This window comes from Sinohyriopsis cumingii, chromosome 12, assembly GCF_028554795.1.
Source record: "Sinohyriopsis cumingii isolate HCF-2022 chromosome 12, ASM2855479v2, whole genome shotgun sequence".
Classification (NCBI taxonomy): domain Eukaryota; kingdom Metazoa; phylum Mollusca; class Bivalvia; order Unionida; family Unionidae; genus Sinohyriopsis; species Sinohyriopsis cumingii.
Window position 1 is genome coordinate 109,579,657 of NC_142972.1, and position 144,179 is coordinate 109,723,835.

At 36.9% G+C, this 144,179-nt stretch overlaps 1 protein-coding gene, 3 long non-coding RNA genes and 1 pseudogene across 6 annotated transcripts; 2 read left to right on the forward strand and 3 right to left on the reverse strand.

Moving 5' to 3' along the window:
• The first annotated feature begins 58,673 nt into the window (after window positions 1–58,673).
• Window positions 58,674–68,879, forward strand: LOC149787238 (uncharacterized). The gene is made up of 2 exons (XR_016425134.1): window positions 58,674–58,977; window positions 68,673–68,879. It is a non-coding gene; the product is annotated as an uncharacterized LOC149787238 (long non-coding RNA).
• LOC149787239 (uncharacterized) lies at window positions 62,402–76,592 on the reverse strand. The gene is made up of 3 exons (XR_016425133.1): window positions 76,462–76,592; window positions 76,051–76,155; window positions 62,402–74,990 (listed from the first exon to the last, which is right to left on the reverse strand). It is a non-coding gene; the product is annotated as an uncharacterized LOC149787239 (long non-coding RNA).
• LOC149787240 (uncharacterized) lies at window positions 76,035–79,274 on the forward strand. 2 transcript variants are annotated; one of them, XM_089977743.1, is made up of 3 exons: window positions 76,035–76,168; window positions 77,367–77,595; window positions 77,857–79,274. In XM_089977743.1, the coding sequence occupies exons 2-3, from the start codon at window positions 77,387–77,389 to the stop codon at window positions 79,265–79,267; spliced, it is 1,620 nt and encodes a 539-aa protein (XP_089833869.1). In that variant the 5' UTR covers window positions 76,035–76,168; window positions 77,367–77,386; the 3' UTR covers window positions 79,268–79,274. The 2 variants fall into 2 exon arrangements, with proteins under 2 accessions (XP_089833869.1, XP_089833868.1); XM_089977742.1 differs by lacking the exon at window positions 76,035–76,168 and adding an exon at window positions 76,903–77,101.
• A 4-nt stretch (window positions 79,275–79,278) lies between these two features.
• LOC149787241 (uncharacterized) lies at window positions 79,279–101,320 on the reverse strand (annotated as a pseudogene). The gene is made up of 7 exons (XR_016425132.1): window positions 100,981–101,320; window positions 89,942–90,057; window positions 88,249–88,402; window positions 83,934–84,035; window positions 82,595–83,000; window positions 82,210–82,356; window positions 79,279–81,700 (listed from the first exon to the last, which is right to left on the reverse strand). The product of XR_016425132.1 is annotated as an uncharacterized LOC149787241 (transcript).
• A 2,837-nt stretch (window positions 101,321–104,157) lies between these two features.
• LOC149787242 (uncharacterized) lies at window positions 104,158–117,009 on the reverse strand. The gene is made up of 3 exons (XR_016425271.1): window positions 116,983–117,009; window positions 105,951–106,066; window positions 104,158–104,411 (listed from the first exon to the last, which is right to left on the reverse strand). It is a non-coding gene; the product is annotated as an uncharacterized LOC149787242 (long non-coding RNA).
• Between the last annotated feature and the right edge of the window lie 27,170 nt (window positions 117,010–144,179).

Sequence of the window (144,179 nt, forward strand, 5' to 3'; positions counted from 1 at the left end):
TAAATCTTGTAATTTTCTTCTTTATAAATTTCAATTATTCGTTTTTAAGCATAACTGTAGTGACCAAATTTTGCCAAAGTCTATTTCATCTTGAAGAATATTTTGATCCGTAATAGCTTATTGTGTCTAAAACATGCTCAGACATTCTCCAGCAACTACCACGAAGCCATGCTTACTTCTGTCAGCTCTTTAGTCCTACGCAATTACGATTAAGTTTTGTTTCTACCTCCTCAGTTGTATTTGGAAATGATGAATATTGCCACAGGTAGGGCTTTTGAAACAATTATCTAACAGCTTCTGAGAGATTCGTTTAACTTCAACTTGTCAATATTGTTCGTATTATAATTTCCACCCGTGGTTTAGACTTTAAAGTATATTCGATGAAAAGTAAGTAAAAATTTAGAATAAGACTATCGGTGTTTATTCTTTAATAGATGATGTTCCCCCTCACAATCCAGATTTGACCAACCAAAAATGCTAAATTAAAATGGATTAATGTTTCACGCTACGGATTCACAGAGACACATCGGCTGATTAAACATGCATAGGATCAGAGACACATAGATACCATTTATCATGCATAGGATCAGAGAGATACATTGGTGCCAAGTAAATAACATGATGATTATTCATATTGTGAATAATTCTAAAAGACTCGAGTATGATTATCAAGTTCACTAAGTAATATAACAGGATTAGTCTAGAGCTACCAATGTTAGAAATGTGGCATTTTACGAGATCATAATGTCCACCATAATGCCCCTCCCTAAAAGAATACAGACCACAATTCAACAGTCCTGGTAACCATTTCTAACATATATGTGCTATCATGAGTATTTTAGTTTTGATCCATCTAGCCGTCACTGACCTGGGATTACATGTTGGATAACAAATGATCCTTATCATCTATGTATTTTCATGAAAACTCAATAAAAATATGATCATCTCTCTCCACCCCCACATTGAAACGTTTGGCTATATATGGTTCATAGGTTTGTGTGAAGATTTTAATCGTTATTTTGTCAAGTGTGAGAATTGTTGGGAAGCAATTAAAAGCTGCTGTAAATATTAGTAACGGTACTATCGTGAGAATTTCATTTTTAATTCAACCCTCTGTCCCTGGCCTGGGATTACAAGCTGGATAAGAAATGTTCCTTTCCACCTGTGTATACTCGTGTAAAATCATATCTAATATGATTACTCCTCTACACCCCCACCACCATACAAGTGGAAGGAAATTTGATTTCAAGTAATTTTACTAATAAGAAACCCCCCATAACATATAGACTTTTGATAACCATTCTCTTTCTTCTATTCCCATTCTCAACCCTAGAAGACCTTTATCGCCATCATTGTCATGCGTCATCATACTGAATACGATCAATCGGTATTGATAAGGCATTTTAGGTTTCAATTAGACCTATCTAACATAGACATCGATTGAAACACGAACGGACTTGACGGATCAGAAAAATAACAACAACAAAAAACTGTGCAAAGTTTCCATTTTGTTTTCTATTGTATTGTTTCTATCGGACTCTTTCAAACTTTGATTATTGTAAAGCTATGGAGCCGAAGTAGCCATAACAAAATTTTCACGATGGCCAATGTAGCAACCATAGTGGAATGTAAGGTCGACACCATGATTATTCAGGGTTTAACGTTTAACTGCAAAACGTTCTTAACGAAAACGATTGTTCTTATGACCTCTGCACACGAGAGAGGTGTCAAACAGATTCTGAAGCTGAGAGTTGTGAAAGCCATAGTTTTAGGCCAGATCAACATAAATTTCATTGTTGACAAATTGCGTACGGAATGTTTCCTTGGAAATCCCATGACAATACATTCATTAATGAGAAGTAATATTGACCTTAATTTTAAAATAGCCATTTTCAGAAAACATAGCAAGAAGCTGTTAATGAAGCATCTACATCGACATGACAAGTTTCATTTAGGACCAAGCTGGTATAACAAGAAATCTTTTCCTAAAACCAAATTTCGACATCATCTGTTGTTTAGGGTAATTAGTGATAAGATCTTTAAGATAGCTACCAATGACGACCAGGTTCGGAGTCAGATTAGCATCAGCATTACTAGGACCATGCACAGAGCACATGAAGATAATTTTGTAAACACTACATGCTGACAAAGCAGGATGTGTAGTAAAATCAAGTTGTGATCAAGATGGCCTACATTGCAACCAGGATTGAGATCATATTTACGTTTATCTCGTCTAGAACCATTTGTTTTATCAAAAAAGAGTATTTATGATGATCGCAATAGCTCCTGGAGTCAAAATATACACCATTTTGTTTTAGGACCATGGGAAGTCTTTTATGATAAAACTGTAGCTGGATATGATAATATTTTCAGGAGAAGTAGCTAATAGAAGACATTCAAGATGGCCAAGTTTTGATCATATTTCAAGTCCTAGAATAACCATTTTCATTTGCAACCAATAAACCCCAGGATGAGGCTTTAACTACAATTCTCTTCCAGGAAATATTTTAGTAATAACACATATGTGCTTACGAATAGACGATGGACATGTTATCACATAAGTTGTTCTGGATCTAATCATTTTCGTCTTTGACCAGTTACTTATCAGAAGAAGTAAGTAGTGTATATATCGAACAGAACTTCTTTTAACAAGATACTGATACTGACGGCCATATCTGCCGTTTTGAAGTTGAAATAAACACCGTTTCCATTTAGGTTCATAAGGAGTAATTTAGCAAATACCGCATTTGGATACTGTAATATGTTCGGAAGAAATAGCGGTAAAATGATTTCCAAGATAGCAATGTGATGGTCATATTTGCAGTCCTAGGGAGACCTTTTAAAGAAGTGGTCAAGTAATAATAAATTGATGCTAAGGACTGGACGCGTTCTCTGAAAATAATAATAACCTTCCTGACAGACTGGCATGCCTCTCTCCGATCTCTGTCGGTCTTGGTCTGCCAAATAGTTATTAATAAAAGAAATGAGAGATAAAGTGAAAGCTGTTGTTTACCTAAAGGTAAGTATTATTTCCCTTATTTTTAATTTTAATTGTCACCCACAGACCCCATCTCCATCGTCACCTTTGACCACCAGCATTGCTTGTATCTGCTTTTCTTGTGACTGGAAGATATTCATTTCCCTACAACTATTGAAAAAGTAATATGAGAATTAACTATGTAGATGAATCAAACGTAAAATTTGCAGGTGACTTATCCATCAGACATAATTTTCATGCTTATTTTCACTGACATTCATAAAATGGAGATAGAATCCGTTCTGAATATCATCGCAATATTTACGTGTTCTTCAATATCTCAAGCTCAAATTTTTTACATAGACTGAAAAGTCACAGAATCATCCGGAACGATAAATACTTCATTGGTGGGCCATTGGCAATCGTCACGTTGATTTAATTCCACATCCAGTCATTCCCCGGGTCAAGTACAGTTATATCCAGACAGAAAAATGGCTTAAGGGTCGTAACACAAATCCGAAGCATATATAATGGGTTCTCTGGCTATGCCGCCTAGTCTACACCACAAAATGTATATTTGGTTGCAATTTATATATATCTTTGACCATTAAACCTCCATATAGGACTCAATGGTGTGTGACCCCAAAATAATATCACTTCCTGTGATAGATACCACTTAGACACCCTACCGGTTATGCTCCTTTTCCAGGTGGGCAATATATGTACCAAGTTTGATGATGCAGATGGCAAATTTAGGGACAATGTATGCACCAGCTTTGATTAACTCGTTATTGCAATCAGTTAGGCAATCCCACACTGACCGTTTAAGATTGTATCTAGGTAGAAGTTATTCAAGTCGCACTTAGCGTTTCTGTCGTATAACCTATGACAGCCGAAGAGACCAGGGGTAACCAAAACTAAATGAGGATTCTCTTCTGTTTTTAGTCAAGTTAACATAACCCTTCGCTTGAATTTCCTCTAATCTGGTGTAAATATTACATTATTAGGCTTTTATCTTTAAAATGTCGTTTTTTATATATAAAAAAAAACATTGAAGCTCCTGCTTATGTGATAGTTGTCAAACGCAGTCACAAAGTTAGAGAGATACCAAGAGATGAAACCTGACTGTTTGAGTTCACGCATTCAACTAACACTCCATCTTACAGATAGTCCATATATTCATATATGGTATTTATGTTCTGGCCTATGTTTGCATGCGTGCGTGTGTGTAACACATAGAAAACAATATGGGTCTATGTCAGCCTTATTGTCAATGATTGAAGAGTGCAAACGGGATACACAGAAAAAATATGAAAACACATACACACATGACCTGATTTTACAGTGGTACTTGAAAATATGTTTGCGTCATCTATGTGCGTACAACTAATTAGGAGAAAAAAAACCCATCCTGATGACATCAAACTTTATCAGAATATAAGTATCTCCTGAGTTAAATGTTTGCTTTATATAATCTCTAACATGACCTTAAAGTTTCAAAATGATTTAATCAAAACTTTGAAATCGAAGGAATCATTTTTCAAAATGTATTTTCCTAATAATCAACTTTATTATAGTCAATAACAAAGCACTTACAGAGGACTTTTGTTAGGCCATTGCAAAATCTTAATGTTGACTCGAACAAAAAAAATATTCTTCGGAAATGTTATACATATAATTCGTTTATTCTTTGCCGGCGTGACAAAATTAGTGTTAGCACAAAAACATAAATGACATAGAGAGCAACGACAACGAGGAAATGTAACGAAAGTCATTCTCATTAAGCTCATTTGAAAAACAACTCTCGTCTCGTCAATCACTTATTTTCTCATGCCACAATTATTATCAAATCTTTTTGATAATTTATTCTTAAGTGATGCCTTCTTTTAGATACTGTTTTATCATGAAAGTTTGAATGTGACCGATGAAGTCTAAAGATATTTGATATAGACGTTATAATACTTATTTCCTGAATCATCGCGTACATCGTGTATGATATTCATGTCAATAACTTACGATTTAATGACACGATCACGGTTGTTATGAGAGCCTGCTGGATTCCGTTCAATGTTCCAACTGGAAAAATTAGAATAAAACATAAAATGACCAACCAAAAATACTAAATGAAAATGGATAAATGTTTCACACAACGGATTCACAGAGACACATCGGCTGATTAAACATGCATAGGATCAGAGACACATAAGTACCATTTGCCATGCATCGTATCGGAGGCAAATTGGTACCAAGCAAACAATATGATGATAATTCACATTTTGAATAATTCTAAAAGACTCGAGCATGATTATCTAATTCATTAAGTAATATAACAGTGTTAGTATAGAGCTACCAATGTTAGAAATGTGGCATTTTACGAGATCATAATGTCCACCACAATACCCCTCCCTAACAGAATTCAGACCACAATTCAACAGTCCTGGTAACCATTTCTAACAGATATGTGCGATCATGAGTATTTTAGTTTTGATCCACCTAGCCGTCCCTGACCTGGGATTACAGTCTGGATAACAAATGTTCCTATCATCTATGTATCTTCATGAAAAATCATAATAAATATGATCATCCCTCTCCACCCACACATTGAAACGTTTGGTTATATATGTCTCATAGGTTTGTGTGAAGAGTTTAATCTTTATTCTGTCAAGTGAGGAAATTGCTGGGAAGCAATTAAAAGCTGCTGTAAATATTAATAACTGTACTATCGTGAGAATTTATGTGATCCATTCAGCCGTTCCTGGCCTGGGATTACATGCTGGATAAGAAATGTTCCTTCTTACCTGTGTATCCTCGTGTAAAGTCGTATCAAATATAATTACTTCTCTCCACCCCACCACCATACAAGTGGAAGGAGATCCGGTTTCAAGTAATTTTACTAATAAGAAAACCCCCATAACATATAGACTTTTGATAACCACTCTCTTTCTTCTATTCCCATTCTCAACCCTAGAAGACCTTTATCGCGGTCATTGTCATGCATCATCATAATGAATACGATCAATCGGTATTGATAATGGCATTTTAGGCTTCAATTAGACCCATCTAACATAGACAACCATTGAAACACGAACGGACTGGACGGATCCGAAACATAAGAAGAAAAGTGTGCAAAGTTTCCATTTTGTTTTCAATTGTATTGTTTCTATCGTACTCTTTCCAACTTTGTTTCTTGTAAAGCTATGGAGCCGAAGTAGCCATAACAAAATGTTCACCATGGCCAATGTAGCAACCATATTGGAATGTAAAGTCGACACCATGATTATTCAGGGTTCAACGTTTAACTGCAAAACGCTCTTAGTAAAAACGGATTGTTCTTACGACCTCTGCTCGTGAGGGAGACTTTCTAAAGAAGTGGTCTAGTAATAATAAATTGATGCTAAGGACAGGACGCGTTCTCTGAAAAGAATTGGGAGTTTATAATACCGCAATATATGTACCAAGTTCGATGACGCAGATGGCAATTTTAAGGACAATTTATGCACCATGTTTGATTAATTCGTTATTGCAATCAGTTAGGCAAGCCCACACTGACCTTTTAAAATTGTGTCTGGGTAGAAATTATTCGGATGTCAAGCCGCACTTAGCGTTTCTGTCGTCTAAACTATGAAAGCCGAAAAGAGCAAGGGTAACCAAAACTCGACGAGGATTCGTTTCTGTTTTTAGTCAAGTTAACATAACCCTTCCCTTGAATTCTCTCTAAACTGGTATAAATATTACATTATTAGGCTTTAAACTTTGAAATATATTTTAAAAAATAAAATAAAAATATTGAGGCTCCTGCTTATGTGACAGTTGTCAAACGCAGTCACAAAGTTAGAGGGATACCAAGAGAGGGAACCCGAGTGTTTGAGTTCACGCATTCAGCTAACTTTCCATCTTACAGCTAGTCCATACAAAGAGCTAAACCCAGGTTAGCCTCACAATTTAACCTTTATTTAGAAATAATAGTATAGAAAGCTGTAACTTATTCAGACTGATGCCATATGGAGGACACCAGGTTTATTAAGTTTACCGCATGGAGGATACTTCCACTTACTGATAGTCCATATGAAGAACCATATCATCAGACAGACCCCGTGACCTGCTGTACGAATTAAAAAATATAAAACAAATCCGGTCAATGATAAGAAAACGTTTGCTTTTATTATAAATCGTATGTGTAGCTCTTAATGTGTTTTCAGAATAGATAGGCAAAATAACTGAGTTGAAATATCTAGTATTTACGTACACACCCATTTATCTATCTCTCATCAGAGGACGCAGACTTTTTCTCGAAATGCCCCTGCCACCACATGTTGATTTATGCATAAATCTTGTAGAAATGAATGTTCTGTTTTTATACACATTACAAGGAATTCGTTAAATAAAATAAAGTATTGTTGATGTTAATATTTCAAGAACAGAACTTGCATGGTGGGTTTACTTGATTAGCATTTGACTGCGGTAAGAAGCCTAAAAAACTGACTTGGTATTTTAGAAATAGTCTGGCCTTGAGATGGATTAATCTATGTAAGGAGTATACTGCCACGTTTTTAAATTTGTCTTATCTTAGTAACACTTGAATTTTTAATTTAGCTAACTTTTCAATTGTTGCTTTAACGTAAATCTCATACGATTTTTGGTGTATTGAACGATTATTTGTTTTCTATGGATTTTCCTATGTTACATTTAAACTAGCAAAGAAAAGTAACAGTTTTAACGTACGAAAGTGTAAAGCAGATTGACCGAAAGGAAAACAAGTTGTTGATTCTTTACTAATTTCAACTATTTTCTCTCCATTTCTCCCGCTGAAGTTGTAATTAGTGTAATATAGTTAACTCCCTTTAAGTTCAAGATCTTAAATATTGTTTGGACTATCAACAATGTGTTATAACTGGGTTCACTATATAATGTTTGAGCATTATTTCCGCATGCAGAAGTTAGGTTTGTTGCTTAGTGAAAGTATTACAAGATATTAGAATGATGTGTATTCTCTACTTCTAAATTGACGTCCAATATTGATTATGAGACGCATTACACACCGCCTATGATACCTTCCGTATATTGCTTGGAAGATAGTGGTTGTTATTACGTATATAATATGATACAGTCAGATATAATTTTATTTATTACTCAGCGTCATTGTGAAATGGAAATGCCATTCTTTCTCCTGCAATAAATGTATTTTGTTTGAGACTGATAATTGAATAACTAATACAGGAACATAGAAGGTAAAAATGGAAGTATGAGCAGTATACATTTTGATGGTTCTGGACCAGTATCACATTCAATTCGATTAATTATTTTATATCATAAATAATTCATTAAACATGTCTCGTATTGAATTCAACAGTCTGTAAAGAGTGGTAAGTATATTTCATGAAATTATCATGAAAATAACAATACCAATATTGATACATCATGTATGTTTATTTACAAATCTTTATTAAAGGTGTGGCCATAGCTAGTTGTGTTGTGATTGTCAGAGTTAATTGTATTGAATAGGACATATCTAGTTGTGTTGAAGTGGTCGTCTATAGTTGTGTTGAAGTGGTCACAGCAAGTATTGTTGAGGTGACCATAGATAGCTGTGTTCAAGTGGACATAGCTAGTTGTTTTGAAATAGACATATCTAGTTGTGTTTCAGTGACCATAGATGTATTGAAGTGCTCGTAGCTAGTTGCGTTGCAATCACATAGCTAGTAGCGTTGAAGTGGTCATCATTGGTTGTGTTGTAGTGGCTTTAGCTAGTTGTGTTGAATTGGTGTTAAAGTAGTCACTGGAAGTTGTGTTGAAGTAGCCATATCAAGTTGTGTTGAAGTGGTCATAGCTAGCTATGTTGAAGTGATCATAACCAGTTGTGCTGAATAATAACTTTCACGGAAAAGAAAGTGATCAGTTTTTTATATCAAATAAAAGACATACTCCAATGTTTCAGAAGAGATACAAATGAACGGAGTGCTTTCAACGATGATAATACAGCTGTGCAGCAGCAAATTCAATTATATCAAACAGGGACGAAACTAATGCAAAGAACAGATAACTGACTGGTTTACCTACAAATTACGAAAGTACACGAGATACAATGTCCATGTTTATGGTAGAAAATCTGGATGGCAGTGTCAAACATACATGAGTGATATGCTAGGATATGAAAAAGACAAGAATGAATATCAATGCATTTTAGAGTGGCATGTTTTGTCATAAAAGAATCTTAGGTCTAGATGAAAATGAATATAAAGGAGATACCAAACCCGATGCTTTCAGGAAAGTCTTCAAAGAGAGAAAACTTGAAAGTGAATACATTTTGATGAGAGAAATAAGTATTACAGACTCAAAGTTAAGAATTATCTGAGAAATGAAATTATTGATGTCTTTGAATATAATCAAACGAAAAGGTGTCTGAAATGAAAACGATTAACGAAATTTTAAAAGTTATCGGGTGGAATCATTTCATGCACAATGCAACCTGGTTGACGTTAAGCCTAATTTTAATTGATGGTTCACATACACTTGTCATAGATCAATAAATATGTCTCTGGTAGAAGGAAGGAAAGACAACAACAAATCAAACGTTTGGATACGTATATCTGTCTACAGGTTGTTTGATAAAATTGGAGCTTTGGGCTGCATATCCAACATTTCAGAGGAAATATAATAAATACATCACGTGATGCACATTTCTGATGGACACAAAACCGGAGTAGGTTTATAAATGTCCACAGTAAATTAAAAATGGTACACCTGATTAAAGGAATAAAGCGACTGTAAGACAAAGCCGTAGCATTTAACTAATAATATCATAGAAATGAAAAGATATAATTAAAAAATAGTATACTGATCCCAACTACAGCTTAGCAAAACTGAATGAAAAACGCAACGTTCACCAATGCAAGAGAGCATATTAAGTATTAAAACAAATGAAGGGAATCGAAAATACATAAATCTTTATGTAATCATACAACAATTACGACTTGGCTCAAATTGCATTCAAGGAAGTTATTTAGATTACAATGTTAACTACGCAGTTGCCCGGGGGTAATAATAATAATAATAATAGTAGTAGTAGTAGTAGTAGTAATAATAATGAGGACTATGTATGGCGCCTAATCTTTAGAGGCGCTAAGAGATTTACAGCATTATACAACACCTGTGTAATGATATGATTACAAAAATCAAACACCATGAAATTAGAAAACAGAAAACATTGCCGAAAATATTTAAGGTAAGGAAACATTGTTAGGTTTTTAAGTCTGTTCTTGCAATCGAAATAGGTGAGTTTTAAAAGCGCATTTGAACGTGATCACTGTGTCTTTGTGTCTAAGTTCAGTGGGCAATTTGTTCCACGTTGCTGGGCCCTGGTATGCAAAAGAACGTTGTTCATAAGACTTCATTATCCTAGTGGGAATAATGAGAATGCAAGTGTCAGAAGAGGTGCATACGTATCTTGCTGGTGTGTACACATGGGTGAGATCGGATAGGTATGTTGGACTGGATCTCGTCAGTGTAACGTAGCACAAAGGGCAACTTTTGTGTTTGATTCAGGATCGAATTGATAGCCTGTGTAGGGTACAGAGCAGGGGAAGTGTGCTGTGATCCTGGTACTCTAAAGATGGTCCGAGCAGCTGTGTTTTGAACTTTTCAAGTTTCTGGAGTAGATAATGAGACGAACCAGACAGAATTGAGTTACAATAGTCTAGTCTTGAAGGTACTAAGGAAAACACAAGTATTTTTAGTAGCATCAGCTGAAAGATAATTGCGAATGGAGCTGATACGTCTCAGCTCAATATATGCAGCATTGCATACGTTCATGACATGTTGGTGCAATGAGAGAGTACTGTCCAGAGTAACACCTAGGTTTCGTCCTGACTGATTGAATTTAATGTTGGTGTTGCTCATATTTATTGCTTGAAGTAAAGGATGCGAATAAGAAAGTCTTTGTGTTGTAGTCAGAATGGCTTCAGTTTTATAATCATTCATCTGCAGCTTGTTACATGTCATCCACGATTTCACATAGGAAATGCACCTCTATACACCTTGGATGGTAGCATCAATTTCAGTTGGGCGGCTAGGTTTGTATATTTGGGTGTCATCACTGAGACACTAGATGATGATATATGACACCTGAGAACGGCTGAGTGTATAGAACGAAGAGAACAGGTCCAATAACAGACCCCTGTTGATCACCACAACATAAATCAACTGGGCTACGGTGCATTCCATTTACAGACACAATTTGTGTCCTATTGACCAAGTAGGACTTGAACCACAGTAAGGCTTTATCATGAATTGCCATGTATAATTTTAATGCATCTATAAATCCTTCTGTTAAAAAGACAAAATTTCACAAGCATCAGTTGATTTGCAAAGATTTACAATTGGAAGTGGATTAATTAAAATTTATTACTTATTTTATAATGTAGATATGCATATTTGGAAAATTCGTTTCTTCTTGTGAAACATGCTTTCTTCATAAATACTTTTTCTTGACTTTCATCGAAACTTATTACTGACTGAAATTAAAATACAAACATAGATTTTGTTGTGGATCAAGTCCATTCATGTGTTCGAATTAAGTGCACCCCTGAAGAATTATGTGTGTGGATAAAGTCTTCTCCTTAATAATTTATGTATGTGGATTAAGTCCACTCCTGAAGAATTATGTGTGTTGATTAATTCTACTCCTGAATAATTATGTGTTTGGATTAAGTGCACTCCTGAAGGGTTATGTGTGTGGATTACGTCCACTCATGCAGAATGTATGTGATTGGGTACAATGCCCTATTTGTTTTGAGTTGTATGGATACAACACAGAGAATTTATTGTAATGTCTGTTTGGACATTTTCAGACACTTTTTAAACTTAATGGCTCCATTAATATACAGAGATCAATGTTACAACTCAGTCGTTAAGACAACATTTAAGAACTAGATATCGACTAATATTCAGATAGCAAGATCCCAATGCAAAAGAAATCATTATGACAACATTTAAGGACAAGACATTGATATACAGAAAGTAAGGTTACAGCTCAGATGAAGCCCTGATGTCCTGAAGTTTGACTTAGATTATAAAATAATGTCAACACGACCAACAGAAACATTCTTTGACCACTTAAAAGTAATGAAATAAATTAAAGAGATAGGAATCCAAAATTGGTCTCTTTGTTTACTTATGTAATACAATTAATGGGATAAATACAATAATGATAATTTAAATGCCATCATACCATGATGTATGCAGAATTCGGACAAAATTTCTTTATTTCTAAAATTGATCTGTTGAATTCCTGTTCATATTGTACAATGTATCACAAGAACAGTCATTATGAATTTCATTCTCCTATCTTTCAGCATAGTATTGTCTGCTGTTATGAGTTCGATTTTTGTGAAAATGTGTATAATATTGATTTAATAAACACATAATTGATTTATGTTAAGTCAGTTTGAGCGAATACATTTTGCTCATAGTTTACAGTTGTGTTGTTAAAATCGGATATAATTCGTGATGAATTGTTTTTATAAAATATTTATTGGAATCAGTAAAGTGCTCGTTGACTTTGTATTAATTCATTGGTTTTGATTTTTGTTGACGAATTTAAAGACATTCTGAATTTCATCACTGGATTATTTCAGAACATTGAAGACGGTTGGAATTCATTCAGAACAATCTATAGTTTTGGACATGTGATAAGACATTTAGGATTTTCTAGAATGAAGCTGGCGATATTGCAAGTGTCTTTGAATTTTGACATTTCGCCATAGTGAAATACAGTGGTTTAAGAATTTACTTACATTTGGTGGTGACAAATGCAGGTGTGCAGAGAGGATATGGAAACCATGGTACATTTAAACAATTAGAAAATGCACTCGAGCACTACCCCTCGCCCTTTCCACACAAGTTCAGGCTTTGATGTTACAATAAATATTAGGTTAGCAAACCTTATCAGGAAAAAGAAGTCGATCAATACTTTCTTCACTTTTAGAAAATTGCTGAAATCTTTAAATGGTCATGAGAGTACTTGACTTCATCGTTGGAAAGTGAACTTATTAGCGAAGTTCGTGAAGTCTACACTTCACTGACGGTACAACATAGTGCTGATGACGAAGATATTAGGGAATATATCTTGAAAGGATATGAATGGTACCTAAGGCATATCGTCAACGATTTAGGAATAGCATAGAGGTAAATGTACAAACTCATGTCGAATTTGCAAGGAAAAAAGAAAAACTAGTTGATAGCTGCTGCTCAGCCAAGATGATTGATAAGGACTGTGATATCCTCAGCCAAGAAGATTGATAAGGACTGTGATATCCTCAGCCAAGAAGATTGATAAAGATTGTGATATCCTCAGCCAAGAAGATTGATAAGGACTGTGATATCCTCAGCCAAGAAGATTGATAAAGATTGTGATATCCTCAGCCAAGAAGATTTATAAGGACTGTGATATCCTCTGCCAAAAAGATTGATAAGGACTGTGATATCCTCAGCCAAGAAGATTGATAAGGATTGTGATATCCTCAGTCAAGAAAATTGATAAGGACTGTCATATTCTCTGCCAAGAAGATTGATAAGGACTGTGATATCCTCAGGCAGCTCATATTAATTAAAGAGTTCAATGGCACGAGTTATCTTGAAGTGAAAAATGTGAAAGTTGTGTAAGCTGCTGCTCGTATAGCTGATAATTATTCCTTGTCGCACTACATTTCTTTTGTCATTAAATCTTTCATGTTGCAGAATCAATTATTTTAGTTGTGTTCAATTTTCATTTTGCAAGATTATTTTAATTAATCATTGGTATTACAAGCTGCTCATAACCTTTGGATTAAAAAAATAACTATTTTGGAATTATCGTGATTTTAGTTCAATATATTTTGGTTTATATCATTCCGATAAATCAACATTATTGACACATCAACACAATATATTAAACGTCATTCGTAATAACACTGGAACTTACTTGAATACTCGGTATCTTAAGACTTGTGATAGGATTTGAAATGGACAATTTAGGATTTCATATAACTGTAAGTTATTTGTAACTTTTACTTTGTATTTTAGGGAGATCATTGATTAGTTGAATTTTACAAAACTTGCTGGTTTTCATATTTTTCCTTTACTTAGTTTAAGTGTTTCAGACCATAGAGTCGTACAACTATAAGTACTATAGGCCAAGGGAAGTAACTCTTCAAAGTATTATCAAGACAAGTAGAGATTTAGCTCGCTTTCTTGTTTACTTCTTATACTATGCCATTACTTCGACTCCATCGAAGTGTTTTACTCGGTGAAACAATAGACTCAAGTCTGTCTGTTCAGCATTTTCTAAAACAAAATCAATATACATACTATTATAACTATTAAAGAAAGAAATGATTTGTGTTGCTTGGGTTTTAATACAATTTTCAGCGCGCGATAGGCAATACATTGCGGCCAGAATATTTATCAAAACTAAAATATTGGACACTTCAATACTATGACAAAAATGAGAAGAAAAAAAACACACAAAAACATTAACAACCTTCTAGAATATAAAGAAAAAAACATTAGCTCGATATTTTTCAATTATTATTCACTGGTGACGCGTTTCACTGTGTCCTTATAACATAGCAAAGTAATTGCGACTATCACATTTGCAAATAGATAATTCTAAATTAAGACACTATTGTAAGCAGTGGCGATAACAAATAATCTCTCTTTCTCTCTCAATAATCACTCATTAAGTACAAATATCCCCCAAAAAGTTTTAAAACTGTAATAACACATATATAATGTTTATAAGGCATCTCAGCATGTAACTGTTGTTTTGTTTGTTTTATTAAAAAACTTCTAGGTCCATTTCAGCACAGAGGGTATGATTCCTGTGAGGTGATTTAAATGTGTACCAATTTTTCAGTTGAAACTATCTTCTTCAATTGTTCTTTGCTCTAAACAGAACAATTAAACAAACGTGCTGTGAAGAATATACAAATTTGAAACATGACCCCATCACAAAAACGTACACAAATAAGCATACAATTCCACCAGGCTATTATTTTAGTGGTCAACATTTGGTGGACACAGTTGCTGCCAGGTTCAATGCAGTGTTTCGTAAAGCCTTGGAGAAAAAACAAAGTGTTAAGATAGAATGCCATAAAGTGGCTCGTCGCCTGCTGATTAGATATACGAAAGAGAACGTGGTGTCCATTACATTTTGTCCTGAATTGTTTGATATGTTGGGTGGGGACGGTAAGTTGAGGATGAATATGATCAGGAAAAATGAATTACCGGTCATTTCTGACAACGATTGTTTTGCGTAGTTATTTCGTTACCCGGTAGAACTGAACCAAGGACTCAGTGTTTGTGTTTGTAAGCGTTAATGTACGTTTGTGTGGATAGTAGATTATTTGGGTTTGTAAGGGCTCGCGTACGTTTGTTTGGATAGTAGAGTGTGTGGTTTTTACTTTCCCTTCTGTGTGGATGGTATAATTGTGGTTAGGTTTTGCTTCTTCGCGTGTGGATAGCAAAGTTTATGTTATGTGATTTGCTTCTTCGCGTGTGTGAATAGTATATTATGGTTATGTTTTTTGCTTCTTCGCATGTGTGGATAGTATATTATAGTTATGTTGTTTTTTTGTTGCTTCTTCTCTTGTGTGGATAACATATTTGTGATTGTTTTTGCTTCTTCGCGTGTGTGGATAGTAGATTTGGTTATGTTTTTTGTCTCCTCACCTCTGTGTGAATAGTAGGTAATATGTGAAGAGAGAAGTAGGGGATGTTTTCCTTCACGTCCTTGCTTGACACATAAAATCTCAAAGTATCCGTCATTTGCATCATTCTATGGAATAACTAACAACGAAGAAGATGGTAGCATTCTCAGACTTGTTGAACAACTTGAAGTAGAGTTGGTATTGGATGATAGATAGGGAGTACGTAGTCGAAAGAGAATGGAAGTTCCCGTGCAGCCTGGACTTTGCTAACAACATGAAAGTAGCCAGGGAAGTAGTAAGGTGGGATACCTTAGCCTCAATAGGAATTAGCATTACAGGATCCCTTGGGATCGTTTAGCCTCAATGGAAATTTAACATGGAGAAAAATCGTGGGATCGTTTAGCCTCAAGGGAAATTTAACATGGGGAAAACTCATGGGACACTATAGCCTCAAGGGGAAATTAACATGGGTGGGACTGCATAGCCTCAAGGGGAAATTAACATGGGTGGGACTGTATAGCCTCAAGTGGAATTGAATATGGGAAATGGAATAGGGTCGGGACCCTATTTTATTATGGTCTTGACCTGATAGGTCTATGGAAAGGGAACAGGGGAGAGGGATATAAAACATACACACACACACACACACACACAAATTAAATTAAAAATGAAAAATGGGCTAGGCAATTGAAAGTCAATCTCTTTTCGAGAAATGGGAGTGGCCCTGAAAAGGGCCTTTGGTTTTCTTCTTCTTCTAATTTCTTCTATTTCTCCACCATCGTCTTATTTTCTCTCCTACACTTTTTCTCTTCTTTTCTTTCTTTTCTTCCTCCTTTTTCTTCTTTTTCTCTTCTTTCTGCTTCTCCTCCTCTTCTTTCTTCCTCTTCTCATTTTCTTCTTCTTTTTCATTTTTTTCGTTCCATTCTCTCATCCTTATCCTTTCCTCTTCATCCTCCTTCTCCTCCTTTATTTCTTTCATCAGAGCACTGATCATGTCCTTTACTTTTCTTAAATTGTTGATCTCCATCTTCACTCGATGGGGACTATAAGAATAGCGATCTTCGTTTAGCCTCACTAACATTTACTCCATCATACCCAAATTGTCCAGGACGTCTTGCAATGTTTTCATTTTATTAAGTTGGTTTGAAGCCATCTTCTTTTTTATTCTCTGTAGAATGGTTTGAACGACGAATACTGTGGGTTCTTATACGAAAAGCGCGGAAGTGATGGAAAACATCCCCCTAAAGCCCAAAAGTTATATTACCTAAAGTATCACTTAAAACGCGCGACGTGTATGAAAACATCCCCCTAAAGCCCAAAAGTTAGTTAGTTAGTTGGATTATAGTGGTTTTCGTTCTTTCGAACATGTACCACTTGTTTATTCACGCACTGCATGATTTTTAATTACTCCTGGGGGAAGGAAAAGGAGCCTCATCCCCCAGGCTTTTACGTACTCAAAGAGTACGTTTTAATTTAGCCACTCAGGTGTAGGACTAACTAGTCCTTAACAACCTGACTGAAAGGCTAATAAACATGAGTGTGTGGATAGTATATTATCACGCACACACACACACACATACACACACACACACACACACAAATAAAAAAGCCCAAAAGTTATATTACCTAGATTATCACTTAAAATGCGCGGACGTGAAGGAAAACATCCTCCTACTTTTCTCATTTCATATTATCTACTATCCACATACGTGAAGCAGCAATAAACAAACCCCAAATCTACTATCCACACACACACAAAGAATTATAATTAAACCCAATAATCTACTATCCAAACAAAACTACGTGATCGTTTACAAACAAACATACACACAACACACACACACACACACACACACAAATAAAAAAGAGTCAGTGTTTATATTCACACTACTCTACATACACACACAAACACACATTGGCAAATCGATTGTTATTTCTTTTCTAGAGATTGGGGTAGCCCTGAAAAGGGCTGGTTTTTTTTAACTCCATCACACGTGGTTAATGATGGCACCTTCCAGGCCTGGCACCACACGCACATCTTCTTCCCCAGTCTCTTTTCACTCTTTTTGGGGGGAGAGCGGAGGCGGGATAAGTGGCTTCAGAACCCCAGTCTTCTGTCTCTGGGATTCTGCAATTTCCTCTCTCTTTTTCCTCCTCTTCTTTGTTTCTTCTCTCCTCCTCTTTCATCCTTCCCTCTTCTACAATGGGTTCCGCAGCCAGTTCATTTAGTATGTGCCTGGCATATTCCACGTGCACATGAAGTTCCAACAGTTTTGCTAGCCTTCTGCTCATTCTCAAGTGTTGATCAATCAACAAGGATAGCTAGACTGCCGAACGATTTTTAATTTATACTAAAGCGCGGACGTGAAGGAAAACATCCCCAAAACAAAACTGATATTACCTAGATCGTGACCCAACAACACGCGGACTTAAAAGAAACACTCACTTTTTTATACTACACACCATTATTCTAAAAAACTTCATGAAACCAATAATATACTATCCACTAACGCGAAGCAGTCAAATCAAACCCCAAATTTATTATTTACGCACGTCAAACAGCAAAAAGAAAAACATCATCATAATCTACTATTCACACAAACATACTTGAGCCCTTACAATCACTCACACATATAAACCTATACAATCACACCAGAAATGAGTCAGTGTTTATATTCACACTACTCTACATACACACATTGGCAAATGGATTGTTATTTCTTTTCTAGAGATTCGGGTAGCCCTGAAAAGGGCTGGGTATTTTTGCTTGCGTGAAGTTGAAGCTAGGGCCATCTTTTAGTTTCTAAGAATGCGACGTCTTCTGAGGATAGACTTTCCGACGATAGGTCTGCTTCTTCGGAAAGAGAAGAAGAACTCTTTGGTGTCGATACGACAATCGACAAAACCTCTGTCAGGTTCAGGTTGCTGCTGCTGCTGCTGCTGTTGTTGTTGTTGTTGCTGTTGCCGCTGTCTCTGAAGTCTGTACTTCTCTGTCCATTCTTCTTTCTCCCTGTTCACTTCTTCTCTGAAGAGCTCTTCTATCAGGTCTTCAGTGACTTTTAACATTCTCACATTCTCTATCTGTTCAGGCTTCGGTATCAGACTGTGTCTGACCCTATGCAAATTCACGTAGGCTTCGTTTAGCTTAGCTAGTTTGGAGCACATCTTCGTAGGAGGATGAGTCGAGAATGAATGGTTTGACTGGAAACTACCCCGGTTCTTAAAGTCAAAGCGCGGACGTGAAGGAAAACATCCCTACACGGTTTTCGAGCCGGAACGTTTAATGAGTGTCATGAGATAGAAGTCAAAGCCGCATGAATCAAAATTCTTATAGCTAAACAAAAGACAAAGGCATTTTTTTTTAAAACACAACATTTTTTATTCAAAATCACTTAACACTAACTAACAACTCTAACATTTTTAACAATAAACCAACAATATAACATCAAACATTTCTTTCAAATACTAAACATTTTTTTCCAATTCACACATTATTTTGGACAGGGCTGACAACGTTGTGAATGAAATTGTGATTTCCACTGTTGGAAGTCATTTGGCCATTGATGGACACTACGTTTCCTAGCTTGAGACAAAAGATAAACATACTGGTCACAAAACCATCGATCTACTTTCACATCCTTTCTAGAAGAAGAACGAGGATCAAAATGAGTCACTAAATGTTCTAAGGAATAGCCCAGGCTGCGGTGATGCAGAAAATACACGCAATATTGTCCACACACCAAGGAATCTGTGCCTTGTAATTTCACATTATTGAATCGGGTAGTCTGAGCATTTCTTCTCATAAAGTCAATGATATCGTCTTCCAAAGAAGGCAATCCATAGGAATCGAAATATTCCACACATCCTTCTTGAGGAAAGTAGACGGCTACCCAGTGGGTTCCTGGGAGATGACTGTCGTCCGTGTTGATCACATTAGCTGGATGGTCTTGAGGTTTGCGATGAGGGAGTTCATCTTTACCACAGACGACAGGATTCCAAGAAGCAGTGTACGAACTGTGGTTCAAAAGGTAATAAAGTTCCCAGGTATCCATGTTTTGTGTGTTTTTTCTTCTTCTTCTTCACAGGTAATAATAAGTCATCAATTCGATCCTGACTTTTTGCTTGAAAATGTCTGACAAATAGCCGTTACTTCGCTTGGTCTCCCCACTCTGATTCAGAAGAGCTTCGATACGATGGATCTCTTGAGTGGTTAATGGTGGACAAGAATGTTCACGCAAGTCTTTATACCACTGGTGCAACACGACTTCGTCCGAGATGAGACTCCAAGCTTCGTCTAGGTACTCGTCCAATTTTTCTTCTTGACTCAGCATCAGGCATTTATCGTGTTGAATTTGACTGGGATGATCGTTTTGACATCCATAGCAATTTTTCTTGATCAATTCCGTAATTTTTTCGACCAAGTGTTTGGCAAAACAGGAGACTAAATGGGCTTCTTGTTCTGGCCATCTCGACTTCATCATGACAACTTCTTCGTCTTTGTCTTGGAATTCTTCTACGGTCTCCTCACATTTCATCTCCAAAGTTTCTTCACTAGGTAAAAAGGGATAACAGTCTTCCATAGCTTCTAATATCTAGAATGGCTTCTCTCAAACTGTTGATTTGTATCGTATTATCGAATTCTGCATACAGAATGACGTTCACTGTCTCTTTCAGTGGTTGTGCAAACTGAAGTTCCACACGAATTTGGCCAGATTTTATTGGGTGAAAATGTCCCTCGTCGCTGCCTTGGTCTGGAGTGAAATCAAACGCCCACAAAGCATAGCCTCCTGGGTAATCTTCGTACGTAATACCGTGACTGGTGTTGGTTCCTAACTGCCCGGTGGCTTCGTACAAGGACAAGTACGATCTCAAGTGATTGTTCTTGTCACTAAAGTCAGGTTCGAAAGGTCGGGTACACAAGGTCTTGCCGTCGCGACTGCCTTCGATTTTCTTCACCAAAAAGTGATCAAAGTTGAAAGGATTTTTAGTGAAGGCTCCGTTGAAGGCTGAATTCAGGACCATACAAAGGATTAAACGTTTGGGTAACTGTCCTTGAAACAGATGATCTTCGATCATAGATTGATGTCCACCAGGAATGGTGAACGTTTTCACTTCCACGAGTCGTATGGGATACTTGGCGGTCGTTCTGGTCAACGTTTGACTGATGTCATTTCCCACTTTAGGTAACACTTTCACACGTCGTACGTAGAGTTTGGCCTCCTCGATTTGGCTTTTGGGATTGCCATTAGTACTTTCAGCCAACAAATGGAAAGCGGCACTGCTGCGATTCTGTCTCAAGCGGACATTTACCCCGTTCAGCAAATATTTCTCTTGCAACCACATGTCAAAATGCAAACGATCCATCAGTTCTAAACTCTTCTTATTTAAGATTTTGGTTCGTCTTTCCACAAGATCGTCATTGTTTTTATCTATTTTGTCAAACTCCTTCGCTTCGTCAGGTTCCCAAACCACACAGACATTGAGATGAGTATTCTTGGCATCTATTCCGTACGTTAAGAGATTTTTCAGGTAGGCACGGTAAGGGTAAGTATCCATGCTGCTGCTGACCAGTTTGTTATTCAAGTACAAGGCCACTGAGCTGAACAAGGAATGCATGAAATTGTTGACGGGAGCTATATTCTCAGTGTCTTCTACTCCACCATTATCCTTATCTAGAACTTTGACTTTCAAGTACAAGTAACTGCTATTCAGATCGATGTAATCTTCGGGCTGTCCTTTGATTTCAAATTCGATGGGAGCGGAATCTGTCAATGAGAAGACGGGATGAAATTCCACCCATTGGGATTCTTGCATCGCCATCATGGTGGGTGGCATGGCAAACAGATCTAGTTCCGACTTGAAACAAGCGCAAGACTCTCGGTGCATCATTTTTTGTTCTTTCTAAATAATCGAAAACGTCTAAGTCTCGAACGGTTCTTCTTTTCTTTGCCTTTCTAGTTTTGGACGTGTGAAGTCTGGTGAAAGAGTGTTTTCTTCGTCGTCTCTTTCTGCCTTGTCCTTGCTGAATGCCTGACTCGGTATAGGTGTTTCTCGTCGGCCGAAAAGGTCTTTACCCTTTTGTAGCAAGATATTTTTGCCTGCCCTCAAGAAGGCTTCTTTAGGGTTTTGTTTGTCGATGAAGACATTTTGGAGAAATTCTTTACCGTGTGTCAGTGCCTCATCTTTCAAGGCGTGCAATCCGCGTGTCACCATCGATTTCAACACCGGAGCCACTGAACGAAAGGAACTTTTTTGGAATATCTCCTAAACCGTGTCCTCGCTGTCTAGCAACCCCTCGGTACACTGGATACATGACTTGCGAATCGTGAGAGAACCATTTTCGAAAATGGAGTTTCACCGTGACTTTTCCTTTGGTGAATGGAATATTTTGTCCCAGATCTCCTTTTATAGCAATGTTGACCGTGTCCAAATACGACTTGCTGACAGACAAATAGTGAGGATGTACAAATTCGCGGTGAACGTGATAAGTGTTTCCCCCTTCCTCGTCAGCGACCGTGGCAGAATCCACTTTGAAAGGAATGACACGCAGTAATGGTACAGAGGTGTGTCCCACCTCGTTATACTCCACCACATCGGAGTACACAAACATCAAATTCAGTCCTTGGTTCAGTTCTACTGGGAAACGAAATAACTTGCTAAAAGACTCGTTGTCGGAAATGACTGGTAATTCGTTTTTCTGGATCATGGTCATTCTCATGTTTATGTCCCCGCCCAACATGTCAAACAATTCAGGACAAAATGAAAAAGACACGATTTTACTGTCAGGAAATTTCACCAGGAAGCGACGAGCTGCTTTGTGGTACTCCAGGGTAACACTTTTTCTGGCACTCTCCAAAGCTTTCCCAAACACGGCATTGAACCTGGAGGCTATGGTGCTGACCAAATGTTGACCACTAAAATAATAACCAGGGGGAATCAACAAGTGGTAGGACCACTTTTGAGTTTGGTCATCAAAGGTTCTTTTTTCATATTTGACAGGGGTATTCAAATACTTTTGTATTGAGTCGTCATGAACTTCCACCGTGAAAAAAATTTTGATTGGGAAGGACATTGAGGACTTGGGTCGGGTGAATCATTTCTACCAAAGCCACTTCCCAATGGGCTTCGTGATCTAATTGGATGGCCTGAGGTAATTTGGACGTGTAACAGCACAACGTGTTGTTGGGAAACACCTCCATGGAACTGTCGCTAGGTAAGGTTAAGTAAAATTGGTTTTGGTGACTCATAATTCCAGAGTTCTGTGGCTGTCCGAGGGGTTACTGGACGTCAGAGGCGTGTCTCCGCCCAAAATAGGGTTGTTGTTGTTGGAGTGGTGACTGGCACTGGCACTGGACACAAGGTTCCCGTTGTTCCCGTTGGAAGAGAATTTCAGGGAGGGATTAGGAAGCAGGTAACCGATGCAACTGCTGAATAAAATGGTCCACAATTGTTTGCCTCCTTGTTACAAACTCAAATTGGCAATGGCTGCCCCGATGACACAATACACTACGAAGATTTGACAGAAAAAGACGATTTGCGTTTTAGGTACACGTTCTCCACACCACACCCACAAGGGTTGTTTCTGTAAATCTCGCAGAGAAGAACTGGGTGAAGGAGTGGTCGCCGTAGCTGCGTCTGTGTGAAAGGGCATGATGGTCACTTCTTTTTATAGTTGATGACTTGCGAAGCGTCGATCCAAGAATCAAAACTGGGTGGATATCCTTTCCAACGTACTTTGACTTCTTTGACATGTCGTTTGCCCACTTTACGGGTTCTGCGTTCGAGGATGCTTTCGATGTCGTACACGTCGTCTTCTTTTTTGGTGACACGTTGTAACTCGGGCAAATAAAACGTTCCTTTGAGTACTTCTCCGTTCATGTCTTCCAATTTATAGACGGCAGGATCACGGCCATGCACTTGTCCAGTGACACGAAACAATTCGGTAGTCCAGTTAGGTAAGTAACCTTTGTCAAAAGTGCGTTTGGTTTTGCCAATGCGCACCCAATCTCCTACGGTCAACACTGCACTTTTCTTGGGGACAGCCCTCATCGGGGACGTACCAAACAGGCGCTCAAACACCAGCACTTCGTTCTCGGGAGTCACCTCTTGCGGGCACGTCCGATGCTTCGATGGTAAGATTGGTTGTACGCTTGCACCAGGTGCGGTAAGATGTCGATGTACTTCAGAGTGTGGTGATGCGTAAAATATTTCCACATGCGTTCTTTCAAAGTGCGTTGAAAACGTTCCACGATGCTGGCTTTGGTTTCAGGATTCTCGGTGATAAAAAAATGAATGTCACGTATCTTTAATTCTTTTTGGAAAGCTTGGTTCAGAAATTCGGTGCCTTTGTCCGTTTGCCATCGAAGAGGGTGACGACCACTTTGTTTCAACACCCGTTGCAGGGCTCGCACTAACTCGCTGCTCGATTTGGAAGTCAAGGGCACGACCCAGGCAAATTTGGAAAAGACGTCGATGACACAAAACAAATATTTGTAGCCGCGATTGTAGCTGGCCAAATGAGAGACATCGGCTAAGTCGGCTTGCCGTTGATGATCGATGTCTTCCACTCGGGTGCGACTTCTGGAGAACTTGCGTCGAATGGGTTTGTGTAAAGTGTAAGTAGCTTGTTCTTGTAACCATCGTTGCACTTGAGGTAAACGGAGACTTTTCAGTCGAGTTTTGGCAGCACGATACAATTTTTGAACTGCTGCGTAACCTGCAGGATGGGAGGGATCGTAATAAATGCTGGCTAAGACTTTTTCCATTTTTTGTGTGTCAGTAAGGCACCCACTCTTGGACGATGCTACTCTTTTTCTCTTGGGGTATTTTCTAGGATTGTAATGCTTTGCGTGTGCGACCGGCAATAGGTGTCGAGGAGGAGGAGAATGTTTGAACAGGGGATATTTTTTCTTGTTTCACTTCTGTCTTCACCTTCTTTTTCTCTTCTGATGAAGAAGGCGTAGTCATCATCTTTTTAATCCATCCCATCCAATTCTGGAGGTAGGTGGTGTTGTTAACTTGCGTACTTTTTCTGGTGGAGTTTGAAACCCTTCCTCTTCTTCTTTTCTTTTTTCTGTCTTGGTCACTGGTAGTAGTAGTGGTGGTGGTGGCGGTGATAGTGCTGGACTTTTCATTAAGGTCTTAAAATTTTTCAGAGTGGGAAGAGCTGTTTCGTCTAAAGCCTTCTGGTGAAAGAGTTGCAGTCGTTGCAAGAGTTGACCGTACTTTTGCGAGTTTTCTGTTTCGGACAAATCTTGGCGATCGATCAAGGACTGCAATTCGTGTTGTAACTGGGACATCTCGCTCAAATTGGGATTGGGAGGTAAATGCGGGGTGCGTTGTTCTTTCCAACGATGGTATTCCATCGATCGTTTGTAAGGCACTAAAGCTAGTTTTCGTCCTTCCATGTGCTGTCAGGGGTCAATTCTGAGATCTTGGGACTCCAGAGGGCCTTTTTATCTTGCTCCCACCAGTCCTCCGAACATGGTTCCCAAGACTCCTTTCAGTAATGGGCCTAGCAAGAGGGGTAAAATTCCTCCACGTTGGACCAACATCTTCTTCTTTTGACGAAGGGGAATTTTCTTTTGAACCATTTGGCGCAGAATGTGACGATGTTTGCCTAAGCATTGTTTCTGGTGTTTGGACAAAGGGATCGTGCCTTTCAACACGTTCAAACAACATTCGCACACGGTATCGATGACCTCTTTGGAGGCCGTTTGAATGAGTTTTTTTCGTAGGGGTGAAGAAGCTTTGGACAGGACAGATAACATGTCCCCATGTTTGAATAAACGAGGAGGCAGTCCTTTCCTTTTCTTTCCTTGGGTTTTAGAAGAGGGATGTTTTCTGGAGGGTGACATCTTTGAGTCTTCAGCACCAAAAAGACTGATACCCCTACTTAGTCACAGACCTTTTTTATACTGGAACGCGTCGCCACTGATTGTCTTTACGGCGTATCAACTTGAGGACAGGCATGACACGTCGTGTAGGGGTACGCAACGGACTAAATCGAGCCAGTTCTTGCTTGGACAAATCCAGTAAACTTTGTAACATGTCCGATCTCTCTTGGACTTTGACTTTGGGAGCAAGTACTTTGTGAGCCGCGGCCACTGCCGCTAAATGGGAGGGCCCTGCCACTGGGGAAGTTCTTGGGGTCATCAGCGGAGAAGTTCTTGGTGTGATCAACGTCTCCAAGTACTGTTCGGTTCTTGGTGACATCAACGGAGTAGTGATTGAACCTGAGGCTACCGGAGGCGCGGTCACCGCCGTGGCAGTTCGTGGTTTGCAAGTGTAAGGTTGCGTCCTGGCCGAAGTGTCTCTCTTGTGACTAGTTTTCTTCTGTGGGTTTTTCTTTTTCAGGGGACTTTTTCTCTGTTTCTTTTTCTGGGGACTTTTCTTTTTCCGTGGTGTTGTCTGGTAAGAGGAGGGTCCCGCCACTGGATAAGTTCTTGCAGACACGGGTCTCTTTGGGGACCTGGTCTTTTTCTTTTTCTTGGAGCTTCGTTTGACTTCCTTTTTTGTCTTTGGGAGAACTTTGTGAGCATTAGGATCCCATCTTAAGAGAGAGCGAATGATGACCCCTCCTAGAGTACCGCTCCCTCCAGGTTTCAAAATGATTTGTTTTTTGGTTTGAGTGTCGATGCGGGGATCGGCCAGTTGGGTCAAAGCGACTTTGTTTCGATCGAAAAAGCGTTTGGTTTGATGAGGAATCTGAATGATCCCTTGGAGTAATTGACGTGCCGTCACCGTGAACCATCGTAAGACTTCTTGAGACTAGCTTCTATGACACGAGCTCGTATTTGTGGATTTTTTTCTCGACTGTTGCCATACAAGGCACGAATCAATTTGACGGAAAGATGGGATTGAAGGGACGTCATGTTCACACTGTGTGAGACCGACGAAAAGTGTCTGACGTTTTAATAGATTTTTTTTGGAGTGAAATTAAGTCGAGGACGGAGACGTGTACAGGACAGGCCCTCCGTCTTGGCACCAGTGGTGAAACAAGTGGGTACGAAATCGCAAATCCTCGGGGGTCGTAGGTTTCAAATCGACGAGTAAATAGGCGTGTGGAGTGTGAGTGGCATCGTCGTACGCCTGAGTCAGCTAAGGCGTTCCTAACTGTTTGGCTAAGACTTGCACTTGCGATTTATCTCGAGGCTTTTAAACAAGACCACGTAATGCGCATTGAGACTGATGGTGCAATGGGCTTTACTTTGTTGAAACAAATTTTGAGTGATGTAAACGACACTGGCATTACGATGATGCCCTTTGCGCGTGAACCAAAGTTTAATTTCTTCTTCGTCTTCTCCTAACATGTCGTCAAAAATGACTAAATGGGTTTGACAGGAGTCAGAGACGATGCCATCGTCATCTTTAGGAATGCCTTCCACAAACACGATGGAATCGCCTTGACTTTCTCGCAAGAGACTGTACGCCGATTGCCTCTCTTTGTAACACCACACGATGCGTTGAGGTGGACGATCGATCAAATGATGTTTATGTTCGATCAAACGTTTGACAAATTCGGTTTTGCCTGAACCGCTAGGTCCAGCAATGAGCATGTTAAAGGGATGGCGAAGATACAAAGCCTCCCAACTGGCACGATCTAAGTGTTCGTCGATGACTTTGACAGTAGGGGAAGAGGGAGCAGAAGTAGCCATAGTGTCAGGAATGTCACTTGTGACACGAAAACAAACAAGACAAGAGTTTATATACTTTTTTCAGGACACGTTTATTGAATGTTTTAAACATGAATACGAAAGACAAAAATGCACAAAAGCCAAAGACTTAAGTACAACGATAAAAGGCACATCGAAATGATCAACGTGGAATAGAAACAAGTGTCTGTACAACATGTTTTGGGTAAGGTTCTAACCAGTTCTATAGGAGGGGTAAGGTCACACAAGTGTCCTCCCGAAATTGTCTTTCAGGCATGTTCACGACAGTCCTGTCCTGGGTGACGGGTTCTTCTGGCACCGTCACTAACACAGGTTGAAAAGTGACCTTTTTCCTTGAACAACTCTCGTGCATATTGGGCCACTTCTTGGGTCCAAGCCTCAAAATCCTTCCTTCCAGGCACGGACATCTGTCCAATGTGGGTGTAAGTCACAAGCTACACACACATCGTCATACACGTCTTGGGTAGCTAAAAGTTGACGAATTTTTTTTTCCCGTAGAGGTCGAGAAGTATCCAGATGAAACCGCAAGGCTTTGAGCAAAAGGAGTCTTTCGTGACCATTTAAGGCCATTGGGGTGTGGTAAGTACTGATCGTAAAGAGTCCACAAGGAATCGGCTGGTAAACGAAATCCTAGAAAACAAGTCACTAAGACACACACCACTTGTCGCCCCAAATTGAATGGATACAGTTCTTGTAATAATCGATGGTAATGATCCACGGTTTGAATATGGTCATTGAGTTCCTTCCACGGAATCTGTTCAATCACATGTTACATAAGCCGTGGCATGGATTCCTGATTTTATAGTCACTTTATTTCGGAAGCAAAAAAGGTACTTTCTAACTAGACATCTTCGTTCTTCAAATCTTGCATACTGTAACCTAAACTTCAGAGTTTGTTTAGATGTTTCGTCTTCCGCTAAGCAGATTCCACGTAAAATATGTTGGTAACCCTTTAACTTGTCTTCCTCAATGCGTTGCTCTAGGTGAATCACGAAGTAACCAAAATAATGAACATTTCGTTCATTCACTAACTCAAAGTGTTGAACAAGGTCTGACCACTGAAACAATTTGTGACGAATCAGTTCTTTTATACCATTCAGGTACCAGTGGTTAAAGATCTGCTGACGTAACGGATGCAACTGTTCTTTACGTTTGACTTGTATTTTGACCAGCTCTCGGTAAATGCGTTCTCTCAACTCCACAGGCAAAGCACGAATGTTCTCTTGTAAAGTATCCATAAATAGGTTAGTCCGTACAATTCACAATCTTCTCCTAGAGCAAAAGTAATTCACATAGTGAGTAATTTCTGACCACTGCCATTCGGGGTAACGTCCAAGAATGTCACCGAACTCTTTTGATGTAAACGGTCTAGAGTGATATAATAGGACGAATGCACACTTGACTCAGAGAAATCTAACACTTTGATTAATTTTTTTCACTTTCCTCTTGTGAATTTCTCGGCACAAAAGTTCTACAGTTACCCATTGAGATTTCACTCTGGCAAGTCCCTGCCAAACTTCCTTGTAAATCTTCTCTTGCAGTTCTATAGGTAATGATTCAATATCGTTTTTGAAATGAAGTTTAAATACTGGTCTCGGTGATGTCCAACATTTGACTCCTAGCCAATCTGGTGTCTTCTTCAACGACATGGTAAGTTACTTCAATGTCTCGGTCCCACTAAGGGTAAGAAATGACAATTCGGTGACCATCGAGCACGTTCTACGTAGGCCGAATCTTGTGGTTCTCAGTGGTGAAGTGACACACCGCAACTGAAGCACTTGAATTTATCTCCTTCACCCAAGTAGAACAATCCGGCTCTGGCTAATTCTTCGGGGGTCGGTCCTCCCAGATACTTAGGCCATTTTCCTTTGAACGATTGAAGACGATTTTCAAAGTCGCAGTATTCCGACAAACGCACGGGAAACGAATATTCGTTTTTCACAGGTTCGTTTCGATGAGGGTTGGGTGCCATGGACAGGAGTTTGCTCAGGGCTGGATGACATCCGTAGGAGGGTAAACGTGAAGGTGAACATCCACCTTTAAAACGAAACCCAGTAAAGTGTCAAAGAGGACGAGTGGTATCGCTTTCGCATCCCTCAGGTTTGGCACGCACAGCATCACTTTCCATGATAGGGGTAGTGAAAACAAAGTTCCCATGATGCTTTACGGCGTCACTCAGGTCACAGCGTACAGCATCGTTCCCATGGCAAGGCTCACAATCGCATTCTACTTCCGAAGCCCCACACTTGAAGTGTGCTTGTCTGAACTTGTTTTGTGTTTCTCTGAAAGAATTCATCTTGTTCGATTGGTCTTGGTAGTCACAATGAACTATCAATCTTGACCATAGCCTCTTTTTATGCTAGTCGCAATGCAGTCTCAAGCTTGTACATCGTTCCTTTTTACGTCTTGTTTTGGAAGGTACCGTCTCTAAGGTGCCGTCATCATTGTGCCGTAGTGTCATGGGTGGAAAGGCCATAGAAAGGTAAGGGCAGTGCGGAGACCATCGAGTATGTTCCAGAATAGCCGAATCTTTATAGATGCACAGATCCTATCGTAACTTTAGTCCGCAAGCGAAACACTGTACTTCGTATCCCAATCCAGTGTCAGGTCCCAAGTAGACAAATCCTGTTCTATCTAAAACATTCGAAGTAGGTAATCCTTTCCTATCCGTAGGCCATTTTTGAAACGTTTTCAATCGATGGGCACAATCACAATAGTCAGGTTTGAAGACTGGAAAGTGATAGGGTTTGAAATTGGAGTTCTCATCGGGTTTCTCAATCGATTCTTGCTGTGGCGAAATCATTCTTCTGGCGAGTGGCTATCCTCTTACAACCAATGTTTTATACCAACGTGTCCATACGGCAAAGTAAAGTGGTTGGGAAGTCGCACTCGCTTCTGGTACACGATCTGATAGACTTTTTCCAAGGGTCGACTGACGATGTGGTGAGTGGGCAAACGTACAATTTTGTTGGGTTGGTAGGTGGTCACTTTAAAGTGTTCATCCTCTCTAGACTGCAAGGCTTCTTTCAATACCCCAAAGTTGACCACTCGACTGGTACGATAATTTAGAGTCAATCCTTTCACTTTACACGTCGTGTGCACTTCTCCTTGTGGATGCCGGTATTCGTAGCCGTAATTTTTAGGGCCACCACTGGCGAAACTTAGAATCTTGTCGTCGGGGTGCTCGTCTGTCCAGGCTCCTAAACGGTCTCCTTCGATGTCAGGGTGCTGTTAACTCGGCTGATGGATGTAAATGCAACTGTCCGTGTCAAAGTACAGGACACGTTCCCCTAACAGTTCTAAAACTTCGTACAATTTTAAGCGAGCATGAGCTGTCACGTAAGCCACAATGATAATATTTCCAAAGGGGTCGTCTTGTACAAAGTCCAGATCTTCTTCGTAATTCACTAAGATCAAATCCTCGCGAACGACGTCCACGTGTTTCATGTATTTGGTTTTGTCGTGAATCATCTGGAAGTAGCGAGAAGGTTCGGTCAAATATTCCGTCTTGGGTAAACACGGGCGTTGTGCCATTTTACCCCACAAGCAATTTAACATCACTTTGGCAAACGATCGCCTGCCTTCGTTTTTCTCGATGTGATCTAAAGTGATGCCTTCTTGTGCATAGTATTTCTCTTTGAATGTCTTTTGGTCTTCGGGAGTGTGACACCAGGACGGATAGCCACTGGCTTCTTGCTTTAGTTTCAAAAAGGCATCCACGTAGTCGGCGAAAATGCCTTTCTGAGTGGGGTCACCCTTGTGGTATTGTTGTGTCTTGGGAAAGTGACAAATTTCGTACACTTCTAACAGTTGGTATCCCATGTCCAGAGCTTTGAACAATTCTACGCTGACCCATGTCCCCGTCAAGGCGCGGTCTTCCTGGGTGTGCTGACAAGGTTGATCTTGGTTGCACGTTTCGGCACAAGTACGGCACAAAGGAAACATCAGTTTGCCTTGGCAATGGTGAGGTAAGACGGGATGGTACAAGTCCGTGGGAGGCAAAACTTTGCACTTTATCAGACCTTCGTATTGTCGAATGTTTTTCAGGTCGATGTGTTCCGTCAACAATTGTGGGTGCCCTGCAGGAAAGCGACAATATTTGCACACGTAGGGATACAGCGAACACACGTCCAAGTATTTGATTTCTTCTCCTTTCTCTTCGTCGGCTTGGTACAGCAAACAGGTGGCATTGGTTCTTCCTCCGTACAAACTATCCCTCGGGTTCAGCGGATCAATGAACTGGTAACTTTCCACGAGGCGTTTAAACTCGGGATCGGTTTTCAAACGGTGATCGTACTCGTGTTCTCACATTTCCGCCACTTGGTGTCCTTCCTGTTCTCACTTTAGACGTCCCTGACAAGTGGCCTGGTACAAGTCTTCCATGGTTCGTTGTAAAAACTGATTTATAGTGTCGCGGTCAGGGTAGCAGACGGGACATCCGTGAAATAAGCAACCGTTAAACTCGTACACGATCTTGGGGTTTTCTAAGTCCCAGCCATCGACCGAATGCGTTCCAATGGTCTTTTCGCCCCCTCCGTTGCGAGCATGCTGAATCCATTTATCTTCCTTGTCGCACAAGTAATGTAACCAGCGTAGGGCTTTGACCGAGTATTGACGTTTGACATAGTTGGTCGTTTGAGGACTGATGACAGCCACGGTGTTTTCAGGCATGAATTGTTGGCGGTACACTAAGGAACACGCTTTGGCAATGGTGCAAGCTTCTTTCAAAGGATCGACCCCTCCGTGTTCCATGAACAGTTCTCGAAATTTTCCACAGCAACGTCGTAAAATGTCCACGTCGGAACGACAATACTTTAACATTCTTCCTGAAAGTCGAAGGGGTCGGAGGCATGAGCTTGGTACCAAGCGTAGAAATCTTCTCGTTGTTCGGTACGCATGTTGTCGGGGTCGTAGTCTTTAGCCTAAGGCAAATGGGGTAGAACGGCGTGTTGATTGGCTTCCGTACTGAAAAAGTGTGGAAAGTACCCTTTAGCCATTTCTGTCATTCCAAACGTTTTAGGCATTCGACTCAAAGGCATGGCTAAGTAACTCATCGAATCTTTAAACTGTACTTGTCCCACTTGCATGAAAATGATTTTGGCTCTGTTCAAAGTGACTTTAGGACGCTCGGTGCCATGTTCTGTATAGTACCTCAAAAGAAACTGTCCATCGTATCCGGAGAAATTGTGAGCCATCACCGTGGCATGACGATGACAATCTTCGTAACGTTCGATGTCCTCTTGGCTCCACGTCTTGTCGATGGGGTCTAAGACCCATTGGGCAAAATCGGCTAGCGTGTTCGGTGACCGAAAGATTTATTCACACCCTCCAGGAAAGCAGCAGAGGGGGCGAACAGACCACTTAAGGGAACGGTCACCTTGTGTTTGGATCAAAAAAAAAAAAATAATGACCCTTCATAGAGGTCAAATACCACGTCTACGATTATTGTTTGTCCCCAAAATAATTGTAGACGAACCCCTTCTGCTGCTCAATAATCCTGGGAATCTTCATCTGAATCTTGTGAATCTTCATCTGAATCCTGGAAATTTGATCTATGTTTCAAGTAATATTCAAGTTCTGATGGTGGTTTTTCAATTTTTGGATTTATGTTTTTTCTTTTCCTGTAATATATCATTAAACTTCTGTATCGATCTCCACCGCAATTTTTGCAAATCTGATATAATCCTCTAACGCCGTTGTTACATCCGACACATCTTCGTGGACCAGCATGAGGGTTTTTCTTTATAAGATAATTATGTTTTTTGCAATATTCTCCACGACATTTTTTATCACATTTATTAGTGGTTCCTTGACGCAGCCACGCACAATTGTTCATTATATTAATGATATCTTTTTAATTCAGTTTAATTTTATCATCACCCCTGTTATCCAAATATTTTATCAAGTCCAATACGATATCTTGTTCTAGGATCGTGTAAATTTATTGTTATAAACCCATGCGGAGTAGCTTGCGCTCGTAAAAAGAAATTTCTGAATTTAATTATATCCATGTCACCGCTGCACAAGGTTTGATGAATATTTCGCAACGTATGTGTGTCTACGCCATTAAACACAACTAAAATATTACAATTATCTCTGATCACTTTTGGTATTTGTGTGTATCGTTGAGTAACATAAATAACATCGGTATTTTTATGTCTACCTCGAGAAAAAATCCTGGCTGGGTTTGATTGTTTGTCCAGCATCACATCGTCGTATACAACTAAATTATTAATAAGTCTGTCTATGGAATCAACTGATGGTGCTTCATCAATATCGGTTATAAACTCGATAACGTCGTTAGCGTTTTCATTAAAATCCTTAAGTACATTATAACATCGCTGATCATCAACTGACGGGGCTACCAAATGTAATTTATCTCATTTTAACCATCTCATTATAAGATTAAGTAACAACTGTGTCTTTCCACTTCCAGATGGTCCTATTATTATCATTCTGATGGAATTTGGTAACGCAGGATGGTGCTTGACAGGTTCTTGTTTTCTTGTCGCTGAGAAATCAATTATATCCATGTTGTATAAAATATCTATGGATTTATATTGCTTACGCTGTAAAGTTAAAACTCCAACTACTGATTTGGCTACGGTTATAACAAAAAATAAAAAAACAGCATATGGTGGAAAATGTTCTATATGCGGTAGAAAGAAATTTTCGTTTTTACCTAATAGGCGCGGTGGTGATATTGCAGATTTGATGTCAAAGTTTCCAGGTACTCCATGGGCTAAATACTCGGGAGAAAAACATCTACCAGGATATAATTATTGCGGCCCTGGTACTCGACTCGATATCAGGCTTGATAATCAGGATCAACCAAAACCAGGCGAAGAACCAGTAAACGCTATTGATCGAGCTTGTCATGTTCATGATGTAGCTTATAAGAGTAAAAATCTACAAAATAGGCATATTGCAGATGTGAAATTAATTCATGCGTTAAATGCTATAAAAAATAATAATATCAAAGAAAAATTAGCTAATTGGTCAGTAAAATCCGCGATGAAAGGTAAATTAGCGCTAGGGGCTGGTAATATATAAATGGAATCGATTTATTATTCACCAATTGGATACTGGAAGGGTAAAGCAGCAATTAGTAAACTCGCTGATGCAGCAGCGGTTAAACATTCTACTGCTAAAGCGTGGTTGTCCAGGCAAGCAATATGGCAAATTTATCTACCACGTCCTAAGCAAATTCGATTTGCTCATTTTAGTGTCAGTGTTCCTAATGAGGTTCATCAAGCTGATATTCTGTTTTTACCACATGATACTGTACGTGGAAAAACGTACAAATACGCACTAACTGTTGTTGATGTTGCAAGTAGATATAAAGATGCAGAACCGTTAACGACTAAAACAGCAACTGAGGTAGCCGACGCGTTTAAACGAATTTATCAACGAGGTGGTGGATCACAAAGTGGTCTACGATGGCCACAGCTGCTACAGGTTGATCCTGGCAAGGAATTTCTTGGTCCAGTATCATCGTTGATGAAACAACATAATACCAAAATACGACGAGGACATACTGCAATTCATCGTGATCAGGCAATTGTTGAGCGATTTAATCGAACACTTGCTGAGCGGTTATTTGGATATCAGTACGCGAAGGAATTTATTCAGGATACGAGATCTCGTGAATGGGTGGCAAGATTACCAAGTGTGATAGCTGCATTAAATAATGAGATTACTCGAACTACCAACATGAAACCTATTAATGCAATTACAAGCGCGCACATACCTACACAACAACGTGATTTTTCAGCACAACCATTATTAGGTAATATCACTGTTAGGTATTTATACGAGCCCGGTGAACTTGAAGGCGGTAAAAAAAGAGCAACTGATCCTATTTGGAGCGTTACCACACATAAGATATCCACCGTGACAAGATCCTCAGGTAGACCCGCAATCTACAGACTGGATTCGGCTGCTCCTCAACGTGGATTTGTGCGTGAACAATTACAGATAATTCCCGATAACACACAATTACCACCAAAATCACTTCGGTGATTTCGATCACTTAACTAGCACCCAAGGCGCTGGCGCCTCTACGTCGATTACATTCAAGACAGGTCAACATTATATTTTCTCGTGTATGACCAAGATTGTTATTTTTTCTATCTAAGGTAAATTGTCTTGGATCATTTTTCAGATACCGCCATAGCATTATACAATTACAACTTGCGCAATGATTATTCTGTTGTTGTTTCAGCGCATTAATAAAATCAACATCAAGATCAAAATTGCGTTTATTTTTTTTATCACACTGTTCATAACCAGATAATTTTTTTCTTATTATATCACCGTCAACATCATCATCACTAATCACTGACGAGTCCATGACGATTCGTCTCAATTGAGATATTTTTCTAACTCGAGACACTGCGAGATAAACCAAGTTCGACCATTCGATGTGATCATCAACGATCCAAACAACTGTATCAGTAATAGTTAATCCCTGAGATGAATGAATCGTCATCGCGTATCCAAGCGTCCACGGGGATTTATCAGCACGTAGAGCATCTTCAACAACATCAACATCAACTGCAACAATATCATTCAATACAAGATTCTGTTTCCTCTTTGACTCTCCTGGTATATCAACGTCGATATTTTGCCGTCGCGTATCTGCTGGTCGATAACATAACGGAACTGACAACGTTGGAAACTTTTCTCGTTGTAACTGAAACAATTCCCGTTGAAGTTTATCACGAACTATCTTTCTGCTTGCAACTATCAAATCGTTTGTCGCCACGTTTGCAGAAAGTCTTTCATGGGTGTTTCTGAAATTATTTCACGCATTATTTCACATTGAATTTTATTCGGTTGTAGTCTGATTAATTTTTTAAATTCCTTCAACGCTGCATCAAGTGCTCTATGATCATCAGATACTTCTTCAGCGTGGTCAACGAAATTTTTCAGCCAATCATGTGGAGATGGTCCAGCTACGGGTGGTGGTTGACCATGATCGCCGCACATTATCACGGCAGTATTTCTTGTTAACAACCAATCAAGAAATGTTTTTAATGTTTCTAGCGGTACAGTGCATATCTCATCCCATATTATAATCCTTGGAATGTATTTCTCTCCCATCCTTAAAGATGTCCATGCATCACCCTTCCATCGGAAAAAGCTGTGATAAGTACAGGAATTAACACCGCGTTGTTTCATCTCTCTCGCTAGTCTATGTGTAGGTGTTAGTACAATCATATCTGAATTCTGAAATAGTTCGATAGCTCGAGTGGTTTTACCAGAACCTTCAGGTCCATTTAGATAAACCGTTTTGTGTCTAGTTATTGGATCGTATACCGATGGTAACAACGAAGTTGTCAAAGTTTGATATTTTTTACAGTAAATATCTTTAACCGCAACATCAGCGGATTCGGAATAATCGAGCATATATTCATTTTTTATTCTCCACGAACCCCACGATGTATAAGTGCCTATGTTTAATCCTTCTAACAGTATTGAATGTTTTTTATTTATATAAAACGAATCAGTAGCAACTCTGACGGCATGCGCAGAAACCTTATTTATCATCGATAATAAATTTATTGAAACATACGCGAGCATCGATGATCTTAAATGAGTATATTGAGGTGACTCACCGTCCATGTAGCTCACAATTGTACCCAGTTTATTTCCATTTGACAAGAAAATTGTTTCTCGACTTATAAACGTGTTCTTGTTCGTTGTATCAACGATTATAAAATCTAACTCAGTATCGTCCATGATCAATCTTGCACAATGTCGTCTGTGATCATATGCTGCTCCTTGTGTAAACTTGCCAATTATTTTTCTACTAAGATCCTTCGAATCGGTTTCGTCCGAATGTGGTAACCAAACCTCGGTTTGTTTTCGATATGATATAATTGCTTCACTTACAATCAACCGTGTTAATATCGTATAATCAAGCATATACCGTAATAGTACTATTGGTGTCCACATTTTTTCTGAAAAATGTTTTCCAAACCAAACATAACAAATTGGATGAAGTCCTTTAGACATTTCGAATGACTCGATACGAGCAAATCCAGTTAGGTCAAAATCCGGTAATGGTCCATTTATCGATACTCTCGTCATTTCGTGTGTCGGATGACCGAATCGCTCAAAATACACAGAACAATCTCCGTATCCAAGAAAACTTCCGGGATAACACGCAACCATATCAACTGAAATAACATCTCTGTGATCGTATTTAGTATTCCACAATCCGCCGTGTCCATATTCGACGCAACTGGATACTATGTCATTGAGAAAATCAAACCGAGTTGGTTTCCACGAATTTTTCTTTCTGGCAAAATGAGCCGCAACTGACGGAACAGTAAAGCAGCTGCTCAATAATTCGTCAGCGTCATCAGTATATTGCAGTGCAAGATTTTTCATTTTTTCGTGAAGAGGATTTGTTCGATAAATAACGCCATTTGGTCTCACAAACTGATCAAATTTCATATCTGATTCGTCGTTAGAACTCTGAAATAACCATACTGACACAGGATCGTTTTTACTTATTTCGTTAATAAAATCAAACATACCTCCGGGATAACATTTAACAGTTCGATTTCGTGGAAACACTGTTACTGCGTTAGTCCACGCGTGTGCGTTATGATCAATAATTGTAATTGAGGCTCCTTTTGATTTATATTTTGATTCATACAAAATCTCCCCTGTTATCGTCGCTACGGTTATTGGAAATTTTAATATTTTTCCTAACCCAGCTACATCTTTGATAGACGCACCGGTATCTTTAACCATATCTCCCCACGTGTTTATTATTTTACGTCTTTTATCCGTTAGACCGTTTCCACGGGCCGCGTTTGTAAAATGTTCTGTTACTCGTTCAGCCACACAATTTATGTTTGAAAATTTCATCGGTGATAGTTTATCAACGCTGGGTTTTTCATTTATCACATAGATTCCATAAATAACCGCGGTCACAGGATATGCTCGTTCATAATACGGTTTGTCAATGCCAGTCAATAGACCTGGTTTGGAATTTCAACTTAGTACGACAGTTTTTTTATCACCGTGGACAGGATCATATTTGTCACGGATAATCCAATCATCTGTTTCTGTCAACACGACGAATTTTATTCTGAAAAGATACTTGCGATTATCAAGATAGTTAATGATAATTGCTGCTCGTTTGTCGTTCATCATAGCGTTAATGATATTTTTGTTGCGTATAATCTTGAACGTTGACCAGACATGAGATGCACCATCTGTGTGAAATTCTTTCTTGGCGTCGTGAATTTTATTAATCAAACCTCTGTTTTTCGGATCAACCAAATCTCGTATCGGTAGGCCAGGAGATATTCTGTCAAGATTAAATCTATTTCCACTTAAGGGTTTTATTCGGGATAATCTATCGAATTCGTTCATATTATATTTCAAACAAATATTTAAATAAAGAATATTATGTATACAATGTCTCAATGCCAATGGCTCATGGTGGGTTCATTGACTCGTTGTAATAAATCCTGCAAAAAGGAATTTTGCGGACAACACATGCAGTGCGTTAACCGTGGAAGCTTAGGACCAATACCATGTCTGCGATGTGGTGCTGGAGTGCGAGGAAAAACAGAATTATGTGGAAAGTGCGGTGGTAAACGATACAGAGAGCTTAAAAGATATTATGACAAAAAAAAAATAATAATAGTGAAAACGCCATAAAATCCGTGGAGGATTATCTAAGTTTTCAGACAAACAATGATTTAAACAAATAATATTATCATATATGGAGCAAAATGAATTTATCCAACATCCTGTCATCAAGAATTACGAATCAGATATTAATGGTATGATCAGACATTGCAGGTTAAAAAGACTGGTTGGTTATGTTACTAATGTTGGTTATCTAATGTTCACATGCGGGGGGGGGGGGGGGAAACGAAACATTATCTGTGTCATAGATTTATGTATGAGTGTTTCTTCGGAGTGATCAAAGATGGTTTTGTTATTGATCATATTGACGGGGATCCTCAAAAGAACTCCTTATCTAACCTTCGTGTTGTCACGCAAAGCGTGAACTCTGCACGTGGTAATACTGGAAGATGTAAGACAGTTTCTAGAAGGGTAGTAAAGTCCACAAACATAGAAACCGGTGAAGAAATTACATTTCAGTCTATGAGCGCGGCTGCGAAATACTTTGATGTTAATCCGCGTTTGGTACAATTTATCGCAGAAAATATAACCAGATCTGCTTTCTCAAAAAAATATAAACAGAAAATCACCTTTCAGTATCAATAATTATCATCTCTACTTCGAATTAGATTTATTTTTTGGGGGGTCAGAAATTATCATTATTATACTACTTATTTTTTGGTTCATGAAGGGAGGTAATCATATACAACATACAAGGTCTGTGATGCCTACCCGTTTATGATTTCTAACTTACAAAAATATACAGTTCGTGTATTTTTCTGTTCTTTTCGTGAAACATTTAGAACAGCGCAGCACGTAGAATATATGTATATTTTATCTAACCTACAGAAAACCGACATGTATATTCCAGCTTACTGAGTGCAGAATCCAGCGTCTAGTCTGTATCGATCGTGGCGGGTTAATTTTAGATCTACAGCACAGCACAGGGATCCTGCGTGCATTTACTCGATTACAGAAATACGTGCATATAGTATTTGGAATTAAAAATCAGTTGTATTTTCTTTGTTCAGTGCAGAAATATAAAGCGAGATTGTGCACGTGTGTATTTATGCGCATGTGTGGTTCGAGTAATATTAGCAACTAAATACTCCCTTGACTATGACACAGATTTACGAGTGGGAAATCTCGTAAATATATTTCTCCATTGAACAGTTATAGAGAGGATGGAAAATCTCGTAATTGTCATAGGAAGGATGGAAAAATCTAGCAGTTATGTTATAGGAAGGATGAAAAAATCTAGCAGTTATGTTATAGGAAGGATGAAAAAATCTAGCAGTTATGTTATAGGAAGGATGGAAAAATCTAGCAGTTATGTTATAGGAAGGATGGAAAAATCTAGCAATTGTCATAGGGAGGATGAAAAAATCTAGCAGTTAGATGATGTATGTGTGGGGGGGGGGAATTCCTTAATTCAGCTTTGTTTGGTGAAAATATATTATATAAACGTATTTCTTGAATTCAGAATTGTATTATTCGAAATTAGTTCCTTTTCAGCTATATATTAACTTCCGAAACATAATAGTGTTAGAAAAATTCGATAGCTCAATCCGTATCGTATTGGACTGTGAAGCTCGCGGTCCAGGATCGAATCCCATGACTGACAATTGGTCGGGTGGTTGCGCATATTAGCGATTTTTATAATTAACTGGGGCACCGCCAGCCTCTCTCCGCGAGAAACACCACCCATATATCAACTGGTGGTTGATACATGTTTTGTACCACCCACGGGTTGATTATTTGGTAGGTTCTCAGCGGAGAAAATGGCCTCTTCATTCATTCATTTCATTATATATATTTCATTTCATTCATTGCATACTTAATGAACCTGCTAAAAGACTCGAATAGAGGTTCATTCATAATATATGTTTGTGCTGTCCTTAATTCATTCATTGCATACTTAATGAACCTGCTAAAAGACTCGAATAGAGGTTCACATTTCATAATATATGTTTGTAACGTCCTTGAAACATCCCGACGAACTCGCTAAACACTCGCTAGGGGTTCTAAAGGGATAATTTTTTTTTTATTTTAAAGATTTATATACTAAATAATGAACCATGAAAATATCAATGATGTAATTGTTGCTATTAAAAAATTGAAAAAAGATGGAGTTAATATATCTAATGAACTAAATCCTGAAAAAATAGTTTCTGATTTTGAGATTTTACAAGAACGTAAAAACCAAGGAATACACACACTATCATCTGAATACAAGCTCATGAAACGGATTCAGGCGGCAATGTTTCAGTCGCTAGCTACCGTAGAAGATAATCAGGTGAAGGAATTCATTCCTCTCTCTGCCGCAGTAGAAAGAATTAGTTCGTTGTTATCCCACGAGTACGAGGAAAAGAAAACAATTAGTACTCGCATAAGACTATTGAGAAAACTTATGTTAGCGAGCAACCCCGTCCAAAGTAATAATTCTGGTGAAAATAATTCGCTCTGACCACGTGCAGATTATATTTATTTCTGAGATTATATTTATTTCTGAGATTATTTTTTGTTCCTGAAATTATATTTATTTCTGAAATTATATTTTTTCTGAAATTATATTTATTTTGTAATTATTATTTATTTCTGAATTATTATTTATTTCTGAATTATTATTATTTATTTATAACTTTGATGGGTTAGTTGGTACTTAGATTTATGCAAATCAATCAAATTTGTAATTCTGATGGGTTAGTTGGTACTTAGATTTATGTGAAATGATCAAATTTGTAATTTTGATGGGTTAGTTGGTACTTAGATTTATGCAAATCAATCAAATTTGTAATTCTGATGGGTTAGTTGGTACTTAGATTTATTATTTATTTCTGAATTATTATTTATTTCTGAATTATTATTTATTCTGAATTATTATTTATTTATTCTGAATTATTATTATTTATTCTGAATTATTATTTATTTCTGAATTATTATTTATTTATTCTGAATTATTATTTATTTCTGAATTATTATTTATTTCTGAATTATTATTTATTTATTCTGAATTATTATTTATTTCTGAATTATTATTTATTTATTCTGAATTATTATTTATTTATTCTGAATTATTATTATTTATTCTGAATTATTATTTATTTATTCTGAATTATTATTTATTTCATAATTTTGATGGGCTGCTTGGTACTCAGAAACATGCAAACCAATAAATTTTATAATTTTGATGGGTTAATTGGTACTCAGACTTATGTGAAATGATCAAATTTGTAATTTTGATGGGTTAGTTGGTACTCAGATTTATCATTTATTTCTGAATTATTATATTTATTTCTGAATTATTATACTTATTTCTGAATTATTATATTTATTTCTGAATTATTATTATTTATTCTGAATTATTATACTTATTTCTGAATTATTATATTTATTTCTGAATTATTATTATTTATTCTGAATTATTATATTTATTTCTGAATTATTATATTTATTTCTGAATTTGATGGGTTAGGTGGTACTCAGATTTATGTGAAATGATCAAATTTATAATTCTGATGGGTTAGTTGGTACTCAGATTTATGTGAAATGATCAAATTTATAATTCTGATGGGTTAGTTGGTACTCAGATTTATCATTTTTTTCTGAATTATTATTATTTATTCTGAATTATTATTATTTATTCTGAATTTGATGTCTTAGTTGATGACTCAGATTTATGTGAAATGATCAAATTTTCAGAAAAAAAATAAAATATTCAAAAAAGATGAATTTTTCAACACAATTACCTCATCAGATATATTTTGCACCAATATTTTTATTTATTAATTATTTTTTTAAGTTGATCGACTTTAATGCAGGAGTGTGCATAATTTAGAATCTGATCTCTGTCACAAATGATCTCGACAATATGTTCTCGACGGAGTTCATCTAACTGTTCTTGTGTTAATAAGAAATCCTCGCTTCCGTATTCATCAATAACTAAATTAACGTTAAATTGTTCTGTGTTTTGTGAAAACGCTGTTCTGATGGCGTTTTCAAGTGCTTCTTTGTCATGTATAAAAACCCTCACGTGCTGGTACATTATATAATATTTATTGGATTAATTTAGAATCGAAGATTCTTGATCAAAGATCTACGATTTTACATATAAATTTATCACAAGCTCTTCTCCACGTAGGTCAATTAAGCGATTAAGGTGGTCTGTGAGTTTGAAATTTATTCGTGACAAATACTGATTATGCGTGCGTAAATAAACAGGATTGGTTGGTACTTGCACGATTAAACTTCCAGTGGGAACTTGTGGTGTAAATGTATATAAAATATATCCTTGTTGAGCTTGATTTGATTTTCCAAGATCTATTTGATAACTGCCTTCTATTACGTCACAAACTAGATTAACCACGATTGTCGATGTTATATTAACGATTCCCGGAGATACGTGTCTTCCACCGCCGAGTGGATCATTATTATATCTAAGAACAGTTGCTGGTGGGGCTATTTTTCCCCATGCATCAAGTATTTCAGAAAAACTTTCCGTGATAAGATCCCTGAGCGTTTTCTTAATTCGTCGGTTTCAAATCCTGGTAGTGTAAAATCTAATAAATCTGCTTCAGTTATTTTATAATGATCAATATATGCTTGTTTGATACTATTTCTTTCTCCTGTATCTATATAAGTATTAACATTTATTACCTCAATAATGGTCCGATTAAAATATTTAAGATTTTATACAATTTGATTTAAATGTTGTATCGTTGCAATGATCTGATGTCTTAGATCGTCATTAGGATACTCCAGGATATAGTTTTTAAACAACTGTGCTAGTGTCGTTAATGTAGTTGTGTATTCAGTTCTAATTCTGTCAGCACGAAATCTGAAATCTTCTTCAAAAACGATATTAGTTGCAGTTTTTGCATCAAAATCATAGATAGAAAACGTTGGTAAAGGATATCTTTTACCCTCTCTCAAAATGTAATAATTACCCACCCACCCCCATGGATACGAATCTCGGTATTTTGGAGTTGTTATAAACCTGGCTTCGTCAGTAAGAAATTCAATTAATTTTGGTTCTGGTGGTCCTTCATATACCGGGGGAACATCAGGCCAACCTAGTACGGATCTGATTGAAGATTGATAAATATCAACGGCATAATCAGGAGAATGTATCTCTACCGTCGAGGACAGCGTCGGCTCATGAATATTAATCGATATTTTTGCTTCCTTTCCTGTTATTGATTTTATTCTACGTTGAAATTCATCATTGATCTCCTCGATCTCATAACTACCAGTGGACATTCCAGCAACAATCCAGTCAGGTGTTCCATCGGGTTTGTTTTTATTAGCAAATACGAGCGAATTATTTGTTGGTGTACCATGAAATGATTTTGATCTGATATTTGGCCAGCTGTAATATACCCGTAATTGCGCTAGTGCAAATTTCATCAGCGCGAATTGCAGTTGGAAAATTGATATTAAATTCAGGATTAATAGAGCTTACCGAATCATCGTTGTCTTGTGCGGGGTTGTGTTAGTCACGATCTGCTGGAGTAATTCCGTCATTATTAATACTTGTATCTTTAATACCGATACCTTCGTCGTATATTTTAGTTATCATTGAAAACTCGAAATCAGATATAATTCCATCACTGAGACTTGCTGATAACAACGAGGATAATTTCGAGTATGCTACCGTCGCTGTGTGTAATTTTATTATGTAATAGGATAATTTTTCGTTCGTGCAAGTACATATTTTTTTTGCGATGATATTAAGCACACCTGCAATAGTTGTTGCTGCTGAAATACAAACAGTTACAGCTACTGGTGCCATCATTGTCACCGCTGATAATATAACACCCGTTCCAGCAACAGCAGCGGATACTGAATAAATAATCACATCAACGATAACTAATCGTCGTCGATATTTTTTTACTTTTACTGTATATTGTTCGACTTGATCTTTTAGCGCCGCCTGCCATTCACGCGCTTGATTGTACCTGTATTGTGCACCGTCCATATATTTTTATGCAGTAACCAATTAAGGTGTTTCAGCTACAAATTCCAAACACCACCAGTAAGATGTTGCGGTTAATTTCTTATCAGCTGCTTCCAGAATAAATATTTCTTCAGTTCCGTTATTTAATATAACAGATGCAACCCCGGAAAACCTGTCGGTGGAATGACGCCATGGATACGTTGTGAAGATCTCAAATCGCGCAGCACTGAACACGGACAACCTGTACACGCCAGTGACTGTTGCGGTATATTTGATTGTATTATTTTGCTGCGACCATGTTGCAAATCCCGATGATACTGTGCATACGATGTTTGTGATATGTCCGGGAGTTATTCCGGCCGGGATTTTAATCAGACTGGTTTTATTGACGATCTCAGGAATCCCCGCTACGATGTCTTGCTGTGTTTGTTTAATCGTGTCTAGGTTAGTTTTGATATCAACGAGTTTCATGTCAATGGCGTGTGGAGTGCCGAAGAATTTATCTATGGCATCATCGGTTTTTTGAAAATTTCTTCGAAATCTTCCAAAAGCGCCTGCGTGAACATCATACTCGGCCCGTAACGTGGATAATTTACCGTCTACGGTGTCGACGTATTTTTTTGCTGCTGCGTCTTCGTCGGATGTTGGATCTCTTAAAACTACTATTTTGTTTCCGTTCATGCTAAGTTCACCTGTCATTATGTCACCGGTATTTTTTACACGATTATCAACACTTTTTGCAATTTCATCTCTGATGGTTTTAAGTGACATACTTGAATCCCTGATTTTGCCACTGTCAGTAAACACGGGTATATTATCCGTAACTGCACCGAGTACTCGTCGAATTATGTTATCCCATTTGATATTGCTCGTTTTTAGTTTACCATATCGATCTTGAAAAATAACAACCTCATCTGGGTCAACTCCAGCCAGGTTCATAACGTCAGCGAGGTCATCCTTAGTCGCGTACTTTGACAAATCAACATCGCCGGATGTTCTTTTAACACGTGAAGAAGATCTTCCGTAAATATCAACCATTATAATAAGACCTGTTGTTTAAAACGCTTTACGCGCAACGAAGCGGTTGCTTGTATAATCATGCACGACTTTATGTGGTGGTTTGGATGATTTTGATATAGCGTTAAGTACATTAATTACTTCACGGCCGCATATTGGCGGATCTGTCATTGTTTGTGTGGGTAACGTTGAATACCAAACTTTACAGCCAGAGGTTGCTGCGTGGAGTGGTGCAACATACTTGATAAATTCAACAGGTGGAGTTAACCCGTATGAATCAAAATAAACGATTCCACGTGGATCAACCGCGTATGATACCCAATGAGTACCAGGTCCAGAACGTTCATCGAGATTAATAATACCTGTTTCTAGTTTGTTTGGTTGTTTTGGTAATTGATCTCGCATGAAAACACCTCTGAAGTTTTTTATTTTTAATCGTTTAGCAGCATCAAGTAAATCAAAATTTGATGCTGGAGCGTCTAACGTGGAAGCCTCAGACCCTTTCCCCAACGAGATCCTGGCAATCTTAAGCCGCGTCCCTTTTTTTTGCATCCATTTCCTGTTGCTTTCTTTAAAGCCATTCCAGCAGCTGTTCCAACAGCACTTAACGCGGCTGCTTTTGCTACGGCTGGCGCGGCAGCAGCTATTAATGCTGGTATAGCCGCGAGAAGTGGAAAAATACCACCGGTTTTAACTGAGTCCTTAATCGCACCCGCAGAGAGATTGAGTTTGACGCCTGTTTTTGATTGTTTAGCGCCATTGAAATGTTTAAGCTGGCGTTCTGATAATGATAGTTTATTTTGACCACCCGTGATCTGATCTCGCTTTAGTGATATTTTCATTCCACAGTTTTTTGCTGAATTTGATTGAAGGTTTTTAATCTGACCAGGAGTCAGACTGACACTAACGTGATGATATGGCATTTTATGATAAATACTTACCACGCTCCAAATAATAATTAAAGATTTTCCACTGGTGCATCAACGACCCTCATTCGACCACTACCACCTTCAAGTAACATGGCTTTATCGCTAAGTATAACCGCGATTGCTCTGTAATCAACACCACCTGTATTTAATGTTGCTTTAAGATGTATATCAACGACAGATTGTTTTGATAGATCAAGATGCTCCAGTGAAAAATAATAAATCGGATACAACGTCCTGAAATCATATTGTGATATTTGCAACCCAGTATTTACATTTTGATCATGTCCCATGAATGACATCAAACGATGATATGCACGTCCTATGTGATTTAGTGCATAATTTAGTTGTATATTCTCTGTTGGTTCTTGTTGTCCGTTTATCCGCAAGGAAATATTTGTAAGACCTAGTTGGTCAAATATCAATTGAGAGTGAACTTGATTACCTAAACGATTATGGTTTTGAAACGCAATAAAAATATGCCGTGGTGCAGAAACACCTTATTGTGATGCTATATGCCATGTAAACTGACCGTTAACGTTAGTTTGCATACTATCTGTGTTTGTTGTTAACCATGACAACAAGGATTTACCACCTGTGCCCATGAAAGAAATCAATTTTTGTTCTTCTGCGATCGTTGGAGTCATTACCGGCATCCACAGTGAAAGTTTCGATAATACTACTTTACCATCATCACCAGCAGGTCTCCACAGAGCATCATTATCATCACCCTTTCTTACAAGAACAACCGTGTGTCTAGCTCCAAAAATAACCTTTTTAACATTCCTGCAAAATCCAAAAATATGCGATAGTGGAATTGTACATGAAAATCTTCTATTGTCTCCTATCAACATATTTCTACGCGCTGCAAATCCCAAGTTGAAATTTTCACTAGAACCATGAACCACCGGCCCCACATCGGCATCCGCGTTATTGGCAAAATTTCTTGGTCGTCTTATATTATACGGATCGCTTTCAGGGTTATTAGAATTATCTTTCACAAACATCATTGTGGGACCTGCTGATCTTGTATAATCATCAGAATATCTTGCTAGACCAATTATTGTTGTAGCAACGTCTACATCTTTCTCAATCGATTCAATATTTTTTCCATCAATCATATACGTGGCGCTATCAAATAATGCCATGATCCCGTTGTTGACAAAACCAACTTTTATTGGATCTAAGTAATTAGTATTATCCGTTTTTATGATTGTACCTTCTACCTCAATAAAATCCTCAGCGGGTAGAAAATATCTACTTGTGTCATGAACTTGTAGTTCAATTCTTCCATGTTGATCTGGTGTTCGTGCGTCATAAGAATAAAACTGATAATCACGTACCGATTCATCTTTAAGGACAGGTGCTTCCATGTCAAATGCTGTGTCGGATACGCGCTTGAGCATTTTATTATAATTATTTTCGTCTAACACGTTGATTACCGCGTTCGTAAAGTTCCACCTCGGGAAGTTCCACTTCCTGATATTAAACTTGAAATATTATTTCCCGATTCACCGAGTCCCCGATCTGCTAACGCTGCTAGTTTTTGATTTGCAGCTTGATTTATTATTTTACTCACGTCTGCGGGCATAATTTCAGTACTTGCCAGTTTTACTGGTGGTTGTTGCTTTCGTCTTATTAATCGTGCTAGCCTATCTTTGATCGCCGAGAACGCCTTCCCAGCAACATTGACAATTGCACCAGGAGCTTTTCACGAACAATATCAATAGCTTTCATCGATAATTGTTTTGCAATAGGCGCTGCTTTTGGGGCTAACCTTGTAAATAATCCCTGAATAACATCACCAAGTCCATCTCCGTAAATAACCCTATAGATTGGTAATCGTGAGTTTACCGCTCTGACCGATACGGATTTACGATGATTATTGTGTATGATCATCTTATTTTATTTACCATTTGTCTAATCGCGGTGACTAATCATCAACGAGCTCGTCAATAAGCTCTCGGTAAACGCCAATATCCATGATACCACCTTGAAATAATTGCCGACAAATATCAGCTGCTTCATTGGTTATTTCTGGTGAATTATTTCCCGCACGTTTTCCCCCTATAAGAACTTCTAACCGTGATACATCATTGAGGATATTATCAGGACAAACAAAATTATTTTCCAAACCACTGCCAGTAGCTCCTTCTTCTGCTGTTTTCTTAAATAGTCTTAAGGGTGATCTTTCTTCTTTTGATTTTCCAGGTAGCTCTTTAGACTTTTTAAGTTCCGGCTTCAACCTTTGCTGCGGCAAAGAAGATTGTTGTTGTTCTGTTTGTTGCAGAGGTGAAGGAAGTTGATACTGGGAGAATTGTTCCAGTTCCTCTCTATAAAGTCTTCCCATTTCTTTATAAAGAGCTCTGTATTCCGAATCATTACTTTCAACACGTCTTTTGTTTGCATGTATGCGATATATCCATTTAACAATATTATCATATTTTGCCTTTTCATGAGGAGGGTTTAAAAAACCAGATTTGTTAGTTATTACATTGTATATTTTTTCGGGTAATTTTTCTCTTTCAGTATTTCTAATTTCTTCAAGAACCCTTTTCCTAAATTTTGCAATCAATTCTGCGTTTACTTCTACTGGTTTGGGTTCAGATGCAAGTTCTTTTCTCACGTCGGCGACTTCAGTACGAAGTTTTCCAATGCCTTCAAGTATTTCTTCACCGACAGGTGGAGGTTGAGCTGCAGCTATTTCCCTGGCTATGCCAGGTGGAAGATCTCGTAAAATCTTCTTTGTCTGTTCAGTTCTTCTTGCTATTTTTTCAGTTTGTTCTGCTGTTTGTTTTGATACCGGAAGAAGATCTTCCTTGATGACTGTTGTAACTTTCTCAGTAGCTGCAGTAACGGGCTTAAACAGTTTTTTAGTGTCTTCTTCGTACTCAATTTGTGCTTCTTGCTGCGCTTGTAGATTTTTTCTAAATGAATCTCTAACAGGAAGAAATTTTTTGATTGCTTCTAATCGTTCTCGAGCTATTCTTGCAGTATGAGATTCCGGATGTACCATTTTATTATAACATAATGATTTACTTATTATAGCAGCAGAGGGGGCTCGTCTACAGTTATTTTGAGGACAAACAATAATCGTAGACGTGGTATTTGACCTCTATGAAGGGTCATTATTTTTTTTTGATCCAAACACAAGGTGACCGTTCCCTTAAGTGGTCTGTTCCCCACCTCTGCTGCTAGGAATCTTGCTACAGAGAGGGCAATGACTGAAGATAGGTTCTTGAATGCACTTCTCGCACGCTCGATGAGCCACGCAGAAATTAGGAATGTGAATGCCGGTCTCTTGCATGCATTCGAAATCGAAAAAGATGAAATTGCTTTTCTTCTTGTGACCGTCCTCTTTCTCTGGTGGGGGTTGGTATTTTTGCACGTAACATTGGTGTTCCAAGTCCACGATGTGGTGACAAATGTGACATTTTTTCTTTCCTGAACATACGTGTGCCTTGGAATTATTGGTACGTATGACTTGTTCACACGTAGGGCACAATCTCAGGAGTTGACAAGCACATTTCTTCTGTGAACCTTGCGTTTTCAGATGTTGTTGGTAACAGGTAGGGCTGACAAACGTGCGCAGACAAGCAGGACAATGCACTGGTTCTTGCCCTTTGTTCAGACAGGGTGGAGAGGCCAAACATCCTGAACATTTCGATCCGCAATGTTTGTGTTGCTCTCGATTGTTATAGCCATAGGCACATTTCTCACAGTAATAACCGTATCCCAGGAATCCGGTGATACTGGTAATGGTATCGAAATGGTCATCGTGATGATAAAGGTGAATGTATTTTCCGTCCTTAAAGTCTTGGCCTCGAAACAACAGAGGTCCGAGCACTTCTTGAGGGTGCACTTTCAAGGTGTATCGTGGAGCTAGGACATCTTGCAACTTTTGCATCTCAGGAATGCCACAGGGTTTGTCTTTGGGCAAGCCGGCTTGTTGTAACAGGAGTTCTGCTTCGTTTCGTTGTTTGGCTCGGTCCGATTGTCGAATAGTTTTCCAGGCTCTTTTCCATTTTCCCGTGTCGTTCTTGCTGACATAAGTTCGTCCCAAAACGATGGCTCGGGCTAAACACATCTGGTCTTGAGGGTTGTGAATTCGGACGAGACTCTTTTTGGTGCTGCGAAGGTCGTCCACCAATAACATCTTTTTGCGTCCAGTCCCTTGAGGAGGAGAGACGTGGGTCATGTCCAGTGTGGCTTTTCCATCGGTGATGTCAAACTGGTCATTGGATTGTTGTACGTGTTGAATCTTGTCCATGACTTTGGAAGCAGTCAATTCTGCAGGGGCGCTAAACTCGATCCAAACAGGGGATTTCAAACCGTCGTGTTGTATGGAAAGTCTCAAGCGATCGTCTTCTTTGGGTTGACATTGTCGCTTGAGTGTGGTGAGTAAAGAATCCCACACCCCGGTGATGAACCCTTCTGCTTTCTCTAAGAGTACTTCGGACTTGAAATCTTTAAACTTCACCGTGTATTTGTAAGCCGTGGTTCTAAATTTTCTAGAGGAGCGCTTTTCCGTCTCTCGAATGGAATAGTATTTTTCAGGGTTAACTAAGGGTGGTGAACTTTATTTAGAGGGTTTGGATTCTGGTTCACTCATGTCCTCTTCAAAATCACTGGCATGAATTTGTGCCAAGACTTCAGCCCTGGTACGAGGCGATAGATCATGTTTCTGCCTCTTACTTTCTTCTTCTTTCTTCTCAAATGAATTGGATCGTTTCATCTTGAAAGCAAAATGTCAAATGACTAAAGTTTAAACACCATGGGCTACTTTATAGTCATGGCAGACTAGCGTATATAAAGGGCATGTGTCTTGTTCTTTCACTATTCATTTCACTCTCAAACCGAGCACAACGATGCAAGAGACTAGCCAAATCGAACGTTTCATCAGAGCGTTGCGAGGGGTCATTAGAAAATTTTCTTCAGACCTGCCGACGGGCTACTCTCCTTCCTTGGGAGATAAAAGTGAAGATACTTGCTATATCTGTCAAAAGAAAGAGCATTGGTCTTCAGAGTGTCCAGACCGTCAAAAGAGCAAAAAAAGGGGATAGAAAAGACAAAGGTCAGGATACCTGTTATTATTGTCAAGAAAAAGGACATTGGTCTCCAGATTGCCCCATAAAGAAACAAGAGGAGTCAGAAGAAAAGAGGGATTCTTCAGAAGAAGAGAAGAATTCTTCAGAGGAAGAGAGCAGCCAGGTAAAGAAAAAGAAACAGGAGAAGAAAAGAAGAAGGGAAGAAAGTGAGGAGGAAGAGGAGGAAAAGAATGTGACGGTGAAGAAATTTAAAAAACAGAGAGACTAAACAATGAGACAGAAGAAGTGTAAGAACGTTTTAAAGTGTACTGTTGAGAATTGTGAATTGTGAATTGGATTGTAAATAATGATAAAAGAATAAATTAATTATAAAAAGGTAAGTGTCTTTGAGTTTTGATTTTAAAAATAAGAACGTACACTCACACACTCATACACATACTATAGGGTAAAATGGGTTGATTTTTTTTAGTTATTGGCAATTGAAATTGTATTTCTTTTCGAGAGACGTGGGTGGCCCTGAAAAGGGCCTTTTTTTGGTGTAGGGGTGAGTTTAAGCAATCAACTTTAAATGCCTTAAGCCTTTGCCACGGCCGAGGCCTACTTCTGGACTGCGTACTGTTGATGATGATGATGATTTGGTTGAAATCACTAAGGGTGGTACGGTAGGCTTAGTCACAGGGTTGGCGTGTTTAGCTCGGGAAGGTCGTATGCTCTTCGGTCGTGATAAAGATGTCATATACATTTGTTTCAGACTTCTTAACTCCGCTAAAATGTCCAACAGTACCGTGACGGTTTGACTTTCACCCTCTTGTTTCTTTGCTGCTGCTTCTTCTTCTTGTTTTTTTCTTACCTCTTCTTCTTGCTGATGTTGCTGTAGAAGAAAAGCTTGTTCTGCTTCCTTTTGCCGCTGTATAAATTTCTCCAATTCTTCTTTCTGTCTCTGTCTAAAATTCTCCACGTGTGGTAATGAAGGTAACGCAGGTTTTGGAACAAATTCTTGCGAGGTAAGAAAATCCACAAAATCCCAGTTCACCTCTTCTGAAAGTAAGTCAGGGTTCCCTTGTGTAATCTCCACGGTTGGTGCACCCCAATGGATCGTTTTCTAAGTTTCCGTCATGTTGAAAAACTGTCGCATAGATTGACTACACACAAGCACTAGCGAATCTATATAGACTACGTGACGTCACAGACTGCTCTCTTCGGATTGGATGTGGGCTGACTGAATTTTGTAACGCGTGTTTGGATTGGTCAAAGAACTCAATCCGTTTCAATCCTTTCTCTCCCTATAAATAAGTGCAGTTCACCGAATTGATTCACCTGTTCTCGGCAAACCACAACATGTGGACTACCGTAGAGTCTTCCACTCTCATTTCATCGATGATGTTCCGGACGGACATACTCATGTATGTCCGATCCAAATGGACTGTTGTCCATAGGACAGATACTAGTCTATGGATGAGAAGAGTTTATATAAAAAGACAAAGATGCCTCAAGAGGGTACTTGTCTATGGACCTGCAGTCAGAAGGAGCTTAAGAAGAAAAAGAAGAAGATGTGACAGATGCCATCTATGTTAATATTAACATAAAACCAAAGGCCCTTTTCAGGGCCACTCCCATTTCTCGAAAAGAGATTGACTTTCAAATGCCTAGCCCATTTTTCATTTTTAATTGAATGTGTGTGTGTGTGTGTTTTATATCCCTCTCCCCTGTTTCCTTTCCATAGACCTATCAGGTCGGGACCATAATAAAATAGGGTCCCGACCCTATTCCATTTCCCATATTCAATTCCCTTTGAGGCTATACAGTCCCACCCATGTTAATTTCCCCTTGAGGCTATAGTGTCCCATGAGTTTTCCCCATGTTAAATTTCCCTTGAGGCTAAACGATCCCACGATTTTTCTCCATGTTAAATTTCCATTGAGGCTAAACGATCCCAAGGGGTCCTGTAATGCTAATTCCCATTGAAGCTAAGGTATTCCACCTTACTACTCAGGGAGAACATAGAAGGGATGATAGAAGAAGAGGTAAAGAAGTTGAGAGGTTTCATCCATCCTGAATATGTAAGAGTAGGAAAGTTGAAGTAGGCTCTTGAAATTATTATCAAAGTCAGGTGTGTTTGGATGATATCGTCAATTTGACAGAGTGGTCATTTGTCAAAAGGGGACGGGACCAGCTCAATAAAGCCGAAGAAATTATGAAAAAGGTCCTGGAAGAAGAAGTAAAGAACATTAAAAATAGATAGGCAAAGGAGAGGAAAAGAACAAGAGAACAGAAAGAAAAAAGAAGCATTTGAGAGACTCAACAATAATTGGATGAAAGTCCAAGAGAAGTTCAGAGCCATAGGTCATCCAGATCCCTGAGAATGAAGGGAGGAATAAGAAGAAAGGAATATTGGGAAATGTTAGGAGCTGGTGGAAGAAGTGGAGAAATAGAAGAAGAAGCAGAAGAACCCAAATGTCCTTTTCAGGGCCACTCATATGCCTCGAAAAGAGTTGCTTTCTTGCCTCCCAATTTTTTTTTAGTGTTGTATGTTCTATAGGTGTTTGTCCCTTGTCGCTATACAAACCCAATAGTCCCATGTTCAATTCCCCTTGTCCCTATACATCTTGTCCCTATACAGGCCCAAGGGGGTCTTGTAATGCTAATTCCCATTGTCCCTATAAATCTAGTCCCTATACAGGCCCGGGGCGTGGGGTGGGGTGTCTCTAATGTATTTCTCTATTGTCTCTATATCGCCCCCATACACTACTAGGGTCCAGCATCAAAACAAGTCATAGGAGTAATCTGAGTCAATGTTGGCACGCTGTATTGTTTATTCCCTTGATGTTGTTTTTAAATATTGAACTTGAGGGCGCCACGTGTGTTACTTTACGGACACAATTATCTTCCGATCTGCCCGCACATAGGGACATAGGGGCAAAGGGGAAGGGGCACTTGACCCCTCCACTATTTAACACCTAAACATGTTTTGGCCTACATCCGTAAAATATAACAGCTGACGAACTTTGGGAATAATATCGAAATAACAGTTAAAATAGTTACTGCATCGTTCTTGTCCACTGTTTGCTTTCTAATTTGCACGAATATTTCTTTTTTAAAAGTTTGGACGTTTAGTTATTAAGTGTGAATTAACTTAAACACGTAGTTCTTTCCCACAAGCATAATGAAATTGAAATTTTACAAAGTTTACTACGTCTCTTTTGTTTTTTTGTAGTTAAAATTGCATGTACAGATGTAAGTCATAATGCACAATGTGTATGTATTTTCAGCCAGCCATCCTATCCAAAAACATTTCATTCATGTTGTGGCAATTTTTAGCATTAGCAGCCAAGTATTTGTAATTTTGTATGTCAAGATTCTAAAAAAGAAAACAATATATTAAAATGAATCGCAAACTCACATTTATGATCTTTCCACGTATATCTGACAAAAAACCACTGAAATCTGAAACCTCACTGACCCTTTATTGTATGCTGTATCTTCAAAAAGGATACCGCACGACATCACACATGCTATCCTGGCATTTTCACAAACCATGTATGTATGTATGTATGCATCTCACTTCTCTCCGCAGGGGGTCATCGCCAAATCCAACCGATACATATTCTCCCTTTCTAATTCGTCCTCCATCTCTCTACTATCTTCCTTTCCCTCTCAAAACGATATTTCACCTTAACTTCCTTTCCCTACCCCCACCATCCTTATTCTTTCCCACAATTTACATTTATCGACCAAATTTATCACATACTTTCGCCTCTATTCTTCACAACTCAGCTGCACCACGCATGTCAGTTTCTTCTCAATGCTAATACTATCTATTCGCTTCCCTACAATTTTAGACAAACTCGCAGTCTTCAGGCCCTCACAATATACATTATGTGCATTGCACTAGTGACATTGACATCAGGGTGGGGCAGGGGTCTAGTATCTTTCTTTGCTCTGGTTTCATATCTTCACTCATGACATTGACCAGGTGGGGTGGGGTATCTTCCATCGATCTGTTTGCATGCGCCCATTCATCACATTGACAAAGTGGGGTAGGGTGGGTGGTTTGGGATTATCTTTATTTGGTCACTTTTGATCTGCCCATTCAAGAAATTGACAGGGTGCATTAAATGCAGACGTACTTAATTACGGTAAAGTTAGCAGAACATAGTCAAGACCCTTATTACTTCAGTCTCATAGTTTCTTTTGCTGCAGGTATTCCATGACTTTAAATTATCAAAGGCAAACTGTCAAAACTTTGGTTGCTAGATGTTTTGATGAAAATTTTAAGTTATGATTACTATACCTTCATAGTTGACTTTCATTCTTCCAATATATAGACAGAAGATAATTGAAAATCAAATGAAGATGAATAAGACTGAACATACAAACCAAAAGACCCAGCACACTAACAGAGAAGGATATGTCCATGTTGTAAGACCCAACACACTAACAGAGGATATGTCCCATGCTGTAAGACCCAACACAATAACAGGGAAGGATATGTCCATATTGTAAGACCCAACACACTAACAGAGAAGGATATGTCCATGTTTTAAGACTCAACACACCAACAAAAAGGGATATGTCCATGCTGTAAGACCCAACACACTAACAGAGAAGGATATGTCCCATGCTGTAAGACCCAACACAATAACAGAGAAGGATATGTCCATGTTTTAAGACCCAACACACTAACAGAGAAGGATATGTCCCATGCTGTAAGACCCAACACAATAACAGAGAAGGATATGTCCATATTGTAAGACCCAACACACTAACAGAGAAGGATATGTCCATGTTTTAAGACTCAACACACCAACAAAAAGGGATATGTCCATGCTGTAAGACCCAGCACACCAACAAAAAGGGATGTGTCCATGCTGTAAGACCCAACACACCAACAAAAATGGATATATCCATGCTGTAAGACCCAATACACAGGCAGAAAGGGATATATCCATGATGTAAGACCCAACACACGAAAAAAAGGAGATATGTCCAAGCTGTAAGACCCAACACACCAACAAAAAGGGATATGTCCATTCTGTAACACCCAACACACCAATAAAAAGGGATATCTCCATGCTATAAGACCCAACTTATGACACAGTCATGTTTCTCACAATACATTTTCTTGCAACAGTCATTTTCTCAATAACAGCTGTCTTCATACAATAGTCATTTACTTACAACAGTCATCTTCTCAATAACAGCTGTCTTCATACAACAGTCATTTTCTCAATAACAGCTGTATTCATACAACAGTCATTTTCTCAATAACAGCTGTCTTCATACAATAGTCATTTACTTACAACAGTCATTTTCTCAATAACAGCTGTCTTCATACAACAGTCATTTTCTCAATAACAGCTGTCTTCATACAACAGTCATTTACTTACAACAGTCATTTTCTCCGGTGGCCTAGTGGTTAGAGCGTCCGCCTCGGATGCGGGAGGTCGTGGGTTCGATCCCCGGCCGAGTCATACCAAAGACTTACAAAAACGGTACTAACAGCTGCCTCGCTTGGCGCTCAGCATTAAGAGGTTAGTGTTAGGACTGGTCGGCCCGGTGTCAGGATAATGTGACTGGGTGGGACATCATGCTACATGTCTGCGGCATGATGCCCCAGTGCTAGACATCACTATAAACTGCCACATTGCAGACATCGTAGCGATATGACTGAAAAATTGTTAAAGCTACGTTAAAAATCCAAATCACTCACAACATTCAGATACAATCTCAAGACTTTTGAAACAAGAAAGATACTGTCCAATATGAAAACAGATGGTCAGATATCAAAGCTCTGGAAGGTTTCTTAACCTTATATTGTACTGATATATTTAAGTATAAAAAATAAATGTGTTTTCTAATGCACTGGTTTTAAATTAGGGCAGGTAGGTTGTTGTTGTTGTTGTAGGGTTTAACGCCATTTTTCAGCACACGATAGGCTATACATGGCGGCCAGTATTAATGGTGGAGGAAGAACCCGGAAAAACCCCGGAAAGAACCACCGACCCGCGAGAAGCTACTGGCAAGCTTTCTCACATACCAACATTAGCCGAATCCGAGACTCGAACCCACGCAGACAGAGGTGAGATGGCAGTGATCCGTAACGGAGAGCGCTTTAGACCACTCGGGGCCCCGGGCAGGTAGGTAGGTAGACCAACAAGTAGGTATCCACTTTTATTTTCTGACATTACTGGTAGCTAATTAGTGTAGGTTGACCAACAAGTAGCTACCTGTAATGTCAGAAAAGAAGGATCGAAACCTACTTGTTGGTCTAGGTAGGTATTTTTAAAAAAAAATTTATTCGAGGATATTTTCTTTTCCTACGTTAATATTGGATATATTTCATCGTATGGTAAAACACAAAATCGGCTAAATTACGTCGTTTATGTACCACAAGATGAAATATGGCTGGTATTAACACAGGAAAAGAACAATTAATTTTTATTACATATTTTCGGGGTGGTTTTAGATCCTATCAGTTTCTGCCAAAAACAAAACAAAACCTAACCACGAGTATAAAGCTGGGAGCATGATTAAATAGTTCTCAAGAAAGGTCACATGATTCATTTTAATTTTTCACATATCATTATTTGATTTGTTTCCAAATGAGGTATATTTTTTGATGAAACCTCTTACATATAAAATCTGTTATAAAATCTTCACTTTGAACGTCAACAGTGTGTCTTTTAAGTTTTGTTTACACATAACGCGCGGAAGAATATGCTCACTGAACCGCGATTGCGTTAGACAAATTCAACTATATTGGAAACATTGAACCAGTAGACTTATAGCCAGTATAAAATTCTGACAATAGGAAGCAGAACTATGAAATGTTGAGTATGTTAGCTTTCGGAGGAATTATTGTGAATCAGTATTTTCTAATGGGCGTGTACTTCGTTTGGCATGTGTTGGCGACTGTGCACCATCCAAATGTGAAGTTGCCTTGTGCTGATGGATTTTAAGGGCTGTTGGCAATTCACAATTCAACACAGATGGGTGCGGGATGGTACTCTGATGGTGAAGAAAAGGCTAAAAGCATTATGGTAATATTGATGTCCCATTTGTTTCTGTTAAGTACCTTGTACCATTTAACGTGTGAATGAATAACCTCTAATAGAACAACTCCACATTGTTTTTGACCACATACTTTTTGATGGATTATTATACAGCAATATCGAGTATGTATGTAGTGAATATAAAATGCCACCGACATTTATGAATAATCCATGTAGTGACAAGGAGAAGTGGATTTTGAATAAAACTATTAATAATGTTTGCAAATAAAATGGATTCTAGTCAGTCCTGAACAACCTTGACAGTGGTTCTTAACAAAAAGGCATGAAGGCTTGTATAGGCTTTAAAGGAGACCAGAAACCAATGGAAATATAGAATAATAATAAAAGTACTATAGCAGAAAACCTTATTCTGAAGTATCATTTGCGACCGTAATGCCAATATTAAAATATTGGCCTATCTTCTAGGAGCTGAATTTCCGTGACCTCGTATGCAAAATTTCCGCGCCTATTCGGTTACTTTCGGGATGTGACGTCATAGTAGCGACTCCAGCAGCCCAAGTGGGAGTTGCCAGAGTAAAAGTCAATACCGTTTTGCGTTGCTTACGGGTAATAGAACATTAAGGAAAGCCTGTGGACACCATTTTTTTTTCTTTTCCAAAAGATAAAGGCATAATGAAAGAATGGATACATTATTACAAACGAGTCGAGTTCAAAGCAACACCATACAGCACTCTGTGCTCGTTACATTTCTCAAAGGACTGTTACGAGAGGGATTCTGAAAAAATGGCAGCTCAAGGATACGCAAATGCTAGGCTTAGACTAAAAGTTGGCGCTGTTCCAGACATAACGTTGAATATTTTAAATCCTGGGAAAAAAGCTAAACGTGCGAGTTACGAAAATAGGCAGAAGGCCGAGTAAGTGACCACAAAATGCAACAATCATTTCACAGATCTTTTATCTACACAAGCAGTGCTAAAAATAAATCTGATAGCCCGACACCCTGGGCCCCTCTGGTTTTAGTTCCAGCCCATTATGTATTCAAAGTGAGGTGCCCGTCTGGCTTGTCGAAGCAAAAATTGTTTGCCTGAGGAAGCTTTGATCGCGCTGGTGAAATAAATAATTGTATTTTCAAGATGTTGACATACATGCCTTAACACGGCACAATCTAAATCAAATCACTACTGTCGAAGGTGAAATTTAGATTTGATTTTAATCAAATAGAGGCTTTGCCAAAAATAAGATTCTGAACCTGTCGTGTTTTGAGAAAACACAATTTTCAGTAATCTTATAAAAATTACAAATTTAAAAAAAAAATCATTGTATACATGTAGTATGTATAAACGGTAATCTGCAATGATTGGAACTGACATAAAACTATTCCTTGGGCAGTTTAAATAGCAGCGATTAAAAGAAAAGAAGTCAAAGTTTCACATTAAATGACTGACAATAGAAACTGGGGGGTGGGTGACTATTGACTAAACCCCCAACCCCTTGCCCCAATGTGCGAGCGCCCATGGGACGTACCTTTTCTCCATGTGATACGCCTTATTATTCCCCCAGGGCAAGCCCATTTTGCATATGCTGGTCAGCTCTGGCTAAATTGCAAAATAGCTAAAGTTTTGATTTAAGTACGCAAACAATAAAGCCGGTGTGACTAATGAACACACTCCTTATCCTTGCATTGATCTTGTGAAAAGGACTGCCTTTCAGACATACTTCAAACAAACCACGTTCCACAGTGTGTGTATGTGTAAGCACCAGTAATTGATTGCCAAATAAACGATGCCTATTTTGTTGTTACTTACGATTCCATGGACTTCAGGTTTAAGTCTTAATGCATGTAACACTGTTTGCTGAACAAAATATGTATTCAGAATTAGTTCTTTAGGGCCACATATACTGCATGGTATATTTTGTTTTATTCCTTGTAATTTAATCATGGTATTTAAACTTTACATATACGGTAGAGGAATGTCAGGTGTTAACTGGCCAAGTTTCTTTGGCGGAAATGGAGATGCGATTTTGTTTGCTGAGAAAATTTCACAGTGATCATTCATTTAAGCTAATTGGTGACAATTTTATTCCTTTAATTTTTTTATACTATAGTACTGTTGTAGTTGTTTAAAAACAGCTGAAATTTACTTGAATAATGTTTAATTTTCACGTTCTATTTACTAAAGAAGAAAAAAAGAAAAAAAACTGTTGTGTGATATTAATTATTTCGTCCAGTGCCGGATTTAGACGTGTGTGCGTGTGATTTGAATTTTTAACGTAGCTTTAACAATTTTTCAGTCATATCACTACGATGTCTGCAGTGTGGAAGTTTAGACTGTGGATTGCATACGTTATATCTATTTATAAATGGTTTGGGGTTGGGTTTTTTTCTTCTGACAAATGAAAATTGACAGACATAATGCAATAATCGGGACTTCGCTGCGAAAAATTTAGAGATATTACGAGATCGGGATGTAGATGAGGAAATACCCCCAAAATCGGAGGTTTTTCTCCCGGCTTGACAGTTGACAGGTATGAACTGTCCGGGCTTTTGGAATTTCAGTCAGGGATTGAGTTTATTTAAGTCACCAGCCCGAGACCTGTGCCTAAAAAATTTCTTTTAGCACTGACCAGTACAGTACATTAACTATTATATCAGACTGCAGATTCAAGTTTTGAATGCGCAACCCAAATGTGGTCTCCTTCCGTCTGCCTCGCTCGCCAATGTTTGTTTGTATTCGAGGACTGGCTAGTATTGCGTCACGGTACCACGTGATCTGTCGTCTCATCAAAACTCGGAAAAACTCGGTAATTTACGGAATCGTGGTATCTTCCATGCAATAAAATCACTACCCGCTTACGATATTTAATTTATAAACATGACAGTCGAATTAAAATCGGTAGAGAATTAAATACGTAAAAGGAAAATTTTGATTTCTAGTCTCCTTTAAGTATTATGGTATGATAAAGACAATAACACAATTCTCCATGTATTTTAGTAATAATAATAATAATAATGAAATAATGCTAGTCCCAAACATTTTGATGTTCCCAAAAATGAAGAGTTAGAATATTCATTTTCTCTGCATATCGTTTCGTACATGCTGAACTGGTAATTCAGTTTTCTAAACATTAATTATTGAATCTTGAGTTTAGATCTTCATCCACTTTCTTGGTATCCTGATAATGGGTTGAAACCAAAATGTACAAAATCTATGGCTTTGGTCTAGTACTTCCCGGGCCCTACTAAATAATGCTAAGCCTGACAAAGCCCGAAACAACCTCACAAAGCCATTCAAATTAAAAAAGTGTATTTATATTGTTAATTATATTGATGAAAAATTAACCAAGCCGAAAGACTAGTTTTCAACATCTTTAAGCAGAATTAAATGACTGAAAATTGGGCGACAAATTTTAAAATCGAATAATGACAAAATAATAACAAAATCTGACAAAATTATATGTAAACTGTTTATTTATTTATAAATTGTTCAAATAAATTATTATCAACAGAAAATGCAATTGTTCAATATAACCTAATCACACAAAGTCTCAGAAAGCCTGGAAGTCATACAAGTCATATTAGACAAGTGTATTAATATTGTAAATTATATTTACTAATAAATTAACCAAACTGAAGGATTAGTATTCAACATAATTATGCCAACTTAAATAACTGAATAAAATTTGGCAGCAAAGTTTTAATTCGAATAATAAGAAAATCATATGTAAAATGTTTATTATTTGATAAATTGTTCATTTGAATGATTATCGAAAGAAAATGCAATATTTCAATATGTCCTAATAAAAAGCCCGACAAAGTCACACAAAACCTCACAAAGCCTGACAGAGTTGTGCAAAGTCATATTAGACAAATGTATATTGTAATTAATATTGATGAGTAAATTAACCAAACGGAAGGACTAGTTTCAGTGTAGTTATAAATAATGATAAAGTCCTGATAAAGTTTGAGAAAAACATTTTAAATGTTGGTTATTTATAACCTGTTCATTTGACTGGTTATCGAAACACAGGTTACCAAACTCAACAGACCTTTCGATCTTTCATGAGAAAGGCATACAAAGTCTGACAAACTTCACAAAGTCATACAAAGTGATAATAAAAATGTGTGCTATTGTTGTATGGTGTTTTTGTCACATAAATTACAAAAGAAATATTGGATTTACTACGCACACTATAATGAATGACTGGTAACTGGGAGACAAATTCCAAATTCATTGCATCTCAAAAAAACGCATACAGGGCCTGACAAAGTCTAACTGGAATGTTTATTATTTAAAAAGGTCTGTATATGATTAACTATCAGCAGAAATTTTTATTTTTCACACAGGAACACAATGTCATAAAATGGCATAATAAAAATGTGTTAATTGAGTTAAAGTTTGCACCGCCCTACTCACCTACTTGTAACTGTGAAAGGCCTTTACGCGTGTTAACCCTTTACCTCATAGAGTGTATGGATTTTAGCCCTTCCATATACATGTAGCTAAGTTACCCAGTGCAGTGCGCTATCAATAGAACACCTGTTACCTCTATTCAACTCCATACACATAGGCCTGACTGTCAACTGTTAAGCAGTGTAGTGTATGTTACGTTTAACAGCACTTTTAACCATTTTACATTTTTGGTATACATCTATTATGTTTGGAAAGATTTAAGAGTAAAATCCAATCATTATAGCTGTATAATTATTCTTCACAGAAGAATCTTTTATGTGCCTTAAAATCTTGAGAGAACTCGTTCACCGTCAAGTCAGTGAAGCTGCCTGACCAACCGTACCTGACATTTCTTATACTCGAAATCTACAAGTTCTTTGCATCTACATCACAAAATCATCAAAATTTAATAATGTATAGAAACTAATTGCTGCTTACATCAATATCAGAGCCTTTACCTAAGTTATTGAAGCTTTCATAGTTGTGATTCTAATCGTAAAAACTTGAGTAAGTACTGAACGAAATCGGCGACCTCCATGATTTTGGAGACTGGAGAATACGACCCAGTTGCTTTAAATAGTAGATTTTAACTAGAGCATAAACAGTGACCATGTGATCTGATGTAATGGTCATTCACACTAATGAATGTAGTATCAAATAGGGGTTTTCCCTGAAGGTTGCGCTACAAAAACCTGCTAAAAATGGCTGATGTTTACTGCAGGCGTTGAGAGGCGCTTATGTTAGAATGGTGTAGAGGCATCAAAAGGTGCTACCATGCGAATGGAGTAGAGGTGTCCAAAGGTGCTTGCATGAGGTAAAGCACAGGGGTTCGTTACAAAGAACATTTGGAAAATTCGTCCATGAATGAAATGATGGGGGTTCTAACCTGTAACAATACTGTTACCCCCATCTCTTGATTCATGGACGGATTCTCCCATTGTTGCAGGTTAGAACCCCCATCACTTGATTCATGGACGGATTCTCCAAATTTTCTTTGTAACAAACTCCTGTGGAATGCAGGAGCACTTCACTACCATATTCCATAAATTTTGTATCAACAGTAAATAATTTCCAGTATTGTAAGTTTACAAATGTTTCTATCCTTATACTGAGTTAAATAGATAATAAAAAAATAATCATAGACAACACAAACATTTTCTAATTCTGTTACATCTATTGATATAATTTTTGTGTCAACACTGCACATTTTCAAATATTGTAAGTAATTGCCATGTATTTGCCTATCTTGATCCTGTCGTTTTTTCTCCCAACACTCAACATAATTAAATATTTGTATAAATTGACACGAGTATGTTTCACTGTCAAGCAAAAGGAGGAAGAGAAGAATTAACAAAATAAAAAATTCGTCCTCCATTTGGGAAGATATTTGCATAAGCTTACACTAATTGTCATTAAACATTTTAGAATGTTACCATATTGTACAAATGATGATAAGATTAAAATGTTTGAAAAAATGCATGATTTAATATTTAACATAATTCACAGTAGTTATATAGGTCTCACCTCTGTCTGCATGAGTTCGAGTCTCAGCCTTGGCTAATGTTGGTACATGAGAAAGCCTGTCAGTAGCTTCTCGTGGGTTGGTGGTTCTTCCTGGGGTTTTCCAGGGTTCTTCCTCCACCAATTATACTGGCTGCCATGTATAGCTATCGTGTGCTCAAAAATGGCGTTAAACCCTACAACAACAACAACAACCAATCTTTGTGCAAGCCTCATTTCCTTTTTATACATCTCATGGTATATCATTGATACAGCATACATACTATACATAAAGTCTGCTAATTCCTTTGTTATTTTGCTCATAAATATGTCTTTAAATCATTTATAAATAATCAAATTATGTGATTAAACACAACCTTGCCTTACCTTAGCTGGGCAGTTAAATATTTCTATCAAGCTATTAGGAATTTTAATACAATCTTTAACATTTGCATATTTGGGTTTTGGTATAGTAAGCATTTTACTAACTTTTTCGTTTACTAATCTATGATAAGTTTGTTTATGTCATGTAGATACGGACAAACACTTTTTAATAATCAACATAATAATAATAATAATAATAATAATAACAGTATTTGGACTATTCATCGAGCTTTCATAGTTGTACACTTCACTGTTGGATGTACGAATGAACACACGACACTCATAAGGGTATTGTCTAGAAATAGTTTTTAATCATCAGATGTCAATCCATCACACTTTGCATGCATCCAACACTTGTAATTATCACAAAGAAAGGAACCACCACCACGATTAAGTCCACATACAGCACAATGCCAGTTTGTCTTTTGTCTTTTTCGAGCAGAAGCACTAGGCATTTTGGAATTTAAACTTATATAAAATGTTTGTTATATATAAACAAGAAATATAATTTAGAGAATGTAAAAGATATCCGATGAAGCTTAAACGGCATAACTTTTTTACTGATATACCAATATTTATGTGTCCCCTAGTATTAATAGGCATGATTTGGCATGTTGCATGCTTTTCATTGGTTAATTATTCAAAAATATATGGGTTTTACATTTTGGGGTTTACTTTTAAAGTTAGGAATGATAACAATACATTTTATGATGACTATGCATGATTTTGTCTGCCATTTTATGACATTGTGTTCCTGTATGAAAAATATCCCTTTCTGTTGATAATTTATCAGAACATATATTTTTTAAAAATAAACATTTTTCTTACGATTTTATCAGGATTTGTGTGCCATTATTATGCTTTGTCAAACATTGACATACATGTTGAGTTTGTCAACATGTTTGATAACTCAATAAGACGTACTTAAAAATATAGCATTTTATGTCCATAGCTTATTCAAGTAACGAATAAAAATACAAAACATTTCAAATATGATTTTTCTGACTTTGTTATCATCCAAATTAATTAATCTCCCAATTTGCGGTCTATTAATGGGGTATTGTATAGCCCTAGTCTTTTGCTTTGTTTGATTTATTCATCTATCTGATATTGCAACATAAATACACCTTCCAAATATGACTTTTCTGGCTTTGTGAACCTTTGCAATGTTGTGTTGAGGATAGACAAAAGTAGAGATTAAAAATTGATAACTCGCTATAACATATATTGGAAAAGTGCATTTTCTGTCCATAATCAGTCAAAAGAACAATTTATAAAATAATGACAAGCATTTTAAATATGATTGTGTCATGACTGTATCAATACGTCATCATTGTTCGAATATGAACTCTGTCGCCCAGTTTTCGGTAATTACTTTGGCATAATTATGTTGAAAACTAGTATTTTTGGTACGGGTAATTTATTCATCAATATAATTAACAATATAAGTACACTTGTTTGACTGTGTGGCTTTGTCAGGCTTAGCAGTATTTAGTAGGACCGTACTTTCCCTTTATGTAGGCTACCAGCAACATTTAGCTGCCTCTTTGTGTCCTGATTTATGTAGTCTTTGCAAATTATAAAAATTAATTATTGAGCATTCAAATGTCAAAACAAAACAACATAAAAACAAGTTATCACAATTATAGACAAATAATGTAACTGAATCACCACTAACATGTGCATAATTAATTGTATAAATAAGCGTCAGATATGTGGCCTATTCAACAGAATCCAAGGTAGAAAAGTTTGTTTTGCTCCTTTGATATTTTTTTATTCATGAAGCCATGATTGATTTTCTTGCGTTGCACCAAACTGAAGCTGTGGTCTTACATAGTGCTGTTATTTAGGCAGTAAGTTAGCGGCCTAAAAAAACACAAATATCAAGGGAACTATCTTGCATTGTAGGACTTGGGTTTTGGAGTCACTAGTAGGTAACAGTATTCACTCTTTGAAAATATCTTTGAAATTGACTTTTGTTGACCTTCATTGAGCTAGGAGTAATGTTTATAGTCTGGACATTTGTATATACACTTATTTGCATATTATGAAATGTTGGGATGTTGTAGTCATTCAGTTTCTGTAGTAAATGCTTCCTAGCAATGAGAAAAGAAGGTAGGCCTACAAATGGAGAATAAAAGCTTAAATACACCGGGATAGTTTAATTGGAAAAACAGCAGATTTTACGATCTGAAGATTCAGGTTCAAATCCTGATCACGGTTTCAAAAATGCTTTTATTCTCAACCGGCCACCCACAACAGTTTAGCTCGAGTAGAAAGGTACAGTTAAAAGTAATATCATAATCAAGCAGTCCTCTTTAATTCATTATTAATTTTGTGTGCTTTTTAATTGTTTAATATTATTGTTAAATTGTTTTAAAAAATGGGATATCTTGCAATACCGTAATCTGAGAAGAAACACTAATCAAAGGACACATTTAAATTGGTTGTATTTATGTAGTATTTTTAGAAGAAAAATATGTACCTTGAGATTTATGCTGACTATTTTGGTTACCCACAATTATACCTGTATAGCACAAGTTTCTAACATGTAAGTTTAAGATGGATTTTCATTTCTTTCATTATTGAATATACTTTGTTGATGCCCATTGGCACATTTTTGTGCCATGCCTGGCCACGACGTGGAGCTGATGGGTTCCCTGTCAGGAGAAATGGACTGTCCAACTCGAGCATCTCCTTGGGTAGCTTGGATTTTGAATAAATTGTACAACTGATTATTCTGGGATTTTGAATAAATTGTACAACTGATTATTCTGATTTCTTTAGAATTAAGGGTTTGGAAAGAAACAAAACTAATCTATATTCATTATGTTATTGTTTCATCATCCCAACATAAAACAGTTCAGCAAAGTAAAGTTGGAAGTTTTATTCTGTATACTGAAATGACTTTACATGCCAATTTCTATGAATCTAGAGTTGCCAGATTTGTTTACAATTATACATTTTGTGGTTAAGTGCATGATCATAAATATGACTTGGATGTTTTGGGAGAGCGTTGAAATAGAAACATCTGTTGATTTGAAAATGCATTATATTAGTTAAATGTTCTTTAATTCCATTCAGTAATGGTCATCTGTATACCTTGAAAAATTATAAATTAGATCCTGAATGACCTGGAAATTAATTGAAAACGTGGGAACAATGGGTGGGGGCCGCTGTGCCCCACTTTTTCCATATTCTAAAATGAAGACTGTAATGTAATAAATAGAATGTTTACAAAACTTTATGCAGAGTAAATGTATGCAAAATCTACAAAACTTCATGTATAAATATTTTACCAAAACCTCCACATTTCAGAAAGCAGAGATGTGCAGAAATTATTCACTATACAAACACAGAGATGTTTCTAATTTTTTCCTATAACAGGTGATGGGAGAATAAATTCACATGGTCACAGTGCCAGATACAGTACAGTAATGGACAAATAAGATTGTTATCACTATAAGTGGCAGGCAGGCATGAGAGACATCGTAAATCCTTTGGGATCGTGATGGTAATCAGTAATGAGGGGCATTCGGCTCAAGGTATTATTTACCTAGGCTATATAGATCTTCAGATAGCAACCATTTGGAGTAAGAATGCTTTTTTCTCATATAATTTTTTAAACTTCTTTATATGTATTTTTTATGTTTTCTTTGTCAGAGAAGAAGTAATTGCTTTTTTCATACTTTCCTGATTTTTCAACAGAAATTTTACCCTGATTCTAGCAGACTTAACGTTGTTGTTGTCGGGTTTAATGCCATTTTTTCAGCACAAGATAGGCTATACATGGTGGCCAGTATAATTGGTGGAGGAAGAACCCTGGAAAACCCCGGGAAGAACCACCGATCCACGAGAAGCTACTGGCAGGCTTTCTCACGTACCAACGTTAGCCGAATCTGAGAATCGAACTCACGCAGACAGAGGTGAGACGGCAGTGATCCGTAACAGTGAGCGCTTTAGACCACTCGGCTACTTGGGGCCCCCAGACTTAACATAAACATTGACATTTGTCACTGTCATCATTATTCGACTGAGAGAAATGATGATTAACAAGAACATGAGATTGTATAATGACTGACAGCAAATAAAAGCAAAACTGACCAATAAACTGACTAATAATGATGTAGAACACAAGTTCACGAGTCTTCCGCATAGATCCATTTATGCAGAGTTTGCATGCCCCCAAGTTGATGTGTGAAACATACTCATACATAATCTCATGACATGAGAAGTCCATTTTTTGTCTCTATAACTATTAAAGATTTTGAACAAGTTGGAAAGCTATCCAAAACTTTTAAAAACCAAGCATCCTACAATCCTTAAAAATCTCACTAAGTATTACAGCAATATCTCTTGAGCAGCTTTCAAAATACATTAATAAAGGGAGGTAATTGTTTGTCCTGGATGATTTTCTCTTAAAATCAACAGTTTCACATGATAAAAGGTCATCAGTACAAGTTACCATAAACATTTTTACAAGACAGTACAAGTTACCACGAACAGATATTTATAAGACAGTGCAAGTTACCATGAACATATTTACAAGAAAGTACAAGTTACCACAAACAGATATTCACAAGACAGTACAAGTTACCATGAACAGGGATTCAAAAGACAGTTAAGTTACCATGAGCAGATATTCACAAGTCTGCATGTGTATCGTGTTCTTTCAGAAATGGAAGAGATGTTTTGTGATAACTAGAAATAGAATAACCCACTGTACTTATGAAGGAAGCTAACAAGAAAATTGCTCAACTGTTTCTTCTTGATACCATTTGTAAACTTTTTAACCAGAGATTTGAGAAAGAAACAAAATTGTGGGTGAACTTTTCAACCAGACACTTATGAAGGCAAAACAATAATCACCAGAGATTTTAAGATCAGTGTATTCTTATTTATATTAGTAGGTACATTTTGGAATCCTTGAGTAACAGACATGAAAAGACATTTGGTTTAACTGTCTGGACTTGAGTCTAACTTACACCAGTAGGTAGGATCAATTTGGAATCCTTGAGTACCAGATGCATTAAGACATTTGGTTTAACTGTCTGGACTTGAGTCTAACTTACACCATTAGGTAGGATCAATTTGGAATCCTTGAGTACCAGATGCAGTAAGACATTTGATTTAACTGTCTGGACTTTATTCTAACTTACACCATTAGGTAGGATCAATTTGGAATCCTTGAGTACCAGATGCAGTAAGACATTTGGTTTAACTGTCTGGACTTTAGTCTAACTTACACCAGTAGGTAGGATCAATTTGGAATCCTTGAGTACCAGATGCAGTAAGACATTTGGTTTAACTGTCTGGACTTGAGTCTAACTTACACCAGTAGGTAGGATCAATTTGGAATCCTTGAGTACCAGATGCAGTAAGACATTTGGTTTAACTGTCTGGACTTGAGTCTAACTTACACCATTAGGTAGGATCAATTTGGAATCCTTGAGTACCAGATGCAGTAAGACATTTGGTTTAACTGCTGGACTTTATTCTAACTTACACTATTAGGTAGGATCAATTTGGAATCCTTGAGTACCAGATGCAGTAAGACATTTCGTTTAACTGTCTGGACTTGAGTCTAACTTACACCATTAGGTAGGATCAATTTGGAATCCTTGAGTACCAGATGCATTAAGACATTTGGTTTAACTGCTGGACTTTATTCTAACTTACACCATTAGGTAGGATCAATTTGGAATCCTTGAGTACCAGATGCAGTAAGACCAGCTTAGGTCAGGCACCATGGTGTGTCCACTTTACTCCAATTGCCTCAGCACTAAATAACCTAATTTGTTGATGTGTCATAAAACACCAAAATAAACAATCAGTTGTGATTGCCAGCACCTTTCTATACCTTTAAAGAACCAGTCTATAATGGATATTCTTCCTTTCAATTGAAATTTAATGCGACAGCAAAGTTTTTTACTGGCAAGTGTAAGAAAAAGAGCAAACAAAAATAAGTTTAAAATATGTGCTAATAAAAGAGAATGTGGATAGCATTTTTTTATTTTAACAATAGTTGAGAAAAGGGATCAATCATAAAACTGTTGCTCTACTTTCATTCTTACTTGCTTTATAATGCCCTAATGACGGTTCTCAACTATGACCAAACTGTCTCCCCTTTTCCATCTTTTTCAAAATTTACAAAAATCCTAGGTGCAACCTTGATAAAGTAAAATATTATACTTGATTGTAAAAGAAAATACAGTTTTGAAACGAATTGCATGGCTAAAGAAATCTAAACAAAATAGTGTGTTAACACAGAGATGAACGTGCATTTATTGAGCCTAAGTAAAACATTAATTTTTCTTCTAAACTTGAATAATAATTTAGTTTAGATAGTCTTACTATATTATGTAGGAGATTTGGTAGCTGGGCTGGTAGAGTACTAGACTCATAATCCAAGAATTGTGGGTTTGAAACCACCCAAGCCTGTTCAAGTTGGCCATCTTTGTGTTTTCTTGGGAAAAATACACTTAGATCCCATTTCCTTTCCACAATATAGTCAATACTATGTTAAAATGTTTTTAAAACTAACACAATAACTAAAAGAAGTGCCTGCTTGTTGAGTGACCTTCACCTTAGATGTCATTGATAAACTTCCAGCTGAAAATTATTGATCAATATGTACTTTTACAATGGTGGTCAGACACCAAATGACATCAAGAAAGGTTAATGGTGGCTATCATTACCAATGCAGGGGGTAGTACAAATTTATCCAATAGAGATCACTTTCATTGTTTTATCATAGCACATGCCATTAAATCTGGTTTACAGTGGATCACATCTCTTGGTTGGATTCATCTAAAACTATGTACATTAACATGAATTTGTTGTATACATTTCCTGGGGTGTCTATAAAATGGTCTTGCATTTACAGTAATAAAAGAAAACTGAAATACACTGAATAACCACCATTTTAAGGTAGTTGTAATAAAATTCTCAATAAGGCACAATGATCAAAGAACAGTGAAATACACTGAATAATAAACACGTGAAGCTATGTGTAACAAAATTCTCAGTAAAGACACTTTATAGCTTAAATAGCTGATACCTAACACAAATCTTTTCTGTTCAACCTCTGCATTTATGTAATGTATTACAAATGGTGCAGGGGGCCCCGAGTGGCCAAGTGGTGTAAAGCGCTCTCCGTTACGGATCACTGCCATCTCACCTATGTCTGCGTGGGTTCGAGTCTAGGATTTGGCCAATGTGGGTATGTGAGAAAGCTTGCCGGTAGCTTCTCGTGGGTCGGTGGTTCTTCCTGAGTTTTTCCCAGGTTTTTCCTCCACCATTAATACTGGCCGCCAAGCATAGCCTATTGTGTGCTGAAAAATGGCGTTAAACCCCACAACAACAACAACAAATGGTGCAAAGATATGTAACTTGTTCATTTTAGAGGGTCTATGCAAAGTAATCATTTCTGTAAATCAACAAAGACAATATGTTAAAAATATTTCCGATTGTTAATTGGTTTTTATCACACTGTCATTGGCACTTCCAGAGGTACATGTTCCAGCAATGAGAAATATTTCCCATCACTATTCTAGGTTAACACACTGTTCATTGGTACTTCCACAGGTTCATATTCCAGAAATCCTGCTATAAACTTAGTACACAGACAGAATATGCATAGAGTTTGTTACATCGTACCTCTTTGGAAGTCTGGTCCAAATGTCAGTTATGAGGAGTCCTACCTACAACTATTTTTTAATTATTTAATAGTGGTGTTGAGTCTGTTTGATGTTTTAGTATTGAATGAACAATTTATAGATTGTCTAAACTTAAATTTGGATTCAGGCTGTAAGGAGTTGTCAGTAGATCCATTGCACTACTTTCTAGATTTTTTTAATTCTCCCTTTGCACCTTAGTCATCAAAGAAAGCTTTTTCACCATTCACACTTGAATCGTCAAAAACCTTTCAACCATTCACACCTGAACCATTAAACAAAGCTTTTCCACTATTCACACCTGAGTCATGACAAAGTTTTTTTATCATCACTTGTTCACAATGTTCATGGCACAGTATTTATGATAGTCAATAAATTGTTGGACTTAGTACTGGTAAAGCTAGTCCGTAAGTCATTATAATTAAAGAATTTCACAATAAAATATACATTTTCATTTATCAAATTTAAAAAAGTGTTATCACCATTGTTATCATGCATCACTTTGTTGTAAATCAAATTTATTGCTATTTAGCCCTTTCTGTTATAAATTATCACACAGTTATTGCTATTTAGCACTTTCTGGTATAAATTATCACACAGTTATTGCTATTTAGCACTTTCTGGTCAGTAGCACATGGAATGGAGGTAGATAATGTCTGTTCAGGACCTAACTTTCTTTCTTCTACTGTCTGCTGATGCTGGACATCAAGATTGTTATATTCACAGTCCCACATAGGACTATCATTGTCAATTTAAGTTTTGTGGACTTTTGTCTGTTCCAATGCAGGTATAAATTATGCCTCGGCCAGCTTATTTCAATTTACTGAAAATAAAAAATGCATAATTAAAACTCCTGACAATACATATCTCGTGTATATGCAAAGCACATTGGATAGAGAAATAATCAACAATGTGCATTATCTAAAATATGTATGTCCTATCCAGCATAACAAAGTTAAGTCTTTTGGTTGCATATGAGATTATGTAAAGTTATATTTAGATCTTGTTGTGTATAGTTCAAATGATCACATACCAGAATAACACATGGAATGGCCAGTCCTTTGTGTATAGTTCTACTGATCACATACCAGAATAACACATGGAATGGCCTGTCCTTTGTGTATAGTTCTACTGATGACCAGAATAACACATGGAATGGCCAGTCCTTTGTGTATAGTTCTACTGGTGACCAGAATAACACATGGAATGGCCAGTCCTTTGTTTATAGTTCTACTGATCACATACCAGAATAACACATGGAATGGCCAGTCCTTTGTGTATAGTTCTACTAATCACATACCAGAATAACACATGGAATGGCCTGTCCTTTGTGTATAGCTCTACTGATCACATACCAGAATAACACATGGAATGGCCTGTCCTTTGTGTATAGCTCTACTGATCACATACCAGCATACCATTCAACACATGGAATGGCCTGTCCTTTGCCCATTAGCACAAGATAGTTATGCCTGCATGTCCTAAACTGCTTGGAGAATGGCCATGAAACTTCACTCGAAACATTCATCCCACAATCTACTTATTCTATATGAATAACGGTGCAGCTTGGACAGTCTGTCTGATCTTCTTGAAAATTATCAGTGCTAATCCTCATGAATGGATGGTCATATCGAAATGGGGATTTCACTTCAAGACTTTGTATGATGTCAAGTTAGTTTAAATGAAATTCTGATGATCTGCTGTACTTGTGACTGAAAGGGTGCAGGTTCAAATCCTACCATCGGTTCCACCTATGTCAGCTACTGTGGTGTCCCTAGGCAAGACACATTACTCCTATTGCCTTGGCATTAATAACATGGTCCACTAATCAAGAACAAACATGGATATAAACACATCATGGTCGTAGGAGACTATTTCACCAATGGACAAGGACAGAACAAGGAATATTTATGTCCTCACATCAACACAGCGGGGCTGAAATCTAACTTTTGGTGATTGATAGTATACTGATCAGCATTACACGAGTCAACCAGATCCCAACTTTCCCACAGACATGGCACTTTGAAACCTGAAATGAAAAATTACTATACAGCACATGCAAATGATCCATAAAATTAAACTGAATAAATAAACAAGTTTGCAATAAAAAGACTTAGAGTTTAGAGGTATTCTGGGGAGAAATGGATGGGTTTAAATCCAATTGGATTACAGCATCCACAAGAAGAATGCCAGTATTAAAGTGTTATAATAATTCATGTGCTGAAAATAGAAGTTCACATCTTAATAATTCAAGTGTCTTCATTATTTGGAAAGAAAGGTTTTGGAAATGGTATTTTAAATTTATTAGAAATTGTGGGATATTGAGTAGCTTTATTGTGAACTGAAATAAAACTTTGAAAATGTTGGTATCAAAAAGATCTTATAAACATGAAAATTCAAAGGCTTTATGATGGGCACTCATGTAATAGATTTATTAATGCCCACAAAAAATAATTCACTTTCTCATTATAAGCTTTGAAGGGCCCTGAGAGATCTAAAGCGCTCTCCGTTACGGATCACTGCCATCTCACCTCTGTCTGTGTGGGTTCGAGTCTCAGTTTCGGCCAATGTGGGTATGTGAGAAAGCTTGCCAGTAGCTTCTCGTGGGTCGGTGGTTCTTCCGGGGGTTTTCCCCGAGTTCTTCCTCCACCACTAATACTGGCTGCCATGCATAGCCTATCGTGTGCTGAAAAATGGCGTTAAACCCCACAACAACAACAACAACATTATAAGCTTTGCATTTGTCATTGTCAGGTCAGATTATAGTAAAGTTATATTATAGCACAGTTATATGCAACTTCCTTGTTATATTTGTGTACTCACATTACCATATCTGTGTACCAAAGAGAAGCCGAAGTAAAAAAACAAAAAACAAATCTGGATTAGAAAGCATATGAACCTTTAATAATCAGAATTATGTCACTAGTAGTAAACAGTCAGTGACATTCTGAAGGAAACAAAAAATGTAGTTGAATTGTCATACACTGATTCATATTAATTAATCCCAGTGGCTCAAAATAGTACATTTTCTTTTTCTATTAAAGGAACAAAGATTAGAAAATTGAGACAAGAACTTTTGTTTGACTTACCTGAGACAAATATGTGCAGGCAGTACCCAAAAAAACACATGTACAATCCAATGGTAGCTACATTCCTACCTCCTCTACCAGCACTGGAACAGTGTGCATGTCGATCTGGAAGAAAAGGGTAAATAATTTAAATCATACAAACACATGTAATTTCGTTTGGTCATACACATTAAATAACATTCACTGGCTTCAGTTGAATATGAAAAAGAACTTTGAAATTTGCGTCATTATTTAGTGACCGTATAATACTGTATTATATCAATCATTTTATTGTCAGAAACAAAGTACTTAAAATGTGATGTATTATAAATGGAAATAACTGAGTATACAGCATATATTTGTAGCAATTTTCAATACAAATCAGTTTACATAAGGTTGGATTAACATGTATGCATTATATATAATCAGAACCTGAAGATAGTTATGGTTAAATTTTCTTATCAGGGATGAGGAGTTGGCTGCATATCAAATATTGCATGTGCAGTCATGTGGAATATCATCTTCCAGGAACTTGTCCAATTATCCCCATTCTCTTCAGGGTTCTTCTGATGGGATGGAAAGTCAATTTTGGAAATAGGGTCTTGTATGGAGGAATTGGCAATATGTGATCAATATCATTACTCATCAGAAATGTTGAACTTCTAAATGGAATATGTCAAGGAGAAATCCACCTGAAGAGAAAACTAAGAATAGAAAGTTTATTTTATTCACATAAGATCAGTATTCTTGCAGTCGGACTGATGTCATAAAGTCACGTGTTCAACTTAACAACCCATCCGCCATATTTGTTTGGGGGACACGCTGGTGAAATATCGGAAACTCGAAAATTTCAGTCATTATATTAAATTAATCATGCAATTTATTGAAATGTCTTACCAATATCAAGACAGCTTGCCACTGGACGCACAACAGAGGTTCTCAGTAAAATTGAAATTGATTGCAATGAGTATTTGTCCTTATAAGGTGCCCGCTGATACCTGGATCAATGACCCGAAACAATGGCCGGCAATTGAATACCACAATGTTTATAACTACCTGATCAAACATCCATGTAAGTATTTATTGTATTTGACGGATGAATTAACGTGTTCAGATGAATGTAATTAATAATATTCTTAAATGTTACAAATAATGGTAACTTACAATACAAGGATGCTTGTAATTCCCATAGTGATAACGCTAGTATTGTAACTAAGCACTTGAAGAATAAAAAGAATGTACTATGTATTTTTTACATGTTCATTTATTAGATCCAACTTATTATTGTTGTTACATAATTACTGAAATTTAAAACAACTTATCATTTTTCTTTACAGGTATTTATTCTGCAGAGGCAATGGAGAACTATAGGTCTCTAGAAGCACACATTTTGTTTGTGTCCGGCTGGGTTCAGACTGTTTTCCACATGATGACTGACAGTGGAAATTATATTTTTAAAGCTGATGTGAAGCCCTCTTGGAGAGTGACTGAAGAACCCCACCACCCATGGGTTGCATTAAAAAAATCTGGACCTGTTATTGCAGCGCATTGTAACTGTATGGCTGGGTAAGTTCATTGTAATTTTGACATAAATTTAGACAATAAGCTCACAAGTTACCTACACAAGCAAACCATTTCTTTTCATTGTATACTGGAAAACATGGAAAAATTGCTGAAATACTTAAAAAGCCAAATCAATTTAAAGAAATTATCTGCATCTGTAGCCTTATACATCTGTATAGTTTAAGACTAATTTCACCAGATATAGATATATTATTTCATAATTTTTGAAAAACTTTTTGAAAAACTTTGTTCTCTTTATTATAGGTTGGGAGAGACTTGTTCCCACATCGGTGCATTACTGTTTAAAGTAGAAGCTGCAGTGCGACTGGGTTATACATCTAGCACCTGCACAGACCGCCCATGTGAGTGGAATGCTTGTTTTGTAAAAGATGTAGAACCAAAAAAAATATCCGAGATAAATTTTTACAAGACTGGTGCAAAAGAGACCCTTAAAAAATCTAAGAAAAAGATGAAAAGAGTGCCAGAACCAGCAACCGTTGAAGAGCAGAATCAGTTTCTTCAATCACTGGCTAGTTTGAATGAAACTTGTGTTGGTTTAAGTGCCTTTAAAGAGTACAGTGATAGGTTTGTCGCTCATGGACCTAAGCCTACTTGTAGTAAGTTGCCACTGTCCTTCCGAGGCTTCTACTCTGCCAAGAATGAGAAAACTGAAGGTTTGGAATTAACCAAGATGTGTGACTCTATTTATGAAAAATTACACGTAAGTGATGCTCAAAGGGTTTATGTTGAGGAAGTTACCAGAAACCAGTCATCATCTTTAGTTTGGCATGAACAGAGAGTTGGACGCATTACGGCATCAACAACCGGTGACTGTTTAAAAACCAGCATGTCAAATCCATCACCAGCTATAATTAAAAAAATCTGTGATACTTACAAAGGTCCAAAACGTGTTCCTGCTATAACTTGGGGTACACAACATGAAGATGATGCTTATAAGATGTACACCAACATTTACACACAATCAGGACCGACTCCAGATCACGTTCCATGTGGTAATGTGTATCTTAAAATTCCAACTCAGCATTTAGAAGGTAAGGTCCAGAAATCAGGCCTTTTTATTTGTAAAGACAGTCCATTCTTGGGAGCCTCTCCAGATGGTCTGGTGCAATGCAAGTGTTGTGGAACTGGTGTACTAGAAATTAAATGTTCCTATAAATATCTTGAAACACCACTAATTGATGCCTTAAGTGACACTGGATTTTATGTGGATAAAAACTTTGAACTAAAGAAGTCACACAAGTATTTTGCACAAGTTCAGATGCAAATTTATGTATGTAATAAAGACTTTGCAGATTTAGTAGTGTGGACACCTGTTGACTGCATTATTGTAAGAGTGAATCGGGACAGTGACTTCATAATTGAAATGCTACAAACTTTGCAATTGTTTTGGAAGAAAGACATCCTTCCTGAGCTAATCACAAGGAGATTGGAACTTAATGATCAAGCTGAATGTAGCAATAAAGCTGACAAAGAGAACATGCCTTCTGACAGTACCAAATCCTATTGTGTGTGTGAAACAAAAACCAAGTTGGATAACATGGTTGGTTGTGATCATTGTGATGAGTGGTTTCATATCAAATGCATAGGACTAAAGTGTCTGCCAAAATCAAAAACTTGGTATTGTGGAGAATGCCGGAAATTGGTGAAAACATGAAACAGACACAATTTTACTATGAAGATTATTTAATAATAATGAACAAAACTAAGATGCATGTAAATATTGTCAATATTTGTTTCCAACACTTTCAATGTATTCAACATGATTAATGTATTGACACAATAAAACAACTGTAACAAAACTATGATGCATGTAAATATTGTCAACATTTGTTTCCAACACTTTCAATGTATTCAACATGATTAATGTATTGACAAAATAAAACAACTGTAACATGGTAATTTACCTAATTTATATGAATTATGTTTTATAATAATAGTAATGATAATATTTCATTAAAATACATTTCCAAAATCTTTTTGTTTGGTACAAATATGTTTGTTTACAATATGCATGTAAATAATAAGTCATGGATTATTTTTAAACTTATATTGTATTTGACAAATCATCATGAAATCACAGAATTGCAAAAATGTATCCAAATAAATATCTCAAACATATTTTCTGTGTTCCCCTTTACTCTTTAAACACAATCCCAGTCCCCAAATTAGTTAGGGCAGCACACATCTTTATTATTTTGTCACATCTTGATAACACTGATTCAATGCTTTCATCTTTAATGCTTTTGACACATCTGATTGGTAAAGTCCCTTTCAATGCAGTAAATCTATTTTTCATCAATCCGATCACACGTTCTATATGAATACGAACAGAGGAAATTTTTCGTGAAATTTCAACATCTCTTCCTGGTAACTGTTTTTTTCCTTTAGTAAAAGATGGTGTAAGGAATTGTGCACTACAAATTGTGGCAAAATCATCTCTAAGTGTAAATCCTCTATCACCAAGTATCTGGTCTCCTGGCATGTGATATTTTGGACCAATAAAGCCTGACTCACTAACTATTTTAATGTCTGAAGCTCTGCCTCCCCATGCATTAGATATGAAATTTATGCAGCCAAGAGGTGTACAAGAAATAAAAACTTTAATGGTGCAGTGTTTCTTGTATGAACTATAACATCGTGCCCTTGCCAATAAATTTTTGGGCGCTTCAACGAATATCTCAAAACAATCTATTATTGAAGTCAGTCGAGGAAATTTGCATTTGAAAACTGGCGGTATATTGTTGAATATTGTCTCTCTGTCCCGTCCACTTGACCATGAATCCAATTTTGGCATGCATAAGATCAATCCATTTCCAGAAGTAGTCAATTGTTGTTGATTTGGGAGTTCCCTTTACAGGTGCAAGTAATTCAAATGACAAATTATGACGCAGTTTCACGAGTGTCAAAAATAGTTGTTCTTTTAGTGGCAGGCTGGCTTTATTTGACCCTTTACTTGTAATGCAGGTGCTTAAAAACGTAAACAAATTTAAAAATACATCCCAGCTAATGCCAGTCATCATCTGGCATGCATCATTTTTTCCTTCTACAGAAGCTGATGAAAGTGAGGTAGCACTAAGAATTTCTTCCAATACTGCTATTCTCTGTAGGGCATCGTCTCTTTCTTTTCGAAGATTTTCAACTTCAGTATAAAGCATCTCTCTCTCAGACTTTTCCAATGGTTGTTGCATTGGCATCAAGTGTGGGGCTGTTGAAGTTGACACAAATTCAGTTGACTTTGTCTCCATGTCCCGAGATAAGTCCTCTAAAGTTTCATAATTACCTGACAAGGTAGAAGATGGCAACTCCATTTGTGAGTTGTCATCTAACAACTTTAATTTCGTTCTTGCCTGACGTGGTTCAGCCAATTTCACTGTTAAAAGAGACAAACATTATATATATATATATATATATATATATATATATATATATATATATATATATATATATATATATATATAACTCATGGGAATGTAAAAATATCCTTGCGCTAGCGCAAATAGTTTTGTAATGATGTGTGCACAAGAGGATAACACCAGTAAGGAGGAAAGTGAGAGTTTGAGCATAACGAATAACTCTGGAAAACGATTTGTTGATGCAGGCCACATAAGTGACAATTGTATTTTTCTATGATATAACATGCATAAAGCTGTTTACCAAAATTACTTTAACATAGTATGATAAACTACTTATTTTAAATTCAGCCCTGAATGTAAATTTGTAAGCATCAAACCAAAAACAATCCATTTGGGAGCCGAGACCGCCATAACACTGGACCCATGCAAGTCACCCACTTTGCATGGGCCCTGTGCAGCCCCAAAATGGACAGTGGCCCGCATCAACCCTGCCGCCTTCATTCCGCTCACCGACCTATGTGGCTACCAAGTGAGCAGAATATAACAGTGCCAATTGAGAAGATGGCAAATAGTGAACAAAATTCAGTTTTAATTTATTTCGGTGATTCTTGGCTGTTGTAAATATTTGGCCAAAGTTCCTCCTGTGTACTCTTCCTGTCATATCCATATGCAGTGAACCCACTTGCATTATGATGAGATTAGACAGTGTGTTCAGGTCCGTGTACCCACTACACCTGAAACAGAAATCAAATTTATGCGTGAGTATCTATGTGACATAAAACTAACCTGACATGCAATAACTATATCTATATACAATGTAGTTATGAATTGTTCTTGGTAACCAGATGGGAAATGAAAAGTGCTAAATTAGCCTGCGAGACTGGGATTGAGGTTTCCAAAGTATATTCTGCAGTGAAAGCTCTATATATGTTCCAGCTGCGTCTGTATCATGGGAACTTTATGAAATTACACAAATCTCAATATTTATCAAACTAATTGTTCATCATGATTAATTTAAAGTTATACAATCTAAAAACTTGTACCAGTGTTTTGTGAATAGGTGTGCACGTTTTATACATGAATCTATGTAATTCTGTTTAAAATATAAAATCCTAATTCATCTGTCCAAGAACATAAACTAATAGACACACAATAAATGATTACATTATATTGATTACATTATATATATATATATATATATATATATATATATATATATATATATATACACACACACACACACCTGCACTACTTGATCTGTTTGCAGCCCTTTTAAAACGGTCAACTTTTACATGTGACTTTTCATTCCCATCGTCATGTCTGCTTGTGGTGGTACTTGGGAAAATGGAGGGCACATAATCTGGATGTGTCGAGTCGTTGACTTTTACCCCTGAAAAATTAGAACAAGAAACTTAATTCAGACGTAGAATGTTCTTCTGCATTATCATGACATTTATGGCAGAACTACAGTTTAGTGTTGTGAACGTGTACTTAGCGAAACGATAGTTACTCTGGGGGTGGGGTAGAACCCGTTATAGTATACAAAGAAAGTTAATTCCATTTCTCATCATTTACAGTAAATTAGTTAACGGTTTAAATGAAAGGATATAAATTAGCATAATACTTACCAGTAATGAAATGTACTGAACAAACGTAACAGTGTCCAGATTTTGGTGACCAGCGTTTATTTTTGTTGATACTGCCGTCAGAATTTAGCTTTGCTCTGCTAATTGAATGTAGCCATCTTTCTCTTTGTGAGCTTTCACTTGGTATTATAAAAAACTGTAAATTTGGATTTTTCTTCTTGTTGGAAGTACAACCTGGTACACAACAGCTCTTAGGCATTTTGCATACAATTACTTTCTTTCCCCCAAACAAATATGGCGGCCGCGTTGGTAGGAATGTCATGTGACAATTCCTCGGATGTCCGACTGCAAGGATGTGGAGGCATTACAATGACAATCCATTGGCACCAGTGCTACTACGTTCCCTACCAGCACCGAAAATTTCAGGTGTAAAAGTGTGCATATCCAGCTGAAATAAAAGGGAAATAATTTAAAGCATAGACACACATGAACTTAAAATTTATCTGATTCAGTTAAACCAGGAAAGAAAATCAAAAAATAAAAGCAATAAGCTTTTTCCCTTAGAAATTATGAAAACAGAGTTTACTGTAATATGCATAATCATTTAATGATACTCAATATTGCATTATCAAGTTTCTCATTATTTACCAAAAAAAGTACTAAAAATGTGACTTATTTCTTGTAAACAATATGTATTATAATGGAAGATAACTGAGTGAAATACCTACTTGTGTGATAATTTTCTTTCCACGACTTAATTATCCATGTAATACAAGTTAATTCCCATAAGAGTGAATTAAATTATAAGCAATATATATATATAAAAAATATTAGATAGTGAGAGGTTACATAATCAGAGACCTCCCTATACATATATCTTTATATAAATATAGCAGAGAGCCTGAGGCTACTTATTTAATTTTTTTGGTCAGAGACAAGGGGTCAGCCACATGTGCAGATGAATGCAGCAATGTGGAACACCTTCTTCTGGGAACATGCCCAAATATCCCCGAGCTGTTATGGGGTTATGCGATGGGATCAAGAGTCAGAGGAACAATGGGTGTTTGGTAAGAAGGGAACGGGTAAATATGTGACAGATATAATTACAAGTCAGAAATGTTTAACCTCTATGAGGAAATTTATACAGATAATCCTGGATGCAAACCAGCCAATATCAGTAGAGGGTTAGAAGTAGGGCTGACACAACTGGAAATACTGGGCTAAGGAAATTAATCGTCTGCCAGTATTCCTGCCCCATCCTGAAAGGGGATGCAAAAGGTTTCAAGCAGAAATTTTACTGACATTATACAAGAAAATATTTTGGATATGATGGCTCAGAGACATAATTTAACAGAAATCAATATGTCAAGGGAAAACACACCTGATAACATTGATGTACAAGACTGGTCATACAATAATCCTTTGTATTCAGGTGTTGGGAAAATTTCATTGCAGCCAGCAACACAAGTCTGCTACATACAGGCTGAAAATGAAAAATCAGAAGACTTATACTATTGTCCTAATGACATAAAATAAACAGCATTCTCATTTCTAACAACAAATTAGATAAACTTAATATAAAATACAAGAACTGTGATTGCACTGCAAATAAAACTCTAGAAACTAATATTGGTGATGGAGAAACCTGGGTGGGTCTGAGAATGTTTCCTTTTCCTGGAAGATAATTAATAAGTGCATCATACTAAGGATCCAGATATGGCGGCTATGTGACTGCAGTGAACCTGTAAAATGAGGGACTTACTCAGACTATCTTTGAAAACTTTATTGATACCCGACATTCTCAGAAAACCATAGTAAATATATATTTAAAATTTATCAAATTTGGTTCATATGATGCCAGGGTTTACCAAAGCCACTAAACAACAAAAAAATGCATGACACATCAAATGTAGTGTAAAAATGCATTTAAATGACTTCATGGTGATACTGAAAGAGGGAATGGTTGCGCATTGTACAGTGAAGATGCTAATGTACAGAATTATGGGTGAGATCAATTTGTGTAGTAATGATTCACATTCATGTATGGGTAATTTAGTTTGAAAAAGTCCATACTTGCCATTAAATTCTAAAATGGAAGTAACAAAACAGTCAGATGGTACATTGCAGGATTGTATTAATTATCTTTTGGGACCATGGAATCAGGAGAAAACAAAATTTGACACAGTTGACAGGTTGGGTTATAAGACATTTATTGCCAAGACACGTAACCTGGACAAGAAAATTTCCTGGTAGAGTGCAGTGTAAATTAATACTACTATGGAATGGTGAATAAAATTGATGGTAGTAATCTTCCAGGGAGAACTGAGTGGGTTCAGAACCAACTGGCGCTGACATTGTTTGTTTATGGTAGTACCACTAGATTGGAAAGACAAAGTTTAATAGAAAGATGTTCTTGTACAATTCTCATATTGTTGTAAAGTATGAGTTTTCAGATGATGTGTATTATATACAGTATATTTATAGTATAGATATGGTTGTTTTGTGTCATCAGAATTGTTTTCATCGTATTTTATTGATAAAACGTTGGACTAGTGTGTTCAGGGTAATGCTACGCTATTCTCTGTATTTTATCATATTGATGTGTTTTATTATGAATGTTTACACTATCTTGTATATGAACATCGTTACATGACTATTAACGGTGAGGTTGATTTTTCTTTAATTTGTCACTATTAACTGTTAAGTAGTTATTTCTTAGATAATGACAATAGTTATACTGCCTTTTCCATTTAATGTGTATTTTTGTCTGTTACTGTCTCCCAGAACGTGCTTTGTTTTGTCTAGATTTTGCATTTATACAGATTTTGAGTCAAAGAGAAATTCTAACTTGTATAAAATAATTCTAAGAAATAATAATATAACCTACTTAAAGAAATATCTGGTACATTTCTTTAATAAGATTTATAATTCCAGGTTGGTAGAATTTTAGTCTTGCTTAGTAAGCCAAATGTTAGATTTCCTTATTTTTATTATTCATTTATGAATTAAGAAAATAGAATTTTCAAGTACACATGAAATTGTGGCATGTTGTGACAGCCTTATTTTGTAAAATTTTTAATATGGTAATGAAATTAAATCAATATTATTGTATGTAAATGAAATTATAAACATGCAAATAAGAAAAAAAAGAAGACAGAACAGAAAAAGTAAAATATAAGTTATTCTTGATTTATTTACTACATCCTGCATGTCTTTCTTTGCAATCTCTTTTGTCTTTCTTGACTGTATTATACAAACATATCATCAACAACACCACTTGCATAATTTGTCTACCTTTTTTTCACCTAAAGCTAGTACCAGGTGAACCTAGAATGTGCTATGGCTGGAAGAACCTTGGCAAACAGTCATAATAATACTACCTTTGTTTGACTTTTTTTCTTCCCCCCAGTACATAGCCTTCTCTATGAAGGGCTGATAATGTAGGGGAGGTAACTGTTTTTTGGACCTCTATAATAGAATGTACACTAGTTAGTTTTTTCATCTTTAGTGCATTTGAGGAAAGTTGTACAATACAATTCACATTAGTATGGTTTTCCTTAGCATGTATTTCAGACAAATGGGACATCCTCTGCCTTTTCCATTAAGTTGACACACAAACCATGGAAACTTTATCACAACTGTTACTTCCAGGTCAGTACCCACAAAAAGAAATTCATTAGAAATATTCCAACAAATGATTTGAATTATCTTTTTTATAATTGATCTCAATAAATAGATAAGTTACATGACTCACATGCAAATGTCCACTCTTGTTTAGATCAAAATCAGATGTTTAGTTGATGGTACGTGATCTATAATGCATTGGTCAAGAACATAATTGGTTGTATACACATTAAATATCCTCAGATGTTATTTTATTTATGAATTATTATCAAAATGAATTAGCCTACTTGTGGCAAAGATCAAGAAGCAATGCCAGAAGCAGAACTAATGTGTATGAGGGAAATTTCATGGGAAGTCTACAAACTGGTGAAAGCAACTGCGAGTATCTTTGCACGATATCAATTTCCCAAGTGACTACATTCTTGGGTAAATTGGGTCTCTTGTTAAACACTCATCTACTGAACCATGTAATACGTGGGTGTTTTGAATAATTTTAACCATCTGACAAAACTAGAAATATGTTAATAGCAGATATGGTTATATTGATAGCAATAATCCATATCCATTATGAAAGAGTAGAGGTAAGTATTTCAAAACAAAATACACAAATGAACAAAATGGATAGATCTGATTTTGACCATAAAAGCATGGCAATCACTGGATATCATGTCTGATATTTTAAATGTGTTGTCTTTCATGTGCAGCATAACATATCAGAAATTGACCCTGTTCAGTTTGTTTTCCATAGCCTACTTGATAATTCAGTGCACAAAGAATTTTTTTTTTTAGAAACAGGCCCAGGGCTACTGACTTAAACTCACAATCCCTGACTGAAATTCCACAAGCCCAGACTTGTACCTGTCAACTCTCATGCCCAGGAGAAAAAAACTCTTTTCCTTTAATTGCTGCTATTGAAACTAAAATTAGAGGGGTTATGGGAATTGGGCTATCAGATCTTTTGAGCACTGTAACTGAAACACTTCCAGGCAGAGCCTTTCCAGTGGATGCATTATGGTGAGACAATGTTGAAGAAGCAGAATCTCTGATGCTCTGGTCAGTGTGTATGATACAAAAGACAATAATGTCCCCTGTGATAAATACTGTATTGTATGTTCAATCATACTGAACAGCAACATTTATTTAGTTTTACTTCACAAAAAATGGACATTTTTATTTTATACTGGATCCTGGTCAATGTCTTAGATTCCAACTCCATGTGTCAAGGTATTAAACTGAGTGGATAGGTTATCTCCATATGTCCATTATTTGAGAAAGAGAATCTGAGACTTTTATATAACAAGAAGTTTAACACTAAAATGGTATATGAGACTTTTATAAAACAAAGTGTTACACTAAAATGGTATATGGGACTTTTATATTACAAGACTTTTAACACTAAATGGTAAATGGGACTTTTATATTACATGACTTTTAACACTAATTGGTACATGGGACTTTTTATATAACAAGACATTTTACACTAAAATGGTATATGGGACTTTTATATAACAATACATTTTACACTAAAATGGTATATGTGACTTTTATATTATAAGACTTACCATTAAAATGATATTTAGGACTTTTTTATTACAAGACTTACAATTAAAATGATATTTTAGACTTTTATATTACAAGACTTACCATTAAAATGATATTTAGGAATTTTATATTACAAGACTTACCATTAAAATGATATTTAGGACTTTTATATTACAAAAATGTTAACACTAAAATGGTATTTGGATTTTTACATTACAAGAATTTAACACCAATTCATTTGAATTAGCTTTCTATAACTGATCTTAATAGGTACATGTACATGGTAACATGTCCCACATACAAATGTCCATTCTTCTTTAGATTGTACGGGGATCAGAATGACATTTAAATGTCCCACATGTAAATGTCTGTTTTTGTTCAGAGTGTTTGGGGATCTTAATATGTACATGGTAACATGGCCCACATGAAAATGTCCATTCTCTTTTAGAGAGATTGGCAACGTGAACAACTACATCGTTACATGTCATATATGGGGGGCCCCGAGTGGCCGAGTGGTCTAAAGCACTCACCATTCCGGATCACTGCCATCTCACCTGTCTGCGTGGGTTCCAGTCCAAGGCTCTGCTAGCATTGGTACGTGGGAAAGTCTGCCAGTAGTTTCTTGTGGGTCGGTGGTTCTTCCTCCACCAATTATACTGGCTGCCATGTATAGCCTATCTTGTGCTGAAAAATGGTGTTAAACCCTAGAACAACAACAACAACATGTCATATATGGAAATGTCCATTCTTGCAAAATGATTCAAGGGGAAATAGCATTATTGCATTATTTAAGATGTTTTTAGAGAAATATTTAAGGGAAGTTGCTAAACCATATTTCATGTAATTTTTCATACATGAAAAATATTAATTCCAGTGTGCGAAAAATTATATGAAAAAAAATAATTATCATTTTGTGGTACTGACTGTAAAAAAATAAAAGGATCATTCCCAAACAAGTTCTAATGAAGACATCCTACTTGACAACCTACAGTACAAACGTACAAAATAAACATATATTTTCTGTCTCATTCTGCTCAACTAAAATCAACTAAAAAATACAATTACAATAAAAATTAAAGTACTCAAAAAAGATTTTTCTTGTTATTAGTGAACGAGAGAGAGGATATTGTTTCATTGTGCAAGCTCGTCTGCATTTAGAGCATACTTCTTTGTAGCTGTTATGTCATGTAATGTTGGCAAAATAAGTAAGATGTTTCAAACATGTATTAATTATGGGTATTATTTATTGGTAAACTGTACACAACGATACGAGTTCACACTGTCAAGAAATTAGTGCAACTTGTATTCTTACAGCAACAATAATCTCAATATCAAATTGCAATAAAATAAAGAAACTGGAAAAACGTTTTAATCAATACATGCGAGCTTGTGTGTGTCAGAGAGAAAAAGTGATAGAGAAAAGAAACAAAATTTGTCAGTGCACAAAACCATATTTTTGGGGGCAGTTTTATTTGTAGCTGTTGCAAAGAGAAAAATAACTATTTTCAGTTACTTGACGATTGTGTGTGTGTGTGTGATTAGGATTTTTAATGTAGCTTTAACAATTTTTCAGTCGTATTGCTATGATGACTGCATTGTGGCAGTTTATAGTGATGTCTAGCACTTGGGCATCATGCCACAGACTTGTAGCATGATGTCCCACCCAGTCGTATCATCCTGCCACTAAGCCAACCAGTCCTAACACTAAACTCTTAATGTGCGCACCTAGCGAGCTGTTAGTACCATTTTTCTAAGTGTTTGGTATGACTTGGCTGGGGTTTGAACCCACGACCACCCACTTCCGAGGCAGATGCTCTAACCACATGCCACTGGTGAGGTGTACCTGATGATTGTGATAATCCTCATGTATTATGACATTACTATATTCCATTATCAGGAAACACCTCTTAATCAACAATTCTTCCTGGTTTTAATTATGATATACATTGTCACGATAACCACATGGCTATGCATTATTTACATGCTGATTAAATATGTTTAAAATAAGTGATTTTGTGAAAGGAATTAAAAATGCTCACGGTGTTGATAAAAACCCAAATAAAAGGAACTATAAGACATACTGTACACCATTTCCTTTTAAAACGTATTGTCACACAAGTACTCGTATTAGTTAATCAAAACGGCTCAAAGAATTACATTTTCTTTTCCATATGAAATGAGCAAATAAGAGAAAATTGAGAACAGAAAGTATGTTCACTTTACCTTTGACAAGTATGTGGAGGCAGTACCCCAGCAGTATAATTACATTACAAAGGCACCTGTACTACTACATCCCCAACCATCACCAAACTTTCAAGTGGAACAGTGCGCACATCCATCTGAAATAAGGGGCAACTAATATATATAAATCATATCAACACAGGTAATTTCTATTCGATGGTTTGAAGCCTACATTTCACCTTGAACTAAAACAACACTGAAACTAACTTGGATAAGGTGAGGGAGTATCTCAAAAAGGATGATCATTCTATTTTCAATATTCCTCTATATAATCACAGGACAAAGTCACTTTTGCTTTCCTAACAAATGAAGGTGAAGTTTACATTTTTGGGGTGACTTAGTCACCCACTTTGCCCGGTAGCATGACCCCTGATATATATATGTGTGTGTGTGTGTGTGTGTGTGTGTTTCAAATGTTCAGTATTATTTCATGCCTTTAAAAATATGCTGGATATACCAAATATACAGTATCTTATAAGGTACATATAATTTTAGACTCAGTTTCACTGCCAATATATTTTTTTCACTGGAATTTTCATGTTAAAAATACAAATTAAATTTTAAATTGACATATTACTAAATATTCATGTTATAAATTAATACTACTGTGGAATGATGAATAAAGGTGATGGTAGTGATCTGGTAGAATCGGGTGGGTTTGGATTCCACTGCAGACGACCTTGGTTAGTCACAGAAGTATTTCATTCTGCATGGAAAACAGATTCGCTGCCATCTTTGTAATGAACTAGGACATAAGCAAAAGTTGTGCACATACCAATAGGTAGAAGGCTGTGATGTACAGGCCTATGCAACACATATCCAGCAACAAAATGCATTAGAATATGTGTACACTTTTCAATGTAATAATTATAATTCTATAAACAGGTTTCAGGCACTATCTGATTTGTGTACAAAGTGCAACTTGTTAACATGTAAACAACTGTGTGATACTGTTCAAGTTACTTCTCCCTCTGAGGCCCCCCAAGTGTCTAATATGTCAATGTCTTCTTGTATGTATGTAAATCAGTCTCATATTGAACATTCTCAAATATCCACTACATGTGGTCATGGTACAACAGATGGATCTTGTATGTTATCTTCTTCATATGTTTCTGTAAATAATCAAGGCAATGTAAAGAAATCTGTCAAGTCTAAAAACAATATATGGCATACTACCTTGTCTGAAGATCAATCCTCTGATCAAAATTGTCATGTATTTGGCCTCCTCAAAAGAGGTCTGCAAGTAATCAACCTAAATATTCAACACATCCTCCCTAAACTGAATGAGATAAAGTTAATATTACAGCAAACTAGATCAGTCAATATTCTAGGCCTATGTGAAACCTTTCTTTCCGACGATACTGATGATTTGGCTCTCCAAATACAGGGGTTCAACTTTGAAAGAAAAGATAGGGAATCCATGGGGGGTGGGGGTATTCTTCTCTATGTAGACAGTTCCATTAGTTATAACAGACGTGTTGATCTAGAGACTATTGGGGTAGAGAGCGTCTGGATCGAAGTAACCCTTGCCCAATCAAAGCCAATACTCTTATGTTCGGTTTACAGGCCACCTAGTTCCACAGCTGATTGGATTGATAGGTTTGAGGTTCAAATTCAAAAAGCATTACTTAAGGAAGATTTAGAAATTATCATATTAGGTGATTTTAACATTGACTATATGAAAACTCCACCATTAACATGGATAAGTAGCTTTGAAACTTACAACTTTACTCAATTAATTAACACCCCAACTAGAGTAACGGATAAAAGTGCTACTATCATTGATCATGTCTATACTAATAAACCTGAAAACGTAAGTGAAATTAAGGTACCAGTGTATGCACTGAGTGACCACTACCCAGTCTGTATAACTAGACATGTTCCGAAATCATCTAAAAATGGCCAACACATTGAAATTCAATACAGGGACTTCAAACAGTTTGATGAGGAAATGTTCTTAAATGATTTAGTTTGCAAACCTTTCCAATCAGTCTGCACTATAGCTGATGTCAACACTGCCTTGGACAAATGGTATCAGATGTTCAATGCAGCCTTAGACAAGCATGCCCCAATTAAAACAAAAAGGGTTAAACACCAAATTACACCCAAGTGGATTACCCCTGAGATCAATGAGGCTAGGCACCTAAGAGATAATTTCCACAAGAAAAAAGACATGAAAAGCTATAGAAAGTGGAGAAATAAAACCAAGTACCTGATAGATAAGGCAAAAGAGAACTACTATAAACAGGCTATCAATGAAAGTAAGAGTACCAAAACATTGTGGAAGCATCTAAAAGAGCTGAACCCACGCAAGAACAGTTGCCTTCCCCCTAGACTTAAGCAAAATGATGATATAGCAACATCTGTACAAGACATTGTGGAAATGTTCAACAATTTCTTCATAAGCATCTCCAGTAAGAGTATTCAGAACCAGACTAACATCCCAATTGAACTTGATGCTCTTCTATTATTTATAAAAGCTAAAATTCCTGATGAAAATTATTTTTCAATAGCTAATGTTAGTGAAGGTGATGTTTTTGATATGCTAATTAAGGTTAATATTAATAAATCCTCTGGATTGGATGGTATTGGTCCACGAATTCTTAAAATTGCTGCACCAGTAATAACAAAGTCACTAACGCATATCATAAATTTAAGTATAATGAGTGGTAATTTTCCAGAAACATTGAAATGTGCAAAGGTTACACCTATCTTTAAGAAAGGAGAAAAGGAGGATCCAGGAAATTACAGACCAATATCAATTCTACCTGTATTGTCAAAACTATTTGAAAAGCATGTAGCCATTCAGGTCTATAAATTTTTCGAAACATACTCTCTATTTCATAAAGCTCAATCAGGATTTAGAAAGTACCACTCATGCCAAACAGAACTTACCAAATTAACTGATCTTTGGCTGAAGGAAATGGATACTGGACATATGACTGGGATTGTTTTCCTTGACTTCAAGAAAGCCTTTGATCTTGTTGATCATGAAATTCTGCTGCAAAAGTTGAACTGTTACAGATTTGACAATCCTTCTTTAAACTGGTTTAGATCATACCTAAACCAAAGGTCTCAACAAGTAAGCATTGGCAATATTAGCTCTCAAACTTGCACTATTCATTCAGGAGTCCCTCAAGGCTCAGTTTTGGGCCCTCTCCTCTTCCTTATCTATATCAATGATCTACCATTAAATAATGAATCCACAAACACAGATTTGTTTGCAGATGATGCAACTTTGTATACATCTAGTTCTGATACTGAAGTTATCCAAATGAAATTAAACTCAGACCTTATCAGAGTCCAAAACTGGGCACAACAAAATAGGATGGTAATTAATGAAGGTAAAACAAAATGTATGATTTTGGGGACATCACAAAAGCTACACAAGTCAGGGAACCCAAAACTGTCTCCAGAGTATCTTCAAGACTTATTCAGGCCTTTTTCAGCACAATACCAGTTGAGATCAATATCACATGGAAACATTCTAATACCAAAACCAAGAACAGAGCAATTTGAAAAGAGTTTTCAATACTCTGGCACAGTTCTGTGGAATAAGCTTCCACTACATGTAAAATCTGCTGAAAATATTAGAATATTTAAGAAAAGATATCATGAGCATGTATGTGTTTCTAACAGATAATGGAATTTAGTATTTTAATACTAAACATGTTAAAATAAACAGTAATTATTGCCATCTTCATATAATGTGCATTGTTATACTCTCCTTAAGAGGGCCTCAAGGGAGAATAGTCCTTGACTAATGAGTCACCCTCTATAAATAAAGCATTATTATTATTATATTATTATTATTATTATTATTATTATTATTCCATACAACATCAAAAATGATAGCTGCATCAAAAGCTCAGTATTAGATTGTTTAGAACTCTGGGTAAACAATTTTCCAAATGTTTTGCAACTGAAGTTTGTCAACAAATGAGACCTCTATCAAAACAATTTTCCACAAAATTCACATCTGAATGTTATTTTATACATATTTCACTTTCTATTCATTGGTCACCCTTGTGTATCAGCAAGTAAAACCAGCTGTGTGACTATATACTTGTCCACAAATTTTTCAGACTTGTATGGTCTCTCAAGATAGTGTATTCTCAGGTGTGTTGACATAAGATACTATCTCTAAAACAATTTCCACATGTTCCACAGTTGAATGGTTTATTACTAGTGTGTATTCTCAAGTGTGAAGGTAAACTGGATCTTCAATTAAACATTTTTTCTCACACTTCGCATTTGTAAGGTTTATTACCTGTGTATCCTAAAGTGTGTGGACAAATGAAGCTTGTGACTATTTCACATTTGAATGGTTTGGCACCAGTGTGTAATGTCAAGTGTGTGGACAAATTATGTTTGCTGCAAAATATTTTTATGTATTTCACATTTGAATGGTTTATCACCTGTGTGTATTCTCAGGTGTTTTTGACAGACTGGAACTGTGGTTAAACAATTGTCCATAAAGATAACAATATATATATAAGGGAAGCTGAGATATGTTTTAATTCAATTTAGCTCAAAATGCCAAAATATGAGCTTTGTCCTACTGTTAAAGAAACCCACTCACTAACTCCAGATTACATCACATGTCCAACTCAGAAACTTTCTCCTCAAGAACAGTTTAGACTCAAAGCTTAATGGTAAGTTGTGAACAAACATAAACCCAGCAAGAGAAAAACCTAAGGTCTGGACTTTCTTGCAGGCTGAGTGTAGTTGGTTTGTCACTGACACATTGTAATCATTGACACATCGTAATCATTGATGCATTGCAATCATTGACACATTGTAATCATTGACATGTAATTACTGATGCATTGCAATCACTGACACATTGTAATCATCGACACTTGTAATCATTGAGACATTATAATCACTGACACAGTGTAATCATTGACACACTGTAATCATTGACACATTGTAATTGTTGACTCACTGTAATCATTTACACATTATAATCATTGACACACTGTAATCATTGACACATTGTAACAGAGGCGTAGCTGGGGGGGGGCAGGGGGGTACATATGTCCCCGGGTGCCAAGGTACAGGGGCACCAAAATGAGGCTTACAACGTTACATTATAATAAGGAAACAAGGGTAATATTCAAAAATGTGATTAAACGGGGAGGGGGCTGGGGCGCCAATTTTATAGTTCGTCCCCGGGCACAAAATATCATAGCTATGCCTCTGCATTGTAATCACTGACACACTGTAATCATTGACACATTATAATTATTGACTCATTGTAATCAATGACACACTGTGATCATTGACACATTGTAATTGTTGACACATTGTAATCATTGACACACTGTAATCACTGAAACACTGTAATCATATAGAGAAGATATTATTCATTTTGTGCAAAGAAAAGTGATTCAAGGTGAAATCTGGTTTAACAAACCATTAAGTATATTATGTGTGTAACTTAATCACAATTAATGTCACCAGTAATCACCAATCATTGATGTTGTGTACATACATCAAATAGTGAGTTTTAAGGTACGTAAATTGATAATCACAATTAACGTCACCAGTAATCACCAGTCAGTCATATTGTGTACATACATAGAACAGTGAGTTTTAAGGTGTGTAACTTGATAATCACAATTAATGTCACCAGTCAGTGATGTTGTGTACATACATAGAACAGTGAGTTTTCAGGTGTGTAACTTGATAATCACAATTAATGTCACCAGTCAGTAATGTTGTGTACATACACAGAACAGCGAGTTTTAAGGCGTGTAACTTGATAATCTCAATTAATGTCACCAGTAATCACCAGTCAGTCATGTTGTGTACATACACAAAATAGTGAGTTTTAAGGTAACTACAATTTAATTTTCTTAAAAGAGAAGATCAGCAGACAGCATTATTGTGGAACACAATCTTGCAGGAACTTGCCTAAATGTTCCCATGCTGTTCTGGTTTATTCCAATGGGATCCAAAGATGGATGAACAATGGGATGTTGTATGGAGGAATGGGCAATACGTGAACTATGTGACTTATCAGAAATGTTTAATCCCAAAAGCACATTTATACTTAAGAACATATTTGACATGTTATGAAGATTATTAACATCATTCACATATAAAACAAAAAGATGAGAGAAAAGAACTTGTCATTATAAACTAAGAACTTGTCATTATAAACTATACATACAAAGAATTTAAAGCAGAAAAAAATATTACAAAGAACTACAAAAAGGCTTTTTTTTATAGAAAATGTTAAAAGAAAAGTGGCAAGGCAGATCATATTTAGTGACTGCAATGCAGGTAAAAAAAAGTTTGGTATTCTGACCCCAAAAGAATAAAAGGATGAGATCCAAACTTAAAATAACCCTGGAATGGTCCTTTAAAATCATTTCAAAATTTAGTGATGTGCTATTTAGAAGACAAGGAACACTAAGATACAAGCCAAAGAATGTACATCATGACAAAGTCAGCCTAAGACTGTACATCATGACAAAGTCAGCCTAAGACTGTACATCAGGACCAAGTGATCCTAAAACTGTACATCATGACAAGTCAAAGAGTGTATATCATGACAAAATCAGCGTAAGAATGGACATCATGACCAAGTGATCCTACAACTGTACATCATGACAAAGTCAGCCTAAGACTGTACATCATGACAAAGTCAGCCCAAGACTGTACATCATGACAAAGTCAGTCTAAGAGTGTACATCATGACAAAGTCAGCCTAAGAGTGTACATCATGACAAAGTCAGAAATATCTCATGGAGAGGTTTCTTCTGTGCAAGAACTCTGTATGAAAATTAAATACATGATGTACATCTAAAATTTAATCTTTAATTTTACCATATATTTCAATGCATACCTATTTAATGCATATGTTATAACTTCTTGATTTACTTATGTACTGTAAGTTTGCTGTTCATTGAATTTTCCTCATGTCTGTCCAAATGAAGCTAAAGGTTATGTAATCTGACAGAAATAAATTGTAGTTAGGGTATCTGTATTACATATTCAACATATAAATATTTTAACATGATGTGTATAAAATGAGTATAAACTTTTTCCTTTAAAGAATCAAAAGTTTACAGGCTATAGCTTTATTGCATGCATATATATGTATGTATAATCTGTGTGTATGTGTGTTTAAAATATGTATTATTATTGTATTATTATTTCATGCATTTAAAAATATGCTGAATATGCAGTATCTTATGATGCAGTTTTATACCTGATTTCAATGGCTATATATCTTTTGCACTGGAAGTTTCATGACAAGAACACAAATTAAGTTTTGAATTCATTTATTGCTAAATATGCATGTTATAAATAAATACTACTATGAAATGGGGAATAAAGGTAATGGTAGACATCTGGAAGAATGGTTGGGTTTCAATCCCACTGGGGCCGACTTTGGTTAGTCTCGGTGGTCATTCCACACAAGATCAAGAATGATGTCTGCATCAATGGCTAAGTGATAGATATGTCAGAGCTCTGGTTAAACAGTTTCCCACACATTTTGCAGATAAAGGGTTTGTCTCCAGTGGGTATTCTCAAGTGTGTCAACAAAAGAGACCCCTGGAGAAACAATTTTCCACAAATTTCACATCTGAATGATTTCTCACCAGTCCATGTCATCAGGTGTGTCGATAAACTAGATCTCTGGATAATTAATTTTCCAAATAGTTCACATTTGCATGGTTTGTCTGCAGTGTGTTTCTTCAGGAGCCAGTAGAAAGTTTTTATACACAAATACTGCATTCACCGGCCTAGTATACAAAATCATAATAAATAACAAGATAAAAAAGGTCCACATTTTTGGATAGTGATAATAAAAAGAATAAGAATAGTATTCACTTGACCAGATAAAACGGCAGTTCATAGCAATAGAAGTTTATGTACCATAACCCAAAATTTACACCTGCATTTTTCATGTCTGAAGGTCATTTTTGACATGAAGTGATTCTCACAGTGCAAACACAAGCCCTTTTCCTAGGTGATAATTCTGCAAAACACTGCATATTAAACAGGTGGATACAACTGAAATAGTCATCATCCAAGCCATTTTTGAGAAATTCTAATTTTCCCTGAACCCACATGTTTACTGCTATGTGGGACTAGCTCTTCTTCCTAGCCAACTATTGGTATTTCACTATCTACAAACCATAGTGCAAAGTAAATGTGGGAGGTGTACATGCCTCACATCAATTTCATGAACAACACAAGCCCAGAACAAGTAGTTGACAAACATATATGTGTCTTTAATTAGTAAACAATAATAGCTGAAAAAGTCACACCATAGCCTTAAGTTAGGAAATTGGACAGGGGCCAATTTACAAAACTATCCCTTGCCACCTCAAGTGTTTCAATAAATGAGTTAAATGATTAATGCCCCACATATTTCACATTTGTGTGGTTGGTCACCAGTGTGTATACCCATATATGCTGACAAACTAGAGCTGAGGCTGAAGCATTTTGTACATATCTCACTTTTTATTCATTGATCACCCTTATGTATTATCAAGTGTTGTCAAATCAGATTTATGACAAAATACTTGTCCATGTATTCTTCACACTTGCATGGTCTCTCAACATTGTGTATTCTCAGGTGTGTTGACTACTGATATTTACGACTAAAACATTCTCCACCTGTTTACATTTAAACAATTTATCACTGGTGTGTATTCTCAAGTGTGTTGATAAACTGGATCTTCAGTAAAACATTTTTCACACAGTTTGTGATTATATGGTTTATCACCAGTGTGTATTCTCAAGTGTGCATACAAATGATGTTTGTGACTCAAGATTTTCACATATTTCACATTTGAATATTGGTTTGTCACCTGTGTGTATTTTCAGGTATTTTGACAGATGGGACGTGGTTAAACAATATTCAACAAATGTCACATTTGTATAGTTCATCACCGGCATGTAAGATTAAATGTGTTGACAATGCTGATCTTTGAAAATTTATCCACATATTTCACATTTGTATGGTTTATCACTAGTATGTACCCTCGTGTTTCACCAAAGTAGATCTCTGCATGAACAATTTTCCACATATTTCACATTTGATGGGTTTGTCACCTGTATGCATAGCTATGTGCACTGCTAAACCAGCCCTATCGCATGAATAGCTACTGAATTCTTTACATTTGTATGCTTTGCATCTCCACCAACTTGTTTCTTCGACCTATATGACATGTATTTGGTCACTGGAGTCTGATATTTTATCAATAAATTATGATGAAATTTCTGACAACATGAAATCACCTTACTGGTACTATAAATTCGGTGCATAGAAACAAAGGAAGGCACCGGAACACAATAGAAACACAGAAAAGTAGCAACAGGGGATAATTTTTTCATAATTATAGAATATATAAAAATGGAATGTTTTCGGTATAATTTGAGTGTGCAGATTTCAAAAATGAACACATCTTTATGATATCTTTCAAATAAATTCACAGGAAGCATTCAAACACATGTAATGTCCACCATTTTTAATATTGGTCTTTGGCAATTTTTGAAAATTCTTAACCTCATGTTATTTCAAGCTGAAATTTTCATATTTCTTACATAGATTTTATATAGAAATGTTTTGTGAACATTCAGCTTTAAAAATAAATTGACTTTGTTATGTTCCAGATAATTCAGGAGCCCCCCTGTGCTTTTTTATCACCCCACCCCCCAACTTTTTTTCATGAAATACTATATTTTTGAGTCAAACACAAGTTGAAATTAAATGTTGCTTTAAAAATGGAATATTTTCTGCTTAATTTGAGTGTGCAGATTTCAAAAATGAGCCCATCTTTATGATATCTCTTCAAATAAATCACAGGAAGCATTCAAACACATGTACCATCCACCATTTTTAATATTTAAGTCTTTGGTCACTTTTTGAAAATTCTTGACCTCATGTTACTTCATGCTGAAAGTTACATATGGTTATATATAAATGTGTTGTGAACATTCAGCTTCAAGAATAAATTCACTTTTTCTATGTTCGAGGTACTTCTGAAGACTTTATGTGCCTTTTTGTCACAAGCCCCCTAACATTTTTGCATGAAATAACATAATCATGAGTCATACCAAGTTGAAATTGTATGTTACTCTTAAAACCAATAATGCATATTCATTACAGTGTTCATGTACATTTATACATTTATCTGAAATCACAATTCAGTAAATAACAACTGCTATTTTAGAATTTAGTTATCATAAGATATATTTGGTCAGTTTTCATTATTTATCTTAAGATATATTTGGTTAGTTTTCATATCTATAAAATAAAATCAATGACAAGAGGTTTTCCACTAAGTTTTCAATGCAGTAAGTCAGGATTTCTATAGTGTCAGCTTAGGATGGTGCAACATTAAATTTTGGATGTCCTAACTTTGCGATATTTTCATAATAATTCTGACCATTGTTTTGAGCAATATTACATAGTTCATGAAATAAATACAATTGTGGTATCAGAGATAGAGAAGAAACTGGCACTGAGCTGGTTCTCAAGAAATATTTTTAATTATGTATTTATTTAAATGGAGAAATACCACAGATAGATTCTTGGCTTATGACGACAATATTCATATTGATATTCACAAACAATGGCATGCTAATTTTAAATGAATTAAGTTTTCATTAGTTGAACTTTTACCTCTTTTCCGTCCCTACTAAACATGAACATTTTAATTTTAATACCAGTGTCTCTAGATAAGAACCGTACGTAGAACAGATGACCTGACATTGATAATATCTCAGCGATCACAGTCACATAATATTATCAATACGTCTAGTATCACTGAGTCGGTGAGTGATACTCCCGTCGAGTCTCTAACCTCGAAAATATATTACACAACAACAGTTGTACAAATATTTTGTAATAAGTTTGGTATAATGAACGACAGTACGTCTGTATAATCCGATTCCTTGCTATAAACGTCTGCCTTTTCATACAATCAAGTTTTCGTGTGTTTTTGAACCCAAATTATGTCGTATTGTTGTCATTGTTTACATTTTGTACGTACCCATGATCCGGGAAGAGTTACCGTTCATGCTGGCATGGGTGACCTTTGAAAAAGACGTAATTCGTGGATTTTCTGCAAATATTCGCACACATTTTACCATTATTCTCGTAAAATTAACTCCAAAGTATTTAAAAAGTAGGCGTAGGTGAGCGTATATGTTCGTTTATTTAGTTTTTCAGCGTTTTGAAAGATTCGGTTTTCGTTTTTTTCCGCTGAATAAGTTGTAGAAATGTCCCAGTGTCATCTACGCTAAATATAGACAATTGACCTTTCAACCATGAATACATTCGGAGGTAATAATTTTGGCTTTTTACATATTAAAGCGGAGAAAGTACCGGGTGTAATGAGGTTGACATTTTGAGAAAACGTTAATCTTGATCGCCAGTGCCCTCTAGCGGTTTTCCTTTCCTTAGAAAAGCAATATCGTATATACCAAGGCTGGAAATTGGGAAATTTGCGACATTTTTGAAAGAAAATAACAGATCTCACATGATGGTTTTTGGACCAACAGTGGAAAGAAGTTGGATTGTTTTCATGTAATTTTCTTACAGATGTTACATTTCTGTAACAGTTCTCGATTCCATAATGTGGACTTGTCTTTATGCATGTAATTTAAGATTTGTATGTGACTGTTTTATTTTTGAATATCCAATAAAATCTTCTGATCTTATGAGACCATTTGGTAGCCACATATTTAATCTCGAGTTGTAACACTGTTTCAACATTCTTGCCTACCCAGCTTTTTTGTACGTCTTTTGATCTACACTAGAGAAACACAGACATGGAAAATATGAATAAAGGTGTGCAGATTATTATTAATGTTTGCGTTTATAATGCACTTAAGTAAACATCGTTGAATTATTTACATTATTTATTAAGTTTTGATTATGAAATTCATAGTTACCATATATCAATCAACACATTTTCCTAATAAACACAATTAATGACCATTTGGTATTCGTAAGCACAAAATGGCAAGCAGCAGGGAGGGTGACTGGATCACTTTTCAGGAGGCGTCCAATCGCTTCACCGACCCTTTATACATGTAAATTTTACCGCGTTCACATACTCATGCACGGATACCATGTTGAGCTCGTTGATGTGGTCGCGCCATCCCTGCTGCTATCAATTAAAAAAATTATCTGCCCGATTCGATAACGTGTTCGAGGGTCATTCAAGTTTATCGTGATAAACCCATGCGGGGTTTTCCGAGCATGAGTAAATGAATTTCTAAAACGATTATAATCCATGTCACCGTTGCACCAAGTCTGGTGAATATTTCGTAACGTGTGAGTATCAACTCCGTTAAACACAGCAAAAATATCCCTAGATTTATTGCATGGATAGTGCTATATCGAATAATTTCATGGGGCCAATAAGCTGGGGGTATGGTAGACAATAATGGATTTAGGTTTTTCTTTCTTTCTAAAGCCTCCTCTTACTGCCCTTTTCATAAATATTTATAAAAATTCAATTCTTAAAACTAATATTTCCAAACAAACTTAATTAAAACTTTCAAAATTATGCAATTAGGAATAATCTATATAAAATTAGTGTCAATATTTAACGTGGCTGCAAGTAAAATGGGTTTACCAGTTGACAGGTAATGTGTTGCACATTCATTAGGAATGCTTCAGCTCAACATGCAAAACCGCTCCGGTGGCCTAGTGGTTAGAGCGTCCGCCTCGGATGCGGGAGGTCGTGGGTTCGATTCCGGCCGAGTCATACCAAAGACTTACAAAAACGGTACTAACAGCTGCCTCGCTTGGCGCTCAGCATTAAGAGGTTAGTGTTAGGACTGGTCGGCCCGGTGTCAGGATAATGTGACTGGGTGGGACATCATGCTACATGTCTGCGGCATGATGCCCCAGTGCTAGACATCACTATAAACTGCCACAATGCAGACATCGTAGCGATATGACTGAAAACTTGTTAAAGCTACGTTAAAAATCCAAATCACATCACATCACATCACATCACTCAACATGCAAGGAACCCATCTTAAGAAAACATATATAAACGTTTAACATTATAATTTTAAATCATAAAAATGATAAACAACCAGAACCAGGTAACCAAAAGAACAAAACACCTGGAAAAGACACTTCTTTGTTGTGAAAGTAAATATTACATTTTACAAGCTTAAGAAAAGAGCTGTAGATACTGTATTCACAAATAATCTTATGTTGTTTAACCGCTCCGGTGGCCTAATGAGTAGTTAAGTGGGGCACTATACGTACAATGGAAATTAGTATTACGGAGACCCCTGGGTGAATATACGTACAATGGAAATTTAACATGGCGAAAAATCGTGGGTTAATATACGTACAAGGGGAATTAACATGGGAAAAAATTGTGGGCCGATATACGTACAAGGGGAATTTAACATGGGAATAGAGTTTGGGGGTTGTTTAGGGACAAAGGGGAATTGAATATGGGATTTTTTTTTTAAAAATTTTTTTTTAAAAAAGGGGTAGGCAATGGAAAGGCTATCTCTTTTCGAGAAATATGGCTGGCCCTGAAAAGGGCCTTTGGGTTTATGTTACAAAGTGTTACACTAAAATGGTATATGGGACTTTTATATTACAAGACTTTTAACACTAAATGGTAAATGGGACTTTAATATTACATGACTTTTAACACTAATTGGTACATGGGACTTTTTATATAACAAGACATTTTACACTAAAATGGTATATGGGACTTTTATATAACAATACATTTTACACTAAAATGGTATATGTGACTTTTATATTATAAGACTTACCATTAAAATGATATTTAGGACTTTTTTATTACAAGACTTACAATTAAAATGATATTTTAGACTTTTATATTACAAGACTTACCATTAAAATGATATTTAAGAATTTTATATTACAAGACTTACCATTAAAATGATATTTAGGACTTTTATATTACAAAAATGTTAACACTAAAATGGTATTTGGATTTTTACATTACAAGAATTTAACACCAATTCATTTGAATTAGCTTTCTATAACTGATCTTAATAGGTACATGTACATGGTAACATGTCCCACATACAAATGTCCATTCTTCTTTAGATTGTATGGGGATCAGAATGACATTTAAATGTCCCACATGTAAATGTCTGTTTTTGTTCAGAGTGTTTGGGGATCTTAATATGTACATGGTAACATGGCCCACATGAAAATGTCCATTCTCTTTTAGAGAGATTGGCAACGTGAACAACTACATCGTTACATGTCATATATGGGGGGCCCCGAGTGGCCGAGTGGTCTAAAGCACTCACCATTCCGGATCACTGCCATCTCACCTGTCTGCGTGGGTTCCAGTCCAAGGCTCTGCTAGCATTGGTACGTGGGAAAGTCTGCCAGTAGTTTCTTGTGGGTCGGTGGTTCTTCCTCCACCAATTATACTGGCTGCCATGTATAGCCTATCTTGTGCTGAAAAATGGTGTTAAACCCTAGAACAACAACAACAACATGTCATATATGGAAATGTCCATTCTTGCAAAATGATTCAAGGGGAAATAGCATTATTGCATTATTTAAGATGTTTTTAGAGAAATATTTAAGGGAAGTTGCTAAACCATATTTCATGTAATTTTTCATACATGAAAAATATTAATTCCAGTGTGCGAAAAATTATATGAAAAAAAATAATTATCATTTTGTGGTACTGACTGTAAAAAAATAAAAGGATCATTCCCAAACAAGTTCTAATGAAGACATCCTACTTGACAACCTACAGTACAAACGTACAAAATAAACATATATTTTCTGTCTCATTCTGCTCAACTAAAATCAACTAAAAAATACAATTACAATAAAAATTAAAGTACTCAAAAAAGATTTTTCTTGTTATTAGTGAACGAGAGAGAGGATATTGTTTCATTGTGCAAGCTCGTCTGCATTTAGAGCATACTTCTTTGTAGCTGTTATGTCATGTAATGTTGGCAAAATAAGTAAGATGTTTCAAACATGTATTAATTATGGGTATTATTTATTGGTAAACTGTACACAACGATACGAGTTCACACTGTCAAGAAATTAGTGCAACTTGTATTCTTACAGCAACAATAATCTCATTATCAAATTGCAATAAAATAAAGAAACTGGAAAAACGTTTTAATCAATACATGCGAGCTTGTGTGTGTCAGAGAGAAAAAGTGATAGAGAAAAGAAACAAAATTTGTCAGTGCACAAAACCATATTTTTGGGGGCAGTTTTATTTGTAGCTGTTGCAAAGAGAAAAATAACTATTTTCAGTTACTTGACGATTGTGTGTGTGTGTGTGATTAGGATTTTTAATGTAGCTTTAACAATTTTTCAGTCGTATTGCTATGATGACTGCATTGTGGCAGTTTATAGTGATGTCTAGCACTTGGGCATCATGCCACAGACTTGTAGCATGATGTCCCACCCAGTCGTATCATCCTGCCACTAAGCCAACCAGTCCTAACACTAAACTCTTAATGTGCGCACCTAGCGAGCTGTTAGTACCATTTTTCTAAGTGTTTGGTATGACTTGGCTGGGGTTTGAACCCACGACCACCCACTTCCGAGGCAGATGCTCTAACCACATGCCACTGGTGAGGTGTACCTGATGATTGTGATAATCCTCATGTATTATGACATTACTATATTCCATTATCAGGAAACACCTCTTAATCAACAATTCTTCCTGGTTTTAATTATGATATACATTGTCACGATAACCACATGGCTATGCATTATTTACATGCTGATTAAATATGTTTAAAATAAGTGATTTTGTGAAAGGAATTAAAAATGCTCACGGTGTTGATAAAAACCCAAATAAAAGGAACTATAAGACATACTGTACACCATTTCCTTTTAAAACGTATTGTCACACAAGTACTCGTATTAGTTAATCAAAACGGCTCAAAGAATTACATTTTCTTTTCCATATGAAATGAGCAAATAAGAGAAAATTGAGAACAGAAAGTATGTTCACTTTACCTTTGACAAGTATGTGGAGGCAGTACCCCAGCAGTATAATTACATTACAAAGGCACCTGTACTACTACATCCCCAACCATCACCAAACTTTCAAGTGGAACAGTGCGCACATCCATCTGAAATAAGGGGCAACTAATATATATAAATCATATCAACACAGGTAATTTCTATTCGATGGTTTGAAGCCTACATTTCACCTTGAACTAAAACAACACTGGAACTAACTTGGATAAGGTGAGGGAGTATCTCAAAAAGGATGATCATTCTATTTTCAATATTCCTCTATATAATCACAGGACAAAGTCACTTTTGCTTTCCTAACAAATGAAGGTGAAGTTTACATTTTTGGGGTGACTTAGTCACCCACTTTGCCCGGTAGCATGACCCCTGATATATATATGTGTGTGTGTGTGTGTGTGTGTGTGTTTCAAATGTTCAGTATTATTTCATGCCTTTAAAAATATGCTGGATATACCAAATATACAGTATCTTATGAGGTACATATAATTTTAGACTCAATTTCACTGCCAATATATTTTTTTCACTGGAATTTTCATGTTAAAAATACAAATTAAATTTTAAATTGACATATTACTAAATATTCATGTTATAAATTAATACTACTGTGGAATGATGAATAAAGGTGATGGTAGTGATCTGGTAGAATTGGGTGGGTTTGGATTCCACTGCAGACGACCTTGGTTAGTCACAGAAGTATTTCATTCTGCATGGAAAACAGATTCGCTGCCATCTTTGTAATGAACTAGGACATAAGCAAAAGTTGTGCACATACCAATAGGTAGAAGGCTGTGATGTACAGGCCTATGCAACACATATCCAGCAACAAAATGCATTAGAATATGTGTACACTTTTCAATGTAATAATTATAATTCTATAAACAGGTTTCAGGCACTATCTGATTTGTGTACAAAGTGCAACTTGTTAACATGTAAACAACTGTGTGATACTGTTCAAGTTACTTCTCCCTCTGAGGCCCCCCAAGTGTCTAATATGTCAATGTCTTCTTGTATGTATGTAAATCAGTCTCATATTGAACATTCTCAAATATCCACTACATGTGGTCATGGTACAACAGATGGATCTTGTATGTTATCTTCTTCATATGTTTCTGTAAATAATCAAGGCAATGTAAAGAAATCTGTCAAGTCTAAAAACAATATATGGCATACTACCTTGTCTGAAGATCAATCCTCTGATCAAAATTGTCATGTATTTGGCCTCCTCAAAAGAGGTCTGCAAGTAATCAACCTAAATATTCAACACATCCTCCCTAAACTGAATGAGATAAAGTTAATATTACAGCAAACTAGATCAGTCAATATTCTAGGCCTATGTGAAACCTTTCTTTCCGACGATACTGATGATTTGGCTCTCCAAATACAGGGGTTCAACTTTGAAAGAAAAGATAGGGAATCCATGGGGGGTGGGGGTATTCTTCTCTATGTAGACAGTTCCATTAGTTATAACAGACGTGTTGATCTAGAGACTATTGGGGTAGAGAGCGTCTGGATCGAAGTAACCCTTGCCCAATCAAAGCCAATACTCTTATGTTCGGTTTACAGGCCACCTAGTTCCACAGCTGATTGGATTGATAGGTTTGAGGTTCAAATTCAAAAAGCATTACTTAAGGAAGATTTAGAAATTATCATATTAGGTGATTTTAACATTGACTATATGAAAACTCCACCATTAACATGGATAAGTAGCTTTGAAACTTACAACTTTACTCAATTAATTAACACCCCAACTAGAGTAACGGATAAAAGTGCTACTATCATTGATCATGTCTATACTAATAAACCTGAAAACGTAAGTGAAATTAAGGTACCAGTGTATGCACTGAGTGACCACTACCCAGTCTGTATAACTAGACATGTTCCGAAATCATCTAAAAATGGCCAACACATTGAAATTCAATACAGGGACTTCAAACAGTTTGATGAGGAAATGTTCTTAAATGATTTAGTTTGCAAACCTTTCCAATCAGTCTGCACTATAGCTGATGTCAACACTGCCTTGGACAAATGGTATCAGATGTTCAATGCAGCCTTAGACAAGCATGCCCCAATTAAAACAAAAAGGGTTAAACACCAAATTACACCCAAGTGGATTACCCCTGAGATCAATGAGGCTAGGCACCTAAGAGATAATTTCCACAAGAAAAAAGACATGAAAAGCTATAGAAAGTGGAGAAATAAAACCAAGTACCTGATAGATAAGGCAAAAGAGAACTACTATAAACAGGCTATCAATGAAAGTAAGAGTACCAAAACATTGTGGAAGCATCTAAAAGAGCTGAACCCACGCAAGAACAGTTGCCTTCCCCCTAGACTTAAGCAAAATGATGATATAGCAACATCTGTACAAGACATTGTGGAAATGTTCAACAATTTCTTCATAAGCATCTCCAGTAAGAGTATTCAGAACCAGACTAACATCCCAATTGAACTTGATGCTCTTCTATTATTTATAAAAGCTAAAATTCCTGATGAAAATTATTTTTCAATAGCTAATGTTAGTGAAGGTGATGTTTTTGATATGCTAATTAAGGTTAATATTAATAAATCCTCTGGATTGGATGGTATTGGTCCACGAATTCTTAAAATTGCTGCACCAGTAATAACAAAGTCACTAACGCATATCATAAATTTAAGTATAATGAGTGGTAATTTTCCAGAAACATTGAAATGTGCAAAGGTTACACCTATCTTTAAGAAAGGAGAAAAGGAGGATCCAGGAAATTACAGACCAATATCAATTCTACCTGTATTGTCAAAACTATTTGAAAAGCATGTAGCCATTCAGGTCTATAAATTTTTCGAAACATACTCTCTATTTCATAAAGCTCAATCAGGATTTAGAAAGTACCACTCGTGCCAAACAGAACTTACCAAATTAACTGATCTTTGGCTGAAGGAAATGGATACTGGACATATGACTGGGATTGTTTTCCTTGACTTCAAGAAAGCCTTTGATCTTGTTGATCATGAAATTCTGCTGCAAAAGTTGAACTGTTACAGATTTGACAATCCTTCTTTAAACTGGTTTAGATCATACCTAAACCAAAGGTCTCAACAAGTAAGCATTGGCAATATTAGCTCTCAAACTTGCACTATTCATTCAGGAGTCCCTCAAGGCTCAGTTTTGGGCCCTCTCCTCTTCCTTATCTATATCAATGATCTACCATTAAATAATGAATCCACAAACACAGATTTGTTTGCAGATGATGCAACTTTGTATACATCTAGTTCTGATACTGAAGTTATCCAAATGAAATTAAACTCAGACCTTATCAGAGTCCAAAACTGGGCACAACAAAATAGGATGGTAATTAATGAAGGTAAAACAAAATGTATGATTTTGGGGACATCACAAAAGCTACACAAGTCAGGGAACCCAAAACTGTCTCCAGAGTATCTTCAAGACTTATTCAGGCCTTTTTCAGCACAATACCAGTTGAGATCAATATCACATGGAAACATTCTAATACCAAAACCAAGAACAGAGCAATTTGAAAAGAGTTTTCAATACTCTGGCACAGTTCTGTGGAATAAGCTTCCACTACATGTAAAATCTGCTGAAAATATTAGAATATTTAAGAAAAGATATCATGAGCATGTATGTGTTTCTAACAGATAATGGAATTTAGTATTTTAATACTAAACATGTTAAAATAAACAGTAATTATTGCCATCTTCATATAATGTGCATTGTTATACTCTCCTTAAGAGGGCCTCAAGGGAGAATAGTCCTTGACTAATGAGTCACCCTCTATAAATAAAGCATTATTATTATTATATTATTATTATTATTATTATTATTATTATTCCATACAACATCAAAAATGATAGCTGCATCAAAAGCTCAGTATTAGATTGTTTAGAACTCTGGGTAAACAATTTTCCAAATGTTTTGCAACTGAAGTTTGTCAACAAATGAGACCTCTATCAAAACAATTTTCCACAAAATTCACATCTGAATGTTATTTTATACATATTTCACTTTCTATTCATTGGTCACCCTTGTGTATCAGCAAGTAAAACCAGCTGTGTGACTATATACTTGTCCACAAATTTTTCAGACTTGTATGGTCTCTCAAGATAGTGTATTCTCAGGTGTGTTGACATAAGATACTATCTCTAAAACAATTTCCACATGTTCCACAGTTGAATGGTTTATTACTAGTGTGTATTCTCAAGTGTGAAGGTAAACTGGATCTTCAATTAAACATTTTTTCTCACACTTCGCATTTGTAAGGTTTATTACCTGTGTATCCTAAAGTGTGTGGACAAATGAAGCTTGTGACTATTTCACATTTGAATGGTTTGGCACCAGTGTGTAATGTCAAGTGTGTGGACAAATTATGTTTGCTGCAAAATATTTTTATGTATTTCACATTTGAATGGTTTATCACCTGTGTGTATTCTCAGGTGTTCTTGACAGACTGGAACTGTGGTTAAACAATTGTCCATCAAGATAACAATATATATATAAGGGAAGCTGAGATATGTTTTAATTCAATTTAGCTCAAAATGCCAAAATATGAGCTTTGTCCTACTGTTAAAGAAACCCACTCACTAACTCCAGATTACATCACATGTCCAACTCAGAAACTTTCTCCTCAAGAACAGTTTAGGCTCAAAGCTTAATGGTAAGTTGTGAACAAACATAAACCCAGCAAGAGAAAAACCTAAGGTCTGGACTTTCTTGCAGGCTGAGTGTAGTTGGTTTGTCACTGACACATTGTAATCATTGACACATCGTAATCATTGATGCATTGCAATCATTGACACATTGTAATCATTGACATGTAATTACTGATGCATTGCAATCACTGACACATTGTAATCATCGACACTTGTAATCATTGAGACATTATAATCACTGACACAGTGTAATCATTGACACACTGTAATCATTGACACATTGTAATTGTTGACTCACTGTAATCATTTACACATTATAATCATTGACACACTGTAATCATTGACACATTGTAACAGAGGCGTAGCTGGGGGGGGGCAGGGGGGTACATATGTCCCCGGGTGCCAAGGTACAGGGGCGCCAAAATGAGGCTTACAACGTTACATTATAATAAGGAAACAAGGGTAATATTCAAAAATGTGATTAAACGGGGAGGGGGCTGGGGCGCCAATTTTATAGTTCGTCCCCGGGCACAAAATATCATAGCTATGCCTCTGCATTGTAATCACTGACACACTGTAATCATTGACACATTATAATTATTGACTCATTGTAATCAATGACACACTGTGATCATTGACACATTGTAATTGTTGACACATTGTAATCATTGACACACTGTAATCACTGAAACACTGTAATCATATAGAGAAGATATTATTCATTTTGTGCAAAGAAAAGTGATTCAAGGTGAAATCTGGTTTAACAAACCATTAAGTATATTATGTGTGTAACTTAATCACAATTAATGTCACCAGTAATCACCAATCATTGATGTTGTGTACATACATCAAATAGTGAGTTTTAAGGTACGTAAATTGATAATCACAATTAACGTCACCAGTAATCACCAGTCAGTCATATTGTGTACATACATAGAACAGTGAGTTTTAAGGTGTGTAACTTGATAATCACAATTAATGTCACCAGTCAGTGATGTTGTGTACATACATAGAACAGTGAGTTTTCAGGTGTGTAACTTGATAATCACAATTAATGTCACCAGTCAGTAATGTTGTGTACATACATAGAACAGCGAGTTTTAAGGCATGTAACTTGATAATCTCAATTAATGTCACCAGTAATCACCAGTCAGTCATGTTGTGTACATACACAAAATAGTGAGTTTTAAGGTAACTACAATTTAATTTTCTTAAAAGAGAAGATCAGCAGACAGCATTATTGTGGAACACAATCTTGCAGGAACTTGCCTAAATGTTCCCATGCTGTTCTGGTTTATTCCAATGGGATCCAAAGATGGATGAACAATGTGATGTTGTATTGAGGAATGGGCAATACGTGAACTATGTGACTTATCAGAAATGTTTAATCCCAAAAGCACATTTATACTTAAGAACATATTTGACATGTTATGAAGATTATTAACATCATTCACATATAAAACAAAAAGATGAGAGAAAAGAACTTGTCATTATAAACTAAGAACTTGTCATTATAAACTATACATACAAAGAATTTAAAGCAGAAAAAAAGATTACAAAGAACTACAAAAAGGCTTTTTTTTATAGAAAATGTTAAAAGAAAAGTGGCAAGGCAGATCATATTTAGTGACTGCAATGCAGGTAAAAAAAAGTTTGGTATTCTGACCCCAAAAGAATAAAAGGATGAGATCCAAACTTAAAATAACCCTGGAATGGTCCTTTAAAATCATTTCAAAATTTAGTGATGTGCTATTTAGAAGACAAGGAACACTAAGATACAAGCCAAAGAATGTACATCATGACAAAGTCAGCCTAAGGCTGTACATCATGACAAAGTCAGCCTAAGACTGTACATCAGGACCAAGTGATCCTAAAACTGTACATCATGACAAGTCAAAGAGTGTATATCATGACAAAATCAGCGTAAGAATGGACATCATGACCAAGTGATCCTACAACTGTACATCATGACAAAGTCAGCCCAAGACTGTACATCATGACAAAGTCAGTCTAAGAGTGTACATCATGACAAAGTCAGCCTAAGAGTGTACATCACGACAAAGTCAGAAATATCTCATGGAGAGGTTTCTTCTGTGCAAGAACTCTGTATGAAAATTAAATACATGATGTACATCTAAAATTTAATCTTTAATTTTACCATATATTTCAATGCATACCTATTTAATGCATATGTTATAACTTCTTGATTTACTTATGTACTGTAAGTTTGCTGTTCATTGAATTTTCTTCATGTCTGTCCAAATGAAGCTAAAGGTTATGTAATCTGACAGAAATAAATTGTAGTTAGGGTATCTGTATTACATATTCAACATATAAATATTTTAACATGATGTGTATAAAATGAGTATAAACTTTTTCCTTTAAAGAATCAAAAGTTTACAGGCTATAGCTTTATTGCATGCATATATATGTATGTATAATCTGTGTGTATGTGTGTTTAAAATATGTATTATTATTGTATTATTATTTCATGCATTTAAAAATATGCTGAATATGCAATATCTTATGATGCAGTTTTATACTTGATTTCAATGGCTATATATCTTTTGCACTGGAAGTTTCATGACAAGAACACAAATTAAGTTTTGAATTCATTTATTGCTAAATATGCATGTTATAAATAAATACTACTATGAAATGGGGAATAAAGGTAATGGTAGACATCTGGAAGAATGGTTGGGTTTGAATCCCACTGGGGCCGACTTTGGTTAGTCTCGGTGGTCATTCCACACAAGATCAAGAATGATGTCTGCATCAATGGCTAAGTGATAGATATGTCAGAGCTCTGGTTAAACAGTTTCCCACACATTTTGCAGATAAAGGGTTTGTCTCCAGTGGGTATTCTCAAGTGTGTCAACAAAAGAGACCCCTGGAGAAACAATTTTCCACAAATTTCACATCTGAATGATTTCTCACCAGTCCATGTCATCAGGTGTGTCGATAAACTAGATCTCTGGATAATTAATTTTCCAAATAGTTCACATTTGCATGGTTTGTCTGCAGTGTGTTTCTTCAGGAGCCAGGAGAAAGTTTTTATACACAAATTTAATACTGCATTCACCGGCCTAGTATACAAAATCATAATAAATAACAAGATAAAAAAGGTCCACATTTTTGGATAGTGATAATAAAAAGAATAAGAATAGTATTCACTTGACCAGATAAAACGGCAGTTCATAGCAATAGAAGTTTATGTACCATAACCCAAAATTTACACCTGCATTTTTCATGTCTGAAGGTCATTTTTGACATGAAGTGATTCTCACAGTGCAAACACAAGCCCTTTTCCTAGGTGATAATTCTGCAAAACACTGCATATTAAACAGGTCGATACAACTGAAATAGTCATCATCCAAGCCATTTTTGAGAAATTCTAATTTTCCCTGAACCCACATGTTTACTGCTATGTGGGGCTAGCTCTTCGTCCTAGCCAACTATTGGTATTTCACTATCTACAAACCATAGTGCAAAGTAAATGTGGGAGGTGTACATGCCTCACATCAATTTCATGAACAACACAAGTCCAGAACAAGTAGTTGACAAACATATATGTGTCTTTAATTAGTAAGCAATAATAGCTGAAAAAGTCACACCATAGCCTTAAGTTAGGAAATTGGACAGGGGCCAATTTACAAAACTATCTCTTGCCACCTCAAGTGTTTCAATAAATGAGTTAAATGATTAATGCCCCACATATTTCACATTTGTGTGGTTGGTCACCAGTGTGTATACCCATATTTGCTGATCAACTATAGCTGAGACTGAAGCATTTTGTACATATCTCACTTTTTATTCATTGATCACCCTTATGTATTATCAAGTGTTGTCAAATCAGATTTATGACAAAATACTTGTCCATGTATTCTTCACACTTGTCTGGTCTCTCAACATTGTGTATTCTCAGTGCATGGTCTCTCAACATTGTGTATTCTCAGGTGTGTTGACTACTCATATTTATGACTAAAACATTCTCCACCTGTTTACATTTAAACAATTTATCACTGGTGTGTATTCTCAAGTGTGTTGATAAACTGGATCTTCAGTAAAACATTTTTCACACAGTTTGTGATTATATGGTTTATCACCAGTGTGTATTCTCAAGTGTGCATACAAATGATGTTTGTGACTCAAGATTTTCACATATTTCACATTTGAATATTGGTTTGTCACCTGTGTGTATTTTCAGGTATTTTGACAGATGGGACATGTGGTTAAACAATATTCAACAAATGTCACATTTGTATAGTTCATCACCGGCATGTAAGATTAAATGTGTTGACAATGCTGATCTTTGAAAATTTATCCACATATTTCACATTTGTATGGTTTATCACTAGTATGTACCCTCGTGTTTCACCAAAGTAGATCTCTGCATGAACAATTTTCCACATATTTCACATTTGAAGGGTTTGTCACCTGTTTGCATAGCTATGTGCACTGCTAAACCAGCCCTATCGCATGAATAGCTACTGAATTCTTTACATTTGTATGGTTTGCATCTCCACCAACTTGTTTCTTCGACCTATATGACATGTATTTGGTCACTGGAGTCTGATATTTTATCAATAAATTATGATGAAATTTCTGACAACATGAAATCACCTTATTGGTACTATAAATTCGGTGCATAGAAACGAAGGAAGGCACCGGAACACAATAGAAACACAGAAAAGTAGCAACAGGGGATAATTTTTTCATAATTATAGAATATATAAAAATGGAATGTTTTCTGTATAATTTGAGTGTGCAGATTTCAAAAATGAACACATCTTTATGATATCTTTCAAATACATTCACAGGAAGCATTCAAACACATGTAATGTCCACCATTTTTAATATTGGTCTTTGGCAATTTTTGAAAATTCTTAACCTCATGTTTTTTCAAGCTGAAGTTTTCATATTTCTTACATAGATTTTATATAGAAATATTTTGTGAACATTCAGCTTTAAAAATAAATTGACTTTGTTATGTTCCAGATAATTCAGGAGCCCCCCTGTGCTTTTTTATCACCCCACCCCCCAACTTTTTTTCATGAAATACTATATTTTTGAGTCAAACACAAGTTGAAATTAAATGTTGCTTTAAAAATGGAATATTTTCTGCTTAATTTGAGTGTGCAGATTTCAAAAATGAGCCCATCTTTATGATATCTCTTCAAATAAATCACAGGAAACATTCAAACACATGTACCATCCACAATTTTTAATATTTAAGTCTTTGGTCACTTTTTGAAAATTCTTGACCTCATGTTACCTCATGGTTATATATAAATGTGTTGTGAACATTCAGCTTCAAGAATAAATTCACTTTTTCTATGTTCGAGGTACTTCTGAAGACTTTATGTGCTTTTTATCACAAGCCCCCTAACATTTTTGCATGAAATAGCATAATCATGAGTCATACCAAGTTGAAATTGTATGTTACTCTTAAAACCAATAATGCATATTCATTACAGTGTTCATGTACATTTATACATTTATCTGAAATCACAATTTAGTAAATAACAACTGCTATTTTAGAATTTAGTTATCATAAGATATATTTGGTCAGTTTTCATTATTTATCATAAGATATATTTGGCTAGTTTTCATATCTATAAAATAAAATCAATGACAAGAGGTTTTCCACTAAGTTTTCAATGCAGTAAGTCAGGATTTCTATAGTGTCAGCTTAGGATGGTGCAACATTAAATTTTGGATGTCCTAACTTTGCGATATTTTCATAATAATTCTGACCATTGTTTTGAGCAATATTACATAGTTCATGAAGTAAATACAATTGTGGTATCAGAGATAGAGAAGAAACTGGCACTGAGTTGGTTCTCAAGAAATATTTATAATTATGTATTTATTTAAATGGAGAAATACCACAGATAGATTCTTGGCTTATGACGACAATATTCATATTGATATTCACAAACAATGGCATGATAATTTTAAATGAATTAAGTTTTCATTAGTTGAACTTTTACCTCTTTTCCGTCCCTACTAAACATGAACATTTTAATTTTAATACCAGTGTCTCTAGATAAGAATCGTACGTAGAACAGATGACCTGACATTGATAATATCTCAGTGATCACAAGCACATACTTATTAGCAATACGTCTAGTATCACTGAGTCGGTGAGTGATACTCCCGTCGAGTCTCTAACCTCGAAAGTATATTACACAACAACAGTTGTACAAATATTTTGTAATAAGTTTGGTATAATGAATGACAGTACGTCTGTATAATCCGATTCCTTGCTATAAACGTCTGCCTTTTCATACAATCAAGTTTTTGTGTGATTTTGAACCCAAATTATGTCGTATTGTTGTCATTGTTTACATTTTGTACGTACCCATGATCCGGGAAGAGTTACCGTTCATGCTGGCATGGGTGACCTTTGAAAAAGACGTAATTCGTGGATTTTCCGCAAATATTCGCACACATTTTACCATTATTCTCCTAAAATTAACTCCAAAATATTTAAAAAGTAGGGAAGGTGAGCGTATATGTTCGTTTATTTAGCTTTTCAGCGTTTTGAAAGATTCGGTTTTCGTTTTTTTCCGCTGAATAAGTTGTAGAAATGTCCCAGTGTCATCTACGCTAAATATAGACAATTGACCTTTCAACCATGAATACATTCGGAGGTAATAATTTTGTCTTTTTACATATTAAAGCGGAGAAAGTACCGGGTGTAATGAGGTTGACATTTTGAGAAAACGTTAATCTTGATCGCCAGTGCCCTCTAGCGGTTTTCCTTTCCTTAGAAAAGCAATATCGTATATACCATAGCTGGAAATTGTGAAATTTGCGACATTTTTGAAAGAAAATAACAGATCTCACATGATGGTTTTTGGACCAACAGTAGCAAGAAGTTGGATTGTTTTCATGTAATTTTCTTACAGATGTTACATTTCTGAAACAGTTCTCGATTCCATAATGTGGACTTGTCTTTATGCATGTAATTTAAGATTTGTATGTGACTGAGCAGCAGAGGGGGTGAACAGACCACTTTAGGGAAGGGTCACCCTTGTTATACAAAAAAAAATAGTGACCCTTCATAGAGGTCAAATACCACGTCTACGATTATTGTTTGTCCCCAACATAATTGTAGACAAGGCCCCTCTGCTTCTATGTTATTCTGAATAATCTGGGGAATCTTCATCTGAATCCTGGGAATTTGTTCCATGTTTCAAGTAATATTCAAGTTCTGATGGTGGTTTTTCTATTTTTGGATTTATGTTTTTTCTTTTTCTGTAATATATCATCAAACTTCTGTATCGATCTCCACCGCAATTTTTGCAAATCTGATATAATCCTCTAACGCCGTTGTTACATCCAACACATCTTCGTGGACCAGCATGAGGGTTTTTCTTTATAAGATAATTATGTTTTTTGCAATATTCTCCACGACATTTTTTATCACATTTGTTAGTGGTTCCTTGACGCAGCCACGCACAGTTGTTCATTATATTAATGATATCAGTTTAATTTTATCATCACCCCTTCTGCTGTTATAATAATTAAATCATTATGTTATAATAAAATGGTACATCCGGAATCTCATACTGCAAGGATAGCTCGAGAACGATTAGAAGCAATTAAAAAATTTCTTCCTGTTAGAGATTCATTTAGAAAAAATCTACAAGCGCAGCAAGAAGCACGAGTTGAATACGAAGAGGACACTAAAAACCTGTTTAAGCCCGTCACTGCAGCTACTGAACAAGTTGCAACAGTCATCAAAGAAGATCTTCTTCCGGTATCAAAACAAACTGCGGCGCAGACTGAAAAAATAGCAAGAAGAACTAAACAGACAAAAAAGATTTTACGAGATCTTCCAACTGATATAGCTGCAGCTCAACCTCCACCTGTCGGTGAAGAAATACTTGAAGATATTGGAAAACTTCGTACTGAAGTCGCCGACGTGAGAAAAAAACATGCATCTGAATCCAAACCAGTAGGAGAAAACTTAGAATTGATTGCAAGATTTAACGAAGGAATTGTTGAAGATATTAGAAATACTGAAAAAGAAAAATTACCTGAAATGATATTATTTGGTATATTTAATAAATCTGGTATTTTAAAAACTAGTCATGAAAAAGTAAATGATGATAATTTTATTAAATGGATATATCGCGTATATTACAACAAAAAACAAGCTAGAGGTCCAGAATACGAAAGTCTTCATGAAGAAGTAAAAAGACTTTATAAAGAGAGAATGAAACAACTAAAACAAGAACAACTCTCTCAGTATCAACTTCCTCCACCTCTGCAACAAACAGAACAACAACAATCTTCTTCACCGCAGCAAAAACCTTCACCCATGCAGCGGTTATACGCCCGACGAAGTACTATATTGAGTGAACCAATTGAGGAGTTTAAAAAAGAAAGAAAAACGATGTTGGCAGAAAAGGATGACGATGATCCTCCTGGCGCTGTAGGAAGTGGTTTTTTGACTGCATCAGGAGAAAATAATTTTGTTTGTCCTGATAATATCCTCAATGACGTGTCACGGTTAGAAGTTCTTATAGGGGGAAAACGTGCAGGAAATAACTCAACAGAAATAACCAATGAAGCAGCTGATATTTGCCGGCGACTATTTCAAGGTGGTATCATGGATATCGGCGTTTACCGAGAACTTATTGATGAGCTCGTTGATGATTAGTCACCGCGATTAGATAAATGGTAAATAAAATAAGATGATCATACATAACAATCATCGTAAACCCGTACAGGTCAGAGCGGTAAACTCACGATTACCAATCTATAGGGTTATTTACGGAGATGGACTTGGTGATGTCATTCGGGGATTATTCACAAGGATAGCTCCAAAAGCAGCACCTATTGCAAAACAATTATCGATGAAAGCTATCGATATTGTTCGTGAAAAAGCTCCTGGTGCAATTGTCAATGTTGCTGGTAAGGCGTTCTCGGCGATCAAAGATAGACTAGCACGATTATTGCGACGAAAACGACAACCACCAGTGAAACTGGCAAGTACTGACATTATGCCCGCAGACGTAAGTAAAATAATAAATCAAGCTGCAAATCAAAAACTAGCAGCGTTAGCAGATCAGGGACTCGGTGAATCGGGAAATAATATCTCAAGTTTGATATCCGGAAGTGGAACTTCCCGAAGTGGAATTTTCCGAACGCGGTAATCAACGTGTTAGACGAAATAATTATAATAAAATGTTCAAGCGCGTATCCGACACAGCATTTGACATGGAAGCACCTGTCCTTAAGGATGAATCGGTACGTGATTATCAGTTTTATTCTTATGAAGCACGAGTACCAGATCAACGTGGAAGAATTGAACTACAAGTTCATGACACAAGTAGATACTTTTTACCCGCTGAGGCCTTTATTGAGGTAGAAGGTACAATTATAAAAACGGATGATACTAATTACGCAGGTGCAGTAAAAGTTGGTTTTGTCAACAACGGGATCATGGCATTATTTGATAGTGCCACGTATATGATTGATGGAAAAAATATTGAATCGATTGAGAAAGATGTAGACGTTGCTACAACAATAATTGGTCTAGCAAGATATTCTGATGATTATACAAGATCAGCAGGTCCTACAATGATGTTTGTGAAAGATAACTCCAATCACCCTGAAAGCGATCCGTATAATATAAGACAACCAAGAAATTTTGCCAATAACAATGATGCTGATGTGTGGCCAGTGGTTCATGGTGCTAACCCAAATTTCAACTTGGGATTTGTAACGCTTAAAAATATGTTGTCAGGAGACAATAGAGGTTTTTCATGTACAATTCCACTATCGCACATTTTTGGATTTTGTAGGAATGTTAAAAGGGTTATTTTTGGAGCTAGACACACGGTTGTTCTTGTAAGAAAGATTAATGATGACGACGCTCTGTGGAGACCTGTTGGTGATGCTGGTAAAGTAATATTATCGAAACTTTCACTGTGGATGCCGGTAATGACTCCAACGATCGCAGAAGAACAAAAATTGATTTCTTTCATGGACACAGGTGGTAAATCCTTGTTGTCATGGTTGATAACAAGCACAGATAGTATGCAAACTAACGTTAACGGTCAGTTTACATGGCATATAGCATCGCAACAAGGTGTTTCTGCACCACGGCATATTTTTATTGCGTTTCAGGAAACTAATCGTTGAAACTCACAAACTCACTCTCATATGATATTTAACCAACTAGGTCTCACAAATATTTCCTTACGGATAAACGGACAACAAGAACCAACAGAAAATATACAACTAAATTATGCACAAAATCATGTAGGACGTGCATATCATCGTTTGATGTCATTTATGGGACATGATCAAAATGTAGATACTGGGTTGCAAATATCACAATATGATTTCAGAACCTTGTATCCGATTTATTATTTCTCACTGGAGCATCTTGATCTATCAAAACAATCTGTCGTTGATATACATCTTAAAGCAACATTAGATACAGGTAATGTTAATTATAGAGCAATCGCGGTTATTCTCAGCGATAAAGCCATGTTACTTGAAGGTGGTAGTGGTCGAATGAGAGTCGTTGATGCACCAGTGGAAAATCTTTAATCGTGTTATTTAAAACACGAGTATTATCATAAAATGCCATATCAACACGTTAGTGTCAGTCTGACTCACGGTCAGATTAAAAACCTTCAATCAAATTCAGCAAAAAACTGCGGAATGAAAATATCACTAAAGCGAGATCAGATCACGGGTGGTCAAAATAAACTATCATTATCAGAACGCCAGCTTAAACACTTCAACGACGCTAAACAATCAAAAACAGGCGTCAAACTCAATCTCTCTGCGGGTGCGGTTAAAGACTCAATTAAAACAGGCGGTATATTTCCACTTCTTGCGGCTATTCCAGCGTTAATAGCTGCTGCCGCGCCAGCCGTAGCAAAGGCAGCCGCGTTAGGTGCTGTTGGAACAGCTGCTGGAATGGCTGTAAAGAAAGCAACAGGGCAAGGATACAAAAAAGGGACGCGGCTTAAGATTGCCAGGATCTCGTTGGGGAAGAGGTCTAAGGCTTCCACGTTAGACGTTCCAGCATCAAATTTTGATTTACTTGATGCCGCTAAACGATTAAAAATAAAAGCCTTTAGAGGTGTTTTCATGCGAGATCAATTACCAAAACAACCAAACAAACTCGAAACAGGTATTATTAATCTCGACGAACGTTCCGGACCTGGTACTCATTGGGTATCATACGCGGTTGATCCACGTGGAATCGTTTATTTTGATTCATACGGGTTAGCTCCGCCTGTTGAATTTATCAAGTATGTTGCACCACTTCACGCAAGAACCTCTGGTTCCAAAGTTTGGTATTCAACGCTACCCACACAAACAATGACAGATCCGCCAATATGCGGCCGTGAAGTAATTAATGTACTCGACGCTATATCAAAATCATCCAGGCCGCCGCATAAAGTCGTGCATGATTATACAAGCAACCGATTCGTTTTAAACAACAGGTCTTATTATAATGGTTGATATTTACGGAAGATCTTCCTCACGTGTTAAGAAAAAGCCCGGCGACGTTGATCTATCGAAGTACGCGACTAAGGATGACCTCGCTGATATTATGAACATGGCTGGAGTTGACCCAGATGAGGTTGTTATTTTTCAGGATCGACATGGTAAACTAAAAAGCAGCAATATCAAATGGAATGATATAATTCGACGAGTACTTGGTGCAGTTACGGATAATATACCCGTGTTTACTGATAGCGGCAGAATCAGGGATTCAAGTATATCGTTTACAACCATCAGAAATCAAATTACGGCAGCTGCTGCTAATCGCGTAAAAAATACCGGTGACACAATGACAGGTGAACTTAGCATGAACGGAAATAAAATAGTAGTTTTAGGAGATCCAACATCCGGTGAAGATGCTGCAACGAAAAATTATGTTGACACCGTAGATAATAAATTATCCACGCTGAGAGCCGAGTATGATGTTCACGTAGGCGCTTTTGGAAGATTTCGAAGAAATTTTCAAAAAACCGACGAATCCATAGATAAATTCTTCGGTACTCCGCACGCCGTTGACATGAAACTCGTTGATATCAAAACTAACCTAGACACGATCAAACAAACACAGCAAAACATCGTAGCGGGAATTCCTGAAATCGTTAATAAAACCAGTCTGATTAAAATCCCAGCCGGAATAACTTCCGGGCATATTACCAACATCGTATGCACGGTATCATCGGGATTTGCAACATGGTCGCAGCAAAATAATACTATCAAATATACTGCAACAGTCACTGGCGTGTACAGGCTGTCTGTGTTTAGTGCTGCAAAATTTGAAATATTTACAACGTTTCCATGGCGTCATTCAACCGATAGGTTTTCCGGGGTTGTATCTGTTATATTAAATAGCGGAACCGAAGAAATATTTATTCTGGAAGCAGCTGATAAGAAATTAACCGCAACATCCTTCTGGTGGTGTTTGGAATTTGTAGCTGAAACACCTCAGTTGGTTACGGCATAAAATATAATGAGTGCTATCGACGTTCAAGGATTTAGGTACAATCAAGCGTGTGAATGGCAGGCAGCGTTGAAAGATCGAGTCGAACAATATACAGTAAAAATAAAAAAGTATCAACGACGATTAGTTATCATCGACGTTGTTGTTTATTCGGTATCCGCTGTTGTTGCCGGAAGCGGAATAATATTATCCGCGGTAACAATGATGGCACCAGTAGCTGTGACTATTTGTGTTTGTGCAACTACGACAATTGCAGGTGTGCTTAATATCGTTGCAAAAAAAATATGTACTTGCACGAACGAAAAATTATCCGATTACAAGATAAAATTACACATAGCAACTGTCGCATACACGAGGTTATCCTCGTTGTTATCAGCGAGTCTCAATGATGGAATTATATCCGATTTTGAGTTTTCAATGATGATCAGCGTATACAATTGCGCTGGTATTAAAGGTACGAGTATCAATAATGACGGAATTACTGCAGCAGATCGTGACGAACACAACCCCGCACAAGACCACGATGATCTCGCTAAGCTCGATTAATCCTGAATTTAACATCAATTTTCCAACAGCAATTCGCGCGAATGAAATTGCACTAGCACAATTACGAGTATATTACAGCTGGCCAAACATCAGATCGAGATCATTTAATGGTACACCAGCAAATAATTCGCTTGTATTTGCTGATAAAAACAAACCCGATGGAACACCTGACTGGGTTGTTGTTGGAATACCAACTGGTAGTTATGAGGTCGAACAAATCAATGATGAATTTGCTCGTAGAATAAAATCAATAACAGGAAAAGAAGCAAAAATATCAATTAATGTTCATGAGCCGACCCTGTCCTCGACGATTGAAATAAACTCGCCTGATTACGTCGTTGATATTTATCAATCTTCAATCACATCCGTGCTAGGTTGGCCTGAAATAACACCACAAATACCTGCACAGATACCAGAACCAACTCGGGCTGATTTTACATCGACGAAGAGTTTTCATCATAATATTAAAATGAATTACACAAGTTTTTGGTGGAACATAGAAAAACGGGTATGGGATAAACGTGATCAATTTCGTGTCGAGCGAACTGGTGAATACTATTGGCTTTTACACAACGCTGATGACGGTAATAACCTGTATAATTCATTTTACGATATAAATATCAATAACGTCATTGATATTATAAATTCAGACCATAAAGAACAACTAGATAATTTACGTGTTCTTTTTCATGAATATTTGTCTGATTTGACATCTACGCGTGAAGAAATTATTAAACGAATAGAAATTTTAAATCATATAGCTGATACCATTGAATATTTTCATAACAGAATCATAGACCTGGTTTTTGAATCATCAGGCGATTATAGAAGGTTTTTCGCAACCAAATACAAAATATCCGAAGCTGACATTGTAACGTTTAAGTTCCCTAATTATAATCCAAATGGATTAAGAAAATCTGTCAATGATGTCATTGATGAGTTCTTTCCTAAAATACTTGATGCATGGACAAAAATAGCCCCACCAGCAACTGTTCTCAGATATAATAATGATCCACTCGGCGGCGGTAGACACATATCTCCGGGAATCGTTAATATAACATCGACGATCGCGGTTAACCTAGTTTGTGACGTAATCGAAGGCAGTTATCAAATAGATCTTGGAAAATCAAATCAGGCTCAACAAGGATACATCCTATACATGTTCACACCACAAGTCCCCCCGGCGATTTGATCGTACAAGTACCAACCAATCCTGTTTATCTACGCACACATAATCAGTATTTGTCACGAATAAATTTCAAACTCACAGACCACCTTAATCGCTTAATTGACCTACGTGGAGAAGAGCTTGTAATAAATCTGTATGTGAAATCGTAGAAATATCCAGCACGTGAGGGTTTTTATACACTTGAAAACGCGCGTTTTCACAAAACATAGAACAATTTAGCCATTGATGAACACGGAAACGAGGATTTCTTATTAACACAAGAACAATTAGATGAACTCCGTCGAGAGAGATCATTTGTAGCAGAGATCAGGCACATTCCTGCATTAAAGTCGATCAACTTAAAAATATAATATTCCAGAATGAATAAAATAAGGAGTGGATTAAGAAATATTTTATTTTATTTTATTTCATCAGAAATATTTTATTTTACCAGAAATATTTTTTTTTCTGAATTTCAGTGAAAAATCAACAAATTTCGTGTTTTTGATGGGTATTTTAGTCGATTTGTCAGGGAAAATTTGTCAAATTACAGTTTTTCGTCAGGTCAAACCTCAAGCGGTTCTCTAATTGATTTATCGATAAATCGTCAAAAACCCTCATTTTTTTCGAAAACTACCAGAAAAATTAACAAAAATCGCATGAAAAATCTCATTTTTTGAGCTAATTTTACTGATTTTTGACGATTTATCGATAAATCAATTAGAGAACCGCTTGAGGTTTGACCCGAATGATAATGGAAAATTCATCAATTTTCACTGACAAATGTTGAAATATTTTATTTTTTTTCTGAAAATTTGATCATTTTACATAAATCTGAGTACCAACTAACCCATCAATTTCAGAAATAAATAATAATTCAGAATAAATAATAATAATTCAGAATAAATAATAATAATTCAGAAAAAATAAATAAAATAATTCAGAATAAATAAATTAATTCAGAAAAAATAAATAATAATTCAGAAATAAATAAAATAATTCAGAAATAAATAATAAATCTGACTACCAACTAACCCATCAAAATTACAAAATTGATTGGTTTGCATGATTAAGAGTATTAACTAACCCATCAAAATTACAACATTGATTGGTTTGCATGATTCAGAGTACCAACCAACCCATCAATTTCAGAAATAAATAATAATTCAGAATAAATAAAATAATAATTCAGAAATAAAATAATAAATCTGAGTACCAACTCACCCATCAAAATTGCATAAATCTAAGTACCAACTAACCCATCAAAATTGCATAAATCTAAGTACCAACTAACCCATCAAAGATCTCAGTCATCTTCATCGGAATTACTACTTTGGACGGGGTTACTCGCTAACATAATTTTTCTTAATAGTCTTATGCGAGTACTAATTGTTTTCTTTTCCTCGTACTCGTGGGATAACAGCGATCTAATTTTTTCCACTGCGGCAGAGAGAGGAACGCATTCCTTCACCTGATTATCTTCTACGGTAGCTAGCGACTGAAACATAGCTGCCTGAATCCGCTTTATGAACTTATATTGAGATGATAGAACGTACTTATTTTCATTCTTAAGCTCTTCTAACGTTTCAAAATCAGATATTATTTTTTTCAGGATTTAGTTCATCAGATATATTAATTCTGTTTTCTTCTAGTTTTTTGATAGCAGAAATAATGTCTTCGATATTTTCATGGTTCATTATATAATATATAAATCTTTAAAATAAAAAAAAATTATCCCTAGAACCCCTATCGAGTCTTTAGCGAGTTCGTCGGGATGTTTCAAGGACAGTACAGCCAAGAACTCGTAGATTGCCATCGCATTCTACCAAGTTCACCAGGCACACAGAATGAAGAGCCCCTATCGAGTCTTTAGCGAGCTCAGATTATGCATGGACGACACAAACATATATTATGAAATGGAACCTCTATTCGAGTCTTTTAGCAGGTTTAAGTATGTAATGAATGACGACACAAACATATATTATGAAATGGAACCTCTATTCGAGTCTTTTAGCAGGTTTAAGTATGTAATGAATGAAATATATATATTGAGATGTAATGAATGAAATATATATAATGAGATGTAATGAATGAATGAATGTAATGAATGTAATGAATGAAATGAATGAATGAGGCCATTTTCTCCGCTCAACAGAACCACCTACCCCAATAATCAACCCGTAGGTAATACAAAAGATGTATTAACCACCGGTGATATGTGGTTTGGATGGTTTTGAGAGCGGAGAGAGGCTGGCGGTGCCCCAATTAATTATAAAAATCGCTAATATGCGTAACCACCGACCAATTGTCAGTCATGGGATTCGATCCTGGACCGCGAGCGTCACAGTCCAATACGATACGGATTGAGCTATCGAATTCATCTAACACTATATGTTTCGGAAGTTAATATATAGCTACAGCATTTCTGAATTAAAACAGCGGAATAGTTTCTACATTTAAATAACTGTTTCTACATCAAAATGACGGTTTCTGAATATATCTGTATTATAACAACGGTTTCTGAATATAACAGCGTTTTTCGTAACAGACTGCAAATATAAACCTGCGTGCGGTATGAATCACCTGCATATCGATTTGTGCATAACAACGGTTTGTAAATGCAGCATATATAGCTACTTGCGGATCAATAACAACGGTCAAGTTACCTCAGTTTCTCGCTATGTTGTATGATGGGAAATTTCTATTTTGTAAGTTAGAAACCATAAATATACTTCTACGAGTAATTAATTACGACGTAAATGGTTAATCTGACCATAAAAATCGGAAATTTACGAAGAAAACTATATATTATAAAGTAATCTCCCTTTTACATAATTAAAAATTCAGTAGTATAAGGGGGACATACAGCTACTAATATAATTCAATGTGGTGATGATACTGAAAGGTGATTTTCTGCTTATATTTCTTTGAGAAAGTAGATTTGGTTATATTTTCTGTGACGTATTTCACCGCACGCGAGTTAATATCAAAATATTTCGCAGCCGCGTTCATAGACTGAAATATAATTTCTTTGCCAGTTTCTGTGTTTGTAGCCTTGATCACCCTTCTAGAAACTGTCTTACATCTTCCAGTATTACCACGCGCAGAGTTCACGCTTTGCGTGACAACACAAAGGTTGGATAAGGAGTTGTTCTGAGGATTCCCGTCAATATGATCAATAACAAAACCATCTTCGATCAATCCGTTATGACACTCATACGTAAATCTACGACACAGATAATGTTTCTTTCCAGCAGTAAACATTAGATAACCAGTATTAATGACAAAACCAACCGGTCTTTTAAGCATACAATTTCTGATCATACCATAAATATTTGATTCGTAGTTTGTCACGACAGGATGTGGGATAAATATATTTTGCTCCATATATGATAATATTATTTGTTTAAATCATTGTTTGTCTGAAAACTTAGTTAGATAATCCTCCACGGATTTTATAGCATTTTCACTATTATTATTTTTTTTGTCATAATATCTTTTAAGCTCTCTGAACCGTTTTCCCCCGCACTTTCCACATAATTTTGTTTTTCCTCGCACTCCAGTACCACATCGCAGACATGGTATTGGTCCTAAGCTGCCACGGTTAACGCACTGCATGTGTTGTCCGCAGAACTCCTTTTTACAGGATTTATTACAACGAGTTAATGAACCCACCATGAGCCATCTGCATTGAGACATTGTATACATAATATTTTAATTTAAATACTTGTCTGAAATATAGTATGAACGAATTCGATAAATTATCCCGAATAAAGCCCTGGAGCGTGGATAAATTCAACCTCGACAGAATATCTCCAGACTTACCAGTACGAGATCTGGTTGATCCGAAAAATAAAAGTTTGATTAATAAAATTCACGACGCCAAGAAAGAATTTCACACAGATGGTGCATCTCATGTCTGGTCAACGTTCAAGATTATACGCAATGGCGCCATTAACGCTATGATGAACGACAAACGAGCAGCAATTATCATTAACTATCTTGATAATCGCAAGTATCTTTTCAGAATAAAATTCGTCGTGTTGACAGAAACAAATGATTGGATTATCCGTGACAAATATGATCCTGTCCACGGTAAAAAAAAACTGTCGTACTAAGTAAAGATTCCAAACCAGGTCTATTGACAGGTATTGACAAACCGTATTATGAACGAGCATATCCTGTGACCGCGGTTATTTATGGAATCTATGTGATGAATGAAAAACCTAGCGTTGATAAACTAGCGCCGATGAAATTTTCAACAATAAATTGTGTAGCTGAACGAGTAACAGAACATTTTAACGTTTCGACTCGTGGAAACGGTCTAACGGATAAGAGACGTAAAATAATAAACACGTGGGAAGAAATGGTTAAAGATACTGGTGCGTCTATTAAAGATGTCGCTGAGTTAGGAAAAAAATTAAAATTTCCAATAACCGTAGCGACGATAACTGGAGAAATTTTGTATGAATCAAAATATAGATCAAAAGGAGCTTCGATCGAAATTATTGATCATAACTCACACGCGTGGACTAACGCAGTAACAATATTTCCACGAGATCGAACTGTTAAATGTTATCCCGGAGGCATGTTTGATTTTATTAACGAAGTAAGTAAAAACGATCCTGTGTCAGTATGGTTATTTCATTCTTGCGTGGAAGAAAATAATCAATTTGATCAGTTTGTGAGGCCAAATGGTGTTATTTATCGAAAAAATCATCTTCACGAGAAAATGAAAAATCTTGCACTGCAATATACTGATGACACTGACGAATTATTGAGCAACTGCTTTACTGTTCCGTCAGTTGCGGCTCATTTTGCTAGAAAGAAAAATTCGTGGAAACCAACTCGGTTTGATTTTCTCAATGACATAGTATCCAGTTGTGTCGAATATGGACACGGCGGACTATGGAATACTAAATACAATCATAGAGATGTTATTTCAGTTGATATGGTTGCGTGTTATCCGGGAAGTTTTCTTGGATACGGAGATTGTTCTGTGTATTTTGAGCGATTCGGTCATCCCACGCACGAAATGACGCGAGTATCGATAAATGGACCATTACCGGATTTTGATCTGACTGGATTTGCTCGTATCGAGTCATTCGAAATGTCTAAAGGACTCCATGCAATTTGTTATGTTTGGTTTGGAAAACATTTTTCAGAAAAAATGTGGACACCAATAGTACTATTACGGTATATGCTTGATTGCACGATGTTAATATCGCTGACGATCAGCGAAGCAATTATATCATATCGAAAACAAACCGAAGTTTGGTTACCACATTCGGATGAAACCGATTCGAAGGATCTTGGTAGAAAAATAATTGGAAAATTAACCCAAGGAGCAGCATATGATCACAGACAACATTGTACAAGATTGATCATGGACGATACTGAGTTAGATTTTATAATCGCTGATACAACGAACAAGAACACGTTTGTAAGTCGAGAAACAGCTTTCTTGTCAAATGGAAATAAACTAGGTACCATTGTGAACTACATGGACGGTGAGTCACCTCAGTATACTCATTTAAGATCATCGATGCTCGCGTATGTTTCAATAAATCTATTATCGATGATAAATAAGGTTTCTACGCATGCCGTCAGAGTTGCTACTGATTCGTTTTATATAAGTAAAAAACATTCAATGCTGTTAGAAAAATTAAACATAGGCACTTATGCATCGTGGGGTTCGTGGAGAATAAAAAAGGAATATATGCTCGATTATTCCGAATCCGCTGATGTTGCGGTTAAAGATATTTACTGTAAAAAATATCAAACGTTGACAAATTCGTTGTTACCATCGGTATACGATCCAATAACTAGACACAAAACGGTTTATCTAAACGGACCTGGCGGCAGTGGTAAAACCACTCGAGCTATCGAACTATTTCAGAACTCGGATATGATCGTGCTAACACCCACACATAGACTCGCGCGAGAGATGAAACAACGCGATGTTAATTCCTGTACTTATCACAGCTTTTTTCGATGGAAGGGTGATACATGGACATCTTTAAGGATGGGCGAGAAATACATTCCAAGAATTATAATATGGGATGAAATATGCACTGTACCGCTAGAAACATTAAAAACATTTCTTGATTGGTTGTTAACAAGAAATACTGCTGTGATAATGTGTGGCGATCACGGTCAACCACCACCTGTAGCTGGACCATCTCCACATGATTGGCTGAAAAGTTTCGTTGATCACGCTGAAGAAATAACTGATGATCATAGAGCACTTGATGCAGCGTTGAAGGAATTTAAAAAATTAATCAGACTACAACCGAATAAAATTCAATGTGAAATAATGCGCGAGATAATTTCAGAAACACCCATGAAAGACTTTATGCAAACGTGGCGACCAAACGATTTGATAGTTGAAAGTAGAAAGATAGTTCGTGATACACTTCAGCGGGAGTTGTTTCAGTTACAACGAGAAAAGTTTCCAACGTTGCCAGTTCCACTATATTATCGACCAGCAGATACGCGACGGCAAAATATCGACGTTGATATACCAGGAGAGTCAAAGAGGAAACAGAATCTTGTATTGAATGATATTGTTGCCGTCGACGTTGATGTTGTTGAAGATGCTCTACGTGCTGATAAATCCCCGTGGACGCTCGGATACGCGATGACGATTCATTCATCTCAGGGATTAACTATTACTGATACAGTTGTTTGGATCGTTGATGATCACATCGAATGGTCGAACTTGGTTTATCTTGCAGTGTCTCGAGTTAGAAAAATATCTCAATTGAGACGGATCGTCATGGACTCGTCAGTGATTAGTGATGATGATGTTGACGGTGATATAATAAGAAAAAAATTATCTGGTTATAAACAGTGTGATAAAAAAAAATAAACGCAATTTTGATCTTGATGCTGATTTTATTAATGCGCTAAAACAACAACAGAATAATCATTGTGCAAGTTGTAATTGTATAATGTTATGGCGGTATCTGAAAAATGATCCAAGACAATTTACCATAGATAGAAAAAATAACAATCTTGGTCATACACGAGAAAATATCATGTTGACCTGTCTTGAATGTAATCGACGTCGTGGTGCTGGCACCAGTGCTAGTTAAGTGATTTTGGTGGTAATTGTGTATCCGTGGGGATTACTTGTAATTGTTCAAGCACAAATCCGCGTTGAGGAGCAGCCGAATCTAGTCTGTAGATTGCGGGTCTACCTGGCGATCTTGTCACGGTGGATATCTTATGCGTGGTAACACTCCAAATAGGATCAGTCGCTCTTTTTTTACCGCCTTCAAGTTCGCCGGGCTCATATAAATATCTAACTGTAACATCACCCAATATTTTTTGTTTTTCAATATCTTTTCGTTGTGTTGGTATATTTTTTTTTGTAATTGCATTAATGGGTTTCATGTTGGTTGTTTGTGTAATCTCATTATTTAATGCAGCTATCACGCTTGGTAATCTTGCCACCCATTCACGAGATCTTTTATCCTGAATCAATTCCTTCGCGTATTGATATCCAAATAACCGCTCAGCGAGTGTTCGATTAAATCGCTCAACAATTGCCTGATCACGATGAATTGCAGTATGCCCTCGTCGTATTTTGGTATTATGTTGTTTCATCAACGATGATACTGGACCAAGAAATTCCTTGCCAGGATCAACCTGTAGCAGCTGTGGCCATCGCAGACGACCTTGTGGTCCGGGTCCTCGTTGATAAATTCGTTTAAATGCGTCGGCTACTTCAGCAGCTGTTTTAGTCGTTAACGGTTCTGCTTCTTTATATCTACTTGCAACATCAACAACAGTTAGCGCGTATTTGTACGTTTTTCTACGTACAGTATCATATGGTAAAAATAAAATATCAGCTTGATGAACTTCATTAGGAACACTGACACCGAAATACGCGTACTGAATTTGTTTAGGACGTGGTAGATAAATTTGCCATATTGCCTGCCTGGACAACCACGTTTTAGCGGCAGAATGTTTAACCGCTGCTGCATCAGCGAGTTTACTAATTGCTGATTTACCCTTCCAGTATCCTCTTGGTGAATAATAAATTGATTCCATTATATATTACCAGCCCCTAACGCTAATTTACTTTTCATCGCGGATCTTACTAACCAATTAGCTAATGATTCTCTGATATTTTTATTTTTTATAGAATTTAATGCATGAATTAATTTCACATCTGCAATATGCCTATCTTGTAGATTTTTACTCTTATAAGCTACATCATGAACATGACACGCTCGATCAATGGCGTTTACTGGTTCCTCGCCTGGTTTTGGTTGATCCTGATTATCAAGCCTGATATCGAGTCGAGTACCAGGACCGCAATAATTATATCCTGGTAGATGTTTTTCTCCGCTGTATTTAGCCCATGGAGCACCTGGAAACTTTGACATCAAATTAGCAATATCACCACCGCGACTATTAGATAAAAACGAAAATTTCTTTCTACCGCATACAGAACATTTTCCACCATACGCTATTTTTTTATTTTTTGTTATAACCGTAGCTAAATCAGTGGTTGGAGTTTTAACTTTACAGCGTAAACAATATAAATTCATGTTATAATATATATGGATATAATTGATTTCTCAGCAACTCGGCAGCGAGAGCCAGTTAAGCACCATCCTGCACTACCGAATTCCATCAGAATGATTATCATGGGACCATCTGGATCGGGTAAGACGCAATTATTACTTAATCTGATAATGAGATGGTTGAAATGGGATAAGTTGTATTTGTAACAATATAAATTCATGTTATAATATATATGGATATAATTGATTTCTCAGCAACTCGGCAGCGAGAGCCAGTTAAGCACCATCCTGCACTACCGAATTCCATCAGAATGATTATCATGGGACCATCTGGATCGGGTAAGACGCAATTATTACTTAATCTGATAATGAGATGGTTGAAATGGGATAAGTTGTATTTGGTAGCACCATCCGCTGATGATCAACGACGTTATGAAGTACTTAAAGATTTTAACGAAAACGCGCGATTACTGGACGAAAATAATGATGTTATAGAGTTTATAACAGATATTGATGAAGCACCGTCCGTTGATGTTTTAAACGGATTTATTAATAATTTAGTTGTGTATGATGATGTGATGTTAGATAAACAGTCAAATCCAGCTGGATTTTTTCCCGTGGTAGACATAAAAATACCGATGTTATTTATGTTACTCAACGATACACACAAATACCAAAAGTGATCAGAGATAACTGTAATATTTTAGTTGTGTTTAATGGCGTAGACACACACACGTTGCGAAATATTCATCAAACCTGGTGCAGCGGTGACATGGATATAATTAAATTCAGAAACTTCTTTTCACGAGCGCAAACTACTCCGCACGGGTTTATAACAATAAATTTGCACGATCCTAGAACAAGATATCGTATTGGACTTGATAAAATATTTGGATAACGGGGGGTGATGATAAAATTAAACTGATATCATTAATATAATGAACAATTGTGCGTGGCTGCGTCAAGGAACCACTAACAAATGTGATAAAAAATGTCGTGGAGAATATTGCAAAAAACATAATTATCTTATAAAGAAAAACCCTCATGCTGGTCCACGAAGATGTGTTGGATGTAACAACGGCGTTAGAGGATTATATCAGATTTGCAAAAATTGCGGTGGAGATCGATACAGAAGTTTGATGATATATTACAGAAAAAGAAAAAACATAAATCCAAAAATAGAAAAACCACCATCAGAACTTGAATATTACTTGAAACATGGAACAAATTCTCAGGATTCAGATGAAGATTCCCAGATTATTCAGAATAACATAGCAGCAGAGGGGCCTTGTCTACAATTATGTTGGGGACAAACAATAATCGTAGACGTGGTATTTGACCTCTATGAAGGGTCACTATTTTTTTTTGTATAACAAGGGTGACCCTTCCCTAAAGTGGTCTGTTCACCCCCTCTGCTGCTGACTGTTTTATTTTTGAATATCCAATAAAATCTTCTGATCTTATGAGACCATTTGGTAGCCACATATTTAATCTCGAGTTGTAACACTGTTTCAACATTCTTGCCTACCCAGCTTTTTTGTACGCCTTTTGATCTACACTAGAGAAACACAGACATGGAAATTATGAATAAAAGTGTGCAGATTATTATTAATGTTTGCGTTTATAATGCACTTAAGTAAACATCGTTGAATTATTTACATTATTTATTAAGTTTTGATTATGAAATTCATAGTTACCATATATCAATCAACACATTTTCCTAATAAACACAATTAATGACCATTTGGTATTCGTAAGCACAAAAGGGCAAGCAGCAGGGAGGGTGACTGGATCACTTTTCAGGAGGCGTCCAATCGCTTCACCGACCCTTTATACATGTAAATTTTACCGCGTTCACATACTCATGCACGGATACCATGTTGACCTCGTTGATGTGGTCGCGCCCTCCCTGCTGCTATCAATTAAAAAAATTATCTGCCCGATTCGATAACGTGTTCGAGGGTCATTCAAGTTTATCGTGATAAACCCATGCGGGGTTTTCCGAGCATGACTAAATGAATTTCTAAAACGATTATAATCCATGTCACCGTTGCACCAAGTCTGGTGAATATTTCGTAACGTGTGAGTATCAACTCCGTTAAACACAGCAAAAATATCCCTAGATTTATTGCATGGATAGTGCTATATCGAATAATTTCATGGGGCCAATAAGCTGGGGGTATGGTAGACAATAATGGATTTAGGTTTTTCTTTCTTTCTAAAGCCTCCTCTTACTGCCCTTTTCATAAATATTTATAAAAATTCAATTCTTAAAACTAATATTTCCAAACAAACTTAATTAAAACTTTCAAAATTATGCAATTAGGAATAATCTATATAAAATTAGTGTCAATATTTAACGTGGCTGCAAGTAAAATGGGTTTACCAGTTGACAGGTAATGTGTTGCACATTCATTAGGAATGCTTCAGCTCAACATGCAAAACCGCTCCGGTGGCCTAGTGGTTAGAGCGTCCGCCTCGGATGCGGGAGGTCGTGGGTTCGATTCCGGCCGAGTCATACCAAAGACTTACAAAAACGGTACTAACAGCTGCCTCGCTTGGCGCTCAGCATTAAGAGGTTAGTGTTAGGACTGGTCGGCCCGGTGTCAGGATAATGTGACTGGGTGGGACATCATGCTACATGTCTGCGGCATGATGCCCCAGTGCTAGACATCACTATAAACTGCCACAATGCAGACATCGTAGCGATATGACTGAAAACTTGTTAAAGCTACGTTAAAAATCCAAATCACATCACATCACTCAACATGCAAGGAACCCATCTTAAGAAAACATACATAAACGTTTAACATTATAATTTTAAATCATAAAAATGATAAACAACCAGAACCAGGTAACCAAAAGAACAAAACACCTGGAAAAGACACTTCTTTGTTGTGAAAGTAAATATTACATTTTACAAGCTTAAGAAAAGAGCTGTAGATACTGTATTCACAAATAATCTTATGTTGTTTAACCGCTCCGGTGGCCTAATGAGTAGTTAAGTGGGGCACTATACGTACAATGGAAATTAGTATTACGGAGACCCCTGGGTGAATATACGTACAATGGAAATTTAACATGGCGAAAAATCGTGGGTTAATATACGTACAAGGGGAATTAACATGGGAAAAAATTGTGGGCCGATATACGTACAAGGGGAATTTAACATGGGAATAGAGTTTGGGGGTTGTTTAGGGACAAAGGGGAATTGAATATGGGATTTTTTTTTTTAAAAATTTTTTTTAAAAAAGGGGTAGGCAATGGAAAGGCTATCTCTTTTCGAGAAATATGGCTGGCCCTGAAAAGGGCCTTTGGGTTTATGTTAATGTATTCAATAACATAAATGGTACCGCATTGGTCTTCTTCTTGTCCTTAGGCTACGTCTCACTGTTGGTCCGTAAATCAGCACTCTTTTCAGGCATCCTTGTCTTTCAACGTAGATCCTACGTATCCACAGGCTGGTGTTTGTCCTGTGGACAACGGTCCACTTGGATCGGACATACATGAGCATGTCCGTCCGGAACATCATGGAAGACACAAGCGTAGAAGATTGCACATCGGTCCACATCTTGAAGCGACGAGAACAAGTGAATCAATGAAGTGAACTGCGCTTATTTATAGGTACAGGAAGGATTGAAACGGATTGAATTCATTCACCAATCCGAACACGCGTTACAAAATTCAGTCAGCTCGCATCCAATCCGAAGAGAGCAGTCTGTGACGTCACGTGGTCTATATAGATTCGTTAGCGCTTGTGTGCAGTCAATCTATGCGACAGTGATTCAACATGACGGAAACTCAGAAAACGATCCATTGGGGTGCACCAGCAGGGGAGACTGCCCAAGGGAACCCGGACTTACTTTCAGAAGAGGTACATTGGGATTTTGTGGATTTTCTTACCTCGCAAGAATTTGTTCCGGAACCTTCGTTACCTTCTTCATTACCGCAAGTGGAGAATTTTAGACAGAGACAGAAAGAAGAATTGGAGAAATTTATGCAACGACAAAAGGAAGCGGAACAAGCTTTTCTCCTACAGCAACAGCAACAGCAACAAGAAGAGGTAAGAAAAAAACAACAGCAACAACAGCAAGAAGAAGTAGCAGCAAAGAAACAAGAGGGTGAAAATCAAACGGCTACGGTACTGTTGGACATTTTAGCGGAGTTAAGAAGTCTGAAACAAATGTATCAGACTTCTTTATCACGACCGAAGAGAATACGACCTTCCCGAGCTAAACACGCCAACCCTGTGACTAAGCCTGTCGTACCACCCTTAGTGATTTCAACCCAATCATCAGAAGTAGGCCTTGGCCGTGGCAAAGGCTTAAGGCAGTTAAAGTTGATTGGTTAAACTCTACCCCTACACCAAAATAAAAAGGCCTTTTTCAGGGCCACCCACATTTCTCGAAAAGAAATACAATTTCAATTTGCCAATAACTCAAAAATAAACCCCACCCATTTTACCCTTATAGTACGTGTCTGTGTATGAGTGCGTGAGTGTAGCTTCTTATTTTAAAATCAAAACTCAAAGACACTTACCTTATATCATTCATGTATTCTTTTATCCATTTTTTACAATTCAATTCACAACACAACACTTTAATTAAAAGTTCATTGACTTCTTCTTTCTCCTTGTTTAGTCTCTCTGTTTTTTGAATTTCTTCACCGTTTTTTCCTCATTTTCTTCCCTTCTTTTCTTCTCCTGTTTCTTTGCTTCTTTTAAATAGAATTGTCTTCTTTCTTCCTCTGAAGAATCCCTCTCTTCTTTCGAAGAATCCCTCTCTTCTTCTGAAGAATCCTTCTTTTCTTCTGACTCCTCTTGTTTCCTTTTTGGGCAATCTGGAGACCAATGTCCTTTTTCTTTACAATAATAACAGGTATCTTGACTTTTGCCTTTTTTAGCCCCTGCTTTTTTTTTTCTTTTTTGACGGTCTGGACACTCTGAAGACCAATGCCCTTTCTTCTGACAGATATAGCAAGTATCCTGACTCTTATCTCGAAAGGAAGGAGAGTAGTCCGTCGGCTGGTCTGAAGAGAATTTTCTAATGACCCCTCGCAAAGCTCTGACGAAACGTTCCATCTGGGTAGTCTCTTCCATCGTTCTCCTCGGTTTGAGAGTGAAATGAATAGTGAAAGGACAAGACACACCGTTTTTATATACGCTGGTTTGCCAAGACTATAAATTAGTCTATGGTGTTTAAACTTGAGTCATTTGACGTTTTGCACTCAAGATGAAACGATCCCATTCATTCGAGAAGAAAGAAGAAGAAGAAGAAAGTAAGAGGCAGAAACGTGATCTATCGCCTCGTACCAGGACTGAAATCTTGGCACAAATTCATGCCAGTGATTTTGAAGAGGACATGAGTGAACCAGAATCCGAACCCTCTAAACCAAGTTCACCACCCTTAGTCAACCCTGAAAAGTACTATTCCATCCGAGAGACGGAAAAGCGATCCTCTAGAAAATTTAGAACCACGGCTTACACCTACACGGTGAAGTTTAAAGATTTCAAGTCCGACGTACCCTTGGAGAAAGCAGAAGGGTTTATCACCGAGATGTGGGATTCTTTGCTCACCGCACTCAAGCGACAATGTCAACCCAAAGAAGACGATCGCTTGACACTATCCATAGATCACGACGGTTTGAAATCCCCTGTTTGGATCGAGTTTAGCAGACCCGCAGAACTAACCCCTTCCAAAATCATGGACAAGATTCAACACGTACAACAATCTAATGACCAGTTTGACATCACCGATGGTAAAGCCACACTGAAAATGGCCCACGTCTCTCTTCCTCAAGGGACAGGACGCAAAAAGATGTTATTGGTGAACGAGCTTCGCAGCATTAAGAGTAGTCTTGTCCAAATTCACAATCCTCATGACCAGATGTGTTTAGCCCGTGCCATCGTGGTGGGACGAACCTATGCCAACAAGAACGACACGACAGAATGGAAAAGAACCTGGAACACTATTCAACGATCCGATCGAGCCAAACAACGAAACGAAGCAGAACTCCTGTTGCAACAAGCTGGCCTGTCCAAAGACACATCCTGTGGCATTCCTGAGATGCAAAAATTGCAAGATGAACTAGCTCCACGCTACACCTTGAAAGTGCACCCTCAAGAAATGCGCGGGTCTCTGTTGTTTCGAGGCCAGGATTTTAAGGACGGAAAATACATTCACCTTTATTATCACGATGACCATTTCGATACCATTACCAGTATCACCGGATTCCTGGGATACAGTTATCATTGTGAGAAATGTGATTATGGTTATAACAATCGAGAGCAACACAAGCATTGTGGATTGAAATGCCCAGGATGTTTGGCCTCTCCACTCTGTCTGAGCGAAGAACCAGTGCCTTGTTCAACTTGTCTGCGCACGTTTGTCAGCCCTGCCTGTTACCAGCAACATTTGAAAACACAAGGTTCACAGAAGAAATGTGCTTGTCAACTCCTGAGATTGTGCCCTACGTGTGGACAAGGCATACTTACCAACAATGCCAAGGCACGCGTATGTCGAGGAAAGAAAAAATGTCACATTTGTCACCACGTTGTGGACTTGGAACACGAATGTTACGTGCAAAAATACCAACCCCCACCAGAGAAAGAGGACGGTCACAAGAAGAAAGGCAATTTCATCTTTTTCGATTTCGAATGCATGCAAGAGACCGGCATTCACATTCCTAATTTCTGCGTGGCTCATCGAGCGTGCGAGAAGTGCATTCAAGAACCTATCTTCAGTCATTGCCCTCACTGCAGCAAGATTACCGGAGGGCGTGAAAAAATCTTTCGGGGACCAAACACGTTAGCCGATTTTGCCCGATGGATCTTAAACCCCATCGACAAGACGTGGAGCCAAGAGGACATCGAACGTTACGGAGATTGTCATCGTCATGCCACGGTGATGGCTCACAATTTCTCCGGATACGATGGACAGTTTCTTTTGAGGTACTATACGGAACATGGCACCGAACGTCCTAAAGTGATTTTGAACGGAGCCAAAATCATTTTCATGCAAGTGGGACAAGTGCAGTTTAAAGATTCAATGAGTTACTTGGCCATGCCTTTGAGTCGAATGCCTAAAACGTTTGGAATGACAGAAATGGCTAAAGGGTACTTTCCACACTTTTTCACTACGGAAGCCAATCAACACGCCGTTCTACCCCATTTGCCTGAGGCTCACTATTACGACCCCGACAACATGCGTACCGAACAACGAGAAGCTTTCTACGCTTGGTACCAGGCTCATGCCTCTGACCCCTTCGACTTTCAGGAAGAAATGTTAAAGTATTGTCGTTCCGACGTGGACATTTTACGACGTTGCTGTGGAAAATTTCGAGAACTGTTCATGGAACACGGAGGGGTCGATCCTTTGAAAGAAGCTTGCACCATTGCCAAAGCGTGTTCCTTAGTGTACCGCCAACGATTCATGCCTGAAAACACCGTAGCTGTCATCAGTCCTCAAACGACCCACTATGTCAAGCGTCAATACTCGGTCAAAGCCCTACGTTGGTTACATTACTTGTGCGACAAGGAAGACAAATGGATTCAGCATGCCCGCAACGGAGGAGGCGAAAAGACCATCGGAACGTATTCGGTAGATGGCTGGGACTTAGAAAACCCCAAGATCGTGTACGAGTTTAACGGTTGCTTATTTCACGGATGTCCCATCTGTTACCCTGACCGTGACACTAAAAATCAGTTTTTGCAACGAACCATGGAAGACTTGTACCAGGACACTTGTCAGCGACGCCTAAAGTTAGAACAGCAAGGATACCAAGTGGTGGAAATGTGGGAACACGAGTACGATCACCGTTTGAAAACCGACCCCGAGTTTAAACGCCTCGTGGAAAGTTACCAGTTCATGGACCCGCTGAACCCGAGGGATAGTTTGTACGGAGGAAGGACCAATGCCACCTGTTTGCTGTACCAAGCCGACGAAGAGAAAGGAGAAGAAATCAAATACTTGGACGTGTGTTCGCTGTATCCCTACGTGTGCAAATATTGTCGCTTTCCTGTAGGGCACCCGCAATTGTTCACGGAACACATCGACCTGAAAAACATTCGACAATACGAAGGCTTGATCAAGTGTAAAGTTTTGCCTCCCACGAACCTATACCATCCCGTCTTACCTCACCATTGTCAAGGCAAACTGATGTTTCCCTTGTGCCGTACTTGTGCCGAAACGTGCAACCAGGACCAACCTTGCCATCACAGCCAGGAAGAACGTGCCTTCACGGGAACCTGGGTCAGCGTGGAATTGTTCAAAGCTCTGGACATGGGATACCAACTGTTAGAAGTGTACGAAATTTGCCACTTTCCCAAGACACAACAGTACCACAAGGGTGACCCTACTCAGAAAGGCATTTTCGCCGACTACGTGGATGCCTTTTTGAAACTGAAACAAGAAGCCAGCGGCTATCATTCCTGGTGTCACACTCCCGAAAAAAAAATACAATTCAAAGAGAAATACTACGCACAAGAAGGCATCTCTTTAGACCACATCGAAAAAAACGAAGGCAGGCGATCGTTTGCCAAAGTGATGTTAAATTGCTTGTGGGGTAAAATGGCACAACGACCGTGTTTACCCAAGACGGAATATTTGACAGAACCTTCCCGCTACTTTAAGATGATTCACGACAAAACCAAATACATGAAACACGTGGACGTCGTTCGAGAGGATTTGATCTTGGTCAATTACGAAGAAGATCTGGACTTTGTACAAGACGACCCTTTTGGAAATGTCATCATTGCGGCTTACGTGACAGTTCATGCTCGCTTAAAATTGTACGAAGCTTTAGAACTGTTAGAAGAACGCGTCCTGTACTTTGACACGGACAGTTGCATTTACATCCATCACCCGATTCAACATCACCCTGACATCGAAGGAGACCGTTTAGGAGCATGGACAGACGAGCATCCTGACGACAAGATTCTAAGTTTCGTCAGTGGTGGTCCCAAAAATTACGGCTACGAATACCGGGACAAACAAGGAGAAGTGCACACGACGTGCAAAGTGAAAGGACTGACTCTGAATCATCGTACCAGTCGAGTGGTCAACTTTGGGGTATTGAAAGAAGCCTTGCAATCGGGAGAGGATGGAAACTTTAAAGAGACCACCTATCAACCGAACAAGATTGTACGTTTACCCACTCACGACATCGTCAGTCGACCCTTGGAAAAAGTCTATGAAATTGTATACCAGAAGCGAGTGCGACTTCCCAATCACTTCACCTTACCGTACGGTCACGTCGGTATTGGTCTGTATATGATAAGGAACCCTAGGCAAGATCGATAGTTCATTGTTCATTGAAGTAACTTACCATGTCGTTGACGAAGAAGAAACCAGATTGGTTAGGAGTCAAATGTTGGACATCACCGAGACCAGGGTTTTGAGGCTTGGACACAAGAGGTGGCCTAGTATGCACGAGAGTTATTCAAGGAAAAAAGTTGCTTTTCAACCTGTGTTAGTGACGGTGCCAGAAGAACCCGTCACCCAGGACAGGACTGTCGTGGACAGGCCTTAAAGACCCTTTCGGGAGGACACTTGTGTGACCTTACCCCTACTATAGAACTGGTTAGAACTTTACCCAAAACATGTTGTACAGACACTTGTGTTTATTCCACGTTCATGGTTATCATGTGCCTTTTATCCTTGTACTTAAGCCTTTGGCTTTTATGTATTTTTGTCTTTCGTATTCATGTTTAAAAAAAACATTCAATAAACGTGTTCTGAAAAAGTATATAAACTCTTGTCTTGTTTTATTTTCGTGTCACAAGTGACATTTCTCACACAATGGCTACCTCTGCTGTCTCTGCTCCCTCTTCCTCTACTGTCAAAGTCATCGACGAACACTTAGATCGTGCCAGTTGGGAGGCTTTGTATCTTCGCCATCCCTTTAACATGCTCATTGCTGGACCTAGCGGTTCAGGCAAAACCGAATTCGTCAAACGTTTGATCGAACATAAACATCATTTGATCGATCGACCCCCTCAACGAATCGTGTGGTGTTACAAAGAGTGGCAATCGGCGTACAGCCTCTTGCGAGAAAGTCAAGGCGATTCCATCGTGTTTGTGGAAGGCATTCCTAAAGAAGACGATGGCATCGTCTCTGACTCCCGTCTAACCCATTTGGTCATTTTCGACGACATGTTAGGAGAAGACGAAGAAGAAATTATTCTGTGGTTCACGCGCAAAGGGCATCGCCGTAATGCCAGTGTCGTTTACATCACCCAAAATTTGTTTCAACAAAGTAAAGCCCATCGCACCATCAGTCTCAATGCGCATTACGTGGTCTTGTTTAAAAGCCCTCGAGATAAATCTCAAGTGCAAGTCTTAGCCAAACAGTTAGGAACGCCTTGGTTGACTCAGGCGTACGACGATGCCACTCAAACTCCACATGCCTATTTACTCGTCGATTTGAAACCTACGACTCCCGAGGATTTGCGATTTCGTACCCACTTGTTTCACCACTGGTGCCAAGACGGAGGGCCTGTCCTGTACACGTCTCCGTCCTCGACTTCATTTCACTCCCCATAAAAAAATCTATAAAAACCTCATAACCTTTTTTTTCTGTCTCACTCTCAGTGCGAACATGACGTCCCTTCAGTCGCATCTTCCCGTCAAATTGATTCGTGCCTTGTATGGCATCAGTCGAGAAAAAGATCCACAAACACGAGCTCGTGTCTTAGAAGCTAGTCTCAAAGAAGTCTTACGATGGTTCACGGTGACGGCACGTCAATTACTCCAAGGAATCATTCAGATTCCTCATCAAACCAAACGCTTTTTCGATCGAAACAAAGTCGC

Coding starts and splice junctions, on each gene's coding strand:
- LOC149787240 (XM_089977742.1), top strand. CDS start 76,903: ATGCAATTTATTGAAATGTCTTACCAATATCAAGACAGCTTGCCACTG. Junction 77,102..77,366: donor CTACCTGATCAAACATCCAT/GTAAGTATTTAT, acceptor TTTTCTTTACAG/GTATTTATTCTGCAGAGGCA. Junction 77,596..77,856: donor CATTGTAACTGTATGGCTGG/GTAAGTTCATTG, acceptor TCTTTATTATAG/GTTGGGAGAGACTTGTTCCC.